This window comes from Protopterus annectens, chromosome 1.part0, assembly GCF_019279795.1.
Source record: "Protopterus annectens isolate FY-2018-M chromosome 1.part0, PAN1.0, whole genome shotgun sequence".
Lineage (NCBI taxonomy): Eukaryota > Metazoa > Chordata > Ceratodontiformes > Protopteridae > Protopterus > Protopterus annectens.
The window spans coordinates 1,775,364,583-1,775,508,761 of NC_056725.1; the positions used below are offsets into that span (position 1 = coordinate 1,775,364,583).

Here is a 144,179-nt window from a genome sequence, read left to right on the forward strand (position 1 = left end):
TTTGTCTTCCACACTGGCACTTGCCCTTCTTGGAGGACATAACCAAAACAGTAGTAATAGAAAATATTCCCCAACAGGGCTGAAGTTGCAAATGCTGAAATCTGACAGATGGTTAGAATGGTGCTCCGACTGGCAGCTGAAGAGTTCTGTGGATGGTACATGTATATGCTGCTTTTACTGCCCATGTCAGACAGCAGCCTACATGCTATGTCCCACATACCTATAGTACAAGACTTGTATATACTGGCCAATGTCTGGTTTCCTTCAGGTGGGAGATCCCTCAGGTTAAGAATACTGCAGCAAGTGAATAGGACAAGGATTAAGTGGAATTTAGGTCAAGTAATTAAGTTTGCCTTTTGAGAACTCCAAAAAACACTGGCATTTACACAAGCATTACTTTAATCTATGGTTTGATTCAACAAGGTAGAATGATACAGATGAGATCTGTTAACGAGGCAGAATGATACAGATGGAGATGTGCAAGTGGCCATGTTTGGGAGAATTATAAAATCAGTATCAGGACCATTAGTAGGATGGTTAAATCTGTAAGGGAGAGATAACATGTTAGCATTTATGCAAAGGATGTTTTGGGCATGCAGAACAAAGCCTGTGTAGGTCACTTTATAGGATATTGTAAAATTCCCAATAGAAAGGTCCTGTGTGTAATGGGGATTTCAGCTAGTGTTAATATAGCCACTATGTTCAGGAGGCATAGAGAGTGTTCTAGATAAAGACAGATTACCACTTCCTAGCTAGTTCTAGGAGTTGATATATCCAGAGTTGATTATATCCTTGATAAAGACTCCCCCGCAACTGACAGCAGGTCTGAAAGATGTGAAACACTACACCCATGTATTGAGGGAGTACTGTCATTGCTCTGAAACAGCATCTCTAACTACACCTACAAATGTTTTAAAGTTGCAGAACCTCAGATCTGGGCATTTAAGACTCCTGGCATTGGGTACAGTGGGTGGACACAAACCACTACTGCTGTATGATCAGGAAAAGGACATCTCCAAGACAAAAAATGCAGTGTAGTTAGAAAAGTAGTGTAGTAGGTTCCCCATCTACAATTATACTGGTTTGAAAGCTGCCTGAGAGCCGCTGGCAGCAAGTTTGAGATCCCTGGAGTACAGCCACATCAACATGTGGCAACTTCTAGGCCCAATGTCCAAATAGATTCCAGCACTGTGGGACAGCAAAGGATAAAGCTTGGTAAAAGAGGTGCAGATCCTTTGCAAAGCAGCCAGCTATCTCACTATAGGCAGACTTTTATATCCAGAAAAAAATGAAAGTAACTTCTCACTTCTAAGCATGTCATGTAAAAGAAAGAGGTTAATATCTTTACTTGCCAGTTAAGAAAATGCCATCAGAACTGCTGCTCTTTCACACTTTACATGGCTTTCCAGTTTCATTTTGTGGTGTATGGAGAAAGCATGTTTGCTCAATGGGAATGTAAAGAAAATGGAGAGAAGATGGACACCCACTGCAGTTATTTTATTCCAATAACTTGTGTCCTCAACCACTTATCAAAATGCCACTGTGGCCAAATGTTCATGCATTAGACTAGAAAGCTGAATAACCATATCAGGATTTCTGCTGGTGCTGGGGAGGAATGAGACTTACCTTTTCGTACAAGTGTATTACCAGGCTGTGCCATAAAAGGAACTCCTTAGTCCTTTTCCCACTCTACTCAGGATAAAAACGACCACCTGCACTCAAGTCCAGTCCTGAACTGCAAGCCTATTATAGAATAGCCTATGAAGTTACTTTCCATTACACCATTTAAGCAACAAACTACACTGGCTTAAATATCTTTAATAACTTACATCAAAGAAGCCAAATATACAAAGTTTAAACAAGTTTACAACTTCTGTACCACCTCAGTGCCCACTTAGAGGCTACAGTGTACAGGCAACTACTGTCAGTTAAAATATCAAATGGTCTTTGTTTAACAATGTGTCCTGAGGTTGTGCTGTTACTGTCAAGTCTGTATTCCGACACAGATGTCCTTTGGTTGGCAAGTCTTTGATTCTGCAGGATGCAAGCTTACTTTTCCTTCTTTTCAAGCCTGTAAAAACAGAAATCCATAAACTAGTTTCTGGTTACACAGCAAGCTTTTCCAAACAAATGTACAGGTCTAAAATAAAATTCTCATCTTGCCTTCATTTTCAGTTTATCTAACACCCTCATTTTCAGTCAGTCATCTCAAAGCTCCCATACACTGGAATGGATGCACTAGATTACACAAACGTCAAGGGCAGTACACATTTCAGTTATTCACCAGTGCACACCCCCTAGTCATTAGTAAGCACACCCCCACTGGCAAGTTGGGATGCTAAGGATACTTTTAGGGATCATCTGCAGGAGGAAGGGCATGCCTGACTAAGGAGTCCTATTCACAGGACTTTCTTCAGCAAGGAACCTTTTTGATGGGTTCTCTGGTGGAGTGAAATTTTAACAATTGAGCAGAAGTCCAAAACTACATAGTACCAAACTAAGGCAGTCTGGTCTGAAATCACATTTCAGCCAAGGACTCAACATCCCGTGAAAGATGGCACCATGAGAAGAAACAGGTGAACAAAATTTGCACTCACTGGAAGCAGCAAGCAAAAAGTAAGTTGTGTACACTTACCATAAATGTAGATGTTAAGTCTATTCACTGCTGCAGTAATCACAATTTGGTCATCTGCCTGCAGGTAGCCCTCAGTCGGCCGAAATACCAGAGTCTTGGGATTTCTGCATCAGATGCAGTCGCCTCTTCCATGAAGAGGTCAGGGGTATAAACATGCAGCAGATATTACATCAGTTTTTCTTGCCCCAAATTGTCAGGAGCCCTCCCAAATAGGAAGCTATTAAAAGGGTGTGGACCACCACCAGTAAAAAAAAAGTAAATACCACTGCCATTAAGAATGGCCATAGAAAGGATAGGTAGGAGAGAGAGAACACCAGGACTGCAGTGAATACATTAACATCTACATTTATGGTAAGTGTACACGACTGTACTTTTTGCTTGCTGCTTCCAGCGAGTTCAAACTTTGTTCACAACTGTACTATGTTCTTAGCGTTTCACTGTTGCAGTCATCACACTTTGGTTGATTCACAAAGCTGAGGAATGGTGGAGGTAGTCAATAAGTGTTAGGGCAGGCTAGCAGCCTTGCAAGACTGCTGTAGCAAACCCAACTCTGGATTTAGAAAAAAATATAAGTGGTAATGCTTGGTGAAGGTGTGTACAGAACTCCAGAATGTCCCTGGTAGGGACTCCCCTGAGAAAAGCTGTAGAGGTGGAAGCCCTAGTGGAATGTTCTGCCCCCTGTGGGGTAGGTTTTCCATGGTGCTTGTAGCAGAAATAGATGGTGTGCTATCCATTTGGAAATTGTGTGCTTTGAAATGGCCTTGCCCTCTGCCCCTGTAGCAAAGCTGACTAGCAGCTGGTCAGATTTACTGAAAGGTTTAGTCCAGTCAAGGTAGAACCAGACTTTTCTGTGTACATCCAAGGAGTACAGGATAATTTCCCCTTTATTCTGAGGATTAGGGTAGGTTGGCAAATGTATGGATTGATTTAGAGCCACACTGGACATCTTGGGCATAAAGGACGGGTAACTTCTGAGGGAAACCCTGTCAGCATGGAAAATAATGAAGGGTTCCACAGCCATTAGTGCCTATAACTCAGACACTTCTTGATGTTATGGCTACAAGCAAGGCTGTTTTCCAAGAGAGGAATTTTAACTCTGCTGAAGCAGCAGGTTCAAAAGGGGGAAGCGTGAGCTTTTCCAATACAAAGTTAAGGTCCCAGGCAGGGGTGGTAGCTCTCCTGGGGGCCTTAAGTTGTTAGCCCCTCTAAGGAACTGTTTGAAAGGGTGAGAAAATAGAGGTGGCTCAGTATTGTAATGAGCTGAGATGGCAGAGGAATGCATCTTAAGGATAGGCCTCTGCAGTAGCTCTGCTAAGTAATCAAGGATTTGAGGTAAGGAGGGCACTGCTGTGTCCTTTGAGACAGATTTCAACAACATCTTTTCCACTTTTCAGCATAGTATTTCCTGGTACCAAGTCTTTTGGCCTCAAGAATGATGTCCAGCACCAGTTTGCTGAGGCTTGCTGGTGGTGTATTCAGGGGATAAGCCAGGCTGCAAGGTTTGGGGTTTGCAACTGTGGATGTAAAATCTGTCCCTCCTGCTGAGACAGCAGGGGAAATTGATGGAGGTGCTAGGTGGCACTGTTAGACTGTGTAGGAGTGGGTACCAGTGCTGGGGCAATAAGAATTGCGCTTGGCCTGTCCAGTTTCATCTTGAGTAGTACTTTTGAGGGGCAGAGGGAGAAAAGTGTAAATTGAGAGAGGTTTTCCTACTTGAAGGATAGGACATCCACCCTCCAGGCCCTGCTGTAGAAATTGTTCAATTGGTGGTTTTTGGGGGAGGCAAAGAGGTCCACTGCTGGTGTCCCCCACCTCTAGATTAGAAGGCTGAAAGAGTTGGGCTCCAATTTCCACTTGTGTGGGTCCAGGAGATTTCTGCTTAAGTTGTCTACCAATGACTTGTTTGCCTGGCAGGAATTGAGCTTGTAGGTGCACTTAGTTGCTCAAGGCTGTTCCACAGGGCCATGACAAATGTGCAGAGTGGGTAACAGTGGGCTCCCCCCTGCTGGTTTTATGTACAACATAACTGCAGTGACTTAGCAGTTGTCCTGGAAGGATTAGGTATCTAAAGGCTGTCAGAGTATTCTGTACAGATAGCATTTCTTGATATGCAGGAGAATTTGTCGACTCCACTTACCCTGAATGCATTTGCCTGGCATATGAGCCCCCCCATGCATAGTCCAATGCATCTGTTGTCAAGAGTGAAAGGCAGTCCTTTTGTGGCTGCATGCTTCTGCCCTTAGACAAGGTATGATGTTTCCAGGTCCTGAGAATGGTGACACCAAGTACCACTGAAGTTTCCTCATATGCAGTCTTGCATATGGAATTGGCAGAATGCATGAGGCCATGAACCCTAGGGCTTGCAGTATTTTCCTTGCAGATAGCTGGGTTTTGGTGGCCATTTGTTTAAAGTAGTTGGTCAAATAGACCAGTTTTTCTGGAGTGAAATGCCATCTGGGAAGATATTCAAGCTTGCTCCCAGTAATATATTTGACTGGGCACCAGTTGTGATTTCTTTTCATTGGTATACCGCAATGAAGTCAGGAATTGTTTTACAAATGCCAGGTGCTGAAGTAGCAATTCCTGGCTGTCTGCCTGAAATCAGGCAATTGTCCCAAGTATGGGAAAACTTGGATATTTCTCTGGCACAGTAGACAAGCCAAAGGAAAGTGCAAATAATTGATAGTGCACAGAGCCTTGAAACATAGGGTTCTGAATAATAGATATCCAGTATTTCGCATGAAGGGCAAGTTTTCCTCCTAGGGGAGCAAGTAATTGGGCAGGGCTGGGTCATTGTGATCTTCCATAAGGGGGTAGCTTACCACTCCCCGTTTTTGAGGTGGGAGCACTCCATTGTTTAGATCTCTGCATACCCAGAGATAGTCTTGGTGGCCCATTTCCCCTGGGTTTGGGCTGAGAAGGCCTGGAAGGGGCTGGGAAGGATCAGTTTTTAGTAGGGCAATGTCTACTGAATCTAGGTGGCTGCACCTGTAAGAATTAGAAAGTTGCATAGATTTAGCTTTCACTTCCATCTTTAAGAACTTCTGCTTTGGTGCCAAACAGTCCTGATTTAAAGGAGCGTCTAGCAATTTTGCTTTGACGTGAAGGGGTAGGGTTTTTGGCTGTAGTAGCCTTAATGCCTTCAGGTCCCTGGGAAATTCTCTGGATCCGCAGCAGGAAATTTGAGTCTGGTACTCTAGTACCAGTTAGGTTTTCTAGTGGCCAGTGGTAAAGTGTCTCGAGTAAGACTGGATTCAATGAAGACATCTACAATATCCAGGACAGGGGGTATAGCTAGAGGCCTGTGCTGAGGCAACTAAATATTCAGAGAGTTTTTGGACTGAGGGTAGTCCTCACATTCCCAGTGGAAATGCTCTCAAAGTATGCAAGGTTTCACCAAAAGGGGAGGCAGTGGAAATGATTCCTCTGCATCTAAATCCTCATAGGTTGATAAAGGTATGTCCTGGTAATCAGAAGGGTCAGAGTAATCAAACTCTGTCTGTAGAATCAGAAGGAAACTCCATTTTGTCTTTTTGCAGGGGAGGGCTAGCTTCACATACAGTAATAAGGTCTTCAGCCATTCTAAGCATTTGTTTTTTGTGGCATTGGAGCCTGTGCATGCACTTTGGTTGTCAGTTTTCTAGGTGTAGTGCATACTCTTGGCCTGAGAAACTTGGTATTTTTAGCTCGCCTAAAAAACGAAGTCGTCGGTTTAATGCCAACATTGGTAGGTTGGATACACCCTCAGAAGCTGGTGCTCCAAACCCATTCAAGGTAGAGACATCTGTAGGTTCCATAGTCGAAGCAGCATCTCAGTCTCCAAATGTGTCCGAGGCCTACAAATCTGTAGAAGCAGGCATCAGGGGCTGCACTGCAAAGGTGCCAGAGTACTGGCAGAGTGGCAACTAGCTTAATGGAAGCATCAGCAGTTTTGGACCCTTGCGGTCTGTTTTTTTGGAAGATCAGTAGTCTGATGGCTTATCAAATCCATTTTGGAATATGGAGAATGAGTGTGAAAGAATTTATAGACAAAGATAGCCAGACAACAAATAGTTCAGGCATTAAACAAGGCAGAAAACTGACAGCGAGGGACAGTGGTCTGGGCCTAAACCGGTGATGCAGTAAGAATGAAAATCTGAGGCATTTGTTTTCCGGCAGGACAATTTTGGACTTTGATCCTTTTTTTCTTGCTCCAACATGTCAACGGGGTACCTGCTTTAGAAGACGTCAAGTTTGAAACTCTTGAAAATGAAAATTTCAGGTAGCGGCCGACCAGCACTTGTCAAGGAGCCTGAAGCAGAAGCAGTTCGCAAGAAAGACTGATGTAATGGTGTTGGCTGCATGTTTTATATCCCTGATGTCATGGAAGAGGCAACAGCATCAGACAAAGAAATCCCAAGACTCTGGTATTTGGGCCGACTGAGGGCTACCTGCAGGCAGATAACCCAAGTGCGATGACTGCAACAGTGAAACACTAACGGTGTCAGCAGTTTGCCATCTGGCACAAAGCAGTCCAAATTGTGGGAGACAATTTGTTCATTTAGACTGAGGCAAGCCATTAATCCATCAAATGCAGTCTTGCAGGATAAACCTCCTATGCAGTCTTCTCAGACAAGTGCAGAAACCCCAATCATACTAGTTTTTGGGACCGGCTCAAGGACAGAACCAATGCCTTCTAGAGCAGAAGATCTCCTGGAAACTCTCCTCTCCTATAAATCCAAAACCAGGGCCTGTAGGTATGAGAAAACTAGATTAGCCCACATAAAACGTGGCAGTGGACCAAAAAGGAGAGCAGTCATGTGAAGTTAATTATCTGAAGGATGGAGACTTGCTAAAAATACAATGAGATGCAGTTTGATCAAGGGGGAATGCTTTGCCAGACAGAAAATGGTCCACAATCCTACACTGCACAAGGAATGAAATTGAAGGGGGGGCACAGGGAAGTTCAGACAGCTACACAGGTGGAAGAGAAATCAGTGACTCAAGTGATTTGTCTTTACCCAGCACCCAAGGAGCAAGTGCAAAGCCCAACTGGACACTTATGGAAAGATGTCAAAGAACAGATCAGCTGCTGCAGAAATATCCCTACCCCAACTCTTGTACGATTCCATAGATTGTGTCCTGCTCAAAACTATCTGCATCCTACACTCTGCCACAAAGTTTCAGGAAGAAATCAACTGCGTCCCAAATTAAACATGTAGAATGTGTGAGGACACCAAGCCAAAGTAGCAAACTTCTTCCCTTTACTAAAAGGGGAAAATTGAGGACCACAAGTATCCCAGAAGTTGCAAGCCTGTTTCCTTCAAACACTCCACAACTGGAGAACATGTTACAGCAAAACTTTCCAAAGAAAGGAGCTGATAAAGTAGAACATGCAATGCTCTAGACAGAACTCTAGAAGAGTATGAAAGCCATGCTTCACTTAAACTGTATTAATACCCATGCAGAGCCAAGCTCTAGCTCTTAAGACCTTAAGGGGAACTTCAAAGAACCTCAAAAATCCAGTAACAATGAAATCCAGTAACAATGAAGGGAAGACTCATTCAAGTTTGGCAAGCCATCCTATCAAGGGTTAAGGCCAGAGTCCATCCTTTGATGCAGATGGTGTGACCTTAAGGGAACATTTAAACTTTACAGGAGACAGCTCGTCCAACCTGCATCCTGGTCCATACAGCAAACTTAAGGTCTGGGTCCTCTGCAAGGGAAATTCAACCAGAATGGAGAGCTGCAAGTCTATAAAAAGTTAGGTTTGCTCCAGAGAATAAGACCTCAAAAGTACATCCTCACACAGATTGACCACCAATCCACAGATCAGAGTGTCAAAAGACACCCTTTTAAACTTTCATATGCAAGGAGGAGAGAGGCTCAGGAGCCTTCAAGAGTGGAACATTCAAAACCACACAGCCATTTTAAAGGATGGCAATAAGCCCCATCACTCAAAGGCAAGAGCCTGGACCTGCCCAAACAGCTTTGCCATAAATGAAAAGTATGGCAAGGAAAAATGGGAAGATGGTTGTCAGTCCTGCTAGCTCAGCTAGCAGGGAGAACTAGAAGACCCCCCCCCCAATATGGTCACAGGAAAGACTGTAGACATCCAAGGATGCAGACCAGGCAAGAATTAAAGGATATTTGGCCTTGTACCAACAGAGCCCCAATTCCCGAGCAAGGAAGCAGAAAGCAAAGGCACACTAGGCTTTTTTTTTTTTTTAAATAAAGATAGCACTAAAGCTGCATTTGAGGGAATTCAGCCTGATCTAGGGGGGGGGGGGGTAGAAGAAACTCTAGAATGCCATTTTGTACAGGAACATGCAAGTTTGTTGCCCTGCCTGTAGCACCCACAGAATCAGAGGTTTGCATATTTCAACAGATGGCTAGAGGTACAAAGAAAATGCTACTCCAGCAACACAAGTCTGTGGCTTGGGGCTCTTGGTTCTCTCCCATCTGTCCAATGTGGAAAAACACTGTTTGATGCCCAGCTACCATCACCCAAATTGGTAAAAGCCCCGTCTAAATCCCAGATCAGCCTAAGGGAGGGCTGAAACAAAGCCCAGATGGTTCTACACCTCAGATGTAGAAACACAAAAATATGGACAATTTCTCTTGCATCTCTGTAGGTTAACAGATGGCTAGGAAACCGGTGTTGTTGCCCACTGAGCATGTGCTTGTTTGCAGTTGTAATGAGATAAGAAATGTATAAAATCAGATGGAGGGTGGTTGATGGTACCTTTCCCTGCACTAATTTTAAACTTGTGCAAATTTGGTTTTAATAGCAAAACACCAACACTGGATGAGATCAGAGCAGAACAAATTCTTGGCACAGTAGAATTAGTTACAAGGCAAAGGTAAGGGTAAGAGTTTCAGAAGTGGCAAGTATACCAGGAATTTCACTAGAGAGAGCAACATTAAGAGTTGCTGTTTTGTTCCTAACCAAAGGAAACAATTGAGAGAAGTTCCAAGAGCTACAAAAGTGGTTAGATTGTTGGCAATTGTTTCATTGCCCTTAACATGGGGGGGGGGGTATATCTTTAAGCAGGTACCATTTCCAAGTTGCATGAAAGTGAATCACTGGACTACTGGGGGAAAAAGGTAGAATCCAAATCAAAAGGGAGGCTTGACTTTAAATCTGGTTTTCTTGACATCAATAAACCTGTTTTGGGTATTAAGTGTCTTGAGGGGACAATGCTGGGAACTTTGCTATTTGAAAAACAAAGACATGGATGGGGTAAGATAAAACAGTTTGAAGAAAAAAATAAAGATAAAATATAAAATGAAGTAGGAATTGAAATTTTATTAAAAAAGTCAACCATTGAGGAAGATGGGGGTAGTGTGAATACAAAAAGCAATAAAAAGACAAGAGCCATTTTTGAAGTTGGTTTTACTGGACAAACTGCCAGTGAAAATACAAAGTGTGGCACATCACAACCTTTTCTCTTACATAAGAGTAAAAAAAAAAAAGCAGAGTATGACCCTGTTACATGCTGGATCCTCATTTTATAAAGCCCAATGGAGTGATGCATTAGAGAAGCACTTCATGCTGTATTTGTGAGAATGAAGAGTAGTCTACGCTGTATCTGCTAGGATATTTGTACATAGCTTGGCTTTGGAGTGGAAAAATTCCCCTAACAATGAGTCATTTTCAGGTTTTGGCAGCACCACTACAATCAACTATCTTTGGTACTAGCAATGTGCCAGTAGAACTCTCAATGATATTGAACTCTAAACTGGTGACTACTCTATAGTAGCTTACACACCAAGCCAGTCTCACCTGGGGACTTTCCCCTTTAGGCATTTACTTCAGAACCAGACCATCTGAATTGCTCCTTTCCCCCTACGCATCTCCTCTTCCATCTTCAAATGTGAATCTACTTTAATTGTAAAGCCATAGTTTTGGAAGCTTGTGAGAATGGCATACAAGAGGTGTATGCCTCCTGAAGGCTTCATTTCATCCACTTTCAAAACACTCCCTGTACGCAACCTCTACTCACCTTAACCTACATGCAAGCAGGTTGATCAGGTTGATCTTGCAACACTGCTCTCTTCAAATTTAAGGGATTCTAGCAACCATTATGGTCCTGTATTCCCTACTCATCTTTAAGCAGATTTTTACACTCTTGAATAGATGGGCTGTGTGGAAATTTTTTCCTATCCAACCCCCCCCTCCAGTAATTAAGCCTTAGCTGCCAAACTGAGTTAAAAAAAAAAAGAGACTTATGCCCAACTCAATTTACTAGATCTTTGGCAGAAGGATCAACAAGATCTAGCATCCACAAAAACCTTTTACCATCAGTCTAACCAAGAAGGAATCACACCCCTTGTGCAAGTAACTAGTACACCCTGAAGGCACTGTGTAGCATGGATCCAAAAGATACAAGTCTCCAGATATCTACCATTTTCAGTGCTTCCCTCTTAACAAGCTTTCGCACCCCTATACATCTTGTAACAAATCTAAAAATGGAGCTTATATGAAAAGCCCCTTACTGGATAGAGCCCATGGTTAAAAAAGTTGCTATAAACTCAGCAACAACACTGAGTATTTTAAGTGTCTGCCCATAGACCTCAAATCAAAAGGACATGATCTCAGTCTCTGGTGCTCCAAGAGAGCAATCTGGAAATGGTTCACATGTCCGAGTCAGGCCTGAAGACTAGTGTAATGATGCATGGACTTTTCAGAGCTATAGCACAACTCAATGGTACAAGGATACAGCCTTTAAAATGCGATCCAAACACTTTAGTTACTGGCTCCAGTAGTGATAACACCAGGTAGGGAAGGAAGAAGGGGTATATGTCCTACTTTTTCTCCTGCAAGTTGGGAATGGTTGTGCACTCATGGGCACATTTGATGCCATTTCAAAGGTGGAGTGTGAAGAAGCTACTCATGTCCCAGTGGGAGAAGCAAAAAATTTGTCCAAATCTCTCATTGGAAAAAGGTAAGGAGTAACCAACTTGGGCCCTTCTCTGGACACTGCAGCAGTCTCACTCAGTGGGACTCCTACAGGTGCTTGTGAAAGTCTTGCCACAGAAGAGATTCTCTGTTGTCATGGTAAATGGGTTCAAGGGAGTCTGCCAAAAAGGCATCCTCAAAACTGGGAGGAAAGGGCACCATTTTCCCTGCATCCAGGCCCAAGAGATGCAGAATCTTTGAACCACAGGCTTTTCCCTGCTTTCATTTGAAGAATCCCCGAGGAGAGAGACGGTACACAAATGCCTCTCCAGACTGGAAGACATTACTTCTGTTCCACCCCTTTACCTTCCTGTCCTCTTAGGAGAGACCCCAGACACTGGAGTGCAGTGCTTTGGACCAGCTGAAATCACCGACAGGGAACATAGAAGAATGGCACTTGTTTATATGACATCTGCCAGAAGGCAGACTTTTCACTATGGCATTCGTCCTGGAAGTTTTAGGTTGGGTGTGGAAAGGCCAGACTTAAATCCAACATGTTCACTTCTTCCCCATGAAAGATATCATTTCCTTCAGTTGATCAAGTGACCATATTGGCCTCTAAAGCACATACCAGGGAGCTGAAGCAAACCCTTGCACTGGAGTGGCCCAAATGTGCCCAGTTATTCAGCCATGGCAACCTGCAGTGGGGTTTCAGACGACTGAGCAGCAAAATGTATGTAATCCAGAGACAAAGCTCATCTGAACCAGCACACCCAGGCCAATTCCAATGTCCTCTTCATTTTCAAAATTGGGGAATTTGGAAAAAAAAAGGCAATGACAATCAGGAGATTGCCACAGTGGCTTGCATCAAGGCCTTAAGTCCCTTCACATCTAGGTATTCTGACATGGAACAAAGCCTACTCCTTGAGGTTTTCTTGGTGAGAAACTGATCAACATGATCTGCACCAAAGGAAAAGATGCAGAGGTAATCCATCTTTTCACAAGGAAAATAACACCAAGTCAAAAACTAGAGTGGGTGTGGAGGGGCATGAAGCACCCTGTTTTGGAACCTCACACTCCAAAGCAAACCAACTACATGGAGGGGCTAAATGCAACCAGTGGAGGGTATCTGCTTTCATGAACTGCAGCAAGAAAATGTGCTTAGGCAGACACCCTTCTTATAATGGTACACCAACATACTAGGGGGCTGGGCATGTCACAAGAGTGGGGTGGGGGAATCTTGAGCTTTAGAACTACTTCAGTAGTCAAACATTGTTATGTACCTACAAAATATCCACTGTATAATGAAAACATGGAACAACCATACAGAAAATAATGTCTGCTCTTCCTGGCAGGAGACAGACAACCAATTGTTAAAGAAATCCAAGCATTTCCTCAGATGCAACAAAAAACATCCATGTACATCTACCGTAAGTTCAGGGTCCAGTTTACTGCATGCACTGGTACATTTGGCCCCACACTCCAAGGGTCAAGAGAGTCCAGTGTTCAATGAATATCAGTTATGGCACCTTTTAACTGCTGCCTTTTCTGACCAACTTAAGGTTACTCACTTTACAAAGTAGGAATGGGCATGATTAATACAAAACAAGTACTTCTTACCCGGTGACTAAATTCTACCTATAACATGGTCTTAAAATACAGGCTTGGTAAAAATTCAAGGGAGTGAAATACTGAATGCTGCACTTGTTTGCGGACTCCAATTCAGCAGAAGACTAAGCTAGCAAACAGATCAGAGATAAGGTAGTACAAAGGGGATATATATTTTCAGCAGCTGCACAATCCAACAAAGAAACCCAGATTAAGTGTAATGCTATTACCAGGCACAATGCCCACTAGAAACCAAGTGGCCAACTAGTGTCCCTGCTGCAGACAAGGGAGGATGTTACAATTTTCAAACAGCACAAAGTACACACCTGTGATCCATTACAGGAAACTAGAAGGAAAAAGGCAGTCTGATCTTGTAAGCCAATAGTGCCAGCTCTGCAAACAGCTTCCATTGTGATGTTAGTAGTAAACTCCAAACGGATCCTGTAGCAGATCAAGTATAGCATATGGCTGGTGCTGTAAGCTATTTGGGCCACTGCAGTATTAAAACGTGTGGAAGATTACCAATATACAACTTGCCACAGACCTACAAAGGACAGCACATATTCTATCATATGGGAAGAACTTGCTCTGCTGCTGGAAAGGTGTTCAGCTTGGAATGTCACAGCATTACTGTGCTACTGTTCATGCAATTCCTGTTGACATTCCTGAACAAGGCTGCTCTTGTTAAAATGCATCATAATCTGGCCTTGCAAAATTCATGCTCAGAAATACAGCCAAATCAGACTTTGTACCAGCTGACCAAAAAAGAGCCAGTTTGCCTAAACTCTAGTTGTACACATTCCAGCACTGAATGGATCCTAGTACAATGCAGTACCTTTTGAATTTTTAACATTCAAAGCACACCACTGAGAAAGCTTTAAAGATGCAGCCTGGAAAAGAACCAAAGGCTACCTCATTCAAGGCAACTTACCATAACAGCAGTGTCATCACCATTGCAGTAATCAATGCATGGAACTCTACCACAAAATAAAGGTACAATGCCTAATCAGACTTCAGCCAATGTCAGAGTACTTTTACAAATCCCAGCACTGGGATTTGATAGGATGTATTAATGCTGGGTCAAAACCGATCTACCACTAAATTTCTCATGTGAAGTTTGGCTGAAGGAATTGACAACCGTCAAAACCATGAAATAGAATCATGCAGTACTCCTCCCTGATGGTTGTTTAAGTGACCGGAAATGGTAAAACTGCATTACATAATTCTATTTGGGTCGTGTTCTGCATCACAGGATGGCATTTCTAATGTCTAATGAAGATCTCTAGATTCATTTGAAATCCCAGACTGAGAAAGGTGTTTTACCAAAGGTCAGCTCTGAAATTCTGCAAAAACAACAAAGCCATCTAAATATGGAAAGATTGTGAATGTTCTGTAACCTGCTATGAGCCATAACAGGTGCTATGCACTTAATGGTTGTCTACAGCTCAAGAGTATTTAAAGCAAGGCAGAAAACTGAAAATGTAAAAAATCAGTGCCTGAAATATCCGGGAACTGCAGAAGCATTGAGTAACCACTTCTCCATTTGATCTGAAAGAACAGTCACCCCTTGACGGAATTTGATCCAGAACAAAAAAAATACAGCAATGGTGGACTGGTGAAAATCCCACAGCCAGCTGAAGCACTTTCAAATGATTCAGAGCCCAAATCTGACATCCAGTGCCACAAAAAAGTGAAAAATCTATACCTGGAAATCTTTACTGTGTTGCCTGGGGAGGGGGAACAAGATGGGTCATACACAGTCAAATAGATTAACTTTTCTGTTTTGGGAGATCCTTTTCAAGCCTCCCATACATAGTTTTCTGGGAGACAGATTCCCCATTTCAGGCCACTATTGCTTTTCTGCTTTAGAGAGATCCTGAACTGAAGGGTCTTGGGGTTAAAAAAAAAAGCATGGGTTATAGTAGGACCTTACACAATTTTGGATTTTCAGGCAGCAGTTGGTAACTACCAGACAAAACTATTGGCTGCAAGGAAATAATTCTCTACAGCTGCAGGTTCAGGGGAAATTCCAATCTCTGCTGGGAATCTGTTCCCACTGAAACTCCATTCTGGCAACAGTATAACAACTCTGCTGGTGGGGAAATCAGAAAACTTTCTCCACATTCTCTCTTCAGTTGAGTGGAGTAGGAACTTAGTCCAAGTATAGTGCCAATTTTCAAGAATTGGCGAGGGGGGAATTTCCACCTTTTAAATGAAGGGAATATACAAGACTGGAAGACAGACTGCAGCAAAACACAGCAGTCTTACCTGCCCTAGCTTAAAATGGGACAGGTGAAGAATGCCAGTGTTTAGCATTACTTATTTTTGTAGGTCTCCCAGGAAAAGTACACTGAACAGTCCTTTCACTTGTTAAACAGGCGTGATAGTGGCCCCCTGAACATCCATTTGCCCTTATATGGCCACAGTGTTCTCCATAACCTTAAGGACAGCTGAGCAGAGGATGCATCTGCCTCTGCTGTTGGTGTCTTCCTGAGGAACACTCTAGGGACAGAGAGCTAATGAACATATGACTATTATGGCCACAGCAGTGTCACTCACTGGTGGCAGAGAAAGAAAGCAGCTAAAAATGAAGCCTCCCAACTCTTCCTGCAAATGGTGGAAGGATCAGGGGTAGGGACCGAGCTCCATCTCTACTGGAAAGAGACAAGCGGGTAGAGCTTAAGTATCACTCTTCCCTCCTGACAAGAATGGCAAAGGGAGGTAAAAAAATTTAGTGACAAAACACTAGCCCTAATTCCCAGCAACACGACTAACCAATTTAAAATTTCTCAAAACATTGAGGGGGATCCACAACAGGGTACTTCTCTACCCAGCTCTGAAGCAATAAATGGATATAAAGCTGCAAAGGAAGCTAGACTGAAATTCTGACAGCCTGGTATACTAACCACTGACCTTCAGTTAGGGTGTGGAAGGTACCCTAAAACTTTAGAATCTAGTCAGTCATCAGATCCATGGCAGGGTACATCCCTACATTAACTCATTGTTGAAGCAGCCCAATCTGTGATTAACACCAGATTCCCCTTTTAATATTTTCAAGAGTTAAGTAGAGGGCCAGCACCATGGAATAGGGGGAATAAAAATCAAACTGTTGCAGGTGACCAAAGTTGGAATAGCAGCTTGGGCACCTGTAGTAGCTGGCAGGGGAAGGCAGGAATGACCTGCCATCTTGGGCACCTGTAGTAGCTGGCAGGGGAAGGCAGGAGTGACCTGCCATCTTGGGGAGGGAGGAGTATCTGGCCTGCCACAAGTTAACAGCATGCAGGAGCAACAAGTGTAACTTGAGCTAGAGGATAGCAAGCCAGTGTTGCCATATGCAAACGGCAGTAAACAGGGGAATTTGGAGTGCAGAGGCATGCTGTCTTTTGGTGGACAGCATATAAGGGAATTTTATAACTGTCACAAGAGGGGAACTCTGCTGAAGAGGCTAGCCCCCCCCCCTCGTAAAGCCAAGCTTGCCCCCACTTCACATCACTAGACTTCATGCATACATGCCTACATACAGAATGAGCCAATTAAAGGCATGGCTCGCCTCACCCATGGAAGGAGCGAGTCACCTAGCTTAGTCCTGTAGGGGAGGTGTGGTGAATAAAGAGCACTATGGAGAGTGAACAGGGTTACTGGATATCATTGGAGAATCTAGTTAAGCAAATTAATGTCTAGGTGACTTTTTCCAGACAGTTGACCCTGCAGTCTTCTGAAGGGTCTCTGCCAGATTTCATTAGAAGATACAAAAGGGGGAGTCAAAACCTAGAGGCAAAAAGGTGCCATAAGAAGAGTCTCTGGTTTTTGGTTTGAAAATGGCTCAGTGGAAGGGAAGAGGTACTTAATGCAAAGAAAATTTTGTATTAGAGCTAGCTCTATGAAGCTTCCAAATCTGACCAGGGATGCAGAATCACAGCAAACTTTCCCCAGCGTCACATGGGGAAACAGTGAAACAGAATACCTGGGCTGCATTAGAAAGCAACACACATACCGGAATGAGTGGAGACATTTCAGTATCTATACTTAGGTTCATAGGTAGGTACTAGGCTATCGGCCCAAGGGCCTACATAAGCCTTGCCAGCAAGGTTCCATAGCTTACACCACCCAAGAGTTATTTTCCTGTGCCACTGTCCAGAGACACAGAAGTGATCTCCAGGGTGTATTTCCCATCCACTCAAGATTTTTCTTGAAGAGTGCTAATGAAGAACTTTGCTTGACAGATGGGTAGCTTGTTAGAGTATAGAAAGTCTCTGCGACAGGAATCTATCCCTCCAGTGTGCGTTTATTGTGGTGACAAGGTTTAGGTCTCTAGAGTGTGTAGCTCAGAAGGATTGGGATTTCTTTAGGTGTAGCATGTCCAACAGCTCTGGGTTTGACATAGCTTTATATGTTAGGCAGAGATCACCTCGAAGTAGGCGATATGCTACAGAGTAAAGCTGGAGTTTTGAGGCAGTCAGTGTAGGGAATTTGTTTGAGGCCAGTAATCCTCTGCGAGGTACTTGTGGCCTTGTGAGGTACATCGCAAAAGGGGCGTTCTACTCTATAATGGGTAGAATGAGTACAGAGTAGAGGGGAACAATTACCTCTTTCCTGTAGGAGAACCCTTTTATGATGAGGTGTGCCATGTAGGACTTCCAGACTACTGTGGCGATGTGACTATCAAAGGAAAGACTACTTTCCACCTGGGTCCCAAGGTCTCTTATTACACATTCGGTGCCAAGTAAATTGCTGCCTATGTGGTAATTCATGGGTACAGAGTTTTTACCAAAGGGGATGACACTGCACTTTTTGGCATTGAGCTAGAGGCCATGGCTCTTGACACCAGGCATCTGTCTCAGCGAGGCCCTTCTGTAGGGATTTCCAAATCATTTGGGGACTTTACTATCTGCAAACTTAATTAGCCAGGAGCCCTTCTGTGTTAGCTTATAATTCAAAGATACCAAACAGGACAGGTCCCAGGACGGAACCCTGTGGTACTCCCACTTGTCACTGCTTTGAGATTAGATTTGGAGTCCGCAACTTTAACAGTGTGGGTTCCATCAGTGAGCCAGTCGGCAACCCATCTTGTGATGTAGGGATTTATATCTAGTTTAGCTATAATTCCAGAATGGGGATGGTGTCGAAAGCCTTTGCGAGGTCAAGACAGGCTGTGAACCACCTTACCCTCATCCACGGCCTGGATGATTGCCTCAAATTATAGCAGCTGCTGCATCTACAGCTGCTGCATCATCCTGTGGGAGTGCGCACAAGTGCTTGCAGTACTGCTTTATGATTATACCCCTTGGATTGTACTGCCTTTAACCCCCCCCCCCCCCAGCTTAGGCATCCATAGCAATAGTTGTGCGGTGAGCTATAAATGAACAGGACTGCCTAAGTGACTGGATGCATATATTCACAAGTTTTGCAATACCTTGAGACTCGAATACAATAGAAACTTGTCAGGAAAGGCCCACTGAACTGGAAGTAGTCATTAAGAATAGTGTCCGCCACCAATTCCCAGTTCTCAGAGGCAGAATATGGCACCTTGTATCAGTTTGAATGTTTAGACAGTCTGATCTTAGAGGGAGGGGGGGGGGGTGACTACTAAGACCCTTTCTGGAGGACCACCACAAATGGCCATTTCATAGACTATTACCTCTTTTGGTCACCTTACTTTGATTTAGGGTTGCTATTCGGGGCAGGGCATGGAAAAAGTCCCGATTCATTTGAAATCTGCTCAGTGTTTATTCTAAGCAAAGGTCTGGTAGCAGAAAGCATACCTCCCACAGCAATGAGGGTCTTCTCTCCTCACTCCTGATCTCTCCCCTAACCTGTAGCCCAAAACAGATACCATCAAAAGGAAAATTCAGAAAGGACAAAAGAAAAGTCACAACCAGTCACTGTGCAAACTGCAGTGCCAACACTTGCTGCCCTTGTAAGGAATGTTGTGCAAGAATCAAGGGGCACAGGCTTGATACAGATATCATGGTTAAAGCTTACGAGTCAGTGTGTCTCAGGTTTCAACTTTGTTACCCAAGAAGCTCAGTTGTAGGTGTTCAGCCATTTTACAGTGAGCTAATCGAAGGAAGGACACTCGGCAAACTCGGAGCTACAATATATAACATTAAGTATCCTGTTTTTTGTTTATTTTGTTTGTTGTTTATAGCACTTTGAGCGTACTGTGTATTTTTTCTAGCTAGTTTCACTGTGTGAGGTATTAACTGGAAATTGTCCACTCAAGCATCTGTTGGGTTGTTTATGATAACTTGTTGCAGTTACTCTTTCTAGTGGCTCCTTTAGCTGTTTAAAACTTTCATTTAAAGGCTCACTGCTGTTTTTCAGCTGTGAGTAACATTTCTGCAGTTTGTGGCTTTGCAGTTGCCCGTCCCTAGTGTAAATTTGATCTGGGACCCTCCTCCCAGTCTAGTGATCTGGGACCCTCCTCCCAGTCTAGTGTCATTACCTCATTCTACCCAGTACAGGGAGAGCATTTGAGAAGGCCAATCGGCTTAGTTTCTGCTACTCCTTTCTGCTACTCCTCTCTCTTTTTTTTTGGAAAAAAATTATTATTATCTGCTTTTACAGTATTTGTGTTTTTCCTACTTTATTTTGCTTTTGCGGCATCTTAAAAGTACTCAATTGTATTTATTACTGCTTGGTGTAACTCATTGTAAGCCTTTTAGTTTAAGCACCTGGGCTGCAGACCAGTTTTACATTAGGAAGGTTTGTGGTCTGCACTGTAGTGGTAGAACAGGTAGCTTACATCCTTCTAAGTTGAGAACTGCTGATTGAGGGCTCAGTGTCTGTTATTCTAAAAGTGCATTAATTCTGGTTTAAGCACTTGGGCTTGAGGCCAGTTATTTTACATTAAGAGGGTTCGTGTTCTGCACTCGTGGGAGGAGAGGCTGGACTGTCCCGAGCTGGGAATTTCTGGTTAAAGCTTATAGTGCCTACATATTTGAACTCCTTCTTACTGAAATTGGTACACCTCATTTGCTGTAGCATAGACTAGATCCAGGCCTGCTGAATCTAGCTTTGTTTGTATAACGTGAGCACTAATCCAGGCATTCTTTAAAGTATTCAGTTGTATTTATTACTGCTGGTAGTAACTTGATTGTGTAGCTATCATTTCCAAGTCTTTTGGATTAAGCACTTGGGCTTCAGACCAGTTTTGCATTAGGAAGGTTTGTGGCCTGCACTGTGGTGGCAGGACAGGTAGCTTACATCCTTCTAAGTTGGGAACTGCTAATTGAGAGCTCAGTGTCTGTTATTCTAAAAGTGTATTAGTTCTGGTTTAAGCACTTGGGCTTCAGGCCAGTTATTTTATGTTAAGGATTGCGGTCTGCACTCTTGTGGGAGGAGGGGCTGGACTCTGCCCTTCTAAGCAGGGAATTTCTGGTTAAAGGCTTATATTGCCTGCATATTCCAACTGTTTTACTGAAATTGGTACACCTTGTTTGCTGTAGCATAGACTAGATCCAGGCCTGCTGAATCTAGCTTTATTTGTATGCTTGTTTGTTTATTTCCCTGAAACGCTAATTCCACCTAAAACGCGGCCTTTTAGCACTTCTGTGGATCCCTAGTGATATCTGCATTGCTTACTGTACTTATTTCCTTGTTTTACTTGAAAGTTACTGTTTGTCGTTTTTGCATTTAAGTTACCTGTAACGCATTGCATTTAAGTTACCTGGCACTTGCTCACTAAAGCAATTATATAAAAGTCAGCTCTAAAAAAATTAAAGCACTACACCCTCACAAACTCCCCTCGAGTACCTTGTTCCCCATTGCCCCTTTTTTTCCCAATTATAAAGGAATTCAATACTATTCTAGCATGTCCAAAGGTCAGTTGTCAATCTCCTCTCCGGTCCAGCTGGTGAATCTGGGAATCTTGAGGCAATGTTACAACTGCCTCATGTACACAGACAACCCTCTCCTCCTCCCAACAAATTCCAACATGTGAGAGATGCAACCATATAGCTAAACTGGAGGCTAAGCTCTCAACTCAGTACTGGCATAACCAGTCAGGAGAAGGAAACCACTCACAATTCCAGTCTTAGACCTACCACGACAACAAACCAAACACACAAACATACTTCGAGGCTCTAAATAAAAATCTGCCTAAGCAGCAGAGACCTCCAAAGCAGACACCCAAGCAACCGCTACCCAAAACAAAACACGTGCAACACATAGCTCACAAAGCCAGTGTGCCGAACAGTCACAGCCCTTGAGGCTAAACACACCTGATACACTTGTAATAGGCGACTATAGTCAGGCACACTGATGTCCTGCTCACCAGGCTGAACAAGAAGGGTCACAGTGAGCTGCCTGTCGGGCACTAGGATCTGCCACAACACAAGCACTCAGGTCACTCCAAGGCAAGTACAAATATGACTCCGTCATTGTCCATGCTGGTGTGAATGACCCAAGATGTACCTCCCTGGACTACATGAAAAGAGTCAGAGGAGCTCTGAGCATGTAGCCCAGGCCGGTATGACCTTGAGTAGCATCTTACCCTCACCAAGAATGATGCCACAATATGAAGACAAGATGATCAATTTCAACAAATTGGCTTAAGTGTTGGTGTCAAAGGGGATCCAATGCCTGTTAGCCTGGGATGACATGCTCTACAAGCCATGATGCTTTGCTAGGGACGGCTTGCACCTGTCACCCATGGGCTTTTGGATATTGGCAAAGGCTCTTGCTACCCCCATAGTGCCTTTAGGCAAGGCTCAAGACAAACCCACCTCCATAGGTATCACAAGGGATAAGAAACTAAGAGTAATGCTACTCAACACCAGAAGTCTAAACCTCAAGATGCACGCACTCGAAACTTTGCATGGAGAGCATTGATATCTGTGCAGTAACAGAAACCTGGTTCAAGGCTCCCGAGAGCACCCCAGCACTACCAGGTTATACCTCATACCATGCTTTTCGGCCCCAAAACTTGGACCGAACCACAAAAGGAGGGGGGAGTATCAATATTCGTCAAAGATACCCACACCTCCAGGTTGGTGGCACAGCATGAAGCATCAGAGACTATCCATGTGCAACTAACTGTGGATAAAACTGCCTTCCAGTTTATAGCCTGCTACAGACCACCCTCCCAAACACAGGAACCCCACTTGGCCTTCCTGAGAATACTGGAAAATATGAAGGTCACTACAAACTCCATTATATTGGGCGACTTCCAACTACCCAAACAGACTGGGAGCATTACTATAGCTCCAACAACCTAGCCCAAAGGTTCCTAGAATTTATAAACTCAAATGCTATGGAACAACTTGTTACCACTCCCACAAGAGGGGAAAACATACTGGACCTGATCACCAACATGGGGACACTATGCTCCAGACCAGAAGTTTCCCTCACTGGTAAGATCAGACCATAAACTAATATCACTGGATATTCACATCCTGACCCCACCCCCTGCCCAGAAAACCAGTGAAAAACTTCTCTAAAGCAAATTTCACACGCCTCAAAACAGAGGCGAAATCCTTCAAAGCCCCCAGGCCTGTGGAAAATACGTCCCAGACCGCATAATCCTTTATAAACGCATTCTATGAACACCTTCAGGAATGCATGGATCATGCAATCCCAAATAAAACCAAGACCCAATCCTCCAAAGGCAGACGTCCTGTCTGGTGGACCCCAGCCATAAACAAACTATACAATAGAAGGAGGAAGCTACTACATGGAGCAAAATCCCAAAAAGGGAAGGCATCTCTGATCAGTATTAGCAAAACTGATCAGTATTAGCAAAACTACGGGCACTCATAAAATCATCTAAGGCCAGCTTAGAGAAAAATTGCACAGGTCACCAAGGATAATCACAAGGCTTTCTTTAGTTGTTAGGAACCTGGGTGGGAATTCCCAGATATGCGCAGAATTAGTCCAAAATGACAAAAAAATACACAGAGCCCACAGACCTTGCCAACATCCTAGCCGACAGGTTCAGTGCAAACTTCTCCCCCCTCTCCCCACCAATAGGGCAAATATCTATCCCAACAGAGTGCTGCCCCCCCCCCCTGACATCTCAGATGCTCAGGTAAGAGCCGCCCTCTCCAAAGCAAAAAAACACAGCATCAATAGGACCAGATGGGTGTCCCAGGCTGCGTCCTACATGAACTCCAAGAAGAGCTAAACCCAAACATAAAACTACTGTTCAATCTTAGCCTTACTACAGGATATGTACCCAAAGAGTGGCGTACAGCAACAGTGGTCCCTCTCCACAAAGGTGGTGCCTCAACGGATCCTGGAAACCATCGCCCCATAAGCCTGACTAGCTTGGTCTGCAAAGCTATGGAAAGGGTCATCATGGACCTCAGATATTTGGGACCTACAGACACTGGATCCTACCCAGTTTGGCTTTAAGGGCAGATCCTGCCTCTTAAACCTGGTCGATTTCTTTGAAACAGTCACCAAGGCCATTGACGAGGGGAAGGTGGTCCACACAGCCTACCTGGACCTTGCAAAAGCCTGATACAATACCCCACTCTGGCATTATAGATAAGCTCACCAGCTTAAATATAAACCCCTATGTCACTAGATGGGTTGCAAACTGGCTCAAGGACAGAACCCACATGGTTAGAATTGCTGGAGCCATGTCAGACTCCAAACCAGTTACAAGTGGCATCCCACAAGGCTCAGTCCTGGGACCTCTCTTGTTCGGTATATATTTCTCGGCGGTACAGGCAAACATGGAAGGACTGCGGCTGACCAAGTTTGCAGATGACTGCAAACTGGGCGCCATAATTAACTCTCCAGCAGGCACAAGCATCCTCCAAAAGGGCCTCAGAAACAGACAACTGGTGCCAGAGCCATGGCCTCAAGCTAAACGCCAAAAAGTCATCCCCTTTGGCAAAAACAAAGTGCCCACAAATTACCACATAGGTGGTAATCCATTAAGTACAGAAGTCATTAGGGACCTGGGGACCCAAGTTGATAGCAATCTCTCATTTGACAACCACGTGGCCAAAGTGTTTAGAAAAACATTTTATATAGCCCACCTAATCATGAAGGGATTCACATCTAGATCAGGGGAGGTCATTGTACCTCTTTACTCATCCGTCATCAGGCCCATAATGAGTACAATGCCCCTTTTGGGATGTACCTTACCAGACACCTGCAGCAACTGGAAAGACCCCAAAAGTACCTCACCAAGAGGAACAAAGGGCTCAAACAGATGTCATATGCTGCCTGGTTAAAGAAACTCCAGCTCTACTCAGTGGCATACCGCCTGCTCAGAGGCGATCTATGCCTGACGTATAAAGCCATGTCCAACCCGGAATTAATGGACATGCTGCACCTCAGAAAATCCAAATCCCATCGAGCTACGCGCTCGAGACTTGAACCTCAGCACTGAAATAAACAGGACATGCTGGAGGGACAGATTCATAACCCAGAGGCTCCCTTCACTCTGGAATAAAATCCCAGTCCAGGTTAGGCAGAGTCCCACATTGACCCTCTTCAAGAGGAATCTTGATGAGTGGATGGGAGATCGTAGGTTTACCCCGGCTATCCCTTCTGTGTCAGAGGCACAGTATACTAACCTCAAAAAAAGGCATAGCAAAATTAATTTAAAATGGGTGGTGAAAGCCAAACATACTCTGGCTAGGCTTTGGCTAGGCTTATAAATGCCCTAGGGCAGATTGCCTAGTATGAACCTATGAAATTATTCCCTCTTAAGGGATGCTGCAAAAATTGCTCTGACTTCCAGTGGTTTTTCCAAAGTCCAAAAGGCAGTTAGATGAGCACTAGTATTCCTGTAATACAAGCTGCCACAACAGAAAAGAGTGGATGCAAGCTGGTCAATCTTCATTCGCTTACGCTAAACTATTGTTCTACACGTGGGGCAGTAGGAATCACCCCTCATCTCGGTTACCAGTAAAGGAGACTAGACTACAGTCCATAGTCTTCCCTCTAAATGTAAACCCAGTTACCTTGAAGATCTTCCTACTCTTCTGGTCCTACAGCACCTAAAGGCCGTAGGTGCAGCAAGCTAGTCTCTGGCTGGAAATAGCAGTAACCATACAGCAGGGATGTGTTTCTGCATTTAACGATACAAAGAGAGACTCCTCCCTACCGCTCCCGCACAGAAAAAAGCTTGCGGACAGTACTGGCACCAACTGAGTGCAACAGAAGCCATTCAACAGTACAGCAACTGCTAAGGCTAACACCAAAGTCTCAAAAGGTTGACTTCTAGTGGCATTGTAAAAAAGCCAATTCTGCCTCTAGTCACCAAGGCAGATAGAGGTCAAAGGAACCACTAGCACCTACTGGTATCAGTCCTGGACAGCTGACAAAGAAAACCAATACCCAAAGAAGGAGCTGTGATGTGGCAGTGAAGACAGCAAGCAATGAAGCCATAAACACCGGTAAATTGAGGATGGGGTCTACCACTTCCTGCACAAACTGACAGAAATAGGGAGTAAAAAAGCCAAGGCATGAATATGCAAAAACTACCCTGGAAGAGAATGGGATTAGGCCCATCTTAATTTGTGCTAGAAGGTTTCCATTTTGCAACAGTCTACATCCACCATAACATTTACATGGACAGATCTAAGAGAGTGATAGCTGCTGGTAGTAATCTGACTAGACACATCTTGTGAGAAAGACTTCTGGTCTAGAGGTTTGAGAAGGATTAAATGACTGAAAAAGCAGTAGCAGTACTAGAAATCCAACCAAAATCTGAGCCAGGTCCCTTCTCATTTTTGGGCACCAATTCGATTTATTCTAGTCACTAGTGTTCTCTGCCACTTTAATCTTAATGTGATGCAGCAGTCCCTTCTAGTGGAGTTGAAAAAAACTAGCACAAACATTCTACTACAAAATGCAGAGCAACACACACACTATATACAATAGATCAGCTTCATGACCACAAACTGCATGTCCTTTTGAAGCCAGTATTCTCTACACCTCAAACTGAGAAAGTGAAAAGAGAAAAGCCATGTCAGATTTATAAAGTATAAACATCTGTCCACCATTAATCTATCACAGGAACCAGGAAGTGCAGAAATTATGGCCTAGGAAGAGTTTTGAGGTCATACTACAGTTTTCCAGTCACCTATATTTGAATAGCAACAAAAATCTGTAATCTTGCTAGTGCACTTTATAGTCAGAGCTACTGCATGGGAGAGTCTTTCATGCATAGCCAACTTCTAACTTAACTCCCAAAAGTTGAACTGACTAGGTCACAGGTACTCCCTGCATTATGATGTATTCTGCATTACAATGTAAAGACATTCAACACCAACAGTACTGTCTCCACATTAGACCGCTAATGAATTCAAAACAGGCATGCATAGGTCACCAAATTAGAACAATGCCATTGGTGGGGACACTTCTTAATTTGAACTCCTTAAAATGCCAACCTCCAAGTCTGAGTAAAACAGTTTGCAGTAAAGGAAAAATCAAATACTTTGCCAGCATCTGAATGCTATGCCATCCCTTGTATATAGTTAAGCAAACTACAGAGAAAAAAAATTACTCACTTGTATTTGATCAATCGGCCACCCTGAATAAGCTGTGCAGTTTCATTTGAGAAGTGGCAGGCAAACAGTAGCCAGTTCCTGGGCTGTACACGGTAAGCAAACCTCATAAACAGCAAAGAGTATAGACAAAGAGCTGGAAGAAGTACAACACACATTTAGGAACAGCATTTCTGGTTACAAAACTACAAAATACTGGGAAAAAAGTGTATTAAACTAAGTGCAGCTAAAAATTCAAATTAACTTTCCTAATGGCACAGTTGCAAGACTAAATGTCTGCTTACAGTAAGCAAATGAAGTATTTCTTACATATGACAATGATTGCTTAACTGAGAACAGTACCCCTTTTCACTCCTTAGGAAAAGGGCACTAGCACTACCACTTCTATCCAAAGTCCACACATCCTCCTTTTGCTCATGTGGGTCATTTCTGGGCACTTGTTTCCTCTAAAAACCTGTGTCCATGAGCAATGGAAGGATGGCCTGGTAACTTGCTCCCATACTCTTTCCCTACTACCATTATAAAGTCTGGATAACAGTGGCTTCATGGGAGGGCATTATATAGGAGTGGCTTCATGGGAGGGCATTATATAGGAATCTGCTGCAACTCAAACATTGGAGGATAGTCAACTACTGGGTCATGATCACTGGACTTTAGCTTTAAAATGAAGATTAAACAACCTTTGTAGCACAGCAATAAAGATACCAATGTTGGAGTTGCTTAAACTACCCTCCAGGAAAGGAGATTCTCCATCCTTTTCACAGTCCACTTCTAAAGCTGGGTCACAAGACTTTTCTACCTACACTTGTTTTTTTAAATGGTCACCAATAGAATGTACTGCTGAACAGTAGTACAAAAGTATAAACATACTATACACATTAAACTTTCTAAGGTTGCAGCTCAAAATGTGCCCCTTTGGATCCACTTGCCTTTGTCGTGAACTCATGTACTGTAAACATTAATGGAGCAGTTTAGTAACCAAATTGCAGCTCAGGCGATGAAGTGTTAAAAAAATTCAGTTTTCTACAAAAGCAAACAGACCAAGTAAGAAAAATATTGCCAGCAATACCATAAATAAGACAGCTCATATTTTCGAATCTATTACTGAACAGTATGTAGCCTGCCATTTTACATGACAGAACCAGCTAGGTGTCCTAGAATGTAGCCAATAATTCAGTTAGAGGACACAAGGTGCTACAAAGATATTCTTGCAGCATTAAAAATCATACCAGATACCTCAAGTGCTAGAACTATAGCTAAAATCCATTTCTGTCTTGTGCAGATCAAAGGGAAAGCAAACATTCTCTAGCGTATCACACCGAGATCCACTTTATTTATACAATGAAAAGTCATATTACCGGGGTGTAAAATACAGAAATCCCCAACGAAGACCTCATGTCCAAGCAAACTGCAAAGAGAACAGTATCCCATTTCTGGGAATTTAGTTGCCATTGAGAGCGCCATACTTTGGCTAAAACGGTATGGTACTTTAATTCACACTGCCTAATCAAGATTCACTCCTTCACCCAATGGATAAGAATCATTTAAAACTGTGTGCAGCCAACAATTCTCTTAAATGAACCCAAACCCATTCCTGCCAGCTGTCTTTAGCACCCATGTCACACCACAGGGATCCTTCTCCTGCCCATGGTACAGGCTCTCCCCCATACACTAGGCATTACTGTCTTGACTCTCCAAAACCCATGACACTTGGCACCTATGCAAGATTATGGCTTTCGACAACTACTTTCAACTGACCAGAATCCTCCTAGGACTGAAAGCTACACTTACTCCCACCCAGCTCTTCCACTGCTCAAGCAACTGTCTAGGTCATATTCTAGGCTTTATTCTTCTGGGGAAGAATACTGCATTGCTAGTGTTTGACAGAAAAATCTTTAAATTCGAGGTACAGCTGGGTGTTCCCTTTAAATGGGCAACTTGTGAAGGAATGAATCTAAAAACAAATTGGAGTGCTAATCAACAAAATACAAACAAGCTGGGTAAAGGAAAAAAACTGGAGACAAACTGATGATATGCAGGTCCTAGAGGCCCAGATAGAACACGCAGTTTTTTTAAAACCTAAAAAGGTTTAACAACTCAAATGCTTTGTCACCAATATGGCAACTTCATCAGAAATGAACACCAAGTAAATACATTGGTTTAAAACGCATGTAAAAACCAAACAGGATGTTCCATTTAAAAAGTCGCTTTAGAACCTGTATATCCCATAGTAACAATACACTACTCAGTAAAACCCACTCGGGTGGGTAGGATTTATGGTGGTGCTGCGGTAGCATTGTCACCTCACAGTAAGACGCTGTCCGGTTCGATTCTCAGCTAGAGAATCTTCTGCGTGGAAACTTGCATGAATGGGCGTACCTTCGTTGAAGGTTGTGCATCAGGGCTGGTAACTCTGCATGCAGAAATCAACTACCAATCATTAGCGGACTGGAGTTCTGCTGTGGCGACCCCTAACCGGGAAAAGCCAAAAGGCAAGAGTAACTGCCAGAAGTATGCTATCTGTAAAATTTGTGTGCAAGAATGTATATAGAAAAGAAGAGTATAAGAGTGTAATCTATATCTATATAGAGATCTTTCACCAAGTTAAAACACCTTAGTTTTAACAGGCAAGAAATGTTACAAGCCTCATTTAAACCTGGGTACAAAAAGGCATTTAACAATTGTCATTCTAACTCACGTTCTTCCAGTAGTAACGCTGAAGAACCACCTCTTATGTCAGGTAAAACCTGATCTATAGCCTTAAAGCAAAACTTGTGCCCACCACACAAGTAGGGGTGCTTAGCCAATGCACTCTATTTTTATCTACCTACATAGGCTACGGAGCAAGCTCACCATGAACAGGTCATGGGTGTAGGCATTTTAGAAAATAAAGGCTTCAGTACCCAACCCTACCCACCTTCTTAATGCTGCATCTTGTCAATTGCATAGCTTACTAGACGTGCTCTGCCATGTGCAGCTGCTTCCATTCATAAAAGTGCAAACTAAGCTCGGCACAACTATTGTTCAATACCTTTAAGTATCACAAGCAATAGGACCACACATTGGGCATTCTTTTACCTACTCCATCTTTTAAAACATCTTTATGGAATCACTAATCACTTGTTAATATGGTTTGCCTGTCACACATTCACACTTACACACCACAACCAGTGTTCTACATCTGGTATTGAGGAAGATTGAATAATTTACCTAATTTCTCCCTTCTAAATCCTCCTACAAACACTTCTGCACGTATTCCCCACAAAGCCGAAGTGTATTCCCCACAAAGCTGAAGGGAGCTATCCCTGCAGTCAATGGAGAGAAAAAAAAACACAACAAACAAACAAAAAAAAACACACAAAAACAATCACTGAAGAGGGGACCCAAGTCATCCCTGTCTTGAGGAAAAGGGATTACACAGAGGTTTCCTAAACCAAGTTATTTGGAACCCTTCTGATCCCAGTTAAAGGAATGTGGAGAATTCTCCAAAATGCAATGCCTATGGTGCCATTTTCCACCACAGATGGAACTAATGGGGAATCAAAGGGGAAAGACCTCAAAGCTGTCCACAAGAACAAAAAGGACAAGCAAGGCCTGAAAGAAAGAATGATGCCTGGGCCTGCCTATCTGGCTGCTCCATCAGTTAAAATGGTATGGTACTTCATGCTAGATGCATTGAGAGCATTGAGAGGTTAGTAATTCATCACTCATTGAAATCTCCAGCCCCCACTCGGGCATAGTTGGCTTGCACAAAGCATCTGTGGCTTGTTCTGTCAGACCCCTTTCTAAAGTGGTTCATAAGAGTGAAATACTTTAACACAAGTGCTCAAGATGCAAGCATACTTCCTCATGCGATGCACAGCACTAACTCTTGGGTGGATGGAGAACAGCTGACTTACTGGTCTTCATGGCTGCTACAACGGAGAGTCCAAGGTCCTCCATCTTTACTTGGGTGCAAGACTGTGGGATTGCTTTAGCAGTATCTGGTTCCTGCCATACTCTTCTGGTGACCAAATCAATAAGACAGTCAGCAGGAGGGACCACCCATAAGGTAGAGGGTGTACAACTGCAGGAGTCACATCCTGAGAGGGTGGGTCTATTGGCAAAAAGACTCCAGTCTCAATTCAAAGACTTTGCCAACTGTGGCGTCTTAAATAGGGGATTGCAGGTAGCTCACTCATCCAAAGATGTCAAAGATGAAGGGTAAGGGCCTGGCATAAGGGTCTCAAGGTCTTTACCTCAGATACAAGGTACAGGGTTGATTCTGACCTCTGGTTATTAGACAAACCTACAATTGGCAAATACTAGGCTCAGTCTGCCTATTACGAACCCACGAAGCTCGGAATGGGAATCCACCTAATTTCAAGTCCTATTCTTGGAGAGCCCTGGTTTTAATCAATCAGAACCTGCTGCTGTTTGAGGTTACATTCTGCTCTGTCCTTGGTTGTCACAAACTGGCTGGAGATGGTTGCGGGGTGGAGTTGGTACTAGTACAGGCATAGTCAGTCACCTAGGAGAGATTATCCGTTTTATAACTTCAAAGACGGATCTAGAATGAGTTGGTACTGGACCCCCCCCCCCCCCAAACACCAGAGCTGCTGCAATCTCCATCTTGAAGACACAAGTAGCACCAAACATCGATACCAAGGACACAGATGATTCTGGGATTGAGACTGGTGCTTATGGCTTGAAGGCAGAGGACTCCAGCACTAAAAGGCCCCAACTGAGTTTGCACCAAGACCAAACGTTGAGCAATTACTCCCAAGATCTACACTCAAAAGGTCTCACTGAGAAAGTTCCTATATGAACAGGGTTTACTGATGGCTAACAGGGGGCTTTGTCCCCCATTGACAATAGTTCTGTAAGGCAGGTCACTATTTTGGCACCAAAGCAGGAGGGGAATGGGTCGCCATCTCAAGACTCTAGGATCAGAGGATGGCCTGGGTTCATTGGGCTCTTCCTGGCTTCTCTATCCTTTCTTCCTCAGACTCTTCTTAGGAAGGGGTGGGGGATGGCTGGCAGAACTCCAGCCTGCTTACTATTACAGCAGTCTGCAATGGACCTAGGCCCAAAGTTCTTGCAAATGTTGCAGTCTGTGTCCATGTGTTCCAGCCACAGATGCACATTATGTTGTGGGTATCCAGAGGCAAAACTTGACTGCGTTTGGTACACTTAAACTATCTAGAATGCAACACACAAGATCCACTATGGCAGGATGGGCTACAACCAAACAAGGAATTTAAGGAACCACAAAAGCACAGCTTTAGCAAACAAATGCTTTATTCTTTGCTTTCGTCCCACAAGATACTTGGTCTGAAGTGAAGTGACTAAAGCATTGGTTTTTGTTAAGGCGGTGCCCATTTGGTTTCTTGAATTTCTTGGTTTTTGGTTCCAGCTCATCCTACTGTAATTAATTGTGTAGCGTTTTTGTGTTTTCTGCTATTTGTGTGGGGACATTTTTAATACTATGAACAGAATAAAAGATTTTGAATACAGATACCCATTATAAAGTGTTAGTAGTTACTACACCCACATCACTGCAAAGGAGACATGGAAAAGGGTCAAATGAGGAGTGCCCAATAACCAACAGGCAATCAGCAGCTAATTAAACAATTAGGTAAAATAGTAACATTTCAGCATCAATCATAAAGGTAAGTTAGGGACAGAATGGAGGAATTCTTGGGGGGGGGAAAAAAAAAAAAAAAAAAAAAAACCAAAGGCTAGGAGCGCTAGAAAATGGCCAGATCAGACCTCAAAATGGGTTTGAAACTAGTTAGATGGGACAGACTGATGGAAATAGGATCCAGGCAGTTAGAGCTACTGATTGTGAAGTAGCTCCAGGGTTAAAAACTTGAAGACCCAGTTTTTCCTTATGAAGTGTATCGCAAGTGACCTACATGCCAAAAAGTTATAAAAAGTGAACTTAGCCAGTCAATAGCTATTAAAAAACAAGACCAAGAACTCTAAATCATCAAGTCTAACAGCTGTAGATGAGAGTTATTCTAGTATCGTTAGGATGGAAGTTGAGAAAGGTAGCAGTCTCTGCCAATTGCCAGGTCTTATCCAGATGTTGTTAGAATTGCCCAAAGCTTGTTCCTCAGGATTTCCCCACTTACAGCATTAACATCCATGCCAGCCAGTGCTCTTACTGGTATTTTAGATTACACACTGCATTCATGACACCAACTTTAAGTCTAAAACTTAAATCCATTACATGACAGCAGTTAAATCATAAAACTGACCCGCTTCTGACAAACACTAAACAGGGAACTATTCACTGCAATAAAAGCAGTCATTCATGAAAGTCAGTATAAAACGTGTATACACAGAAAGACATTTCATATCATGTACATTATCCACCTCGACACCAAGAGGTGGACAGTCCTGTCACCCAAACATGGGAGAAAGAAAAGGGTTAAAACCAAGACTTATAGCAGTATCCCAAAGGACCAAAATTGTCAAGAGGCTGAAATGCTAGCCAGAAAACTATTAGCTGTGACCAAACTGAATATTGGTGATGAGATCAGTGGGGAGTTAGACCCAGGGGATTATGGAAGGAAAATATCTTAAGGAGCACAAGGCTTGGTGAACTAGGACCATGACAAGTACCTACTTGGACAGGAAAATATAGGACTTCAGGGATACGGACACCCCAACTTAAATAGGCTTCACGATCTATTAAAGAAATATTAGATTCCAAGATGCACACAATTCCTCAGAGACCATTGTGCCAAGAGGGTTTCCTTTTTGAGGTATAGGAATCTTTGAGGATGTGGTGTGTAATGGAAGTCCTATTACAATATAAAAAAACAATGACCAATGTTAATTTTTGCAGTAATTCTGGGACTCCCAGGTCTTTGAATGACAACTAGCTGCTATTTATATGGTCTAGGAGATACTGATTCTCATTATCTAGACAAATACCAGATAATACAAATTGTAATCAGACAATTCCTTGGCTTTCTAACCAAAACAAAATCAGGACAAGTTTTTTTTTGCTCTTTAGAGTGGAAGATCAGGACAGGATACGAAATATCCACAGTTATTCCCCCAATGCACTGGAGTGGGGGGGGGGGGAGTAGAGGACAGACTGCTAATGATTTGGAGCAAAGCTTCCTTTCCAAAACTAGTGGAATCTAAATAAAGTTGCCTAGAGCAGTCCCCAAGGGAATAAGCAATTCTGGCAGCAGCAAAAAATGTGATAGTCCATTTTCTGTGGAGAACATCCACCTTCCTTTAAGTCATAATGCAGATGCCACAGAAGGATGTAGTAGGACACATTACCTTTACAACTGGCATGTCAGTTCAGGTGGCTCACAAGAATACAGGTAGATTACAAGCACAGCAGCTCACAGCATCACTTGTTACCTGCTCTAAGATGTATACTTGGCATAATGGCATTAGCTGCCATGTAGCATATCTGATATACCCAGACATAACCTTAGCACCTACACAGCCAGATACCACCTTTGGAACCTGAAGGGTGATTCAATGCCCTGCCAGCATGAAGTCCCAGTGGAATTCATGGAAGGGACTGGCAGCCATACAAATGGCTCGCAGGTGATGTGGGGGTTGGCACTACCCCCCCCCCCCCATGGAAACCCTTGGGGAATTCTTGGACGAGACTGGGCCGGGATAAGAGTGTACTGTACCTGCTTTGGCCCTTACCCAACCACCTGCCTGCAATGAGGAAGTGCGTTCCACCCAGATAGCAGGACATCTGTGTCCAAGCTCTGTTCCACAATCTTGACCAGTCCCAAAGTTGCAGTGGTGCATTGCCGACAGGTCACCCTGGTCAGTGTGCAGGTCCCTGGGCAAGGTCAACAGGGATGGGGAAAAGGTTCTGGGTAAAGTAGCCATCCCATATGTGCTTGACACAGCCCAGGTTGAATAACAGGGATACCATTTCACCCTTTAGTCCAAGGTATTGGAACCTTTTCCAAGTTCTCGGGAACCTTTTCCAAGTTCTCCAAGTGTACAGGTCCTCTGGAGGCCTGGAGTGCACAAAACCAGTCAGGAAGGCTTTTGAATTTGGCATTCTTTGGATCCAGGGTCTGTGGTATTATCTGGGATAAGCTGTGGGCTAGGAGTGCTCCAGTCTAGCAAGAGAGTTGGCAAAGGTTGCTCTGTATGAAGTCCAAAGTACTTCACCCCCACAAGTGCGACTTGTCTGCAGGCATGAATGTCCTAGGCTGGACAAAAAAAAATGGGCTTTATTTTTGAATTCCCATTGTTCCAATCCCATTGTTCCAATTTCGTTTTGAAGGCTGTGAATGGTGTTTATCTGTAGGCATGTGTGCGCTCCAGGGACACAAATGGGCAGGAAAGTTCCCTTTGCTCAAAGCCCCATTGTCCAGATGTGTTCTGGCAAGTTTAAAGACATTTTGGTGCCTAGGTACTGCAGCCACCCACTGCACAATTTACCACCACTAGTAGGACTAGCCAATGCATCCGGCAGCAATACAGCCTCACCTGCAGAGACTTTAGTAATGCATAATTGTTAGCATTTGAGAATTTGAGGCATAACCTTGGCAACCAGCATGCAATGAGGAAATCTTGGCAAACAGTGCAGAAGAACATGAGAATATGCCCAAGAGGTAGCCTTGACAACTGACACTTCATAATGCAGGTAGCATGAGTGTGTGCATGTAGTTATATACATTATACACATGTATATATTTATTCACCCCCCTTGGCAACATATCAAAAACACAACCATGTCAGAACATTACAAGGTATAACCATGGCAAATGACATGTCAATGCTGACAGCAAAGACGCATGTTATAGTGCAGGTAGGAGGTGGGAACACGGATCCAATGGGGTATATGGAGTCTCAGTTGACAAGGATGCATAGTGCCTTTTAGGCAGCGTCTTGGGCAAAATTCTCAAATGTAAATCTAACAACCTCAATGTTATACTACTAAAAAACAGTATTAACATGAAAGCTGCACTCACTGGAAGCAGTCTTCACCTTGGAAGATGCAGACATTTGTGCAGTCATGGACACCTGGTTCAAGGCTCTGCAGAACACAAACTGAATGCATTAAAACTAAACGTGGTGCATCAGTATTCACTAAAGATAAATATACCTCCAAATTGGTTAAACAGTACGATTCCCTGGAGACACTTCAGGTGTAGTCAACTGTTGGCAGGATACCTATTCAAGTAATTGCCAGCTACAGGACCCCCTCTGAATCAGGACACCCACTGTCTATTTGGGAGGACACCCACTGTCTATTTGGATCTAATAGAGTCTTTCAAGATAGATCCGAACACCATGAATCTGGGCAACTACCCATCCCACTGACTGGGTAAATTACTTGTGCTAAAAAACAACTGCCCAAATGTTCCTTGACTTGGTTAACTTCAATGCCCTGGACCAGCTGGTTGACACCCTCACAATGGGTGCCAACACCCTGGATCTGGCACTTACCAGATAAGGGGGACCACTGTAGCACCCCCACTGTGGTCTTCCCTGGTGAAATCAGACCACAAAATCAGTTTCATTTGAAATAACTGATCACACCTGACCCCCCCCCCCAGCAGAAATTAAACTAAAAAACTACTCCAAAGCAGCTAACCTCTTACGGGATGGCATAAACAGCTTCACTGCAGCACCCCCACCCCCGACGGAACTGGCAACTATGCAGAGTTAGACACCAATGCAACACCTGTACAACTGTACTGACTCGGCTGTACCAGATGTAACCAAAACAAGCTCCTCAAGGAAGAGGATATTTGCCTGGTGGATGACTGCCATTAACTGGCTTTACAATAAGAGGAAGAAGTTGCTGTCCACGAGTAAGTGAGAGCAAGCCCTAAACTAGAAACACTCCCTCCTCAGGTTAAAACAGGCAAAGCCTTTTGTGAAAGTCCTCCAAAGCAAACTACGAATCCAAATTAGCTTCCTAAAACCAAGGAGAACCATAAGGCATTTTGAAGTTACAACCATAACCTAAGGGAAAGGCCCAGATTTGTGCTGAACTGGTAGTTAATGAGCCTGTGGACATGGCTAACTTGTTAGTTGACAGGTTCTGTGAAAACCTCACTCTGTCCCAGACACATGTACCCCACGACATTCCAACCACCTGTTCTCTACCCTGCATCTCTAAAGGTCATAAATGCCCTCCAAGGCCAACACCACAATATCTATGGGACCCGATAACATCCCATGCTGCGTCCTACATGGGCTCAAACAGCAACACCATTGGGTACTCTTCAAAATCACAGTTTAAGCACCAGCTTCATCCCAGCTGAACGGAAAACTGCCAGTTATTTCCCTGCAGAAAAGGTGGTGCTTCCACTGATCCCAAACACTTGCCCTACTCAGTTTGGATATGTTAAAGGGAGAGCATGCCCGTTAAACTTGGTTGACTGAGACCATCACAAAAGCCCTGGATGAGGGGCCAAGGCTTTTGGCAAAGGTAAGGGCATTCTATATTGCTCATCTCATAAGTAAGGGCATTGCCTCCAGAGCAGGCCAACTGAGTACAAACACCCCTTATGATATATGTACCCTTCCAAGCACCTGAAGCAACTGGAGAAACCAAAGTTTCCTCGTAAGGAAAATTAAAAGTCTTTAGCATCGCTCACTTTATTCTGTTTCATACACAGACTACTCTGAGGCAATCTCTGACCCTGCTTTGAAATTCAGATATCTGCAAGTCAATGGTACACCGGTTACTCACTCTAAAGACCTTAACCTAGTATGACATTAGCAGAACCTGCTGGAGGGACAGATGTCTGCAAGAGGTTCACACACCTTTGGAACAGACTCACACTTAATGTCACAGCAACTCATTACGCAATCTTCAAAAGCAACCTGGACAATTGGATGGGTAACAGTTAATTCACCCTGGGGCTTCCACCAGTGTCCCTCTTGGACACTGGCATTGGGTGCCAATTGGGGAAATAAGAGTAGAACTTTGCTAGGCTTGTAAGGGCCCTAGGGCCATTAGCCTAGCAACTTCTTATGATCCTATGGATGCGAGTCCCACATTACAAGGAGTTGTTTTTGTGCAAGGGATTGAAAATTTGAAATTAAGAACTTTTTTCCAAGGAAAAAATAGAAAAGATCTGTAGCACAGGCTATGTAGTGCAGCTTACAATGGAAACTAGGCACACTCAATCTATAAGGCAACAGAACAAATTGGAGGGTCTTATGAGGAGATATCAAATATTTTAATGTGATCAAGGGAGTCAAATATGAAGTATGCAGCAATACTGTGTTAAAACATCATTCTGGGCAGTTTGAGAGATAAACAGCACAAATACATCTTGGGTCATTCCTGAAAGCAATACACAAAATGGCACTACAAGCACGAGACTACTTGCAGCCCAGATGTAACCTATTTCATCACTGCACAAACAGTAAATAAACAGCTAATGCAATGAAAGTTGCTTGCCAATAAGACCTGTCAACAAAAGTACTCTTAACCTCTACCATGTGTGCTGTTGTCATTTAGTCCTGACAAATACCCCCCCCAATTTGCCAAATACCCCCCCCCCAATTTGCCACACCAACATTACAGCATTACAGACCAACCTGCTTTGCTCCCCAAAAGTATCCATCACCATGCAAACCTGCAGCATCATTGGCAACATCTGCCTCTAATTAGCCAGTGGAAAGGCAGATCAGTCACCACTAGGAACCATATTCTACATTCAAAATTATACAACTGAAGATACCATTTGTGTGCTTTCACATTCACACTTCCTGTACAGAGCAATTTGTGCCCACTGTACATAAAGCTCTCTTAAGAGGGGAATTCAGAAACTGCAAAGAAAAAGTACAGTTTTGTACCTACCATAAATGTAGATGTTCGAGGATTCCATTGCTGCAGTCCTTACTATTGGGTATAGTCTCAGCAGGGTACTAATGCGCATGACCGACGTCATATCCTCAGTCTTTTCTTGCCCCAGATGTCAGAAGACCCTAAAGACAAGTCCCAAAATATACTGCACAAAAAACATGTACAATATATACAAGAATATATACAAAAATATAAGCATGTAAACTCACCTACACAACCACCCCTAAACACAGAGGGAAGGAACATCTACATTTATGGTAGGTACAAAACTGTACTATGTTCTTCGCTTTCCATTGCTGCAGTCCTACTATATGGTAGAATCCCAAAGCAGAGCTGGCAAATCATAAAGAAGTAGGAGCTGACAACATGCCTTGCAAAACAGCTGTGGCAAAACCAGCCCTAGACTTAGAGTAGATAGGAAGGTGATAATGCTTAGAGAAAGTATGCACTGAACTCCAAGTAGCTGCTTCCAAAATATCCTTAGTTGCCACCCCTTAGAAATGCTGTAGAAGTGGCAGTAGCCCTAGTGGAATGAGGCCTAATCCCAGCTGGAATCTCCTTGCCATGATGGGAATAACAAATGCAATGCAAAAGCCAATCCACCTAGAAATAGTTTGTTTTGATACAGACTTGCCCTGTGAACTCAAAGCAAAAAACAAACAACTGCTGAGACTGCCTAAAATCCTTAGTCCTGCTTAAATAATAACGAATTGCCTGTGTACATCTAAAGTGTGCAAAATCTTTTCCTTTATTTTGAGGGTCTGCATAAACAAATGAATAGTTTGGTTTAAAGCCACACTAGAAACCACCTTAGGCATAAAAGGATTCGTAATGATACCCTATCCTTATGGAAAATCAAAAGGGCCTGCAACTCAGACACCCTTCTTGCAGAAGTAATAGCCAACAGAAAAGCAGTCTTCCATGACAAGTATTTCAATTCAGCAGTAGCTGCAGGCTCAAAAGGTTGTAGAGTAAGTTTTCCAACACAAAATTGAGATCCCAAGCAGGAGTAGGAGCTCGGGGGTCTTATATTCTTTGCCCTCTAAGAAACTGCTTGAACAAAGATCACGAAAACAAAGGTGGGTCACAATCATAGTGAGCTGAAATTGCTGCAGCATGAATCTTAATGGAAGAGAAGGACAAACCTTTGTCCAATAACTCAGTAAGATATTGAAGAGCCACACTCAAATTAGGCTCAGAAATCTCCAAATTCTTTGCTGTACTCCAAAATAAAAATCTCTTCCATTTTACACTCTCCTTGTACTAGGTCTTCTAGCTTCCATAATCACATTTAAAACTTGTTGAGGAAGTTGAGACCTGCTGTGTTTCAACACAGAATATGCCAGGCTGTTAGATGAAGAGAGTGAAGCTTGACATTGAGCAGATGACCGTCCTTCTGAGATAACAGATGAGGAATCAGAGGTAAAGGCCATGGAGGCTTCTTTACTAGACTCGTAGTAGTGGGTACCAGTGTTGCGAGGCCAATCTGGAGCTATCAAAATCATCCTTGGCCTGTCTTGTCTGACCTTTAATAGTACCTTTGGAAGAAGAGGCAGAGGTGGAAAGGCATACACATGAAGGTTTTTCCAACTGAAAGAAAGCTGTGTGATGAAACCCTTTGTGCAATACTTTGGCAGCTGGTGGTTTAGTGGAGAAGCGAACAGATCTATGTCTGGAGTTCCCATGACACTGTCAATTTCTGAAATACATGAAGATCCAGTTTCTGGGGATCCATGATTTGTCTGCTTAACACATCTGCTAAGGAGTTCTGTGCTCCTGGCAGAAACCTTGCCTGAAGAGTTAGTTAGTCTCCCATAAAATCATTGCTTGCCTGCATAGAGGATAAGAATGTGTTCCCTTGCTTGTTGATGTACCACATGACAGTTGTGTTGTCTGTTAGAATCAACACCTGCCCTGGAAGAAGTAACTCCTTGAAAGCCATTAATGCAAACTGGACTGCTAACATCTCCTTCATGTTGATATGTAGATGCTGTAGTCTGGCAGGCCACTTGTCTTGTATCCACTTTCCATTTAGATGAGCTCCCCAAGCAATGTCCGAGGCATCTGTCGTTAAAATCTGACAAGAATTCTTTTGAAGGCAAGGTATTATTTGAATGACAGTGTCCAAATCCTGGCAGTGCTGTGTCCATACATTTTTGAGATACCATTGTAGCTTCCTCATATGCAGTTTGGCATTGGGAAGCACCAGAATACAAGATGCCATGAACCCTAATGCTTGAAGGACTGTCCTTGCAGTCAGCACGGACTGATGAGATAGTTGATGGAAGTAAAGTGACAGACTCTTTTGTTTGTCCGGGTTAAAAGCCATCTGGGCTGCTGTATTCAGTCTCACACCCAGAAAGCACATGTCTTGAGAGGGTACTAGACTGGACTTTAGGCATCTTAGCACTGCTATAACATATTCCAGATGCTGTAGAAGGTCTTCCTTTTCTTGAGCCAGAATCAGGCAGTCGTCCAAGTAAGGATAAATTTGAATTCCTTGAAGCCTGAAGTAAGCTATCACTGGAGCCAGAACCTTTGTGAATACTCTGGGCGCAGTAGATAAGCCAAAGGGCAATGCAGAGAACTGATAATGAGAATTTCCAGCTCAGCCTTATAGGCACATGAAGGTAAGCTTCCTTGAGATCTAAAGTTACCATCCAGTGATCTTTGCCCAGCAGAGGTAAAAGCTGTTGTAACGTCAACATCTTGAACTTGGGAATGTCCAGAAAAGTGTTGGAGAGATAAATCCAAAATTGGTGGTACTAGGAACAGGCGAGAATAAAATCCTAGGCCCCTTTCTGATACAGGGACTGGCTGAATGGCCCCATCTGGAGTAACTGAGAAACTTGCTTGTGAGCCTCCTTTCTTTGTGGAGGAGGGTAACCGTGGTGAATGATATCCAACACCCATGAGTAATTAAATCCCAATTTTCTTTGAAAAGAGACAGTCTTCAATCTACTGGCAGCTGAAAAGACAGGTCATTGGGTCTGTTTACTTAAAGGACTGACCCGTCTGAGCAGGTGAACAGGCCTACCCCTAGACTGGGAATCATAACAGGGATATGTCACCCTTTAGCAGGCCAATTCTACTAAACTCTCGGGTGGCTGCACCTGCAAAAATCTTTAACAGTTTGCATAGACTTAGCTTTGTCCTCCATTTTCTTTAAAACTGCTTCCACAGACTATCCAAACAACACATCAGACTGTAAAGGAGCATCCAAAATCCTTGTCTTAACATGCTCAGCTAAATTCTGATCCTTCAACCAGGCATGCCTGAAGAACAGAACTAGTAGCAGCCACCCTCGAGGAGGCCTGTACAGCATCAAAACCACATTGCAAAGAATGCTTACCCACTTGCTCAGACACATGAACCAAGTCCAGCAACTCTTTACACTCAATACCTTCAAAGCATCCACCTTAGATTTTAATTGTGAAAGGAGATAATTCTGATATTTTAGCATGTGAAACTGACATCATGGCTAGAGAAGAAGAATACACTTTCTTTCCTTCCCCACCCATCAAGGCCCCCCTCTTTATCAGTGGGAACAGGATTTTTAACCACAGAAGCCTTAACACCTTTAGGCCCTTGAGAAATAGTTTCTGTGGGTCCGCTAGGACTCTTAAAATACTTTAGGGTACCTATCAGGCTTAACAGGAGCAGGAGGCAAAGAGTCAGATTTTCAGAAGCCTCTGCAAAACATCTTCCACCACATTCAACACAGGAGGAATAGCTAAGGGCCTATGCTGGGGCAAAACAAGAATTCCCTAAGCCTTTTCCTGAATCAGAGTAATCCTGGCCTTCCCATTTAAAGTGCTCCTCATGGAATGCAGAGTCTCTCCCTCATGGAAAGCTGTAGGAGTGGAATCATCCACATCAGAATCAGAATAGTAGGGATCTCCGCAAGTCTCTCCCATGAAGACTCTGAAGCCTCTGAACACTGTTCAAAACTATCAAACTCGGTTTTCCACCTAGGCCTCTTATCAGGCGGGGCATAGAACCTCTAATCATAGTAATCAAATCTTCTGCCATTTTAAGCATATGTTTCTAAGGTACAGAACCCGAAATGCTAGGAGAAGCCCCCACTGAAACTGAACTAGGCCTACCTCTCAAAGAAGTTTTGGCCACAGAAGGAGAGGCTCTAACTACCTTGGGAAGAGAGGGAAGAACAGTTACCTGAGAAGCCCCCTCAGCCTGGCCTACCTCCTGAGAAGGCACATCCTGTAACAGTAAAGCTTCTGCCTGAGACTCCATGGAAACTCCTGGCAAAACCTCTGGCTCCACTGAGCCTTCTAAAGAACCGACGTCCGGGACTGGTTCATCAACCCTAGGCTTCACTGTTTTGTCCTAGCATCTTCGGGCATTTTATAATTGCAACGCTTCCCAAACACTAACCTGGCACAGTCTAACCTCCTCTTAATAGTGCGTTTGTTAAACCTAGCACAAGAGCGGCAACCAACAACGCCGTGCTCAGGCCCTAAACAAGGTATACACAAGGTATGGTAATCCCTATGAGGTATCTGTTTCCCACAAGAAATACAGTTATTCACTTTTTCTGACATCCGTAAAATACTGAGGCAAGAAAACCAAAATGTTCTCCAACTCTGTTTGGTCTGAAACTCCGGTTTGAAATATTTCAGAACGCCAACCTGCTCATAAAACTGCTTCTGCATCGGACCATGCGACTGAGGATACGCCCTGACCGACGCGCAGCATACTCTGGTATTCGGACCGACTGCGGACTACTATACCCAATAGTAAGGACTGCAGCAATGGAAAACGAAGAACATCTTCAGCAGCAGGCAGCCACTCAGTCCCTGGCCCCTTCCCTTTTTTAAACTGTCCCCGGCTTTTCACCTTCCCCTTTAGTGCTACTATTGGTATCACTAATCTTACCTGAAGTGTTGGTCTATCAAATTCCCTTTTGTTAGGTGCAGCCTACCACATTGCTTTCATGTTCTACCCCACAAACAGAATTTTCACCCTAGACTAACCAATTTCCTACAGCAGCCTCCAACTATAGGTGTTGAGACAGCAGTCTTGTCCAAGAACGTTAATAAAACTAAACATTCAATAAAAACAGCAATTAGTACTTTGCATTTTTTTTTATCAGCGTTTCATTTTATAACTATTAAACTTCAGATACACAATCCCATTCACTTCCCATCCTTAAACAAGCCATATGACAATTTTACAATCATGTGATGTCACTTTAACAAACTTCATAATATGACCAGCACCATGCAACCATTAAAAGTTACAAAAATATTTAAGACTAAGAGACAAAATTACCACAATATGATAAATATCAAGCACAATAAATGATAAATATCAAGCACTTTTTAAAATCCCCATTCAGCCAGCGTATTCACTTAACCAAAGATTTAAATTTTAAAAGGGGGGGCTATACTTGTCACCCTTCAACCCTGGATATTCTAATTCAGCTTCAACTGACAAGTCCCTGCTTTTCCAATAAGATGGACCATGGACCCTTTTCTACTTTGTCCAATACTATAAATTGGAATCAATGGTCACCATGCTGTTCCACGTCTAAACAGAGCATTTGTAGTTTTATGCTTTTTATCATACAAATGTTTGTATAATATAGACCTCAGTCTTATCTACATAAAAGGCTTCACATAATTGACAGACTGCTCTGTAAGCCCCCCCGGTAGTGTCATAATCAAGTCTACCTTGCATAACTATGTCCATTTTTTTTTTTTTTTTTTTTTTTTAATATTAACCTCATTACACTAATACAATTGCACTACTACATCTGGCTTTATTTCTCCTTTCCAAGAGGTTTTTCAAATTAAATCCTTTCCTATATACTATAATGGGCCTTTCTCCCACACTTAAAAAAAATGTACCTTCTCATAGGATGTTCCAGTTCTTATTCAAAATCCATCTAATCTTGGAACTCTCCAAATTAGAGGCGGCGATTAGGGCTTTAGAATACTCATTATGGACCTCTTAATCCCATTACAATACTATTCAAAACTGTCATCCAATTTTAGACTAGACTGAAATGTCCCGTCCCCCCCCCTTCAGACACTTCATAAGTTCCTGGACCATCAGCCTAGGATCACCCCTCTTACAAAACATTCCCAAATAAATGTTCAGTCAAACTCCACCTCCAATGTGCTCATTCGGGCAGCCTGTACCAATTGCTCCTTGACTACGGCCCTTCAGCTTATATGGGTGGGAGCTTGTAAAATGCAATAGCATATTTGAATACGTGGGCTTCCTTTACACCCGTGAAACATATGTCCAATGTTTTGTCCTTTTCAATCATTATATCCAATGTTTTGTCTTTCAATCATATCCAGATAAGCCATCCTGTCCATATAGTAAGTGTGAAAGAAAAATTCTGTACTTCTAATATAATCTATAAATAACGGGTGGCAGAGGAATGAACAGACCCAATTCCGGCAAGCTGCTCAGCCACGCATCAACTCAGCAACGAGGAGGATTTGATGTTGGATATCAGATTGTGACTGAGGGGGTATACATATGTTAGGCATGAACAGAATGCTAATGGTCTTAGCATTATTTATAACTGAAGGTGATTTTAAAGTTATTCAACTACACTAACATTGAATCTCTACTTTTGCAGATTTTTTTTGTAAAAGTAGTCAATTTCGTACCAGTGTGACAAGCTAATACATGTTGACGGACCTCAAAAACATATGTATGCAAGTCAAATTTTAAAACTTAATGATACACAGGTGAATAGTGAGCATTAGGGCTACGAGGGTGGCCTAATGGTTAAGGTGTTTGCCTTGCAAACACAAGGTGAAGGGTTAGAGTCTCACAAGGGACAATTGGCTAGGCTTAAAATGGCTTGCAAGGGCAGTTAGCTTAGTACTAATCTACGAATCTATGAGTTTGTACAATCCCTCCCTGCATGCACTTTTAGGACTTTGAAAGGTTCTGTGAATTGGACTTTAGGGCCGTTTTAGGAAAAAATGGTAATCTAGTAATGTTGAACAGAGATAAGATACTGTTCATTAAGAATCGTGAATTGGGGGCTATGAAACCAGATAAGGGAGGGGGAATGGTAATTATGGAAAAAAATGGATGCATTTAATATTTTTACATAGAGCATATTAGGAATCCAGTAGATTGGAACTGAACATTTCTTAGAATTACTGGTGAGCTGAGGGATATATGTTTAAGGATGAAGTACGGAAGTTTAATATTCAGCTATTGCTGCCTCTGTAGCTCTAAACTTTTAGGAGTCTCAAACTCCATGAATCTGCTGACCTCCCCCCCCATGAGACCTACAGTGGATGGGTGGAGTGTGCCCAATATGTGGATCATAAGTTAAAACACTTAGTGGATGAGCACCATCTATGCAAGGATTTAAGTCACCTATTCTGAAACTAACTTGGTTATGACTGAGCAGTAATTCTGCACTCTACAGGATCGGAATGGGTGCAGGATTTAGAAAGAGGGGTGGACCAGGGATGCATAAATTTTGTTGCTGGACATTATATTGAATTATTTTTAGAGGGGGTAAAATATATAGGCAAAAGGAGTGTGTTGCGATGGGTTCACCAGTAAGTTCCTTTCAGCTAATATGGGGATTACAATGGACATTTCTATACATTTTACACCCACCATGCATGTATTCCATGAAATTATATTTGCATTATTTGGATGCTGCTTTTATGGTGTGGAGAGATGGTGAGGAGAACCTATTATGTACAGATGAGAGCTTATTATGTACAGATTATATTAATAAGAGTACAGAATTTTTATCTGTCACATACTCATGATATGGACAGGATGGCTCATCTGGATGCAATGCTTGAAAAAGGACAACACATTGGGCAAATGTTTCACAGGTGTACAGGTAGCCCATATATTCCAATATGCTATTGCATTTTACAAGCTCCCACCCACACAAGCAGAAAAGGGATGTAGTCAAGGGGCAATTGGTACGGGCTGCCCAAATAAGTATGCTAGAGGTGGATTTTGACTGAATTTATTGGGAATGTTTGAAAAGTGCTATCCTAGGCTGATGGTCTAGGAACTTATTGATGAAGTGTCTTTGAAAAGGGGATGGGGCATTTCAGTGGTATTCTAAAATTGGATGACAGTTTGAATAGTATAACAGGAATAAGAGGACCATAACAAGTACCCTAAAGCCCTAATCACCTCTTTAAAATTTGGAGAGTTCCGACATTCGATGGATTTTGAATAAGAACTGGAACATCCTACGAGAAAGTAATGACAGAGTGTGGGAGAAAGGCCCATTATAGCATACAGGAAAAGATTTAATTCGAAAACATCTTTGAAAAGGAGAAAAAGCCACTGTAAATCATCCAAGGATGTTTTATATGAGAGATGTAGTAGTGCAAATATATTTTGGAGTGTAATAAGGTTAATATTAATAAAATGGACAGTTAATTGTGACACTACCAGGGTGGTTTACACAGCCCAGTCAAATATGTGAAGCCTTTTACGTAGGCAAGATGGGAGTGTAAGCTCCGTAGCTGAATATATGAACATATATATAAAAAAACTACAAATGCTCCGTTTAGACATATGGAACAGCAAGGCTACCATTGGTTTAAATTTATAGTATTAGACAAAGTAGAAAACACACAGGGATGGGTCATCTTATTGAAAAAGATGAACTAATTTGGCAGTTGAAGCTGAATTCAAATAAATATCCGGGGTTGAATGACAACATAAAGTATAGCTTTCCTTTTAAAATTGAAATCTTTGGTTAGGTAATAAAAAGTGGTCTTAATGGGATTAAAAAAGTGCTGATATTTAGCACATGCACATTTATTGTGGTAATTGTCTATTTGCAATTTTTATTATACAGGTTTTTTGTAATTTTTAATGGTTGCTTGGTGCTGGTCATGTTATGAAGTTTATTAAAATTACATCACAATTGTAAAATTACTATGCATTGTTATTGTATATCCGATTGTCTATGTTTTATAAAAATAAGCGCTAATGCTATAAAGTATTTTGTTTTTTTTTGAATTGGTTGCTTTTGTCCCAATTGCTATGCTGAGCGTTAATCTACTAAATTAACTGGTTCCATCTCTTACAGCTATAATAAAATGCCTGCAGCAGTGAAGCCGTCCACTCAAGGTGCATTAACCAAAATTCCGTCCCTATAAAAAAAAAAAAAAAAAAAAAAGGAAGCAATAAAATTCACTTACCAAACGTCATTCTGCCACTGATGATCTCTGGACTTTTCTTCATATCATTCATAGCAGCGATTGGAAGCCCCCAGTTAGCCACAGGTCCCCAAAAATGCTGCAAATTAAAGGTTGAAAGACATTAGTTGACAGTAGCAAAAACGTTTAAAATTAGCTCTCTCCAACTTCAAGCAAATGTAGCTTTGTTCTTTCTCTGCCTCCTCCAAACAAAGGGAGGATTTTCATTAAAAATGGACTAGGAATCCCTAAAATTGAGACATGGTCAATACATAATTATGGGGAACACAACTGCAGACCAATACATCTGGACCAGAAGTGATATCAGATCACCAGAATCATTTGAGTAAATGGATCTTGTGTGCCCTGCTAAAAACATTCACTCAATACAAAAGTTGAGTAGATTACACAAGGACAAAAAGGTTCTTCTATGTCAGTAGATATTTTCATTTTAACTACTCCATATGGACAATGGAATAAATTTACAAAGGAAATTCCACTTGTATAGCTAGCAGCCATACAGTTACAACCTCCCCAAACATGTCTTTTGTTCCAATGCATATTAGGTGTTAAATATGCATACACAAGAGTTAAACTCCTTTTAAAAAAGTCAGTAATGCAATAGTAGGTAGGCAACTGCCACAGCAGATCTGCATATGTATACAGTACAGAATACAAAGAAAACGCAGTAGTAGCCAGCACAGGGGGAGTAAAACAGAGCAAGAACTCCAGCTGTTGCTGGAGCCCTAGTGAAAAGGGTCTACCCCCTTTTACTGTAAGATTACTCGCTGTAGCACTGGATGTGGGCACCATAGTTACTAGTTTGTGTGAATAGACTTCACGCTCTTACAGGAACTAAAACATCTGCATCATAACATTTAAGTTCTTCTCATTTTTCTGTGCAGAGGATGATGGGAGTCAGCCTAGCCTCATTTCACAAGAGAGCTGCAGTACAGCCAATTTAATGAATAGCTTTCTGAAAGTACTGCTAAAGCCAGAGCAGTAGGAATAGACCATGTTGAGGGGGATGAGTAGCCGGATGCATTTAAATCAGAAATTATATGCACAGACAAGGGCACAAACAAGGTACAGATGTTCACCTACTTTTAAACTTTCAGGACCCAAGCAATCCTTGTGCTCAGTGAAATGGGAATGTTAATAGTGGATTGAAGCACCACTTTTAGCAGCTTATGATTTACAATAAGGACAAGCATAAAAAAAATCATGGGGAAAGCAGCTACATAAAAAGATTAGAAAGCAAATAAAGGCATCTCAAGGACAGAACGAATGGAAGCTGGAAAGTGAAGTTACTAGTGATGGGGTCTTGCATGATAGGAGAAAAGTACAAGTGCAACGGTGTTCACTCAGAGGCTGCAAAAAGTTACAAGGCACTTTGTCACAAACTGAATACAGAAGCTAGAGGAGAATCAGGTACAGTGTAAAGTACGGAGCTCAGAGCAGCTCAGCTTCATCACATCTAGTACTGCTAGGCTCCATAACACCATCAGGTGAAGCCATGAGAGGTGGTAGTAGCCAGCACCTGTGAAACACTTCAAAACTGGGAGACAACAGCCCTTAGGAACCTGGGACTGATGGGTACATTAGGGTGGCAAAATGTCACAAAGGGACTTTACGGGGAGATGTTAATCTAGTTGCTTTTTGAAGTACTCCTCAATTAGCAGTGTGAAAGGCATAAATGGATAGGGCTGCAATTTCAAGTCACCAGCCTTTTCCAACAAAGTAGGTCTCCATAGAGTGTGCTAGAGCTTTCTTTGGCAACACAGCCACCGAACAATGTCATGTCTAGCAAAAGTTAACACTACACAAGTGACAACTTGGCATGCAACAACCCATGCACTCAACCAGGATGACCATCCCAAATTTAGTGCTGGAGGCACATCCAGTTATGGAGTACTGTGCATAAGTGCACAAAGGTTTACAGACTTGAGCAAAGATGAGACGTGGGATTCAAGTGTTTACATAGGGGGAGTAGGGCATTTTGTGAAGCAGGGGAGTAGGGACAAACAAAGCTGTCGATAAGGCCATAGGAAAATTCTGCATGCAGGCCCCTCACACCCAAGCAACAGTTCAGACAGATGCAGTAAAAACCCCACCCCCCCCAGGGCAAAGTCCCTAACACTGCACAGGAAACCCCACCCCCAAGGGCAAAGTCCACGGCACAGGGAGTTTACTATACACTCATACTTTACTGAAGCCCCCACCCAAAAAAGCACCACTTAGTAGCTGGACATATGCCAAGTAGGTACAATTAGTCGACAAAACCTGTGACCAAGGAGGTCAATCATGCCACTGTCTCATCCTGTCTGCAACCAACAAAAAAAAAAAAAAGGTTAAGACACTGTCAAGTGCTGAAGAGAAATGAAGGGAAGGATACTGTCCTACAGCAAGTTTGCACCTCAAATTAGTACCATTACATGCAGTGGTGGTGCTGCGGTAGCACTGTCGCCTCTCAGCAAGATGTTGTCCTGTTAGATTCTCAGCTAGAGCGTCTTGTGTGTGGAGACTTGCATGAATGGGCATACCTTCGCTGAGCGACCCCTAACTGGGAAAAGCTGAGACGCAACAGGCAAGCAACTCAAAATTCTTTAAGAGATGCTCTGGCTATAGGGAAACCTAACCCAGGGAAGCCCCAAAATCTTTACATCAGCCAATCTAATGGAGGTCAAAGAGGTGGCATTCAATTTCAAATCAAATTAAAGATCTAGCTAAAGTTGCAGCTTTAAAAAATCTGAAGGAGACATTACAAGACCAAATGTTGGACACAACCAGAATTCTAGGTTATCTATGCATATGAAAGTTTAATGATGCAGTTTACAATGCACTTAGACTGCCACTGCAAAGTTAACTTCCAAAAACAAGAAATAAGCACACGTGGAATCACCCTTATGCAGCCCATGAAGCAATTAGACCATTAAAGCAATCCAAACTTGCCCAGGTTCTTTTACCATCTCCCCATCCTATAATGCACTGCCTGTCCTGATCAAAGTTGGATGGAATTTTATTTGTGTACAGATTTACATGCAAATATTACAAGTGTGTTGTGCAACAAAAGTTTAAACATACTAAACTATCTTAGGGCGAGGTCATAGGACAGATACTGTAGAAATTAGAGGCAAAAGAATTTTCAAATCCATTAGGACTGGCTCCACAATCTGTAGGTATTTTGAGTAAAAGTATATGCTACACAAAAGTAAAAGCAACTACAGCTTGAGGACTGGTTGACTAATTTAGAGGCTTGTTTAAACACAGCCAAATAAACAAGTCACCAGTTAAGGACAGTGAACTAGCTGAAACAGTTGTGCAAGATTTGTTGTTAGTACACCACAACAGATGGTCATCCACACTACGTGTAGTGACTTTCCATTGTTAAGCAAGCCAAAAGTCTAGCAAATGACTATCGTGCTACAGTTGCAACCTTGGAAACAATTAGCTGAATTGAATTCTGTCAAAGACCAATGCAAGGCTAAAATAAATGGTGTGGATTTTCCTAGTCAGGAGTCCAGGACCATTTAGTGCAGCCTGTGGCCATAATATCATGAACTAATAGAGTCGGAACAATAATTTACTTGCATGGTGGCTTGTAGTCATTTCATTCCTTATGACCTTTTACTAATACATTTTAAGCAATGATATTTACCCAGTCTAATTACAATTGGTGTTTGCCACTTTGGCTCCTATTCATAATATTCGATTATACTGAACAGCTTTGGATGGAGATTAAGTTTACTTGCCAGCTATCTGCTTGTCTGGGAAAAGATGTTGTACATCTCTTAATTTTATTACTGCTGTTATTCTGTTATAACATTATGTATGACCATTTTTACTGTTGTACTCAATGAGAATGTACATTATACACGTACATCTGTTTTTTCTGAGGAATGGTATACTTGCTGACAGAACTATAGGGTTATTACATTCTAATGTTTTATTCTCACACGGTTATATTGCTCTAAGTCTTTATCTGTACCTCTAATGCTATTTTCCTTTCAATTGCAGAACCTGTTATCGGGTTTCACTTATCGTCAGCAGGTGTCAACCCAAAGCAAACTTCCACCTATTAATCACACTAATCACGATTGGTCTTTTCCTGACTAAACAAATACTCCAGTGTATGCGTTTGATCTATATTACACTGTCTGCACATTTGTAATTTAACTTGCCCGGGAGTGCACACTACTGGAGCCACCCCTTCCCTTTTAGTGCTTACTTTAAGCTCTATTTGTATGTGGTGATAGGTTTGCATTTATTTTATTACTTTACAGATGTGGTGAAATTCCTGTGAGGTTCTCCTCAGTTGCCTTCTCCAAAGTGACGGGCTGCTTTTTTTTAGCAGTTGGTCATCCTTGGCTCCGCCTGCTTCATATACTCAAGTCAAGCTCACCCCTTTATTTACATATTGTATTTCTATTACAACTCCCTACTACAAAACATAACTGACTATATTTTATAATTTGAAAGAATAGAACTAAGCTCTTCCCTTCATTAAAATCTTATCTTTCTCCCCCCTATGTCAGTCACTTCAACATTCAATAAAAACTCTTCAGCCTTATTTCTCATCTTAACCTTACTCTAATAATGGTAATATGAACGTTGGTCAAGCTAAACTATCACTCCACAAACTACTACCCCATATCAAAATACCCATTTACAACTACCCCATATCAAAATACCCATTTGCAACTACCCCATATCAAAATACCCATTTGCAACCACTACCTGAACCACACCCCTCTACCACTATCTACATAGGTTTCTTTCCACTCAAATACCACAAAGCCAGTTCTAAAGTGGATGCTCTCCTCACAAATTAAATTCCTCTACAAATATTTCAAAAAACTGTTAAGTCACAATTATAAAACTTAGTGGTGACCAGTTAGGGTGAAGGTTACCACTTTTCATCAAAACATAACCTCCACTTATTCTACAACTTCCACCCCCCAAACCCTCTCACCACAAACACCATTTCTTAACATAAACCTAAATTAAAAGTTAATGACCTCCATGCTTTACTAGATTTATACTACCCAACACTGCCACTACTCTGAAACCTGGCTCAAACCACATATCAAAAACAATGATAGCCCCTGGATACAACATCTTTCGACTTAACTGTGGAGGTGGTGTCGCTATGTTCAAACAAAACCTTGCACTAGAACTCATAAGCAGTTATCCTTCATTTAACACAGAAATACTTGCAAGTAAACTAAAAACATTGATCATAGTAGCCATATACATTTCCCCTGGTGATAATTCAGCTGTTGACATTCTTTGCTATCCTCAACCTTCCAACAAGAAACCATGACGACAGATTTCAATACAGACTGGACCTCACACTAGTATCCCTTTTAATTTTATAAACCTACATGGTTTATTTCAGCTCATGCAAGAGCCTACCAGAATAGATAAAACTGGTGACACTATTTTAGACTGGGCCCTCAAAAAAAACAGATCACCCATATCCTTCCAAACAGGGTGTCTCCAATAGTATCAGTGACCACATGCCTACTTATTTGCTTAGACAATCTTAGCCCACCCAAGTCCATCATCTAATTCTTAATAAAAATACCGAAAACAGTTAATTCCTTACTCCAAATAGAGTTCATCAATAACCTTACCATTAGACCACGCTTATGCTATTTCTCCCAACCAACCATACACCCCAACCTCATATTTTCCTCTAAACAATTACTGCCATCTCCCAAACCAAACGACTAGGTGTAATTTGACATTCATCTGAATCCATTAAAGACTCACATTAAACTTTGCTCTATCACATTAAGCCATTTCTGTCAAATTAAGCCAGATTAGACATAGCTAGAACTCGCCTCATAGCCACTCTATGCTTCCCCCATACTTGCCTTGCAAAGGCTGAACTTTGCCAACTTGAATCATGCTATAACAAAATTCTAGTTTGCTACAAATTCCCCACATGGGTCACATCATTGCTCCTCCCTATGACAATTAAAATGTCTAGAGCTCCCTCAATACCTATATCCAGCTTAGTTCAGCCTGACAGAACCCTAGCCTTGCAAACATTACATATGTAAGCACTAAACAACTTTGCTCTAAATACACACTTAAAGTCTCAGTAATAAACAAGGCTGGGGATTCCCTTTACTCCTATTTCCAAAACCTGGAACACTTCCAACACATGTTAAACACTACTAACCCAAAAGTTAAGACCACCTACACAGTAAACAGATTTATTCCAGTTATAAATCCAGGTCAATTCCCCCCAGATTAGTAGCCTTTTATAACTATCAGAATCATTTTTCACACTAAATTTTCTCTTTCTATACTAACCACTAAATAACAAAATTCAGAATAGTTTAAACTCTAAACAATGCTTATGGCACTTGCATAACTCTCCAGGGGAAAATACAAGCCAAACATGCTGCATTCACATGCTCAGTTTCTCACTTGGGAATGACTACATCCACCCCTTCTTGCTTGGGTAGGACTACATCCCCCTTCTCACTTATGTACCATACAACTACAATGCTGTGTGTTCAAAGACATGAAACTTCATACCAAATCAGTAGAGTTGTGCAAGGAAACCTGGCTATAGATATTAGCATGATCAGTGCTGCAGTAAACATGGGTTATATCCTACCAAGAATATGACAGCCTACTAGATTCCAAAGCACTGTCAAACACACCCAAACTGCCAGCTCGAGCAAAGCTAACTAGTTCATGTTTGGGTACCAAACCCATCAGGAAGGCTGAATCCTGAAGGAACAATGCTAGGAAAATTCACACCTTGGCACACGCAAAAAAAAAAAAGTGCACTGGAAGGGGGGGGGGGTGGCAGCTACTGTACAATACTAGAGGTTAGATCACCACTACAAATAACTTACCATAACTGTACTATGTTCATAGCCTTAACTATTTGGCTAGATTACTCAAACTTATTTGGGAGGTAGAAAAGAAAAAGGAAAAGATTGAGGATCTCCTGAACACAGATAGCAAAGCCAGATAGAGAAGGAATAAATCTTGTAATGCCTTTTATACACATGTAGAGCACTTCTAGAATCCAATCCTTTCCAAAAAGCCACAGAGTAAGGCAAGTCCCCGGAAGAGTGGGCCTTGACCCTGCTTGGAATAAGTTGTGTGGTGACTGAGGTAATAGCATGCAAGAACCATTTGACACAGGTTGCCCCTTTTTTCCCGCACAATTAAATAATCGATACGAAGCCAAAAAAAGATGGAGTTCATAGGTAGGTACTAGGCTATCGGCCCAAGGGCCTACGCAAGCCTAGCCAACAAGGTTCCCTGGCTTACACCACAAAAGTTATTTTCCTGTGCCACTGTCGAGCAGACACACAGAAGTGATCCCTGGGGCGTATTTCCCATTTCCCATCCACTCAAGATTTTTCCTTGAAGAGTGCAATTGAAGAACTTTGCTTGACATAGATGGGTAGCCTGTTCCAGAGTATGGGAAGTGTCTGGGACAGGATTCTATCCTCCAGCAAGTCCCGTTTATTGTCGTGACAAGTTTACGCCTCTAGGGCATGTAGCTTGGAGGGATTGGGATTTCTTTAGCTGTAGCATGTCCAACAGCTCTGGGTTTGACATAGCTTTATATGCTGGGCAGAGATCACCTCAGAGTTGGAGATATGCTATGAGGTCAGTAATCCTCTTTGTGAGGTACACTTTCCAGCTGCTGCAGAGGTCTTGCAAGGTACATTCCAAAAGGGGAATTGTACTCTATAATGGGTCTAACGAATTACTCTTTCCTGGATGAGAACCCTTTTATGAGGTGTGCCATGTAGAAGGACTTTGACTACTGTGGCAATGTGCCTATCAAAGGAGAGACTTGTGGCAATGTGACTATCAAAGGAGAGAGACTACTGTCCACCTAGGTCCCAAGGTCTCACACATTCGGTGTTAAGTAGATTGCTGCCTATGTGGTAGTTCATGTGTACAGAGTTTAACAAATGGGAGGACACCGCACTTTGGCATTGAGCTTGAGGCCATGGCTCTGACACCAGGCATCTGTCTCTGCGAAGCCCTTCTGTAGGATGTGCACATCATTTGGGGACTTTACTATGGCTCCTAGTTTGCAGTCATCTTAGCCAGAGGCCTTCTGTATTAGCCTATACTTCAGAGAAGTAGATACCAAACAGGAGAGGTCCCAGGAAGGAACCCTGTGGTACTTCACTGGTCACTGCTTTAAGGTCAACTCTTTAGTGTGGGTTTGTCAGTGAGGCAGTTGGCAACCCATCTTGTGACGTAGGGATTTATACCTAGATTAGTGAGTTTAGCTATAATTCCAGAATGGGGGATGGTGTCACCTTGGCAAGGTCAAGAAAGGCTGTGTGAACCACCTTACCCTCATCTATGGCTTTGGAGACTGCCTCAAAGAAGTCTCAGGAGGCATGCTCTGCCTTTCACAAACCCGAACTGGGTAGGATCCAGAGTTTGGAGGTTACCAATGTCTTTGGTAAATGAGTTCCATGATGACACTTCATGGCCTTGCAGACAAGGCTCGTCAGGCTAATAGGTCGATAGTTCCCAGGATCAGTGGTGGCTCCCTTTGAGTGGGATAACTGTTGCTGTGCACCATTCAGTGGGCAAAGCCTGATGCGAGGCTATTATTGAACATGGTGCTTAAGTGGGGAGCCAGGTCATTCTGAAGTTAGTGTAAAATGCAGCCTGGGATGTTGTCCGGTCCCCATGGATGCTGTGTTTTTGGCTTTAGAGTGCAGCTTTTACCTGCTTAGTAGTGTCATGCTAGAGAGTGAACTCGAAAAGGTGGAGAACACTCCCTCATTTTTAGGTCCAGGAAAAAAAACTGGGAGATGGATAGTTTAGCTTAAACTGGTACCATTTTAGGAAAAAACAAACCTGTTGCACATGAGATAGGAGTTGCAAACTCTTATTCCGAGTCACCCTGATACTCAGGCAGGAGTCAGAGCACTCAGTTACCAAGTTAACCTAGTCAGATTATCTGGTTCAAATGGGGAAAGTTAAATTCTCTAACAAAATTAAGATCCCAAGGAGGGGCCACCAATTTTCTTCTAGGCCTCTTATGCAAAACCACTAGTGATCTATGGGTAGAATTGCTGAAATGTCTGATACAGGACGACCAAGAAATGCCACAAGATAGCATTGTAAAACCAGAAAACTAGCCATGAATAGGTGGTCATGTTGGCTCCATCTAGAAAACCTTTCCTCATTTGCCAATACACAATTTCCCATTTGCTAATATATGATTTCCTAGTAGCAGGGTTTGCCTCCATTAGTATCTGCTGCATGTCTTAACAGGTGCCAGTGCCTAATAAAATCCCATTCAATGGAGTCAGCACAATGACCAGGGAAGATTCCTTCTGAACCTTCAGAAGTACTCTGGATATCAGTGGAAAGTGTGAAAAAGCACACAAGAACATTCTTGTCCAAAGAAAAGAAAAAAGGAATCTGTCTAAGCCTTCTTGCATGGGGTCCTGCAGCAGGATCTTTGCTCTGAACAAATAGGTACACTTAACAAGATTTGATCCATCTGCGAGGAGTTCTTAAAGACCCTTCCAAGCTAGTATCCATTTGTGAGGTGCTACCCTCGTTCTCCTCAGCTTGTCTGACAATTTTCTCAGACAGAATGTAGGAGGTCTACAGTAAGAATGTACTGTTAAGGCATCCTACATCACTAGTCTGCAAGGGGGTATAAGGCCAGGATTTAGGAAAATTTACTGCATACAAGGGATCTGACAAACTCCAGCAATGGGATTTGAAAAGAAAGTATGTTGGGACAAAATAGGTCAGATACCATTATATCCTTCTCATGTGGGGCCTTGCCAGAGGTATCATGCGAAACTGATGCCATGAGACTCAAAAATCCTAAAGTATTCCCCTCACAGCGAGAGTGGAAAACCTTAGAAAGGGATTTTGCCTGTGGAAAAGCTCTGAACAAAGATGCTCAATACATCAGGCACACAAGTGCATTGAGGAATCAAAAAAACCGAATGTTCTCTTGGAATTCCAGCTCCCTCACCAATGAGACATTTAACACTTTTGAAAGACTGTGGAAAGATTAGTCTAAATATGGAAAATTTTGGATACCATGTAGTCTGCAATGAGCTGGGTAAAGCATAGAACTTGTAGCATAATCCAGGCAAGCTTCAAATAACTGAAGTCTGCATGAATAGCCAAGTGAACAGCATCCTAAAATCTAGTGTTGCCAAGAAACATGAGGATGATGCAACATGTTATGAAGAGACATCCTGAAATTAGGCGCTGGGTTTTTTCACAGTGACCCAAAACTGTTCAAACATACTCTTTGGTACTTCTTGAATAAAAGCTTTCCCCAATATGGGAAGGAAATACTTCATGGAATAGCACGTGTTGAAGGACAACAGCAACTAGTCTGGTGGACGAGGAATTACTCCCTGAAAATGTAAGATTTTCAGGATCCATCTGCCTGATATTCAGACTTTCTGGGGGAGAAAAAAATACCAAGGTGTGTGCGTGTGTGTGTGTGTGGGGGGGGGGGGGCACGACAGAGGTCCCCTTAAGCAATCACTGACTTGGGACTGTTCTTGGTTTTGGAGGGAGGTCCTAACTTTTTGGACCCTACCACCATCTCTTCTAAGGAGCCTGTTTACCAGCACATTGACATTTTTGCCAATATTTGTTAAGGTTAGAGAATTCTCTAACAGAGCTGAAAAATTTGGAGATATTCCCTGTATTAACTTGCCTATTTCACCACACTTATAACCTCTGCAGTGGAGGAAAAATTATCCAAAAGGAGAATTTAAAATCTTTCACACCCAAGAGGTGGAGGACAAACTTCCTCAAAACAATACCAGTGGCCATAAGTATCCATGAGTCAGACACAATGAATTGTGACTTGTACAATGGAAGAAACAATTAAAGCAGATTTTTCCAAAAGAAACTGCAGACAAAACATTCCTCATACTTGCACATTACTCAGAAAAAGCTGCAACATAAGAGCCTGACTATTCAAAACTTCTGAAAGTTACAAAAGCACACCCCCACCCAGCCTCATTACCATCATCCTTTTCAGAGGAGTACAATTTGAATTCACCCAATGTGAAGCAGCAGTAGCTATAGCAGCTGGTGCAGGTCTGTGAGTGTATGATAAAGATGGAGGAACTTTTAGGGGCAGCAGGCTGACTATTAGGAAAACTGTTGGCAGGGACATCCTCCCTGAGCTTTAAGAGTCTGAAATCAGACAACCAGGGAGAAAACCCTGCATTTATCCCTTCCATCTTCCCGTCCGGATTCAGGACATCTCCTCTTTCAGAAAAGAGGTGGCATTGCACCTTATAAGGATAAATAACATGAACTAAACCCGAAACCACAGGAATGGAGGCAGACCGAAACCACAGGAGACTCCATTGTGAGATGGCACAGATGTGCCCCTCACCAGGATGGACAGGGGGTATTAGGGAATTTAAATGGTGTACCTTTCACATAATATTTTTGATAGTCTTAAGATACGAGCAATGTGGTCAAGGTTTGGACTAGATATTTAACAATTTTTCAGCAAATGTAAAAGACTAATGGGGCAATTCTACGACTAGGCTGTACACATGAGTGTTCCATAGGCAAATTGCTTTTTTCAATGTACGTAACACTCATGTGCTCCAATTTTGGTTAAATATCATAAGTGCTACACTGGTTTTCTATAAAAAAAAAAAAAAAAAAAAAAAAAAAATCAAAGTGAAGTGTTATCTATAACTTTTAGTTATGTACTCACCATAACTTCAGATGTTTGAGATCCATCTCGCCTACATTCTGACTGATGGGTTCGGAGCCGATCCTCGGCTCCGACTCGGCACGCTTATGCCAAAGAGCGAAGTCTCTTATTGGCTGAGCTTACTATATCCCAGGATGCACCACTACCAGTCCCCCAGATCTAGTTTGTCTGCATACATGCACACACGCATGCACTGCTTATATAACATTGACAGATGATACAAGATAAAAAACAGTAGAACCCAAACCATTCAATCTCTTCTGATCTCCAAGGCAGGGGGAAGGAGGGTGGGTATTAGGAATGTAGGCGAGATGGATCCCAAACATCTGAAGTTATGGTGAGTACATAACTAAAAGATGTTATGTGATCCTATCTCGCCTACATTCTGACCGATGGGACAGCTTCCCTAGCACCTAAATCCTGGGTGGCTCACTGAAAACACTCCTGAGTACCGTGGAACCAAATGATGCTCGTCCTTTAGATGCCACATCCAATTTATAGTGGGAAATGAAAGTGTGTGGGTTGGACCAAGTAGCCGCAGCACAAATTTCAGAAATAGCGAGCTTGGAATGGAATGCAATAGAGGTAGCCATAGCTCTAGTAGAGTGAGCTTTGACAGATGTTGTAAGTTGCTTATTTGAAGAGGAATAAGCTTGAGTTATGCAATCTCTGATCCATTTGGCAATAGTAGCTTTAGTGATGGTTTTACCCAGTTTATTATCTGAAAAGGACAGAAACAATTGATCTGTTTTCCGAATTTGCTGAGTCCTATCTAGATAGAAGCGCAATTGCCTGTGAACATCCAATGTATGGAAGGTGGATTCCGCTTTGTTTGAAAATTTTGGAAAGAAAACTGGTAGCTCTAAAGATTGTTGGAGACAGAGATTAGAGCAAACTTTTGGGACAAAAGATGGATTAGGTCTAAGTGATACTCAATCCTTGTGAAAAATCAAGTACGGTGGTTTGATAGATAGGGCTTGAAGTTCTGAAACTCTTCTTGCAGAGGTAATTGCAATTAAGAAGGCAGTTTTCCAAGACAGATATTTCAACTCACATGTAGCAGCCAGTTCAAAGGGGGAAGATGTTAAGGCACGAAGTACCAAATCAAGATCCCACGGAGGGGCAGGATGAAAAACTGGGGGTCTTAAAAGCACAGCACCTTTCATGAAAGTTTTACATAATCTGCTGCTCATCAACGGTGGGTCTGTGGAATCGTGAAATTTGGAGATAGCTGCTAGTTGGACTTTATAGTAGAGACTGAAGATCCTTGATTAAACAAGGATGTTAAAAATTTCAAGACCTCTGGTATCGGGGCAGTAATAGGGTCTAATCCTCTGAGTTGAGCCCAGATAGCAAACCTCTTCCACTTACTGTGATACAACTTTAGTGGTGGGTTTGTGGGCTGAAGATAAAATGCGAATAACTTCCGGGTCCAAGGTGTGATTTCTGACTATAGTCGGAAGTGGAGGAGCCAAGCTGTTAATTTCAAAGTGTGAAGGGACTGGTGCTGTTGTCCCGACTGATGAACCAGAAGGTCCGGAATTAGGTCCAAGGACCATCCAGAGTATATTTCTGTAGGTAGGGGAACCATACTTGACGAGGCCAGTACGGAGCAATTAGAATCATTGTGGACCCCAATTGGGAAGCTTTCTGGATGACTTTGGGGAGGGGAGGAGTGGAATCTTGAGGAAAAGCATAAAGCAGTCCTGTTGGCAAAGGTTGGACTAGAGCATCTGTAGCTGTCTCCCCTTGACGCGGGGTCAAGGAAAAGAACCTTTTGCACTTGGTGTTTCGTGGTGTTGCAAACAGGTTGCAGCACGGAATCCCCCATCTTTTGAAAATCTGAGCTGCTACTGTTTCGTTCAGAGACCACTCGTGAGGAGAGAGAATAGTCCTGCTCAGTCTGCCAATACATTGGATTTGCCTGGAATGTGGGTCGCTACCAGGAAGCGCTTGGTAGCCACTGCCCATTCCCACACCCTCATGGCCTCTCTGCAAAGGGGGTAAGATCTGGTCCCTCCTTGTTGGTTTAGATACCAGACCACAGACATGTTGTCTGTGTGGATGGCGATAATGCCTTGAGGGAGAAACTTGTGGAGGGCTTGTAAGGACAGAAGTACAGCCCTCATTTCCAACACATTGATATGGAGAGATGTTTCGTTGGGAAGCCAAGAACCTTGAACTGACCTGCCCAGACAATGCCCCCCCCACCCAGTCTGGGAGGCATCCGTAGTCAAGGTGGCCACCGGAGGGGGTATAACAAAGGGTCTTCCTCGATTCAGATTGGATGGCAGAAGCCACCAGCGGAGGTCCCGTTTGCACGTTGCTGTAATCAGTATGTGATGATTGAGGGGGAGATCTTGAAAAGACCATTGTGTCGATAATAGCCACTGGAGAATCCTCATATGCAACCTTGCCAGAGGAACTAGGAGAACCATGGCAGACATTGAACCTAAAAGTTGCAGGACCATCCTGGCTGGGGCTTTGGATCTTAGAAGCAGGGCTCGGACCTGATTTTGTAATGTTTGTATCCTTTCGGTAGGAAGGAAGATCCGCATTAATTTTGAGTCTATCTCTGCTCCTATGAATCTTATGCGCTGAGAAGGCAGCAAGACAGACTTTGACCAGTTGAATGCAATTCCCAGGGAAACACCCAGGGAGATGGTGGCTTGTAGGTTCTCTAGTAGTAGATGCCTGGTGGTGGCAGTCAGGAGCCAGTCGTCCAGATAGGGAAATTGGAATCAGAGACTCCAGGTGAGCAGTCACTACTGCCAAACACTTTGTGAACACCCTGGGGGCTGTGGTGAGACCAAAGGGCAGTGCACAAAATTGGAAATGACGTGTCTCCCAGGCTGAAGCGCAGATACCTCCTGGACGCCTGATGTATCGGTATGTGATAATAGGCGTCTGAGATCTATGGAGCACATCCAAAGTGACCATTCGGAATATGGACTTCATGACTGACTGGTTTAGTTTGCCGAGATCCAAAATGGGTCTCAGGTCCCCTGTATTTTTTGGCACTAAAAAGAACCTAGAGTAACTTCCGGATCCGATCTGGTCTGTGGGGACCGGTTGGAGGACTCCTTTTTCTAGCAGCCTTGAAGCTTCTACAGCTGCAATTTCCCTTTGACTGGGTGGTGGGTGGATTTTTTTGGACGGTGGGGGTGAGCGTGTAAAGGGAATGGTGTAACCTCCGGCAATAATCCGAAGCACCCATCTGTCCTGAGTAATAGACTCCCAGGCTTTTAGGTGCTTGGCAAAACGGCACCCGACTGGCTCCGGAGCAGCACAGCCGGGCAATCCCTCATGGAGTGTGGGAGGCTGAAGAGCCATGAAAGGGCTCTGTCTCCAGTGTTGCGGGGGCCTCTGCCGCCTCTGGGACGGCGTCTCCCAGAAAAATTTCCCCGTCCTCTGCCTCTGGAAGGGGAATCTTCCTGCTGTTGAGGAAAGAATTTATGTGATTTGCGGAACCATTCCCTCTCCTTAGCCTGCAGGATAAGGCGAAGGGAGTGGAAAATCGTGCTCCTACGGCAGATAAAGTCTTTCCCTCCTGCTCACAGCGGGTAAGAGTGTCTTACCTTGGGTCCAAACAAAGAGGACCCATCAAAGGGAGCGTCGGCAAAGGAAGACTTGAAGGCCTCCGCGAATTGACACAAACTGAGCCAGGCTTGTCTTCGTAGAGCCATGCCTGTGCCTGCTGCTCTGCCCGCCCCTTCGGCCGCATATGAAATGAGCCTCATGGACGAGTTAGAAATAGAGGTAAGGATAGCCAACTGAGAGCTAACCGACTGGGCTAGCTGCTCAGGTAGGTTACCTGAGAGGGAGTCTGAGAGCTCCTTGACCAGATCCCTCTGTAGTCTGGTGAAATGTGCCAAATAATTTAGGGACCTCAGAGTAAAGGCTGCTGAAGTCAGGGTGCGCTTCCCGTACCGGTCCATGCTCCTAGACTCCTTATTAGGAGGATGAACGGACATTGAAGCCTCTGCCACGTCCTGCTGGGTAGCAGATGCCACCACCATGGCATCTACAGCCACACCTTTCGTTAAGAACTCCTTCTCGGGTGGGGCAGACAAAGAGCGAGAAGGCACTGGTTCCACAGTATCTGGATGTTCCCACGCCCTCCGACAAACCAAATCCAGGAGCTCGAAGGGCGGAGACACCCAGGAGGCGGAGGGCTGAGCCCCGAAGGCCTTGAGGAACACAGACTCATCAGCGGAGGGGGGTTTGGAATTCCAGCCGCCTCGTTGCTTGAGATCTCTAGAATGTCTGCAAATGAGACATCATCCGAGGACGACTTTGGGGACCCCTCCGCATCATCAAGATCAGTGTCCGATGTAAGAGACTCATCGGGGGAGTCCACGTGCTTCCTCTTGCACGATCTCTTCCTTGGGGGCTCCTCCGAAGACAACTCCGAAAGACCCTCAGGAGGAGGGGAACCCCCAAGTGGGGGTAACCTCAGGCCCCGGGGCTCTGCTGCCTAGAGACAGGGGAACTACCAAAGACCCAGTCTCCATGCCCAGGGAAGGTGCCGGTAAAGCCGTAGAGATGGCCGAAGAAGATTTGGCCAAGGCACTCCTCATAGCTCTGAAGGCTGGACCCCCAGAATCCTGGGAGGGTCCACTCTCCGGAGCCATGATAGCAGACGGAAGTCCCGCGGCCGAAGCACTGAGAGGGAGGCTTGGAACCGACAGCATTGGTCCCGAAACGTCACCCCCGGGCCCGGCCGAAGTCAGTGTGCTAAACTCAGACCCGAAGGCCGGGGTTGGAGTAAGGGTCGGAGCCGACCCTAGGATCTCTACTGGCTCCATCAGCACCTGCTCCGACGGAGCCGAAGCGGTTGGAGGAGGAAAGGCAATTGAATGGGCTATCGGCTCCGAAGCCAATTGGGTCGGAGCCGAAACAAATTTCTGAAAGACTGGGGACTGGAAAAGTCTTTGGAGTACCCTATGTCCGAATCTGACATCCTTGATGACCTGGAAGAGACCGAATGGGTCCGAGTAGGCCTCTCCAACGGCTCCAAGGGACTAGGGGACCGGCTCCGAATTGACTCGATAATTATCAGCGCCGGAGTGTCCAAACCAATTTCCATCGGTGCCGAAGAGGGCTTCGGCGCCGAGGAGGAAGTGTCTGAGTGGACAACCTTCATCGGCTCCAAGATCAGTGGAGCCGATGAAGATGACCCACCTCGAGGCCCCAGCTGTCGGCTCCAAACCCAGAGGAGTCGAGGCTTGAGGCATCGAGGCAAACCGTTCTGCCCTCGGCTCCAAAGTCCGTGGAGCCGAAGGAGAAGCCTGCCTGTCTTTTGGCGGTCGGTTCCGACGGGCTGGTCGGAGCAGACGCCCTTTTCTTCTTTGCAGGAGAAGGAGAGGAAGCTAAAGCCTCTTCAAATGAGGGTTTAATAAGGCCTTTTAAAATAAGTTTATTTTTCCTCTCTTGGAGGACCCTCGAGGAAAATGCGTGGCACACGCTACAGGACTCCTGCAAATGTGTGGCGCCCAAACAGTACACACAGAGAATGGTCATCTGTTATTGACATCTTGAAACTGCACTTAGGCCTTGGGCCTAAGAGCCTGTGACATTATGGCAACCAATTTAGTGACTAGCTAAATCAAACACACTAAATATCACAGAAAAATTCTTTTCTTTTTTGAGAACCGTTTTTTTGAGAACCAAAGGCTGTCACAAAAATAACTAAAGGGATCCAAAAATCCCTAAATAAACGGACTTAACAACGGACTGACAGGGGAAGGCCCTTCAACTCAAAGGGGACCTCTAGTCAGAAAAACACAATCACCACACAAATATTAAACAGAAAATATCCACTCACACAAAAACACGAGATAGCAACAGCTTTTTGTTGAATTTTTAGGAAATTCCTGACAGGAAAGTAAGTGAAGAAAACACTACTTAGCTCAGCCAGCTCGAGACCACGTCTTTGCTTGTTAGCGGCAAACGAGATCTGGGGGGCTGGTAGTGGTGCATCCTGGGATATAGTAAGCTCAGCCAATAAGAGACTTCGCTCTTTGGCATAAGCGTGCCGAGTCGGAGCAGAGGATCGGCTCCGAACCCATCAGTCAGAATGTAGGCGAGATAGGATCACGTAACATCTTATATTAATATAATTGCAATGCTGTAAAAAATTTTGTACTGGGGTTCCCTAGTATAGTTGAGTTAGAGATGCATACTAGTGGAGTGTTTATGCAGATTAACACTGTCTGTTGTACCCTTAGTGTTAACAAAAATTTTTATAAGTAACCTATATGGGCCAGGCCTTATAATATGGGGCAAAAATCATTGCTGGCACCCTTGATTTTGATTAATGGGTGCACACTAGTGGTTTCAATTTGGTTCTGGGCCATTTATGTTCTGGGATATATAGTCCTTTTGTATATTTAATTCCACATTTCTGGTGCTGCTGGCCCTAGCCTTGCTGAATCATTGTTATACTACCTTAGTTCTGACCGGATTATTCCGAATATACCAATTTAGTACCTTTGATTTATTCCATCCTATGGGAAGGGGAAGAGTGAATGTATATGTATGGTTTCAGCGGGAACAATGGACACCGTTAACTTTTGAGTTGGAATTTTAACTGATTTCAGTGTGTTTATTTGAACCTTGGCTGTTAGTTTCAATATTTTTAACCAGGTTTGATATTGTCCCTATATACTGATAGACTTAATTTGGTACTTTATAAGTCAAGTTATTGATACAAATAGTGGACTCAAATGGAATTAATGGACACAAGGTTCAATATATACATGTCCTTAAGGCATTAGTGTTATAAATTCTCTATAGGCTGGTCATTGTCAATATATTACACCAAGTTTGATATTGCCCCCTGTATATGAATGGTCAAAACTTCCCCATCCTATAGAATGGATATTTCTAATTTAATTAAGGGGCTGTCTTCGAATAGGGATGACCCATCTGTTTTTGGTAGAGAATGAACTAGATCAGAGCAGGGAGTGTCTGGTGTTAAGTTACTTGTGAAGGGCTTTTTGCCATACTAACAAAACATACGAGATCAATGAGGAATAATGTGTGGCATTATAAGCTATTTAAAGCCTATACAGCTAAAGGAATAACACCCAGGGGCTTGAGTGTTAGGGGGTTCAGCCTATGGTCAGCGGCCCAGATGAATTACTTTTGCCAGCAATGGAAGAAGCTGAACAAACAGCTACTATAAATTTTATGTGGATTTTATGACAGTACCATTGATACTGAATGGGTGCCATCAATGAGATTACTGGACGTATTAAAGAATTTGAGGGATAACAAAATTATTCAGTTTGTCTCAAACTAAACATGGAACGGACCAATTTGGAAACTCAGCTGTGAGACAGGAAAAAGAAAATTCCTTAGGGATGTTTTTGACTATGAACAAGGGGACCTTTTCCAAAGAGAGAAACATGTTAGATTTACCAATAAATATCCCACTAGTAGAAAACGCCCAAGGTCTATCCTTGAGAACTGGGGTATCTGATACTTCAGGGGATGACTCTTCTCCGGGGCTGGATAACGAGACCCTCTCTTCCACAGGCTCACCAGCACAGCAACGTAGAAATTCCAATGATTCTACGCAGTTAAACCCAGGGGGGGGGGGTAGGAAGCATAGGAAATAGAGAACATAGAGAGTTTGCTTCACAAATTAAAAAAAAGTGTTAAATATTTCTTCCTTTCCCCTCTTCTCTGTAGAGAGGAACATCCTAAATAAAGGTTTGACATACATTCCCGGGTTTTTTGTTAAAGAATATTTTGCAAAAGATGTTGTGGATTTCTGTCAAATAATCATCAAGAATATTTTGCAAAAGATGTTGTGGATTTCTGTCAAATAATCAATGAGAGATTTTCAGTCAGATGCAGAATCATGTGATGTTGAGTTTAGATACAACAAGTCCTCTTCTGCCCATGAATCACAGTGCATCATTCCAAAATTTTACTTGAAATGAACCAGTTTGAAAATGCAAATCCTTTATAGTCAAGTCCAGTAATGTTACTGAACAGGAGATGTCATTATCTTTAAGTTGGCTGAAAATCATAATATTGCGATTCTAAGGGCAGACAAAGGAGGAGCTGTGGTTGCACAAAATTGGGATCAATAGAACTTGAAAGCAAATTGAGCAATTGGAAGATCATAGGTACTATCTAAAATTGAATTACAATCCCACGAAAGGTTTTTCAAAAACAAATTGATGACTTCCTCACATTAGCTGAGGAAGAAGGAATCATTACTGACCGGATTAAAAAAACCACAATTGTAGACCCCAGGGATCAATATTTATTTCCTGCCTAAAATGTAGGCAAATTTACACTGCCCTTCTGGTAGACAGATAGTCAGAGCCCCTTCCAGAGACAGAGCCTTTGTCGCAATATCTGACAAAGTATTTGAAACCTTTGCTTGCATGGATTAGATCCAGACTTAAGGATACCACAGAATTTTTACAGGTCATCTCTGAAATAAAACTTGAACCTGGTTGGTGGCTTTGTACACTAGATGTACAAGCTTTATACACCAATATTCCACAATGGGCAGGGCTTGAGGCCCTAGAATACTGGCTATTTATAGGTCAGAACTGTACCAACCAGGTTTTATTACTCTTCTTGGTCTGGCTGAGCATGCATTAACTAAAAATGTATTTTTCTATCGTGGGGCATGTTACTTGCAGATCAAAGGGACAGCAATGGGCGCCTAGTTTGCCCCCACATATGCGGATATCTTTATGGCGTATATTGAGGAACACATTTTATATGATCTCAATATCGATCAAATTGACATTTGAAGACATCTGGGGGATTGCTGGATGGTATGGAGGTCAGATGAGGAATATTGGAGAATTTGTTGAATATCTAATGAAAATAAGTGGGGGATTGAATTTATGGCGAATTGCCACCAGAATAGGATTACTTTTCTGGATGCAATGGTCATCAGGGCCCCAGATAATACATTCACCACTGAAGTATACAGAAAATTCCCCGAATACAACTCTGCTCCATGCTTCCAGTCAGCAGCATCCTCATATATGCAAAAATGTCCCTAAATCACAGTATACGGAGGGTAAAGCGTATGTGCTCAGCTCAGGATACATATTCGCATTTCCGAGATGACCTAACCAACAGGTTCAAGGAAAGAGGTTACCCAACAGGACATATCACACAAGCACTAAATGTGGTCAATGAGATGGATGAACTCTTGCAACATAAAGAAGGATTCGGATACCACAACAAAACATAGGTTTGTGACCACATATGGGAAGAATACAGGGTTACTTATTGGTTTATTTTCTGCCATAAGAATATTCCAATTCCGACTTACACTATGAGGTCCTTGGGGATAGGTGTAGTTTTTCATACAGAAATGGGAAAAAATGCATCATTTTAATCACCTAGTGAGAAAAAAACAAAGCACCATCGAAGGAGGTGCTGTCAAGGGGAGCCACCCCATGTGGACATTGTAGGCACTGCTGTAGAATGCTGAAAACTGTGCGCTTTAGTAGCAAGAATACTAGCATGGTATTAGAGATTCCTTTTTTGCCAACTAGCTCGGAATGGGCTGTTTATTTAGCAACGTGTCAATGTTCAGCCTTTTAGGTTGGACAGACATCCAGGGTGGTGAGACAGAATTTGAGCATATGAGTGAAATTAGGAACCAGCGTGACACTAACTCTATACAAACACACAAATACACAAGACTGCAAGCTTACAATTTACAATAGATAAAATTAGAGATGCAACCAAATAAAACTGGATGGCATGAATTGCTTAATGTCAAGGAGAAAAAAAATGTGAGGGGTCTTTGCACCTGGGTTAAACCAACATTTGTGACTGGTTTTAGGACTGATGACACTATAAATGGGGTGTATTTTATGTTTTTTCACATTGATAAAGGGCAAGCCAAAACCAGTCTGTTGATATATATATTTACGTCTCCACTGTCTGGTCATTTTTTTTGTTTACAAGTGTTTTCGGACACTGCAAAGGCTTTCTGGGATGGTGGACAGGGGAAAAAGTCCATTTATATATGAGAGACATGATAGAGCTCACCAAGCAAGTCTCAGGCAGGTATGTCCCAGCCTTAAGGAGCATTCTGTCACCCAGAATGATGCCTCAATACAAACAGAACTGGCTTAGTTTCTGGTGTCATTCAAAGGGGATAAAGTACCTGACAGCCTGGGATGACATGACTGACCAGCTACAATGCTTTGCCAGAGATGGCCTGCATTGGTCTTCCTTGGGCTTCAGGCTCCTGGCAAAGGCCCTTGCCACCCCCATAGTGCTTTTTTAGGCAATGCCATGAGGTCAAAACTACCAACATGATGAATCATGCTGCTAAATGCTAGGAGTCTAAACATGAAACTGGACTCATCGCAAGCATTCTTAGCCTTGGAAGAAGCTGACATTTGTGCAGTCACAGAAACCTGGTTCAAAGCAGCAGAGAGTACTCCAGCCCTACCAGGTTACTCACCCCATCATTTATTCAAATCTCAAGCAATTGGCAGCAAAACAAAAGGTAGAGTTGCTAAATGATAGACCAATATATAAACTGACTCAATATGCCTACTCCACCTACCTGGACCTCTGAATTTAACAAGATTCAACCCTTTATCCTGATCCTGGGCAACTAACCATACAACCACAGATGTGAGGAAATAACTATGCCAACACACAAATGCCCACAGATTGCAAATGCCTTGGACCAGTTGGTTGACACCTCCACAAGAGGTGAAAATATCTGATTTTGTATCAACAAATACGAGTAACTACTGCAGCATCCCTGGCAAGACCAGACCACAAAGGAAAGCAGTCACTGTCGAAGCCAGCATCTCCACCCCCCCCCCCCCAATAACTAGGATCCAACAAAAAAAAACTTCTACAAAGCCGATTACAACCTCCTGAGGAGGGTATAAACAGCTTCACAGCCCTCTCACCCTCCACAGAAACTGGCATCAAAGTACTATATGAGCATTTATATACCAGATAGGACGAAGTCCTCCACCTCAAGGAAGAGTAAACCTATATAAATTCTATTGCTGTCCAAGTCCAAGAAGGAGCAGGTGTCTAATAGGAAGTACTCTCTCCTTAGCCTGAAGCAAATAAGAGCACTAGTGAAATCCTCCAAAGCAACGAGTCCCTACTGGCCACATCTACTAAAGACAATCATAAGACTTTCTTCACATATGTCTGCAATTTCAAGGGAAGTGCACAGATCTGCTCAAAATTGGTGGTAAAGGACACCATAGACTAACTCTGCAGACAGCCAAACTGCTGGCAGACAGGTTCAATGAAAATGTCACTTTGCCCCCATCAGTAAAACAGGGCATCCCAGTACCTGCCCCCCCTTACCTCTAGGGAGCAAGTCATCACTGCCCTCTCAAAAGGCAAAAAATACAGCCTCCATGGAACGAGATAACATCCCAGGATGCCATCCTACATGAACTCAAGCAGGAAAGTGCAGCACAGTTAGGCACCCTTTTCAACCAAAACCCACATCCCAGCTGAGTGAAGGACAGCTACTGCCATCCCTTGCACAAAGGTAGAGCATCCACTGATCCAGGAAGTTAGAGACCCATCAGCCTTACTAGCCTGATCTGCAAGGCCATGGAGTGGATCACAGACAAGGACACTGGGAAACTCCAGACACTCAATCCCACAGTTTGGTTTTGTCAAGGGGAGGTCATGTGGTTGACTTGAGACAGGTCACCAAGGCCATAGACGAGGGGAATATGGTGCATACCACCTATCTTGAACTGGCCAAGGCCTTCAATACTATTCCACATTCGGATACAATAAATAAACTTTCAACTAGGAATCAATCCATATGTTACCAGATGGGTAGCAAACTGGCTCACTGATGGAACTAAAATAGGGCAAGAAACCTCTAGTAGACCCATAACAAGTGGTGTACCCCAAGGATTGGTCTTGGGGCCTCTGTTTGGAATATACTTCGCAGAGGTGCAGGCCAAATCTAGTGGGCTATGGCTGACCAGGTTTGCAGATGACTGCAAGCTGGGTGCATCTATTCCCCTAGATGTGGACATCCTCCAAGAGGGTCTCACCCAAACAAATAACTGGTGCCAGAAACATGGCCTCACACTGAATGCCAAAAAATGCACCATCCCTTTTGGGGAGAATGACGTCCCCACAAATTGTCACACTGATAAGGTACCAAGCACTCAGTCATGAGGGACCTGTTAACCTAGGTTGATAGCAAACTGTTGACTGCCATATTGGCTCCAGTGTACAGAAAGCTTTCTACATAGAAACCTCATTAGTAAGGGCATCTCAACCAGGGGAAAGTGGTCATAGCATCTCTATATTCTTCCCTTTAAGACAGATTGAATACAATGCTCCTTCGGCATGTACCTCACAAAGCACATGCAGCAGCAGGACAGACCAGACATTCCTCAGAGAATCCAGGGATGCAAACATCTACTCTACAAAGACAGGCTAAAAGCCCTCCTCAGAGGTGACCTCTGACATACAAAGCAATCTTAGACCCCACCCTGATGGGACTGCTGCATATCTCAAGTCGAGACCCCACCCTGATGGGACTGCTGCATATCTCAAGTCGATCTCCACTCTAGTAACCTGCATGTGAGACCACAACCTGGTCTGTGACATCAATAGGACTTCATGGTGGGACAGAGTCCACTACTTTTCGTGGAGAGGGAGTCTATTCCACAAGGGGGGGGGGGGGAGAAGAGAACCGCATTAAATGCAACCTGGATTGGGGAACAGAAAATACACCCCTGGGAGTCTACGTATGTTCCTGTTGGGACAGTGGCATAGGGTGCAGACTTGTTGGAACATGGGCTAAATTCTTGGCTAGGCTTAAGGGCATCTGGGCCAATAGCTTCCTACAAGATTTTATTTAATAGGAAGGTTTTAAAGCCATGTTTGGTCTTACTAGAATCAGTGCAATTCAGTTCACATTAAACGGTGCAGCAAGGAGCTGCTGCAGCGAGTTTTACAAATTCTCAACCAGCTGAACTGTAGTATTTAACAGGGATATTAGGGTCTTTTCCTACTGGACATTTTGTTAACAAGCTATACGTTTTATTTAACGCAGAACTTAAGGCCATGTTGAGAGCCTAAACAGACTGCTCTAGTTTACTTCAAACAACCAACACGCAAAACTAGATGTTTGCGTAGATTACACCGTACCCTGTTAAATACTTCTTGTCAGTTTTATGCCAGAACTTGGTTCCAGAGCTCCTGCTGTGCAAAAGCTCAGGTGTTTGCACTAACCACCACTCCTGACTTATGGCTATGCATCTGCTAGGCCTACAACCTGGGAATGAACAAAGTAGATGCTGAACAGCCTCTTGGCAAGAAAGCACACCAGTTATGATGGACAACTAACATTTCCAATTTTCCAGTGCAAAGGTTGCATTTTAAGATATTGAATATACTTGTACACTACACAAGAGGCGAGTTAATAAATACAACATTGAGTTGGAACTATTACCAGAGAAGCTAGCTTTACTAATAAAGAGCAAACCTTCCAGCAGGGAACTCCGCACAGACTGATCAAAAAAGGAAACTGTTAGGACTTGTACATTTTAAAGTAGGTTGAACACATCTTTAAAAAAGAAAAAAAAATCCATTTCTTCAATGAAAGTTTAGTTTACAAATGCTATTTTGTTGCTTATGAAGTCAGTCATTTTATGTTTCAATTCAGAAAATTTGCTTACCGTGCTGCAGGCAAGAAGTTAATTTTCCCCAAGTCACAGGTTAAATGTAGAGGAGCAAAAAAAAAAAAAAAAAAAAAAAAAAAAATTAGTTGGTTCCAACTAAAAACTAGTGCAAGCAGCAATTTCTATTACATGCACACAGTTTCAGATTTAACGAGACATCCAATTTCTGCATAACCATGAGACATTTTACCTAGCAGAATACATCCGGATATCCAACAACTCACTGAAACTTTAAGTGTCCAGTGTCCACTAGTACTTTACAGACCTAACTGTCAACAAATGTGCATCAGCAAACATACTATTCCTGTCCCACTCCCAGTGCTTGGTGGGGACTTAGCGTTGGTCACCAACTGCTCACATTTTGCAGTACTGCTCCAAGACCACTGCTTCCAGCAGGAAGTTGCAATTCAATATCAAAAGCTTGAGTGACAGCTTCTGGTAATGCTATTTCTTTATCCATAATGCCCGATGAGTTAACCATTCAGGTGTGTTTCAATTAACTAGTCACCAAAGCTTTTTCCACAAGAGCAGATGACAGTACTCAAAGCTGTCAGATAACCCCCCAAACAGGCTGCATAGTATCATAGGGAAAATTCTGCTAGTTAACCATGAAAAAGTAAAAATTGAACTTGATTGTACATGAAAACTTGTAACAGTTAGTGCACAACAGGCCTTTGCACTCTCCAAATGCATTCCACCATTCTGCAAAAGGAGCAGCACTTCAAACTTTTCAGTTAACATGGTTACCTTGTACATGGCAATAAGAACACAGATCAATGCTATGTTCTGAAAAAAGGAAACATTTTATTTACACTTGAGTGGCAACTATTTCAGACTTCAGTTTTAAGTAATTCCAGCATACAAGTTTAAATTTTAACATGTTCTACAGAAAAATTTAGATATCAAGTTTTTGGCTGTCAAAAAGTGTTTTAAGAGATCTGTAGAAGTGATCAGCTTTACTAGATGCTCTACTGCACTTTAAGCCCATTTGAGACGTGTGCAATTTAATTCTGAAACTAGGGGGTGTCCAGTAAAGTACCCACATAGTAATGCTGTGGACAATACACCTGCTGCTCAAAAAAAAAAAAAGGGGGGGGGGACAGAAACAAGAGATTGATTTAAGCACCATAGTTGCTTAAGCACCATAGTTGCTTAACATTACACATTTTTACAACATACAGCAATTATGTAGCAAAGCATTACCAAATTTGAAAAGACAGCTATGTCCACAGATATAGTAGATACTACTGTGCACAGACACGCTGAAGTAAGCTTCTAGCTACCAATGAAATGTAGATTTTCATTCTAATAAACCACCCCACTGGGAGACTGCTTGCATAAATGGGCATGTTCTGAAATTGAGACTTAACTGATCTTGCAACAGTAAACACAGCATCTCAAGGTACCACCTTCCCTCCCCAAACATACTACATTGGGAAATCAACCAGTACATTCACACATACTACAGTGGGAAATCTACCAGTACAGTAGTAAAGGGTACCATAAAATGAGTTATTACACACCTACTGTTGCTTCATTCTAAGGCAGTATCAGTACCATGTAAAACCGAAGTATTCTAAGAAGCTGAACTATAAAGGCTTCCCAACTGAAGTGAAAAATACAATCTAGCATGCCTGACATGGAATGAGTAAAGCAGACTTCATAGCAAGAGGCACAGGTCACAAGTATGCATCAAGGGGATACAGGCAAAATGGAACAGCTACTGGGATACCGGTGCAACTGACGTGAATAGATAGTTTTGAGCAGCATGTATATAAAATTTGTGTATGTAACAAAACAAGAGACAGGAGACCCTAATGTTCATATAAAGCATCTACATGTAGATAATGGTTGGTTGTCCACTACTTAACCAGACAGAAAGACATCAGCTGAAAAGAAAGTGCACATAGCCAGAACTTAAAGGTACAACAGCCAGACATACAAACTAAAGGAGAATGATTTACTCTAGTCAAAGTGTGGATAGAGTAGCCCTTCTGTTCAAAGCACGACAGGACTACACAGGCCATTAAGAAGTCCAGACAGTATCTCATACGTCGGTCACCAATGATAAATGGTGGAAGAGTAATATACTGAACTATTCAAAAGCAATTACTTCTGAACTAAAAACACTGATGCAAAACAAGCAAACATCTTAAATCACCACTGTAACAGAAAACCCATTTAACAGTACTCCACGGCAAGGCATACACATTTATGCCAACAATGCTAAGTGTTTCTGATAACAGATAAAGATAGATAGACAGAGTGGGGGGGGGGACATTCAACAGTACAAACATTTTTATAACTGCATTCACACTACAAACAAATAAATGGTCTTCATGAAACATTTACAAACCACCAAAAAAACAAGCTAAATAAAAACAGCAACTAGCTATCTAAAAATCAAAGTGGACCATATGCAAACAAGTTCTGTAAAACTATCATGTCTGAACAAAACTTGCTAGTTACCACTAACAAGTTATCTTCCATTAGGCTAAATGGTACCACTTCTTATAGGTTCATAGGTTGGTACTAGGCTATCAGCCCTAGGGCTGATACAAGCCTAGCCATAACAATTCCCTGGCTATTTCTTCCCACACTATTTACTTCTCCACCAAATGGAAACATTTGGAGACTTCCCTAGGGCAGAACTATTTCAACTTGTATCACAACAGTCCCACATAGACTTGGGCCCAAATGAGAAGTAAATCTAGCATTTAAAACAGTTGTCTATAAAAGTCTGTACCAATCCACAAATATAGCCAACTTCATGCTTCTCAAGTCGGTGCCCAACTTTGACACCCATGCAGATGGGAACTGAAAGTTCAACTGCTGAATCCTACATAAAGGCACTGTATGAACATATCCACGCGTGCATAAATTGTGCCATTCCAAATAGAACCAAAATGCTCTCTGCCAAAAAAAAGGAAGCCAATCTTGTGGTCCCCTGCCATAAACAAGTTATACAACAGAAGGAAGAAAATTACAGAAAAAAAAAAAAAAAAGGAAAAGTCCCAGGATACAAAAAACTCCCTTACAAGCCTCAGTAAGAAGCAGACATCCCTCAAAATCCTCCAAAGCTAGTTATGAAAATAAAATTGCCAAAAACTCTAGACAACCACAAGGAATTCTATAGTTATGTCAAGAATCTAAATGGCAATAGTCTGATATGCTGAGCTACAACAGAATGGCACTAAATATACTGATAAAGAATATTGCCAATATCCTAGAAGATAGACTGTGCCAATTTCACTCCCTTCTCACCCACTAAAGGGCCCACCTCAATACCAACTCTGGTTTCATGCCCAATGAGTGGTGCACAACTACAGTTATCCCACTCCACAAGGGGGGGGGTCCACCTTGGACACTGGGACTACCATCCCATCAGCCTAATGAGCCTGATCTGCAAAGCCATGGAACTTATAAACAAACAAAGACAATGGCAACCTTCAAATGCTGGACCCCACCCAGTTTGGTTTCATGCAGGGTCTATCTCGTCTCCTCAACCTGACTTGACATCTTTGGATCAGTCTCCAGAGCAGTGGACAAGGGTATTACTGTCCACACAGCCTATCTGGACCTCGTCAAGGCCTTGCCACCACCCCCCACTCTGGAATCATAGATAAACTTCCTAAACTGGGCTTACTGAAAAAACCCACACTGTAAAAGTAGCAGACTCCAAATCCAGCTCCAGACAGGTGGAGTACCTCAAGGTTCAGTCCTAGGACCACTTGTTTGGCATCTACTTCTCCGAAGTACAGGCCAACACCAAGGGACTGGAAGTTCGCAGATGACTGCAAACTGGGAGCAATTACTGAATCCCAAACTTGTGGATATTCTGCAAAAGGGCCTTAGACAGATGCTTGGTGTCAGAACCATGGGGCTCAAGCTCAGTGTATAGTTATCCCTTTGGGAAAAACCATGTACCCATGAATTGCCACACAAGTGGCAGTACACTAAACCAAGTGAGATAAGGGACATAGGGACACAGGTGGACAGTGGTCTCCTTTGATAACCATATCGCCACAGTCAGGAAATCCTATGCATCTCATTACCAAGGGCTTTTCATCCAGGAAAGAGGAGGTCCTTGCCCCACTGTACTCATCCCTCATTAGACCCATTATAGAGTACAACACCCCATTTGGTATGTACCTCAAGACATCTGCAACAGTTGGAAAGGCCACAGAAATAACTCACTAAAAGAATCACAGGCCTAAAGCAGATGCCCTATGCTGACATTCTAAACTCCAGCTATATTCTGTCGCATATAGTCTACTCAGAGGCGGTCTCTGCTTAATATACAAGGCCATGTCAAACTCAGAACTGTTGGACATGCTACACTTCAAGAAATCCCAATCCCTCAGAGCCACGGGGTCCAGGTATCTAAGCCTGCTCATCACAATGAACAGAACATGCTGGAGGGATAAGATTCCTGTCGCACAGACTCCCCATTCTCCAGAATAGACTGCCCATACATGTCAAGCAGAATGCCTCTTTGGCTCTCTTCAAAAGGAACCTTGACTGGATGGGAGATAGCCACACGTATGGTTTTTATATATACTACAAACTACAAATCTTTTAGTCGTGTCAGGAATTTAGGTAAGGTTCAATGCACCAAATTAATCCATATCGGTGGATAATTCTAAGAATGCAAACCAATACTAACTTCATCATACCATACCCACATCCATCCCCCCCACCCCCCCCCCCTTTTTTTTTTTTTTTTTTTTTTACTACCTCAGGGTTACACAGGTTTTAAATCTTTTAGTCGTGTCAGGAATTTAGGTAAGGTTCAATGCACCAAATTAATCCATATCAGTGGATAATTCTAAGAATGCAAACCAATACTAACTTCATCCCCACATACCCACCCCGATGCATCCACCATCCCAGAGAATTTTTACTCTGGATCACCTTGAAACAAATCTAAGCTAAACTACTGTACTATGGACTACACAACCTACCAGGCTGCATTCTCAGTGTCAATGCACTGACAGAACCCTCTTACTGCTCAACCTCAGCCTATCCTTTCCCTGGAAAGCAACCACCACAACACCTCTACACAAGGATGGCACTTCTGTAGAGCCAGGTAAAGGCCCGGAATCCCCACCAACCAGCCTTACCTGGCAAAGATTTGACACTACCCCTCTATGCTGGTGTTATTGAAAAGGAACATAGAAAATTCCCACATGGTTGACCACACTGCAAACTGGTTATCCAAAAGAAGTCTAAAATGGGAACTATCAAGAGTACCACTGGGAATACTTGGCCCTCTTCAGTTTCCATTTATTTTGCATCCAAGTCAATATTCCTGAAGTGCAGTTGACCAACTTGCCGATAGTGCTCCCATTCATTCACCAAAAGTGCTCCCATTCATTCACCAAAAGTAAGCCACCCAAAAAAGGTGTTCAGAAAACTGTCTGGCAAAAAAAGAAGCTATTTCCATCTTGTATATTACAACTGGCGCTCCCCTCCTCTTCAAAATTTATGAAGTCAAGAGACCTGACCTACGTAGACAGTTCTGAAATATGTTTTCATCACTGGCAGGAAATCCTTCCATCTGACCCCCATTTAAATTTCTAATGAAATATCTTGGGAGACCCAAAGAAGTTCTTACCACTGTACTGTTCCCTTATCAGACCAATCAAATAAAATACCCCTTTAGTACGCATAAATCCAGCATTAAAATAAAAGTCACACTGCTAGAAGGGTTCTGACAGCTTAATTAAAAGGCCTTAAATCTTCCATTATCCTGATCATTCCTTATATTGATCTGCTCCAAGGGGACCCATGTCTTACTTTTTTTAGAGAGTCATGAAAGACCCAGTCCTATTAGATCTACTACTCTGCAGAAACATTGGCTCTGCAGTCTTCCTTTAAACTTACTCAAAAGATGCTCAACTCAATGTCTACATGTCACACAGGGTACTACTTTGACAAGATGAGTAAACAAAACCAGGGTGACACATGGCCCTGCTTGATTTGGGAGGTGGGCACTATTAAGTAGTCAAAGAGTGGCAAGAATTTTAACACTTAAACAAGTGTATATGGCCAGGCCTTTCTATGGTCCCAGTGAATACTTGCCTAGTATTGTTCCTATACTGAGAAGCCTACTTGGGCAATAAGCAAACCTTATACTGTAGGACTAGGAAACATGGCTGAAGGCTTGCATCCCAAGCCTGCAAAAAAACTCAAACTCATGAAATTTATAACAAAATATTTATAACCATTTTAAGTCACAACCACTGCATATTCCATCACACAAAATTGGTTACAAGAGTCAGCACGAACAGTATACAAGAACACAGAACTTCTGTTACTACATTCAGATACTAAACCCACATATACCTACCACATTAAGACAGCTTGCTAACATGCACATTGATGGACAAATACTCTGCTTACCCATTTATTTTTCGGGTTACCAAATAGTGACAAGTTAGTGTATAACTAAAGTTAATGAAATTATGCTTCAAACTTCAATGTTAGCCAGAAAAAAAAAAAAAAAGTGTTGACAGCACCTACATGCCTAAAACTGACTCCTCCTGCAATCCATATGGAGTTAGATGTATCAGTGGAGTCTATCAGACTCTTACTCCTGCTACTACTGGAACATTTTTTTTTTCATCCACACTATTCTCCCCTCTACCTGCAAATCTTAAAATGCATCACTACGAGTAGCGATATTAATCAATGCTACTTTCACCTTTTTCATAGACTACACTGTTTTCTCACAGCTATGTTTTGTTTGGCTTGGTTGGTAATAGGTGATCCCAAGTTATGTACACAAAGCATTGTACAGAATGATGAAATACAGCATGTTTCTAATGCTTCTCAACTAAACTACTACTATATTGTTGTGCAACTTTCCAATTATTTTTACAGCACCTACATTTGTCCATTTCTCCCAAATGTTCAATGGGCTTTATAAACCAACATATAAATAGCCCACTATCCTGGGCTGTGGTTAATTTTCATTTGGTTTCAACTACTCTCAGCCATTCCTGGTTCAAATACTGAATATTGTTCCGGAAGATCTCTATACTTGCCACTATATTTATGGCTCTACTTTAAGATATACTTCATATACCAAATGTGGTGATGCACAATAAGTCTATGCGAAAAAGTAAGCTCTACTGGGTGTAGGGTGTCACTTCGCAGCCACAGCAACAAAGGGTTTAATGATGCTCGCCTCTTGGTACTACAATTCCTTCCAAAATAAGTTCAAAATTTAGTGAACAGAAACACCATTTTAAAGGCCTCATCCCTCATGCATCTCCTACAGGGGGAGACATAAATGACAACCCTGCTTGATCCACTACATATATAAAAAAAGATAAATTAAGATCTCTCGTAGCAGACATTTCCTACAAAGAGCTCCTTTCCTCTAGGACAGCGCTCACTGCCCTTAAAATCAGATTCAGATGAACAGATGGGCAAGTGCAAATTTACCTCAAAGCCTAATCCCACGTCCTTTATTAGGCAAGAAAAAAAGACTGTTTAGGTATAACAGTGGGACTACAATAGCTAGGCTTTACGGGGCTAGTGCAGTATATGCACTCAAGTGCACACCAATTACTCAAGTTATATAAACCTTGCCACTTACACGAGCCTTACGTTAGGTCATAAAAGGTTACGGGGTCATCTCCGAACCCGAATCTTACCCCTGACAAAGTGAGTTTGTTATCTCACTCTCAAGCAGCATTTCAAATTTCATAAACTCAACTGTCACTTAAAGTTACACTGTCATATCTCTAAAACAGTGTCAAACCTCAGTGACATTGAAATGAGACTAAATGTCCTCAACAGATTTACAGCTTACCTCATAAGATAGTCGCGGAACTCCTTGCTTTTAACATAGTTGATGCCTTTGCGTACCAGTAGTCCAGCCATGGCAGTGATTTACAGGCAAATGAGAAACCACCTTAAACAGCTGCACAGTGGGCAGAATAAAAAAACAAAGCCGTCTACCAGTAAGTGTTACTCGTACACTCCTGTACTACCATGTACAGCAATACGGCTTCTCTCACGACAACTGAAAATCACGCACGGCACATTTATAAGTTTTCCAATTACATACACAGAACCGTCTACATTCCAACAAATACTCTATTAGCAGCGAAGTTACTTTGGCAATCCAACAGAGGCGGTCCCTGACTGATCAACGCCACCAGCACTGCCCTATAAGCCTATCGAGCATACCGAAATTTACCAATTAAGCAACGGTCATGATTTAATCGTCTTCCTATAGTGAGGGCAGATGCTTGACGTGAAACGATATTGGTCAAAAAATATCCAATAGGATCGTGCCCCTCCCCATCACTGCTCAAGGGCACCCAGTTGTACTAGTCAAAATAGCTTGTTGTGAAAGTTGATTCTTCTATTGTCAAGGAAGCAAGTTAGCAAATCGTCTTACTGTTCCGCGAATTTATCTCTTCTTTTTAAACGTAAGTGGTAGAAAGAAAACTCTCCTTAATATGAAACTTTTGGAGTAAAGCATTCAGTCCGTATGTAATAGCATGTGATCGAAGAAGCATAAACAGTTCTGCACCGAGTTTTTTTTTAGTAATCGAGTGAAAACAAGTAATTTACATTAATAAAGGTTATAGTGTAGGGTGAAAAGCCTCGTAGTTTAGTAAGAAATCTTCCAGTATGGGCAGCTGAAAAGGTGGCAGTAGTACCTCTTGCTAGAGAAATAGCTACATAGGTTCTTCAAAAATAAATAAGGATATCCAACCAAAAATCTGTACACTTAATTCATATACCAAATAGCAAATAGAATTGTGAGATACTACTCAGAAGCACACGTTTAGAACGAAAAAGGACATAACATATACGTATTAATAATGCTGGCAATAAATCTAATTTGCAAAGCAATTTATTTTTGGAGTCCTCTGTCTTTAAATGAACCCACGGACATTGCCAACATGCTAGCTGACAGGTTCAGCGCAAACTTCTCCCCCCCCCTCCCCACCAAATGGGCAAATATCTATCCCAGCAGAGTGCTGTCCCCCTGACATCTCAGATGCTCAGGTAAGAGCCGCCCTCTCCAAAGCAAAAAACACAGCATCAATGGGACCAGACGGTGCCCCGGGCTGCATCCTACATGAACTCTAAGAAGAGCTAAACCCAAACATAAAACTACTGTTCAATCTCAGCCTTACTACAGGATATGTACCCAAAGAGTGGCGAATAGCAACAGTGGTCCCTCTCCACAAAGGTGGTGCCTCAACGGATCCGGGAAACTATCGCCCCATAAGCCTGACTAGCGTGGTCTGCAAAGCTATGGAAAGGATCATCATGGACCTCATAAATAAAGATATTGGGGACCTACAGACACTGGATCCTACCCAGTTCGGCTTTGTTAAGGGCAGATCCTGCCTCTTAAACCTGGTCGATTTCTTTGAAACAGTCACCAAGGCCATTGACGAGGGGAAGGTGGTCCACACAGCCTACCTGGACCTCGCAAAAGCCTTCGATACAATACCCCACTCGGGCATTATAGATAAGCTCACCAGCTTAAATATAAACCCTATGTCACTAGATGGGTTGCAAACTGGCTCAAGGACAGAACCCACATGGTTAGAATTGCTGGAGCCATGTCAAACTCCAAACCAGTTACAAGTGGCATCCCACAAAGCTCAGTCCTGGGACCTCTCTTGTTCGGTATATATTTCTCGGAGGTACAGGCCAACACGGAAGGACTGCGGCTGACCAAGTTCGCAGATGACTGTAAACTGGGCACCATAATCGACTCTCCAGCTGACACAAGCATCCTCCAAAAGGGCCTCATAGAAACAGACAACTGGTGCCAGAGCCATGGCCTCAAGCTAAACGCCAAAAAGTGTATAGTCATCCCCTTTGGCAAAAACAAAGTGCCCACAAATTACCACATAGGTGGTAATCCATTAAGTACAGAAGAAGTAATTAGTGACCTGGGGACCCAAGTTGATAGCAATCTCTCATTTGACAACCACGTGGCCAAAGTGGTTAGAAAAACATTTTATATAGCCCACCTAATCATGAAGGGATTCACATCTAGATCAGGGGAGGTCATTGTGCCTCTTTACTCATCCCTCATCAGGCCCATAATTGAGTACAATGCCCCTTTTGGGATGTAGCTTACCAGACACCTGCAGCAACTCGAAAGACCCCAAAAGTACCTCACCAAGAGGATCAAAGGGCTCAAACAGATGCCATATGCTGCCCGGTTAAAGAAACTCCAGCTCTACTCAGTGGCATACAGCCTGCTCAGAGGTGATCTGTGCCTGACGTATAAAGTCATGTCTAACCCGGAATTAATGGACATGCTGCACCTCAGAAAATCCAAATCCCATCGAGCCACGCGCTCGAGAGACTTGAACCCCAGCACTGAAATAAATAGGACATGCTGGAGGGACAGATTCATAACCCAGAGGCTCCCTTCACTCTGGAATAAAATCCCAGTCCAGGTTAGGCAGAGTCCCTCATTGACTCTCTTCAAGAGGAATCTTGATGAGTGGATGGGAGATTGTAGGTTTACCCCGGGTATCACTTCTGTGTCACTGTTAGACAGAGGCACAGTATACTAACCTCGAAAAAGGGCATAGCAAAATTAATTTAAAATGGGTGGCGAAAGCCAAACACACTTTGGCTAGGCTTATAAATGCCCTAGGACGGATAGCCTAGTATGAACCTATGAACCTATGGTGCCACAAGAATACTGGGCCTATAATATGGATTCCTGTGTACTAACGATCTTCAAATTTGTGTGAAAAAAAGGAGTACTCAGAAACCCAAATGAAAGGGCGAAGTGAAACAAAACTGAAAACAGATAACGCACTTCCAAAATTGGTGCATCACGTGAAGGGTAAAATCAAGAATGAAAATAGGTACGTACCTCGAAAATAAATACAGTTGAAAGGAGTTTTTGCAACTGTATGTGTTCATTTCATATAATATCAGTTATAACTCACTCTCATTAACTGCATTATCCTGAGATATTTGCGCATCGTGGTCGCTGAGGACTTGGTCTCGCCTTGAAATTCAAAAATACCAAAAAACTAATTGGCTATGATAAATACAGACCTACTCTTCGATTGGGTAGCTTTAATAAAAATAGAAATTAACTGCAAGCTAAACACTTTCAGTAAGAAGCTGAGGTCCCTCATAAAATCCTCCAAAGCTAGTTACAAAAACAAAATCGCCACTGATTCTAAAGATAACCACAAAGCATTCTATAACTATGTCAAGAATCTCAATGGCAACATTCAGATCTGCGCTGCGTTGCAGCACAATGGGACTGTACAGAACCAACTGATATTGCCAACATCCTGGCAGATAGGTTCAGTGCTAACTTTAACCCCCCTCTCACCCCATAAAGGGCCCATCTCTATACTGGAAGAATGCAAAGTTCCTGCAAAGCCAAGAACACAGCATCCATGGGACCTGACAACATCCCAGGTTGCGTTCTACAGGAACTGCAGAATGAACTGGCACCCCACCTAAGCACCATGTTAAATCATAGCCTCACCTTAGGCTTTGTGCTCACTGAATGGTGCACAGTGACGGTTATCCCACTCCACAAAGGGGGAGCCACCACGGACCCTGGGAGCTACCACCCCATTAGCCTAACGAGCCTGGTCTGCTAGGCCATGGAATGTATCATTATGGAATTTATAAATAAAAACATTGGTAATCTCCAAACTCTGGACCCCACCCAGTTCAGGTTTGTAAAAGGCAGATCATGTCTCCTAAACCTGAAAGGCTTCTTTGAAGCAGTCACCAAAGCCGTAGACGAGGGTAAGGTAGTTCACACAGCCTATCTAGATCTCGCCAAGGCTTTTGACACTATCCCCCACTCTGGAATTGTAGATAAACTCATTGAACTAGGTATAAATCCCTATGTCACAAGATAGGTTGCCAACTGTCTCACTGACAGAACCCACACTGTGAAAGTAGACTCCAAATCTGACTTCAGACCAGTGACAAGTGGAGTACCACAGGGTTCAGTCCTGGGCCCTCTGCTGTTTGGTATCTACTTTTCTGAAGTACAGGCTAACACAGAAGGTCTTTGTCTACCTATGTTCGCAGACGACTGCAAACTAGGAGCCATAACCGAAACTCCTAATGATATGGACATCCTACAAAAGGGCCTCACTGAGACAGATGCCTGGTGTCAAAGCCATGACCTCAAGCTCAATGCCAAAATGTGTATTGTCATCCCTTTGGTAAAAACTCTGTACCCATGAGCTATCACATAGGTGGTAGTCTACTTAACACCGAAAGTGTGATAAGAGACTGTGGGACACAGGTGGACAGTAGTCTCTCCTTTGATAATCACATTGCCACAGTAGTCAGGAAATCCTTCTACTTGGCACACCTCATCACAAAAGGTTTCTCATCCAGGAAAAAGAGGTAATTGTTCCCCTCTACTTGTCACTCATTAGACCCATTATAGACTACAACACCCCTTTTGGTATGTACCTCACAAGACATCTACAACAACTGGAAAGGCCGCAGAAATACCTCACAAAGAGGATTACTGGCCTCAAACAGATGCCCTATGCAGACCATCTAAAAAAACTCCAGCTTTACTCCGTTGCATATCGCCTACTCAGAGGCGATCTCTGCCTAACATACAAAGCTATGTCAAATCCAGAGCTGTTGGACATGCTCCACTTAAAGAAATCCCAATCCCTCGGAGCTACACACTTTAGGGACCTAAACCTTGTCACGACAATGAACACAACATGCTGGAAGGATAGATTCCTGTCCCAGAGACTTCCCATACTCTGGAACATACTACCTATCTATATCAAACAAATCTCCTCAGCACTCTTCAAGAAAAATCTTGATGACTGGATGGGAAATTAGGAAATTCACCCTGGAGTTCACCTCTGTGGCTCTGCTCGACAGAGGCACAGGAAAATAATTTTCTTGGGTGGTGAAAGCCAGAGTACCTTTTTTGCTAGGCTTATATAGGCCCTAGGGCCAATAGCCTAGTACCTACCTATGAACCTATAAGATGCTTCATCAGGTCAACTTGAATGAAAAATGTATTTCTGATTTTACTTTCACCTGGTGGGTGTACTTTGTTCTTCTCATTCTGAAAAACAATTTATACAAATAAATTACAACCATCTTCTTGGAGCAACCACTACTAAGCTCCATTTTATATTGACCATTATCCACTAGAGCTACAGATGATGTCTTCTGGCTGACTCTTCTCTCTGCTTAAGGACCACTGGCACAATGGTTATGTTTGAAAAGGGTGCCTAAGGTTCTAACTTTGTCTCCAGTCATCTGCCACCCTAGAAGACTGTTGCAAAGGTCTCATTCCTTTTCCTTCTTACTCTCCTCTCCACCATTACTTTCTAAGCCTGCGAAACTGTAAATACATACATGAATGGAACAACATTACCTGTATACTTACAACTACCACTTAGTGAAGAAGGCAACAATTCTATCAGAAATCAACAAAATCACTTTCAATCACCAATGCAATCAAAAGATCATTAGGGCCTTTTATGTCTTCCAAACATAACTTTTGTTAGAAGAGTTAATATGTTAAACACCACATTAGCATAAATCCTTACCAATAAAGAGACATGAGACAAACATACTATTAGCTCAGCAGTTTACCCACAAGTGCTCAGGACCACATGACTCACTTCTCTATGTATCAATCTTTAATGAATACTACATCCCCTTTTATTACAGCAAACCTAAAGATTGTATCTCTTTGTGTAAAATGTATAGTATTGTACACTTTATATATTGTACTGATAATTCTTTTTACACTGTTTTAGTGAGTCATGGAATAATATAGTTATAATAAACCCAATAAATGATATGCACATTACCTGTGAATGTTATGGACTATCATTAAATCTGAATGACTTTACCTTGTGTCTATTATATATGATAGAGGAGCCACTAAAGGTAGATGAGGAATTACCACGCATTCTGATTGAATTAGAAGGTAATGGTTCTTTAACTGCATCACCTATACAACTCATGATAATTCTTGAAGTCAGTTTTGAAGTCTTAACTTTTCTGTCAAAGAGACGATCATGGGAACTTGGACAGCTTGGATATCTTAGGCACTGAACTTTTGTTCATAGACTGGATCAGGCAATTTCTGCAAATGTATGAGCCTTTTTAGCTTCTCCATGAGCTACGAGTGGTGTTGCACTCTAGCTTGACCAAATACAGTGGTACGCATGTGAGATTTCTACTCAAAATTATAATCTAATGCTACTCTGACTCTTTCTCTTCTTGTAGCTGCAAGTCGTTTTTAGCACATTTTCACCAACAGTTCTTAAGTTTGTTTTCTACGTTCTGGTACACATTGACAACATAACAATATCAGCTTGGATCTTAACATTCCTCCCAACTATAGCTGTGAAGATGAAAAACCTACAGCTTGTAAAGATGGTCTAGCAATGCAAGACAAATACCTAATTGAGGTGACATATCAAATGACTTCATTTTATTGTAGTGTACATTTCACTTGCCCATTAGATTGCAGGTGTCTTAAACTCAAGAGTAATGCCATGAAACTAATAAGATTTCGAGAAATACATACATTTTGAGTAACAAGATATGGGCTGCTGTGTAACATAACTTGCACAGATATTCTATGTGTAGTAAGGATTGATTTAAGTACCCGTATCACAGTAGATGTGGCACACACAATTTCTTGATACATAGAATAATAATCAACACATAGAGCTGAATTAATGGATGAAGCTGATTCTCACTATCTACTCAGCCTATCATTGTGAAGTTACATATGATTATGGGAAGCTTAATCTTGAAAGATTAAAAGACAAGTCACATAGTATGTACTAGGCCCATTGAAGTGCTGCATCTTGGTCACATTTTGAGAACCTATGTGAAACTGCATTAGAAACAAAACTGTATAATGATACAAAGCTGACTGAAGACACTCCTTGGTTGAAGAGCAATTAGAAAAAGAAAAAAAAAAGAAATAAATGGTGTTACAGTGGATGTTTCAAAACATGGTAACCTGATGAACAGAAAACACAATACAACACCTCTGCTCGATTACTAAACAATTTATTTCTAGTTCTTATATTAAATATAAAGAGGGATCAATCACAAAACTAGACAAAAAGAGTTACGACAGATATGTTAATTTAGAGTTGCATTATGTCCTGCATTGGACATCTTCTGCATAATCGCTTCTGTGTTAAGGATGTGCATGGATATTTAATGCATATTTTACCAGTATCTCTGTAAATTCTTTAATGTCCTTCGATATTAACCCTGTAAAACATTTGGTTCTTCTTTTTTAACACATTTATTAAATTATCACTAAAGACATAGGCAACATACATTTTATAAGAAACAAAAAAAAAATATTAACTTGCTCTCAGTTATATACATTACACATGACATGTGTTCTTTTGTATAACTATTATCATCCCAACATTACACAAATTACTCAATTCCTGCCTTCCCTTAAACCTCAGTCCTCCTCCAGAGTATTATTTTGCATGCATTGTTCCCATAATTTCCATTTATTTCTATGTAATTTCTATGTAATTTGCTCCTACCCTTTTCTAAAAATCCCACTTCCAGTTATTTTATCTCTGTTATAATGCTTAATCTTTCGAATATAGTTGGATTAGACTTTGATTTCCATTTTCTGTTGGTTGCTTTTTTTTGGCAGGCATCAGAATTAAACTTAAAAAGGCCTTGCTATTTCTAGGCAATTCAGATCCTGTGTCTCAGTACAAAATAATCATTATCTTAGTTACACCCATTTGCTCACTTGGTATTTCTGACAGAGTACTCTGTAAGGAATTTTTAAAGTCTGACAACTCATTACACCCTCAAAACGTATGTTTTCAGTTATCTGTTTCCTCTCCATCACACTTCCAACATTTGCCATCTACCTGAGGAAAATTTTTTGGAGTCTGTTTGGTATATAAAAATACCTATGCAAACACTTCCAAACAAAAATACTATATTTTCTAGACTTTGTCCCATACTTGGGAGTCATGTCTATGTTCTCTGATTGTTCCCTTGTAAATTGCTTATCCAGTCTCTCTTCCCAATCTTTTAGAATGTCATCTGATTGATTCTTATAGTGCAATATTTTATATACTCTACTAATTATCTCTTTTTAAAAGCATCTTCTGTTCAAGATTCAATTAAAAACTCTACAAGAGCAGGTATTTCACTTAGGATTCCCTATCACTTTCTCTTTGCCTACAGTCTGATATCAATCCCTGTTAGGAAAGGCAGTTATTAGCCTGCAGGTTAAATATCTTCTTGGCCTCTTGCCATTCTTTCCCTCTGTAGTTATTTGTTCCCAATACCTTGGTTCCTTTGCCAGTTTTCTCCAATAAATTCCAACCCCTCCTTGCCTATTCTCTGTATCCCAAAATGCAGTTCTCCTGATTGGCAACATTTCCTTTCTCCATTCTTGTGTTGGATTAGTTCTTAGAATACTTTTTGCTACCTTACGATTATAATATTCACATAGCTGTTGCTATTTCCCTTAATGATCCGCATCCAAAATCCCACTTTCTCTTTATTTCTTGAGGTCCCCCTTTTTCATCATCATCATCCTTTTCCACTTTGAATTATAGCTTTCTGCTTGTGTTATGTATATGAGTCTTGATTGTATAGCTTAAAGTATCCCTTCAAATCAGGTAATCCTAAACAACCTTGTTCTAGTGGAGTGATAAACTTACCCACTTAACCATTGCCCTCTTCCACTCCCAGATAATTTCCACCAGGTCTTTATTAATTATTGTCCGCAACTTCTCCTCTGGTTGATAAAAAGATGTCCAACCTGTATATAAAACTAAAGGGTCTAAAACATTTTTACTGCTTGTATCTTGATATCCATAAACAAGTGATTCCAGTTACTCGGTTTTTGTATTATCTTTTGTTTAGTCTCTTTCCACATATCTTTAGTTGCCATAACAAAAGCCTTTTTAATCCATACTCTTAAATACTTCATTTTATTGTGTTGTCATAAATATTTGTATTGCTGACCTAATTCATGTGCGGGTACATATTTACAGCTATAACCTTTGTTTTATCTTCATTAGTTTTATATCCCGAAAAGACTTGAAACTGTCTCAGAATGTTCCACAATACTTAGATGTCTTTTTCTGTTTTTATCAGATACAAAATATTATTGTCTGCAAATAAAGCCAACTTTTCTTTTTTTGCCATACCAATTATATCCTTGAATTTCTGAGTCCCTTATTTTCTTTTCCAATGGCTCTAAATATAAAGCAAGTGATAAAGGAGAAAGAAGACACCCCTGCCTGTTTACTGTGTTCAGACACTACTCTGTTCAGACACATCTTATTAGAGAGGAACCTTCCCACTTTAATTCTTGTCTCTGATCCTGCATATATCATATATGCATGTATCAGAGAATGAAAATGATTCCCTTGTCCTACTGATAGAGTCCCAGGATACTCTGTCATATTCTTTCTATGCATCAAGACCCACCAACACCAGTGGTATTTCCTTACATTATGCTTTCATCTGGATCATCATTGTTCTATTAATGTTGTCAAATGTTTATCTTCCCTCCACAAAACCATATTGATCCATATCTATCAATTTTGGAAAACATTTGCCATTCTTTTAACGATTATAGACATAAACACTTTATAATCATGATTTAAAATTGAAATCGGTCTATACGAATCTGGGTCTTATGGGTATTTAAATCTGGGTCTTATGGGTATTTACCGTCTTTAGGTAATACAGCCACTACATCTTTCTTCCAAGATGTTGGTGCTTGTCCTCCTTTTAAAATACTGTTAAACAAAACCTTCTAGATCCTTATCACTTTTCTCCCTCTAGCTTTCATGCTTTCATAGGAATACCATCTGTTCCTAGAGATTTTCCTGCATATTGATTAGACATCAGCATTTTATATCATATCCTCTCATCTTAAATGTGAATTGTTGAGCATCATCTGCCTCTAACCTTGGCTTACCTAAGTCTTTCATAAACAGTTCCATTTGTGCTTTTCTTGATTTCCACATTTCTCTGCTTTATACAGTTGTTCATAAAATTTCAAAATATCTCTAATATTTCTCTGGTTATTTTTCTTGTTAGAGGCTCCCTAAGTATGTCAAAAACCCTTGCTACTTTCTGTTGCCTGAACCATTGTGCTAAACGTTTTTGTGCTCTGGAGTTATTATCAGAAACAGATGCTTAACAGCAATCTTTCTAAACGTATGCATATTATCCAGACACTCCCTTATTTCCTCTTTATTTCCCTGCAGTCATGCTTCTTCTTGTTCTGTGAGATTTCCCTTTTTTCTCGTATTATTTAATCTTTGTCAGCTCCTTTAATTTCTGTTAGTTCTTAACCATATTTCTTCTTCTTTCATTTCTACCATATTTTTAAACTCCACTTTAAATTTATCCTATTCACTAGGTATAACTTCTGAAGAAATTTATATATTCCCTAATAGCTTTGAATAATTTCCACTACCGATTTCCTAAATTCCTCTCCTTTTAACAGGTAGGTGGGAAAGCACAAGTGTCTCATTTTTTCTTCATTACCTTGCATTCGTATGACAGTTTTCATGGGTGTATGATCTGAAATAGTTATTGGATGTGTAACAAAGCTTTTAATTAAATGCAGATGTTTCTGCGAAATAGAATTTCTGTCTAGTCTAGCCTAATTATTATATTTTGGGGAATAATATATAAATTCTCTCTGAGTTTCTACTACTGAATTCACTTCTTGTGTTCCAAATATTTTCATAAATTTCTTCAGAAATATATATTCTTTTATCATATTTTCCCTTCTAGGTCTCCAAGATACATACCTATATTTGAAAATCAAGTCCCAGTCCCCATCTATAAGTAATATTCCCTGCTGGAAGCTGATTATTTCTAAAAAAAATAATAAATAAATATCTTAAGTTCCATAATAGAGGTTTAAGGTGAACTATAAATACATGCCAGTGTAACCCTCCTCCCTTGACAGTTAGCCCCTTACTACCATACATCTACCATTATCCTTTTTTCCTTTTCTATCACTATTAGAGCTCCTATAGCAATTACTATAATTACTCCCCTTTTCCTCTGTGCCTAATATTCTACTGAATATCCATCCTGAAATCTTTTCTTTATCAAATTCACGTGCTCATTTCTTTCCAAATGTGTCTCCTGCAGCATTGCTAATTGATTCTGCATTTCTTAATGTAATTCATTTGTTTTGTCTATAGCTGTGAGTCCATTTACATTCCAAAATAATACGGATAGCTTAGCCATTATCATAAGACAGTCTTATTCCCACTTGACAGTTTTTTTAATGTCTGTTTCCAACTTTTGTGTTGTATGCATACACTAATGTTTGCCAGTCTGATCTTTTATGCAGTTGTCATCTCCATTTGAAACTAAGTCAGATTTTCAAGACTTTTTACTTTACTGAAAACCCTCAAACAAAAAAATGAAAACACCTTCCAGAACTTTTTAACTTAAAAAACACATACAGCTATGCAATCTTCAAATAATGAAGTTTAACCCTCCTGATAAGAACAATTATCCCAAATTGACAGCTGCAACCACAGGCATTACCTAACCTAAAATGAAGATTATCCATGCTAAAGCACGCGTTACAGCCTGTGCTCTCAGTTACATTGGTTTCTGTCAATTCTTTTTTTATGTTTATTCCCCTTCCAGATATGGCTTGTATACTTTCTGAAAACATTAACTTTTAGCCTTAAGAAAAAGTGCACTGGCTGCCTTTAAATAAAGCTAAATTATACAGTGTTCATAAATGCAATGAATTATTTAGGCTGCTAGGAAAACTGTATCTTATTTACTTCCAATAATATCAGACTTTATTTTTTACTGAGCTGCTTGTCCTTGTACCTTTAAATTTTACATATGCCTCAGCAAACAATGGTCAAACTCTCAAGATTAATTGCTTGCACTTGTAGTCAGCTTGTCTCCATGGAAACATAAGAACAGAATGTACAACTGCCCTAAGCTACAGACTTCTTGACAAACAGTGAACATTTTTTGCTAAAAAAAAAATAATATCATTTCATGTGCAAGAGTCTCATCCCTTCCCATTACATTCACCATGTTTTGAGATCAAGCCAAGGGCATTAATCCAGGCATTCATCCATGCAGAAATAAAATAAAAATCTGAACTCATATATATACATATATTATTATCAGTACACTTTTAGACCCCATCCTCCATTCCAACATTCCAGGATTATAGCATATTAACTTGAACATGCTTTTGTCTAGCCTTTTTTCTCTTTTTTTACATTGTAATGTACTACATTTCTTAAAAACTAAAAAGGTACATGCTTACTTTAGTATCTTTATCATATACAACAGTAACAGAAAAGACTCACCCTCACACCCTGTTTTAAATACCCCTGACTACATACTACACAAATCTGCTTTGCTATATAGCATACAGTTTGTATCATGAAATGTATATGTAAATACTGTTAAGAACAAGCATTGTGTTAGTGTCACTTTTTTTCCTTTTATGGTCCTTCTAAACATTAATTACATGAAGTGGGGAATATGCTTTTCAGTGTACCCAAAAGTTTAACAAAGTCAACAAAAGTCCAGTGTTTCTCAGCCACTTTTTCTTGTACGGCCATATTTCACAGATGTGATTGGGACTTTATAGTCTTACATTTACTCACTAATTTCAGTGTTGCTGGTCTTCTTCTGTTTCACCTCCATCTCCCAACACTATACTCTGGTTCAAATCCAAGGTACTCCCATATCTTCTGGTCAGCTCCTATGCCTTTTTTGTTTCTCAAACATTTTCCATTGGAACATTGGAAAATGTTTCACTGGCATAGTCTCTGTATGAGCTTTATTGTCCGAAGAATGAGAAGCAGAGTCCACTTCTGTTTGATGGTTCACTTTTTGTTGGGCAAGCTTTTGTATTTCCTCCTTAGCCTGTTCTGCGTCGAAAGTGTCTTTGATCCTCCAGAAAAAATATATTCTAAAGACAGCTGGATACAGTAGCTTGAATCTCCCACCTACCTCTTGACATTCCCTGATTGCTGGAATAAATTAACTTCACTGGTGTACAGTGAATAATCATTTTCCACAAACATTCTATCATCTCCAATGTTTAATACTTTGTCTTTCTACCACAATTTTTTGTCAGGATCAACTCTTTCTGCTTGTATGATTTCATCTTTATTCAGACAGGTCTTGCCTATTGCACATGACCAGGTTTGGAACATACACTCGATGTGCCCTTTCAATTAACAAATCCTGATGTGGAAAACAAGCCCAGTTGCTTATTTATGCTTTTCTAAAATTAATACAATCTGTTTCTCCCAGTTTCTCTGGTGCAGCATAAAATCTCAGGTTTTCTCTGTGTGTTGTGGCCTCTAACGTTACCATGTTTTGAATTAGGTCTTCTTGAGAGTTTACTCAACCAGATTTTTCTTCATTTCAACCTCTGTTTTTTAAAGTTTTATTAGTTCATCTGAATAGCTGCTTAAAACTTCTTCCATTTTCCAGTCATTTATTTGAATTGATATACTTCTTCAATGTTTCATTTGTTTTAATCAGCTTGGAGTAAATTAGATTTTTCCCTCTAAATTTTTGGAAGTTATCTCTTGAACAAAAGCTGAAGCTTAAATTGCTTTTTGGTGAACAGCTGCAGGATTCTTCCCAGTCATTGTTTTATTTCACCTTTTCTAGCTGATTTTCCTTCAGGCTCTCTAAGTTTTTTCTTTGTTAGTTTCCAGGCAGTGAACGTACTAGCCAGTAACTGAATTTTACTAAGCTGGCAGAATTACTAGCCCCTGTTTTTCGTTTTTTTTTTTTTTCAAACTGGCGAGTTGAAATTAGCTGTTGATCAGTGTGCAGCCATCTTGGAAGTCTTCACATCTGGTTCATCCTGACCAGTTATTTAGAAAAATATGGTATGGTTAAAAAACAGTAAACCTTGCCCTCAACAACATGTCTTTTCATTCACTTGCTCAAAGAAGTTCTGACTAATATGTTAACATAGGATATAATTTTGTACTCAAGTATGGAACTGTACCATGACCATGGAAACAATCAAATATAATGGATAGTGTACATTTATATAATAGGTAGAAGGGAAACTATCAAAATCATCACCCAATTAGCCTTACAGGGATTTTTGGCAAGTTTTGTGAACAGTGCTTTATTTCACTTCTAAAGGAAGATCTCAAACAGTGACTATTTTTCAGCATGGTTTCAACATGGTTTCATATAGGGAAGCTCCATCCTGACTAACCTGGTGGATTTCCATGACTATGTTAGCTATACCTTGGACTCTGGTTTGTCCATCAGTATATTTCAATTGTGACAAGACATTCAGTATATTCCCCGATTCCAGAATTATTAACATCCTAAATTCTCTTAAATTTATTTCATTTATTGTTAAATGGATATCTACCCAGTTGGCTAGAAGGTAGAACACTATGTGCAAATATTTTGGGATACTTCTCAGACTGAGCATACATTAAGGCCAAAGTACCACAAGGGTAATTTCTTGGTCCAATTTAGCTTAATATGAGCTTTTTACGTTATTCACTTGCAACAGTTGTAATATTTCAAAATATGTGAATGATAGTAAATTGGTACCATTATTACATGTTTTTGAGATGTGGTCTTACTGAATGCCCAGTTAGGAAAAATAATGCTTGGGTAAAACAATGGGTTTTAATTTTAGTATAAAAATTGCAAAACAGTAGTCACTGGTAATTATAGCAACACCCTATTGCTATTAAATAACTATACAACTTACTAATATGGTAAAACACTTTGGGCATTGTATATTTTAATAAACAGCAAATAGTCTTTTAAATAACATCTTTTTGTTGCAACAGAGTTATAAAAGCTAATCTTTTAGAGATGAAACAAAGAAGATTTACTAAGAAGCTACCAATGTGTACAGATCTGGACTATGTTCGTAGGTTAAAAAGATGGACATTTATATTTTTCGATATGAACAGAAATTAATTTTAAGGTACAAGAGTCTCCATGATGGTTACTTAAGAAATAATGTAGGTGTGGATATTGCAATAAATCACATGGCACTGGTAACTTGAATTATGCTACACCCTTAATTAAAACTAGAAAGAAAAGTAGGTCATTCCAAAGTTTGAAACAAGGCTGTCTCATTCAGTCCCTTTACTACCCTAAACACACATACCAGCAGTCCATATATAAATATTTTAAGATATATTTCAGTGTTCCCTTACTCTAAAACTGATTATCTGATGCTTCTAGTATATTATACTCCAAAACCCATTCACATGCTTGATACTCATATCCACATTTGTATTTTAAAATAGCCAAAGTATTTGTTTTTATTAAGTACTGGTAATGCTCACTACTATCATCCTGGTGCTCTAGTGCTCTCAATGCATTATTTCACTTTGCTGATTGCCTGGAGCAAAGTGCAAACCTTCTTTGTACTAGATCAGTTGATATCTATGAGTTTCATGCAACACATTTTATGTTTTTGTCCCTTTACCCACCCAGTTAAGTGGCATTAACACAAGATTACCCTGTAGGCTAATCAATCAAAATGTTACAAATGAATCTAAACTGCTCATTTAGCCACTGTTTGTTTTGTGGACATATGCTTAGCACCTTCATTTTTCCATTTCTATTGATAATCTTGCAAAATTCTAGAATCTGGGCTACCTAAGCAATAGTAAGAACAAGAGATTTAAAATAATTTGGCATTTTAGACAAGATCATACAATTCAATAGAACTTGCATTTCTTATACTTACTATTTGTAATGGTGTTTGTCTGCTTTAGTGTTTTGCAGTTAAACCTGATTTCATTCTGTTTATATAAAGACACAAAAATATTGTGGACTAACTGTAATGACTGGAAGCTACAGTAACAGTCACAGTATAAGTTACAAGAGGCTTAAATTTAGGTGGGGTGGTGGGATCCATCACCAGGTGGACCATGTTTATTTATGGACAGTTTGTTTGCTGCAGCCTTAAACTGCAAGATGCACATATAAGACAGAGATTCACACAACATAGTCCATACCTGGTGTATCCCTTTTGCAACCCTCCAAAATGCAAAGAAGCTTTTATAATTGTAATTTATTTTTCTTAAAATAGTCAAGATTCCCATTTCAGGACTCAAAAGCATGGAGATCTGATATTTGTACAATAATACATAAAAAGGAGAGCGAAAAAGATCAGAAGATCATTCAGATATTAAGCACTGTCATCCTTCTTTAATGAAGACCTCTTTGAAATGATCTGCACAAAACAACAATACCACACTTAAATTTTCATCAATTAAAGCCTGACGTATAGTAGAATTTGCATAAACTAAAGGGCTTACTGTAACTTTGTTACTTGAACGTGGCCTTTCTAGTAATAAAATCATTAAGACCTGGATATGCTGTTGCATTACATTTTATCTGCCACTCAACCTCTTTAACATCTAGTAAGGAATCCAACTCATTCTTATTTTATCTCAAATAAATGCTGTCAGACACATAAAACCATTTTTATTATAATATTGCAAAGTATGTCTGTATAATGCATTCATATTATTACTGTTTTCACATAATACAAATGTTCATATATTCTTTCATTCAAGCTTCTTTTGGTTCTTTCCACTGTAAAATGCTGTACATATCAAATGATTTTCACTGAAGAAGGTTGTGTATATCCTACCGAAACCGGTCTGTTGCAAAAAGTGTTGCTTATGTGTGGGTTTTTTAACCTGGCACAATAAATTGCTGTTTTCAGGATCCACGTTTGCTGGTTCTGTTTTTTCTTTCATATTAAACATGTCACAAAATAAACCTCCCTTCCAGTTAATCAGTTAAATCTTCCATAAAGTCTAAAATGTATTTTCAAGTATTGTATGTATATATGTGGTATCTTATTAATAAATCTGTAATGTTTGCATTTACAAGTGTTGGTACTATAGTAATTTGTGTTCTCTGTAAAAATAATTTAGTATGTCCTAATATAACTTTAAAATTACTTAAACTTTACTAATAAATAAGACACCTTTACCAATAACAGCATGCAAGTCAGGATTGCTGTGCTTAGTTTTCCAGTTTCTAACAATTATACTTTTTACACCTTTAGACTTCATTGAATAAAAAAACTGCAAAGGGTAGCCTGCATTTAACTTTTCACAATAACTAACAAGTTATTTTTCCAAACCTGGATTCAGAATGGGTAGATATTCAAAATGTCTTCAGCTTTTTACAGCTTCACAGATGTCATTCATAAACTCAGCTTTACATTGTTGTTATTTATGTATTTTATTGCATTTGTTTACTGGGAAAGTCCACTGGGTCTAAAAGAGCCCATTTTCAGTGGAGGACCGGGGAGAAAAGCACTGACAAGAACATAGATGCAGAAAATATTAAACATTAATTTGTACAAAAGTAGATACAGTGTTACACATAGTGATTACTGTAATATATATAGAATATATACATAAAAGCAGGAATTTTGTTAGTTGCCAGATGAATTCAATCTGAGAGGTATAAATAGAGATATATTAATCAGCATTATTGTGCCAGTATCATCAAGTGATGAAAAGTAATAATTATGGAGAAAATGTCATCAGTCAGCAGTAGAAAAAAGCATAGGAGTTTAGTTATCATATAAGAAGAAGGAGGAGGTTAAGTTATAGAGCAGGTACATAGCCAGGAGGAGTTGAGATGATTTTTCAATATTTGTTTAAAGGTGGCATTGTTGCCTGTGTTTCTTATAGAAGGTGGAAGTGAGTTCCATAGTTTGGCGACGGTGAAGGAATAGAGGAGTTGACCAGCAGGTAAGGTGGGCTTTTCTACTTTTAAAAGTAGGTGATTTTCAGATCTTAGTTGTCTGCTGGGTTGGTATTGGGCAAGTAGTGTCGAGAGAGCAGGACAGTCGGTTCTGTAGATTATTTTGTGGGCTGTAGTTAGGTGGATGAATGAGAGATGGTGGAGGAGTTCCAACCAGCCTAATTGTTTCAGTGAGTTACAGTGGAGGGATGAGAATTTGGCCTTGGTGGCAAATTTGGCTATTCTGTTGTAACACATATCAAATTTGGATTTTGCAGAATTTTGGATATTAGTGAGGAGAGGAGCACCATAAAGGAGAGAGGGTAATAAAAAGGTGGTTGCAAGGGTTTGTCTAGCAGAGAGGCTAAGAAAGTGTTGGTGCCTGTAGAGCATACTGAGCTTTTGGTGTGTTTTTTGATGTTATTGTTTATGTGTAGGCCAAAGTTAAGGTTTTTATCTATACTAGTAGTTTAGTGTGTTGGGCAACTTCTATAGTGGTATTGTCTTGGGCTTGTATAGTGAAGGGTTTTTTATCTAGGGGAGTGGTTTTCTTAGGGGTAAAAAGTACTAGTTTAGTTTTTTTTTCAGATTTAGGGCAAGTTGATTGTTAAGCATCCAATATTCAGTAGAGATGAGGGCATTCTGGCTGATTTGCTGGAGTTCAGAGCTGGAATTTGCAGTGCATAGTATTGCAGAGTCATCAGCATACTGGATTACTGAGCACTGCGGAAGAGTGGAGTGAAAGTTGTTAATAAAGATTCTAAATAAGAGAGGCCCAAGTATGGAGCCTTGGGGTACCCCTGTGGAAGTATTGAGGAAGGGAAAGTAAGATTGCTGCCATTTGGTGGATTGCTGCTTATTGGAGAGATGGCCATTGATCCATTGTAGGGTAGGTGGGGAAAAGTGGAGGGTGGATAGTCTAGAGAGGAGGATGGTATAGGAAATGGTATCAAAGGCTTTGGAGAGGTCTAGGATAAGAGAAGCAATTATTTTGCCAGAATTCAGTGCTCAGTTAACTGTATCAGGGAAGGAGAGGATGGCAGTAGTGCTGTGTCCTGGTCTGAAACCATGCTGAGTGGGTGACAGAATTTGGTTTTCAAGCAGGTGTTTGAGGAGTTGGGCATGGATGCATTTTTCCAGTATTTTAGAAAGGGGTGAGAGAATTGCTATGAGCCAAAAGTTTGTGGTGTTTGTGTTGGTGCCGCCTTTGTGTAAGGGGAGAATGAATGCTTTTTTCCAGATGTCTGGGACAAGGGATTCTTTAATTGATCTGTTAATAATTATGCTGATGGGATAAGCTATAGAGTTTGCAGCTAGCTGCAGGAAGTGTTGGGGATAGATTGTCAGGGGCCAGAGTACAAGGTTTTAGCTTAAGTAAAAAAATAAATTATTGTGAAAATTAACATATTCTTTAGAAGCTCAGTTTTGTTAAACAAAAGAAGTCATCATCAGTATTCAGTCTTATATGGATTGCTTGCTCCTTTTCAACACTTTTATAGGATGGATATTGCAAGCATGAAGATAAAATTTCACAAAAGTAAGTTTTCTATAAGTTTTAAACATCAGTCTATTAATATTAACATAAATAACTGTGTTTGAAATGCTGGTTGTAGACCAAAATTGTAATTTTAAATTCCCCTTGGTTACTTACCCAAATTTAAAAAGTCACATAATCTCTTATAAACATAATGTGGTTAGAAAAAATGGCATTGATAAATATATTAGTACTTCCATTCGGCCATGACTACAATACCATAGCCTGGGGCTAGAATGGCCTTATAGCAATTCCACATTTTTGCTGAAAATAATCAGTTAAAACAGTTACTAAGCATTAAATCAGTAAGGGTACAAATGTTTTAATACCTCCATTACTAAAATCACTGTTGTTACATAATTCTAAATATCACAGTACTCTAATCCTGAGGAATGCATGAGTATAATAGCTCTGTACCAATAGTGCAAACAGAATAATTACCTTTCCTTTCAAACCAATTCAGTTTATTGAGGGAGGGGGGAATGTTCCTGAAGAATTGTCTTACATTGCTGTCATCAGTTTTTAATTTTGAGCCCAAAAGTAGCCCAGTGCATATGGTCTTTGAACCAGGCACAGAAGCAATTGTACAAAAAGGCAGATCACACATTTTTTGTCAACTTTTGGAATGCCAAAGAAAGTCCTTATTCTGAGGTGCTGAATACGTAAAATGTTGTAAATATCTTGATTAATATCTTCATTAAGTAATAAATTGAGCAACACTAAATCAACCCTTTGACTTGTTTTAAAGCAAAGGAACAATATGATTCAGTGTTATGCAAATTAGCATTCTTATTTTCTATATATTTATTACTCTCTGTAATGACTATCCTTGCCTATTTGTCAGAGCTCATAAACCTAATGTGCTTAGTACAGTTTAAAAAAAGATCTAAAAGCATCAGATTCAGATGCTGATAAATCATAGTACATGTGACAAAGTCTAAATTGCAGAGTCAAAATGTCAGCTGACCTGGCTGGGCTATTTACAGTACATAATGCATGTGTCTGCTCTCTCAAAGAATGTATTAACTATGCCAGATTACATGGCCTCTTGCCATTTTAAGGGATGTTAAATCATTTTTCATTAGGAATTGTTTGGGCTTCTAGATTAAACAATAAACAGCCTTTCCGATTTGCTCAGGCTGCATCAGATGACTGGTGATTGAGGCAGCCTGAATCAAAAGTGAAAGTACCTGCAGATGGGAGATGGGAAGATGGGACTCTGAAATATCATAACTACATACATGGGAGAAAACTTTATATATATATTTTAAATTAAATAGTATTTTGTCCATGATTTCTTGAGGTGCTGCCGCCACCCAACCTGTAGAATCTTATCTATTAGTTTCATACAGTGTGTGTGTGTGTGTGTGTGTGTGTGTGTGTGTGTGTGTGTAGAAAGTTACAAAGGATTATACTATATGCATCTAATAACAGTGAACCGAAGTATATTACCATGACCATTATTTATTATTTATTCATTTGACCATAATCTGACAATTTGAGGTACAAAGCATTAATAAACTAGCTGCAATTGGTAGGCATGTGTGTGTGTGTGTGTGTGTGTGTGTGTGTGTGTGTGTGTGTGTGTGTGTGTGTGTGTGTGTGTGTGTGCATGTGTGTGTGTGCACGTGTGTGTGTGTGTGTGTGTGTCTGTGTGTGTGTGTGTTTGAGAGAGTGTGTGTGAGTGTCTTGTGTGTGTGTTTTTTGTGCATGATGGTTACAGTGTTGTATTGTATGCATCTGACAACAACAAACTGAAATATATTACTGTGGCCATTCATTTTTTTATTTATTTATTCATTAATTTGATCAGTCAGACATCAAAGTTGTACACAGTCATTAAAGTGGCCGCATCTCAGTGGCACATCTGTGTGTTTGTCTGTGTGTGCACATGTGTGTGTTTTCATGCATGCTTAAGTGCATGTACTGGGGGTATGCAAAGGGTATCCTGCATGTATCTGACAGTCTGAAATATATTACTTTGGCAATTATTTATGCATGTAGTAATCTAATCATAATTAGACTTCTGTAGTGTAGACAGTCAATGAAGTGGCTATAATTGGTGGGCAAAGAGGCAGTCTGTGGATGAAACTAATAACCCCTGTAGTCATTTCATCACAAGTAAATAGTTAGTGATTTGTCTTGGTGGGGATACTATATGTTTGAGTAGAAGAAGCTGAAATGCATTACTGTTAATTATTAGTATTATTTTATAACGTGACTACAATGAGTGAGTAGTGAGGCAGTCTGCAGATGAAAATATCTTTTCCCATCTATTGTTTTATTACAATTAAGCAGCCATTTAAACAGGCAATCTTATATGACAGGGATAATATGTGTGCTGGTAAAACAAGCTGAAGTGTTACACACAGTCATGAAACTGACTATAATGAATGGACACTGTGGCCGTCTGTGGATAAGCAAATGAACCAGCAAATGGCAATGGTCTGTTTCATTGGTATTCACCTAATTAATGCATTTATTTAATGAAATATAGTAAGTTAGTATATATACACACCAATAAATATCAAAATATCAGATGAATATAAAAATAGGGTAAATAACATTAACATAACATTTCTTTAATGTGCAAATTATTTGTTTTCTCTTGGATGCAGTCATTGTGTATTCAAAGTGTATATTTGGAACTGTAACTAAATATATATTTTACTTGGAAGAAATATCACTTGAAGAGTGACATGATGTATTGCTAAAAGTTAGGCACACACTACTTTTTGCATTTCTGGTGTTCAGGTGGAAAGTAAAAGTGGTTTTGGTTAATTATCTGTTAATTGTCCAATGACCAGTGGTGGGCCTACCTCTCAACCTCTTAGAATAAGAAATCTGGACAAAGCAATGAAAAAAAAGGTGGTACAAATAGGGACAATTTTTAAATATTGCTCTTACAAACTTAGAAAGTTGATAGAACAACAGGTTTTGCATTAGCATGAATTTTCTGAAGGGTATGAAGTCTAAAACTCAAATGTCTGTCATTATTTTCTAACTTCAGTCTTTAATGATTTGCCACTAATTTTCCAGAAGCTACAATTTTATGAAAAACGGACCAAAAATATAAGGCAAAAATCTTGGCATTCTGCGAAAATCTGTACAGTTGAGAGGTATGGTGGTGGGGGAACACTAAACACCAAGGGTACACAATAGGGTGTGCTTTAAAAGCACATATTTAAATAAAAGGTGTGGTGCCATTAGACATTAATGAAAAGTAGCAATCCTTAAAAGGTACTAAGCAAACCTCAAACCCTGTACCGTTCCACAGAGTATATTGTCCTCTGGGCCACCACTAGGCGCCAGGGAGTGACCTTTAGAATATATACACGCTGAAAAGGAAAAATTAATAAAATGCATTAGAGGGAAAAGGGGAGTGAAACCATGCACCCTTGAGACAAGAAACCCCTCGCATTAAGTACTGACTGTAATCATCACGTTTGTGTGTGTGTGTGTATGTGTGTGTGTGTGTGTGAGAGAGACCATGCGCATGCTCACATATGTGCGCGTGTGAGTGTTACTGTGTGCTTGTGTGTGTGTTGGAGAATGACTGATAGCAGAGACATGTCTGTGCTTAAATAATGCAGCCAGATGACATTGCAGTAGTTACATGTGATTCATAGACATGCAAATTAGCCAGTAATGTGGTCTTTCCTTATTACGGCTAATGTGTCTATGAATGGCAAAATACCACATTGTGGAAACAGGGCTTTTTTCCTGTTGGCTGTAAAGCCCACTGTGGGGATCCTAATGAATTCTTGGGATGGTGATACGGACTTTAAATAAAAAAAAAAATATTTACCTATCTAGTAAGTGCAAGATGCTTATCAGTAAAAACAAAGGACATTCAAGGTGAAGTGAAGGAAGAAAACTATGTATGTGAGTGGTGTCTACAAAGCTGAAAATGTAAATCAGCTATTTCTGCCATTTCATATAAATTGATGCAAGTTCTATTTTTCTGAAAACAGCCGTTTCCCTTCTGACACCATGCTGCAGGGGTGCTGTCCCCATGTCTTTTGACATGTTGTGAGTCTCAGATTCAACTTCTTGAACAGGTGTGTTAATACATTAGGTACTAAAGTGAGTTTGGCCTTAACAATGAAGTGACATAAACCACAACATGCTGCAAACTCAATGGTGTACTCAAAAGTGCCCAGAACACTTTGGTCATGTGAGTCATATGAAAATACATTATTATTCTCTAAGGTATATTACAAGGCCCTACATCCTTTTTCTTCCTCTTTCTTTTACGAACATCGACATGGTGGAACTTAGCTGTCACTGTGAAATTATGCTTGCTACTAATAAAAGTCTAAGCTAGTTTAAGTCTCTCTTCAGCATACAAATTCTCTCCTGCAAGGGAATCTGCCAGAGGCCATTAGTGACCATGTTCACCAATTATCCAGCTCCTTTGGGCATCTTTTAATTCTTTAATAAGCATACGACTACTTTTCACTCACATTCTGTCCAGGTACATGAACAAACAACAGACGTTCTCCTCTTTGAGTCGTTATGGGCTGTCCCTTGTCAGAAAGTTCATATACCGTATAAGAATAACATATTTCCCTCCCCTCATAGATGAAATAAGACACATATAGGCAAAATATATGGTTAAAATGGTAGCAGCCATGTACTTATTGACAGATCAGCAGACATTTAAAATCAAATTGCAGCCTCTCAGTTGTGCAGAAGATGGCAAACTGAAAAGCTAGCCTCTACCCTTCTTTCCAGTTTCCTGGGTTAATGTATAATCAGCAACTACCCATCATACACAATAGCCACATATGTGGCACATGATGGGATCCCCTCTCCATGAAGAGCTCAGTATATGGGTCATGTCTAAAAAAAGATACCTAAATTTTCAAACTTTGAGATCTGTCCTCAAACCAGCCCAGTCAAGCCCTATATAAGTCTCATCTCTTCTTTTAAGTACATCTGCAGTGTTTCACTATTTACTTTCAGGTCCTATGGACAGATATAGAAGGATGTTAATACATGCCTGTCTTACCACTCCCCCATAGCCTGTCTGAGGTCTACAAATAACTCTCACATGCTCACTTCCTACAGCTAAATCCTATTGCACCAATAATGTCTGGATACCACTTGCACATTGTGGAATGCTTTACCATACACCTGTGCATTGCTGCAATGATTCCCTTTAAAAAGTCATTAGGTAAGATTCTGACTATTTCCCAGGCCTCTTGACAACTAGGACCTCTTCATCTTAGACATTGTAGTCTCATACCACCACAGCTCCAAAGCAGGCCACCACATTAGCATCTCATACCAATTTCCTATTGCAACCTTCAGCTCCCACAGTTGTATATAACGCCTTTAAATAATTTCCTCCAAGATGTAATGTAATTACATTTAGCAGTATACTAATTTTATCTGTAGCATTCTGACCAGGACTTGCCACTCCATCCCTGCCTGCTCGCCCATTGCACCTTCACTGGATTAATTATAAATCCTAGTTTCTCCTATGCTGTCCTGTAAACCTTTTTAAATGATCTGTGACCCAGCAAATGTGCAACCATTTGCTGAATCAAACTTTTCGTGGCCTTCTACCAGTACCTAATAACTGCACCTTCCAATATCTTGTCTCCTAATTATCTAATTAGTGACCTTGAATAATTATAAATTGCAGTAGTGTACCCCCGACGGTTGAATCTGATGTCTCAGCCTCTTGAATATGAGGCGCTACCATATGTGAAAAAAATTGTATTATAATAAAAGGGAATAAAATTATTAAGCAGTGCAGTTCAACATCTTCTTTCAAAATAAACTTGAATGTGTAGATGATAACTTCAAATGTACCCAGGAACTAACTACCTCTCCCTCACTGAATGGAAGTAAAGCCTAAAGGTGGATACTGGCAAGGCATATATAGTCATTGGACTAAAACTGCCTTGAAACTGATGTGAATCCTATGAATCATCTGACTCTGTTCCATACAATAGTTTCCCAAGTAGTATTATTGTATGTCAAAACCCCCAAAAGGTGACTGAAGCAGCCATACCTCAATGAGTTTTGATTTGTTTTGCTGTAAGCAACGGAGACTTACACTATGCCCCCCAACAGCCAAGCCTTTGCTCATGTCCAGAATTGTTGGCCTGCTTTTTCATTTGATAGGTTGACCCAAGTCTGACAAATACAAATCCATACAAAATGCTAATAAATATTTCACCAAAATGAAAAGAATACCTTCAAGTTATGGCATGTATTTGGTAATTCAGACAAAACAGCTCTCAGAAGCTGAGAGGTGTTTGGGGTTTACCTTTTTTGAGTCAAGGGGGACTCTCCACCATATTTCTAACAATCTTACCTGAAACTTTAGTGACTTGTACTCTTACCTCTCACCTTTTGATACAAGCCCAAGGCAAATATGGCTACTCTAGTTACACACTTTTGGCAGCCATAAAAATGTGATCACACAATTCATTCTCAGTTATGGGACTAAAATAACCTTAAAACTCCTGTGACTCCTATGAATCTTATAAAAGGGCAACCTCAGCTGTGTCATTACTCTCTTCAATAGGTCACACACACAAAAACAGAAGAAAACAGAAAACAGGTGAAGGTGGTCCATCCGCATGTCACATCTAGACCTTACTAACTCTTACACATTCTTTGAATCTCTTCTTCATCCTGGGCACTAGTGGCACCTCTATCACATCCCATGATTCCAGTCTGTAATCTCCCATAGTTGCCCCATCACATTGACCTGTCATTTCACTCAGAGCTAGCTGGCTGAATTGCTTCTACTGAAAACAAGAAAGAGAATAAGTTCTTCTATGAACTCTACCCGAAATGTTGTTGGCCTTGAATCTCACACACACACACACACACACACACACACACACACACACACACACACACACACACACACACACACACACATACACACACGCACACACGCACACACGCACACACACACACACACACACACACACACACACACACACACACACAGGGGCTGGCATAATGGTTAAGTTGTTTACATCACAAGCATAGGATACAGGGTTTGATTCTCACCACTGAAGGGAAATTGGCTACGCTTAAAATAGTCCACAAATGGCAGTTAGCGTAGTACTTAACTGTGAACTGTTAATATGTCCTGTATTTTAAACTTGGACAATTGGATGGGAAACCACAAATTCGCCGCAGGGGTTTCATCTGTGTCCTTCTTGGAAAGGGGCAGTTGGGACTAATTTATATCTGCTTATAACATAGACATATCTCTGGACCCTTAAGGAAACAAACATTGAACTTGGCTGGACTTGTAAGGGCCCTAGAGCCATTAGCCTAGTAACCTCCAATGGACCTATGAACCTATTACCCATCAAATACAAAAGTTTTACAGAAAACACTGTTTAAAACTTGCCATTTTTTTTTGGAGGAAGGTCCATTGTGCTTTTAAGTGCACTACCATTTAAATTATTACGTCTGAAACAATATTGCCCCTAGCTCAAATACTGAAAGTGGTTTCCTTCCATTACCCCTTAAAATCATCTCAGCAGGCTACACTTTCTAGACTGTCCAACATTTCACAAAACTCTGTGAAGAGCGCACAATCTCAAAAGTTGTTCATGCCAACTAGAATGTTTGCCTGTTCTCCTGAGAAATGAACAAAATTGCTTAACTTTCAAGGAGAAACTAAAGGTGCAACTATTTAACAGCTACAAGTGTCATTTACTCAAAGATACTGGCTGATTGTAACTGTTTTCAAACGACATTCTTCATATGTATCTGTCTTGTCACATTATGCTCACTTTTATTGCAACTTACAGAATCAAACATTTTTCATATGTGTCTAACATATTATGTACTCTTTTATGACTCCTTCATGAATAAAAGTGGAGCCTGTTATTGTTTTTCCATACATTTGAGCTCTATGATTATTTTCTCTTTGTTTTTCCCGTTTGTTTCTTCGGTGAACTTTATGCACTTCTTGTCGTGAATGTGTATTCACGTTAACTTCCAGAGACACGGTCATGGCTAAAAAGGCTTTCTGGTCCAGTTCACTCATCCGAGTACCTCACTACGAAATTACATGGGAGACCCCCCAAATTATTATTAATCCACATTACCAATTGAATGTCAGATGGAAAGAACACTGCCCAAACCTAAAATCTAAAACCTCAGATAGTCCCAGCAATCAGTATATGAAATAATTCCACTTAAGTAATATTGTATGCTAGAATTGAGAATATAAATGCCCCAGGCCACCTCTCTGCCCACCATTATTCCTAAGGTGTCATTCAACAGCTCAAATTCCATTGAGTGTCCCTAGTAATACAAACTGTATAATGCGTCAGTCTGCTTTCTATGCTTATTGTCACTAACCATTGTATCAAGGGCCAGCCCATAGGTGTCACTTTACATGCAAAATTCAATAATCCCCACTAACTTCTGTAGCTCCAATAAACACAAACTGTGCTGTCTGACTAACTCCCCTTTAAGGCTTTGCAACTTAGAAGTTTTGCATTTAGGAAACTCCAACTACTGTAATTATGTATTACACTTAACATTTGTTCCTCCAACTTTACTGTTGCTGACAGTATCCCATAGTTGTCCCATACTCCCTAAAAAAGTTGCAGCAGGTGAATTTATTCAATCCTGGATGACCCCACAAAGAGTCTTCCAAGTAATGGACAATGCAGCTATCTTCCACTTACTGGCATGCAACACAATGGATAAATGCATTGCATTTTGTGCATATTTTGAAAAGTGTGCAGGTTACTGCATAGTCCATCAGAATATCAACATTAATAAAATACTGTCCCTCAAATTTCATATCTAATCACTCCTAGCCTGCTGACTGAACTGGCAACAACTGAAGACAGTTTGGTATCTGCCATGGCCATCACAGCTCACATCTCTTTGCTGTGTTTCAGCTGAATGGCACTTTTGAAGCTGATGTCACTTACTGATATTTCTTCCACAGGGGCAGTCCTGTCTATCCACATATTGCCCATAGGGTATAACAATATGACAAGTAAGTAAGCAAGAAAAACTACTTCTGTGTCCCATTAGCACTAACCTAACAGAAAATACCCTAAATCTGTGTGGGCAGGATGGAAAAAGGCCACTGCTCTTCCCTGTGGCTAGCTCCTTCTGCAAATAATCCCTGACTATGTTTTATCTGTCCCGAACTTACTTCCAATTCCTTGAGTCTTTCCTAGCTATAACCTTCACATAAGGTATTCTAAAACACTCAGGCAAGAGTGTTGACACAAGTATGCCTTCCCATTGATCTGGCTTTAGTGCAACTATGGCGCAGTACCAGCACCTCAGACCACAATGCTGTTTCACTGGGTCTGTGTATGAAAAGGGATTTGAACGTAATATTTCCTGCTAGGCTATATCTGATTCATAAAAAAGAATGAAGGATGGGATTTAGAAAATGATTTGCTTAACTGCAAAGGGTAGTTGTGTCTGTGCATATGGCAGATACATAAAGGTGAGGTTACTGGACATAAGCAGATTGTGACCCTGCAAAACTCACTCATATTTGCTGAACAGTAATAGGCATACACATGGTGTGGAAAATTGCAGTTATGATGAGTTGGCAGGCAGGTAAATCAGTTGTGTAATGTGGTATACTGAGGTATTTAGTGTGCCAGTGGAGACCTTGGTGAAAAAAACAGTTTATTTCTCTGACTGCCACCCACAGCTGACATGGCCATTTACTTTTTGACCAGAGTTATACTTCAGTATATTTAAAGATACCTGTCCATCTGTTTCAGTACCTCAGCAAGCACCAACCTTCTCCTTATGTGATACTTAGATCATGAGCAACAAGCAAGTATGTAATGTGACAAACTGACTAATTAATTATTCATTAGTGTTCAGTTTGGAACCCTTTTTCTAAATCACTCAGTTTCACCGTGCATTGAGCAAATGTTTTGCTGAGGCTTATGCTGAGCAGTTCACTGAATTTCTAAATCCTACTAAAGACTTTCTGGATGACAAACCTTCTAGCATTACCCCTTCACTGCTTCTAATTACTGACCATTAAAACCTTGGCTTGAACCAGTTTCCTATATCAAGCCTCTGCATCCCTCATTGTCTCCTTTCCTCCATCATCATCATACCTGCCTAATGAGAAACTATATAGCTCATCAAATGAGGAACTGAAATCACAACTGCAAGTGGTCAAAACTTTTTCAGATGATATAAAAATGTCATTTGGTCTTGATAAATCTGCAAAAGCAACCTTTAAGCAGGAAAGCTGCAGCACCAAGAAAATATCAGATGTGAAGTTGTTCAATCTCGCCGTTCATTCTTCACTGATGGGTTTGGAGCCGATCCTCAGCTCCAACACGGCCGATTAGCAAAGCTCAAAGATTACCAGTGGCTCGAGACCAAGCCCCTTATCCCATGACGCATTGCTGGAATTACTCCCGATCTAGTTTGCCACGGCACTGGTCTCTTGGTTTCCAGCGTTGCTCGAGACTTTTTGTGGGATATTCTGCATATTCATAGGTTAGTACTAAGCTAACTGGCCTTGCGAGCCATTTTAAGCCTAACCAGTTATCCCTTGTGAGACTCAAACCCTGCACCTTGTGTTTGTAAGGCAAACACTTTAACCATTAGGCCACCCTCCCAACCTAGATAAACTAATTGTCCTTGTGGGCCATTTTAAGCCTAGCCAGTTACCCCATGTGAGAATTGAACACTGTACCCTGTGTATGTAAGGTAAACACCATAACCATTATGCCAACCTCCCACCCTCGCAAGTTTTCTTAATTTTTTTCTCTTATATATATATGCATATATATATATATATATATATATATATATATATATATATATATATATATATATATATATATATATATATATATGCATATATATATATATATATATATATATATATATATATATATATATATATATTCTTAGATATAGTTAGATTGTTTAGTTAGAAGTGTCCTCCTTTCCCTTTTATAGCTTTGCCACATTATTTGTGACTTTTTGCTTCTTAGCCTTGGCCTGTAGTGGTTTAGGCTAGTTAGGAGTATATATTAATATTCTATATTGTATTATATCTAGAGTGGCCCCTTTGGGTGTTTGTTTGTCAGTTGTTGATAGTTCTTCATAGTTGTTATTTTTCTAATTAAGATATTATGTTTGAAGATGAGAAACATCCGAAGTCTGGTTTTAAAAAATGTCCAGACTGCGGACAAAAACTGTCTGTGACAGGTGCACATGTTCAGTATGTTTATTGTTTGGGTGAGGTGCATCTTTAGGAGTCATGCAGTATCTGCCACTCCCTTTCTACAAGGATGCTGGCTGAGAAGAGGAAGGCCATTGATTGGGGTATCCTTAAGCACACCTTTGCAGAAGCTTTGTCTGACCAGGATGGGGCCAGCAAATCATCAAAATCTTCCTCTGAGTATAAGACAAAAAAATTAAAAAAAGTGGAATATACTGTTACTTCAGCTCCACAGCCTTTGGAGCAGTCTGTTCGTTTCAGAGCCTGGACTCTTTCTTGGAACCGGTCTCCAAGACTCCCTCTTCTCCACTCGGCACCATCAGTGCTTTCTTCCAGGCCATCTGTTAGCCTTTCAGATTCGGATATGGATCGACTGGTACAGAAGCTATTAATGGCACCAGGCCTAGCTGAATTGTTGTTGGCTCTGACCTGGGTGTCGGAACCGAAGACCACACTTCCTGAATTGACTACTCCTCCTCCGAGCTGTACTGGTCCTTCGGAGCCAGAGGAGGCAGACTTGATGATTGTAGAACCCTTGGAGCCGACGGCTATTCCAGTATCATTGGCTCCATCTGCTCAGATGTCCTCGGTGCCGACCGGGGACTCTAGGAGCCGATGCTCCCCTGTCGGATCCAGGGAGGATAGTCGCATTGACTTGTCCATGCTGACTCTTCCTCTCGGGGCTTTTGCTTGGGCGAGCTTTGCTCCTACCTCGGGCTTGGAGCCCATGGCATCGGTGCAGGAGGGGATCGCGGTCCCTTCGGGTCCGCCGACTCCTTCTCATTGGAGCCATGATACTTTCTAAGCCATGAGGCGAGTGTTGTCTCCAAAGACTTCCTCATCACCAGGTTTGGCCTCTTCTTCCTATAAAGTGCTTGTGTCCGCTTCTGCTACCATTGGTCACCCCAAGGGTAGAGACCCAGAGCCTCAGGTAGCCCCACTGGGCGCGCCCTGCTCTTCTGAGACTTCCCCAGAAGTCCCCACTGAGGAATTACCCAGAAAGAGACTGTGCAAGAGGAGGCACTTGGACTCCCCACAGGAGTCCCTGACATCTGACACCGACTTGGAGGAGTCAGAAGGGTCCTCTCGATCCCCCTCTGAGGACATCTCCTTTGCGGAGATACTTGAGATCCTTCGGCAGAGGGTTGATTGGCAGTCCAAAAGCCCTACTGAGGATGAGTCGGTTCTTCCGAATGCTTTCGGGTCTCAACTGTCTACCTCCTGGGTGTCTCCACCCTATGATGAGCTGATGCAATTGGTCTCTCGTGGGCATGGGAGTCACCGGAATCCATGAAGTCTGTCCCTCGGAGGCCTAATAAATTTATTTCTGCCCCCGTGGATAAATCCTTTCTGTCCAAAGGAGTTCCTGTTGATGCCATGGTGGTGGCGGCAGCCACAAAGAAGGAATTGTCGGAAACTTCTGCGTCTATCCATCCTCCTAACAGAGAGTCCAGGATCATGGATAGATATGGGAAATGCATGTTCAGTTCAGCGACTTTCACTCTGCGATCACTGAACTATCTGACCCATTTTAGCAGACTGCAAAGAGATCTCCTTAAGGAGCTGGGAGATTCTCTTCAGGGTACTGTAGCTGCAGGCATCTCTGACAAAGTTTCGGCCCAGCTTGCTACCCTTAATTCCATTGTGAATTCGTCCATGAGCCTCATATCATATGCAGCTGATGGTTCGAGTAGGGCTGCAGGTACAGGGATTGCACTTCGCAGGCATGCCTGGATGCGCCTCTGTTCCTTTGCGGAGCCTTTCAAGTCTTCATTTGTAAACACCCTGTTTGACGGCTCATCCTTGTTTGGGACAAAGGTAAAGGAAACATTGACCAGGTGTGAACAGTTGGGAAAGACTCTGTCTGCCGTCAGAGTCCATTTTTCCACCCCTACTCAGCCTTTTCCCAAAGGCCAAAGGGGAGGGAAGATGTGGTTCCGGAAAGCCCAAGGAGCCTTTCAGGATACACGTGGAGAACCTCCCTCCAGGGGCACCGGAGGGGGTAATAATGGAAGATGCCACCCTCATGGCAGAGGGGGTCCACAACACCAGGGTGACAGAGATCACTTCTCTGGCCAATCCTACCAGTGCTCCTGAGAGGAGGCCCGACTGTCCTGCTCTGGAGGCGGACGGGGGTCGCTTATCTTTGTACCCAGAAGCCTGGATAGATATCACAAATGATGGGTACAATGCATAATTTCCAGAGGGTATTTTATACCGTTCTCAGCTTTACCCATTTCCGTCAAGAGAATCCTGGATGTTCCACCCAGTTACAGGGAACAAGCAGCCATAGAGGTCCGCAAGTTACTAGACAAAAGAGTCATCCAACCAGTCCCAGCAGACCAAACAGGATTCGGAACTTACTCAAGATTCTTTTTGGTTCCAAAGAAAACAGGGGACTGGAGACCCATTTTGTACCTCAGCAGACTGAACCAATTTGTAAAAAAAGAGACTTTTCGGATGGTCACGTTTCAGTCTATACTCCCCTTTTTAGGGAAGGACAATTGGATGTGCTCCATCGATCTTAAAGATGCGTACTACCACATAAAAATGGCCAGACCATCCAGAGATCATCTGCATTTCTGGCTGGGAGCCAGTCATTACCAGTTTCAAGCCCTGCCCTTTGGTCTCACTACAGCCCTCAGAGTGTTTACCAAATGTATGGCAGTGGTCACAGCTCACCTGAGGCATCTAGGATTCCAGATGTTTCTGTACCTAGACGATTGGCTCCTTACCTCCACCACCAGGCATCAACTGATTCAGGCAACAGAATCCACTCTGACACTCTGCAACCACTTAGGCATTATGGTCAACTTCGAAAAGTCTGCCTTGTTGCCATCACAGCATATCGTCTTTATAGGGGCAGAGTTAGACACTTCAACCACCACTTTACGTCTTCCAGTCAAAAGGGTATCAATTCTTCACCAACACATCACTTCACTGGTGTCAAAGAACAGAGCTCCAGCCGCAGAGGTCTTGAAAGTACTAGGTTTGATGGCGGCAGCAATTTTAGCCATTCCATTGGCGAGAATGCATATGTGGATTCTTCAGTGGCTCCTGTTCACTCAGTGGTCTTATCAGGAGTTACCAATGAACCATATGATTCTGATTACAAACTCTTTCAAGAGGGATCTTCAGTGGTTGTTGACGTCTCTACATGTCACAATAGGACGCCTTTTTGTACTCCCCCTCCAGTAGCCACTGTGACCACGGACGCTTCCCTGATAGGGTGGGGGGCATTTTCAGGGAAAGACTGCCCAAGGCACATGGACGGATCAAGAGTCACAATTGCATATCAATGTCCTAGAGATAAGAGCGGTACTTCTGGCGTTGCAGTACTTTCAGGACTCTCTCCCTCTAGAGACAATTGCCATACAGACAGACAACATGTCAGTGGTCTGGTACTTGAACAAACAGGGTGGGACCAAGTCTTACCTCCTTCGCTGAGAAGCCCTCAGAGTTTGGCAGTGAGCTGTGTCATCCCAGCGCTTTCTGTTGGCAATGCACATCCCGGGGAGATGCAGCGTGGTAGCGGACAAGCTGAGCAGGGCAATTTTGTTGCCACATGAGTGGTCCCTCAAACAGGAGATTGCGGACAGGATTTTCCGCAAATGGGGCCAGCCTTGCTGCAGTCATTTTGCCAGCCACATCAACACCAAATGCAAAAGCTACTTTGCCCTGATACCCCCTTCGGGAGAACCCCCGAAAGATGCACTCATACACGATTGGCCCCGGGTCTCCTCTATGCATTTCCCCCAATTCAGCTGATATACAGATTTTTACAGAAAGCAAAGTCGCTGGGAAGGACGGTCATTCTTATTGCCCCTCATTGGCCTCGGCAGATTTGCTTTCCATTTCTTTACCATCATCTCTTGGAGGATCCATGGACCCTGGACCCAGTTCCAGGCCTTCTTACACACCCGTCAGGGGACCTCCATCCTTCCTTGCAGTCACTGAACTAACTGCTTGGCTGCTGCAGTTCCCTGTATAGCCAGGCTTCATAATCTTTCAGATGGCACAAGTCAAATTTTGTTGGCTTCCCACAAACCTTCCACCAGAAAATTGTATCATAGTAAGTGGAAAAGATTTTCCATTTGGGCTTCTAACAAAAACCTTGATCCTTACCAAGCTCCATTGTCATCCATTCTAGAATTCTTGACTGAGATTTTTCATGAAAGAGCTGCAGCTGGTAGGGTCCAGTTAGCAGCTATATGTAATTTCCATCTAGGTACTGATGGACTGAATATTATGCAACACCAGTTATCAAAGGCCTTCCTCAAAGGTACTTTTCACATGAGACCTCCAGTGAAGACTCCTTATTCACCCTGGAGCTTGAATTTCATGCTTTCCCATATTATTTCTCCCTTCAAACAAGCATCATCTTGTGAGCTCAAGTTTCTGTCATGGAAAACTATTTTTCTGGTGGCCATTACTTCTGCCAGCAGAGTGTCAGAGCTTCAGGCATTATCTATCAAGCCTCCCTAGATGATTTTTCATCCTGATAGAGTATCCCTTAGGACTAACACTTCTTTTCTGCCTAAAGTATGTTCTGAGACAAATATACATCAAGTTAATGAGTTGCCCGTTTTTTTCCCCAACCATACTAACAAATTAGAATACATGCTGCACAAACTTGATGTTCACAGACAGCTTAGATATTATCTGGACAGAACAAAAGACTTCAGAAAGTCAGACCAGCTTTTTGTTTCATTCTCTGAAGCCAGAAAAGGTAGACCAGTGGCTAAAACAACCCTTTCTAAGTGGCTTTCAGGTTGTATCACCTACACTTACTCATCTGCTAATAGGTCTTTGCTGCATAAAGTGAAGGCGCATTCAACCAAAGCAGTCTCTACTTCTTTGGCCTTTCAAGCCAAGTTACCTCTTGATAATGTCTGTGCTGCAGCCACTTGGTCTAAGCCTCACACTTTTATAACTCATTACAAAGTGGACAAGGCCTCCAGGGACAGGGCTTCCTTTGGTTCTACGGTCCTGAAAAATGTACTCCCGTGAGCCACCCAGGATTTAGAGTGCTAGGGACGCTACCCATCAGTGAAGAATGAACGGCGAGATTGAACAACTTCTCATAAAGAAGTTATGTACTCACTATAACATTCCATGTGAGTTGTTCCATCTCGCCTTCATTCTCACGTCCCTCCCTCCTTCCCCCACCTGGCTGACAGTTGACCTGGAGACTGGCTTTATCCTGGTTATTCAATGTTTCTTCCTGTCTGGAGATATTAGTCCTCTTACTAGGATATGGTACACGCAGCAAACAAAATCTGAGGTAATTCCAGCAATGCGTCATGGGATAAGGGGCTTGGTCTCAAGCTACTGGTAATCTTTGAGCTTTCCTAATCGGCTGTGTCGGAGCCGAGGATCGGCTCCGAACCCATCACTGAAGAATGAAGGCGAGATGGAACAACTCACATGGAATGTTTTGGTGAGTACATAACTTCTTTTTTGGGACAAGAATACAATATAAAAGAACTTGAGCAAGAGGCAGTATATAAATATTTGGGACTTAATGAAGGATTAACAATAAAACCTGAACAAATGTGAATAAAACTTAGTAAGGAATATTTTAGAAGACTTAAATTAATCCTGAAAAACAACATTGACATCTGGGAACAAAATTCAAGCTATAAACCAATTTGCTCTTCCTCTCCTAACTTACAGTTTTGGAGTGACTGACTGTCCCCAAAAGATGTTGGCTAGATTAAACAGGAAAACAAGAAGGATATTTCATGCTAATCAAATGATTTATAAAAATCAGTGCATATCAAAATTATATAGTCCCTGTTCCGAAGGAGGTATGGGCTCCTTGAAACTGACTACATATATAGATCTGCAATCGTGGGACTGCAAACATATCTGTTGAACTCACAAGACCCAAACACAGTAAAAGTTTTGAAACATGAGGAGAATAAATATAAGATGACTTCCCTTCTTAGTCTAGCAGAAGCATATTGGCATCAAGTGGGAATGGAAATCAAACCAGAAGTAGATAAAAATCAGGCAGCAACTGAATGTACCAAAAAACAAAAGAAAGAATATAAGGTGAAGGATCTGATGAGAAGGCAATACATGTGGAAAATGCATAAATATAGTTGCAAGAATAGAAAACTCCTGGAAGAACCTCATGTTGATCAGTATTAAATGCAGGAATGGTTAAGGAGAGGTGAATTCGAACCCAAAGAGGAAAGGTTAATATTGGCACCCAAGATAGTGGGCTACGTACATGTTGGTTTGCAAAGTCCATTGAACATGTGGGAGAAACAGACAAATGTAGGTTTTGTAAAACAGAATTGGAAACAGTGGCACACCATGTTGCTGGTTGTGACATATTAATGGCAGAAAGACTGTATACTGAAAGGCATAATAATGTGGCAAGACTGGTGCACTGGGGATTGTGCAAACATTATAACATTGAAGTAGCTGAAAAATACTGAAACATGAGCCACAAAGCATCATAGAAAATGATGAAGTCTACATCACATGGGATCACCTATTACCAACAGTTCAAAAGACAGATGCGAGAAAACTGGATATAAGTAGTGGTACATGAAAAAAAAAAGACAAAAGTAGCATTGATCATTGAAATCACTACAGCCTGTGACTACAGTGTCTCACATACAGAGAGACCCAAAGTCATAAAATATCAGGATTTGCAGGCAGGAAACAAGGGCAATGTGGAAGAAAGATACCCAGACAGTTCCCATATTAGTAGCACAACGGGTCTTGTAAAAAATAATCTATAATCATGTTTAGAAATGTTACCAATATATGTAACTCCATACGAATTGCAGAAGAGTCATTACTGGGCACATTGCGGGTGCTGTGAAGACCACTTCTGCTGACATCAAAGATTGAATCATTACTAATTTCATGAACTTTAATTATACTTTGACTTGGGAGTGAGGTCCATTCCCACCATGGTATTAGAAACCCAAAAGATTTGGGAAATTAAAAAAGAGAGAAACTGACAGGCCAAAGAATATCTGTAAGGATGATAGAGTGGAGTATTGAAGATAAGGAAGAAATTATTTATTGTTACTATTATGCAAGAAGACCTGAATTTTCAGGTAGAAGATATTCAGAAAGATTAACAGAAAGATTAAAGAAAAGAATAATACTTGCACAAGAAAACTATTAAAAGTCTCAAATGAAAATTTGAGTTCATTAATACAACAGATCCATGAAAACATTACACAGACGAGGAAGCTTTGGGCTGCCTGGCAAAAGAAACAACAGAGGATGTGCACAGAGATGGATAGACATATTAAGATCGATTTAAAGAAATAGATTACAGAAAGTAAATAAGACCAAAATGTTAAAAGTTTGTTAAAACAAATGAACATAGTAATTAGGAATGATTAAGAGAAATTATTGTGATATAACAGAAATAAATGGGCTATACTACTGTGCAGCTAAATTAAAAACAGATTAAGTCTTACCACAAAAACAGAGAGCAACGAGGGAAAGGAGTGGAAAATGCCACCATAGAAGCATTGAATAGAGAAAACTATAAAGCAGTTAAGACAAGAAGTACCACTATTAGATGAATATAGAAGAGGGAACAGATCATCAAAAATTCTTCCAAGGATAGATGTGGTAAAAGCAACAGACAGTATCAAAACAGACCTGGATCTATCATAGGGTCTATATTAGAATGCCGAAACCTCACTTATGCGAATCACGAAAGGCCAACACATACACAGCGAACCGCAAGAACACCGAATGTCCTTAAGCACAAAATTCAAAATATCGAATCGCCATAGTTGACCAACTCCACCGCCCGCTACGTACTGCCTACCTAAACAAAATAAATATGAATGCATTACTATATATGCACTTACCTTAACCCGCACCCTAATCCTAAGGTCAGTAACTATTGCACATTTACGTTAGGGAGCTATACCGGATAAGGGAATCTACTACTGACGTTTTACCTCACTAAGCATGGTGTGGACAACTATGGCGATTCGGTATTTTGAATTTCGCGTTTAAGGACGTTTGGTGTTCATGTGGTTCGCTGTTTATATGTCTGCCTTTTGGGATTTGCGTAAGTGAGGTTTTGTTATTCTAATATAGACACTCTATCATACACCACTGCAAATAATAAACTAAAAATATCAGCACAGGCAGAAACAATGTAGAAGATATGCAGATCAGTATAAATGGAAAGTGTAAAATAAGCAATTCACTGATGACCCCAAAAAGTTTTATAGAGAACCTGGAAGCAAAGCAAAAGGAATACAAACAACACCAAAAAAGAAGAAACTGACACATTTTGGAGAAATATTTATGAAGACCCTGTGGAACATAATAAAGATATCTGGATATATCCAAATAATAAACCATGGATTAACTCAAGAGGTTTGCTCTGTGCTTCATGCCCACTCCAAGGCATATGCATCAGGCAATATCAGCGAATATAAAAAATGTAGATATGACATCTGCAGAACTATCAGTGCAGCAAAAGAGAATTACAGTCATAATCTGGAAGGCTATTATTCGACTGCTGATACAAGGTGTATGTAGCAAAGTCAGGAAAACATCATAGGCGACAGAGACAAAGGCAGAGAGATGACTACTGACAGTCAGTTTTCAGCAGATGATTTCAATGAATTTTATGGCCAGTTTGAGGTCCAAAACACTGAGTCAAAGGGTACCACCATAAAAGATAAAGGCAGAGAGGAGGCATCACCACCTGTCACAATATCACCAGCAAATGCTGCAAAGTCCTTGAGGAGGATAAATCCCTGGAAGGCAGCCGGTCCTGATAATATTGCTGTTAGGACACTCAAAACCTGTGCTTCAGTGCTTGCTGATATATTTAATCTCTCCCTTGCACGAGCTACATTTTCCACTTGTTATAAGGCAACCACTATTATTCCACTTCCGAAAAAGGGAAAAGCCAACTGCCTGAATGACTACCGGCCAGTTGCATTGACTCCCCTAGTGATGAAATGCTTTGAGAGAATCATTGGGTCATATTCAGTCGGTTATACCTGATACAATGGATCCCCTGCAGTTTGCATACAGACTGAATAGGTTGACAGAGGATGCAGTCAGTACAGCATTACATAAAGTTCTTACTCGTTTGGAGAATAAGGACTGTCATGCTTGATTTCTGTTTATTGATAGTTTAGCCTTCAATACAGTGATACCAATGAAGCTCATTAATAAGCAGTCTATGCTGGGTGTGGCACCGACTCTTTGCAATTGGGTCTTGGATTTTTTAACAGGCAGACCACATTTAGTCAGGCTGGGGAATAACATCTCTAAAACAATAATAATAAACACAAGAACTCAACAAGCCTGTGTGCTGAGTCCAATGTTGTACATCCTCTTCACTTATGATTGTGTTGCTTCTCAACATGAAACCAGTGTTGTCAAATTTGTGGATGATGCAACTGTCATTGGTCTGATCTCTGGGAGTGATGAGTCAACGTTTAGGAGGTAAGTGGAGAACCTTTTGAAGTGGTGTCGGAACAGTATTCTCTGTCTTAATACCAGCAAAATGAAAGAGATGATCATCGATACAAGGAAGAATACAGGGCAGCACTTACCATTACACATCGGAGAGTCTGATATGGAAAGAGTGGCTACATTCAAATTCCTTGGTATTAACATCTCTGAGGACATTACCTGGACTCATAACATCACAGACCTAGTAGGGAAAAGTCAGCAGCAACTGTATTTTCTGAGAAGGCTGAGGAAGTTTGTCATGCCCAACACTATCCTCAGCAACTACAGATATACAATTGAGAGCATTCTCTCCCACTCTATTAATGTATGGTTCTGGAACGGTACAAGAAGGGATCACAAGGGTCTGCAGCGAGTAATAAAAACTGTGCAAAATGTCATTGGAGTAACACTCCCTGCATTGGAGGACATCTACACCAAAACAGTTTTTAGGAGGGTTCAAAACATTATCATGGACGCTACCTACCCACAATACAAACTGTTTAGGCTGCTGCCATCAGGCATTATAAGAGCATGGTGGCCAGAGCAACCAGGCTGAAAGACAGTTTTATACCTCAAGCTGTTAGACTTTTAAATAAAACTCACATAGTACCTCTCCCTCCAGTATGTAGGTTGGTTCACATTTGGAGGGATACAAGCTTTTTTTGCACAAATGGCCTCTTTTTGCACTTATATATATTTACTGATATTGGTATTTATATTATTGTCTATTTGTTGTCTTAGATTACTTATTCTTAATTGTCATTGTTTTTATATGTTGCTGGAGGATTTGCAGAATAAGAATTTCACTGCATTTTGAATGTAATTGAATGGAAAGAAAAATGAAAAGAAACAGTATAGAGTTCAACTTTAGAGGAGATGAAGTAAGAGCCACAGAAATTTAAAATTAAGAAAAGCTCATAATTAGAAAACCCTGGCCCCAGATGTGTACTTAACTTTTGGCTAAATGTATTAACATCTTTGCACAAAAATTTAGCTACAAGTAAGAAATACTTATATGCGCATCCTGAAGAGACGCCTGGTTGACAACAGAAAAAATAACATTCCTTAACAGTGAACCTGCAAGCCACCCTAAAAACTACAGACCAATAACTTGCCTTCCAACAATATACAAACTGTATACTGGAACTGATGCCAGCTGCGGTAGTGGTGCTGCGGTAGCGTTGTCGCCTCACAGCAAGACGTTGTCCTGTTCGATTCTCAGCTAAAGCGTCTTCTGCGTGGAGACATGCGTGAATGGGCATACCTTTGTTGAAGGTTGTGCGTCAGGCCTGGCAAGTCGGTACGTAAAAATCTACCGCCAATCATTAGCGGACCGGAGTTTCCGCTGTAGAAACCCCTAACCGGGAAAAGCCGAAAGACACAACAACAACATACTGGAACTGATGCCAGCAGAGTTTACAGTCATTTAGAAAACAAGCTTAGTTATAACAATAGAACAAAAGGGTAACAAAAGAAAGTCATATGGAACAAAGGACCATTTGTTGCTAAATTAAACCATAATACATTCTTCCCCTTTTTGCAATGTTCTAACTATGGCATGGATAGATTACAAAAAACGTTTGGCAGCATTCCACATTCACAGAAAAAGGAATTCTTACAAATGTATTAGATGCACCCTATGTTGATCAACTACATTACAGCTACTATGAAACAGTAACAAACCACTGTGCAGCTAAACCATGACAAAGGGCAAATTATTATCCCAAGGATAAAAATTCAAAGGGAGATATTTCAGAGTGATTCTTTGAAACTGCAGCTTTTTTGTCTTGCTCTTAACCCGTTGTGCTGTTTCCTTAGCAGATAAGGCAATGGTTACAGTTTGACTCCCAAAAAGCAGCCGTGTTTAAAGACTTTTCATCTACTTTTTACAGAGTTGAAAGCACAGCTGGAAGTGGTTAAAACCTTCTCAAATTATATAATGTTATATGGTCTTGATAAATGTTCAAAAGCAACACCAAAAAAATATCAGTCTGAGACAGGAATGTGATAACAAGGAATTTGAGCAGGAGGGAGTGTATAAATATTTGAGAACCGATGAAGGATCGGCAATAAAATATTAACAAATACAAATAAAACTCAGTAAGGAATACTTTAGAACACTAAAACTAATACTAAAAACTGATTAGCAAAATATAATACTATCCAAAGGATTAACGGTATACGACCAGCAGTAAGAACAAGTAAAAACGTAATAACAGTGGATAACTGACATACAGCAGCGTAAAAAAATGGTGTTTATTTAAAACTGGTAAGTGCTTTCTTGACCCAAAAGGTCGCTTCATCAGACCATTATAAAACGCATATAAAAACATCTCAGTATATAGTTCATTAGTTAATGCAGGTTAACTACCCTGTTTAAATCCTGTTGAAATTTAAAGGAATAGTGTAACTCATGCTCACATACTGCTGTTTGAATATGCATTCAACTGCTCCAAGCTACTAGAAACAAACGTAATGCATCATCACATCCAGACATCCCTTAAAGATACAGACACACTCACACTCCACACCAAATCTTAAAATTATAATTCCTATTAACATTTAGTAATTTGACAAGTCCCCTAGACTTCAATGCTGGTTTAATGGGAACCAGCCCATTCAAACCAAAACCCCCGTCTGCCCTAAATTTTAATATCCAACGTACATCACTCTTCTCAGTTCTAGTCTCCACATCACCTAACCTAATACCTACATTAACCACCTCAATGACTAGGAAAGAAAACATATGTGCATGAACTTTCCCTGAAACATGCTTAGCTAGTGCACTTGATGGATTATTCGTTTGCATGTGATACACATGCTCCCTTATACATTCTTGCAACCTTCTTAGGTCCATAGGTAGGTACTAGGCTATCTGCCCTAGGGCATTTATAAGCCTAGCCAGAACGTGTTGGCTTTCGCCTCCCTTTTAGATTATATTCCTGAGCCTCTGTCCAGCAGGGCCATAGAAGTGATCCCAGGTGTACGATTTCCCATCCACTCATCGAGATTTCTTTTGAAGAGGGTCAGTGAGGGGCTCTGCCTAACATGGATTGGGATTCTATTCCAGAGTGAGGGAAGCCTCTGGGATATGAATCTATCCCTCCAGCATGTCCTATTTATTGTGCTGAGGTTTAAATCCCTGGAGCATGTAGCTCTAAGGGATCTGGATTTCTTGAGGTGGAGCATGTCCATTAATTCCGGGTTAGACATGGCCTTGTACATCAGGCAGAGATCGCCTCTGAGTAGGCGATAAGCAACTGAGTAGAGCTGGAGTTTCTTTAGTCGAGTAGCATAGGGCATCTGTTTGAGGCCCACGATCCCCTTGGTGAGGTACTTTTTGGGTCTCTCTAGCTGTTGCAGGTGTCGGGTAAGGTACATCCCAAATGGGGCATTGTACTCAGTTATGGGCCTGATGAGTGATGAGTAGAGGGGCACAATGACCTCTCTTGATCTAGATGTGAACCCTTTCATGATTAGGTGGGCTATATAGAAGGTTTTTCTAACCACTTTGGCAATGTGATTATCAAAGGAGAGGTTATTGTCTACTTGGGCCCCCAGATCCCTAATTACATCTTCCATACTTAGTGGATTACCACCTATGTGGTAGTTTGTGGGCATATTGTTTTTCCCAAAGGGGGTGACTATGCACTTTTTGGCATTTAGCTTGAGGCCATGGTTCTGACACCAGGTATCCGTCTCCATAAGACCCTTCTGGAGGATGCTTGTGTCAGCCAGAGAGTTGATTAGGACTCCCAGTTTGCAATCATATGCAAACTTGGTCAACCACAGTCCTCCCGTGCTTGCCTGTACCTCAGAGAAGTATATACCGAACAAGAGGGGGTCCCAGGACTGAGCCCTGTGGGACGCCACTTGTAACCAGTTTGGAGTTGGACATGGCATCCGCAACTCTGACCATGTGATTTCTCTCCCTGAGCCAGTTTGCAACCTATCTCATGACATAGGGGTTGATATTCAAGCTAGTAAGCTTATTTATAATGCCAGAGTGGGATATTGTGTCGAAGGCCTTTGCAAGGTCAAGGTAGGCTGTGTGGACTACCTTTCCCTCATCTAAGGCCTTGGTAACTGTTTCAAAGAAGTCATCTAGGTTTAAGAGGCAAGATCTGCCTTTAACAAAGCTGAACTGGATAGGGTCCAGTGTCTGGAGGTTCCCAATGTCTTTGTTTATGAGATCCATGATGATGCGCTCCATAGCTTTGCAGACCAGGCTACTCAGGCTTATAGGGTGATAGTTTACGGGATCCATTGTGGTACCACCTTTATGGAGCAGGACAACTGTTGCTGTATGAAAGAGTTTCGATAAGCAGCTTTTTTGTCTTGCTCTTAACCCGTTGTGCTGTTTCCTTAGCAGATAAGGCAATGGTTACAGTTTGACTCCCAAAAAGCAGCCGTGTTTAAAGACTTTTCATCTACTTTTTACAGAGTTGAAAGCACAGCTGGAAGTGGTTAAAACCTTCTCAAATTATATAATGTTATATGGTCTTGATAAATGTTCAAAAGCAACACCAAAAAAATATCAGTCTGAGACAGGAATGTGATAACAAGGAATTTGAGCAGGAGGGAGTGTATAAATATTTGAGAACCGATGAAGGATCGGCAATAAAATATTAACAAATACAAATAAAACTCAGTAAGGAATACTTTAGAACACTAAAACTAATACTAAAAACTGATTAGCAAAATATAATACTATCCAAAGGATTAACGGTATACGACCAGCAGTAAGAACAAGTAAAAACGTAATAACAGTGGATAACTGACATACAGCAGCGTAAAAAAAATGGTGTTTATTTAAAACTGGTAAGTGCTTTCTTGACCCAAAAGGTCGCTTCATCAGACCATTATAAAACGCATATAAAAACATCTCAGTATATAGTTCATTAGTTAATGCAGGTTAACTACCCTGTTTAAATCCTGTTGAAATTTAAAGGAATAGTGTAACTCATGCTCACATACTGCTGTTTGAATATGCATTCAACTGCTCCAAGCTACTAGAAACAAACGTAATGCATCATCACATCCAGACATCCCTTAAAGATACAGACACACTCACACTCCACACCAAATCTTAAAATTATAATTCCTATTAACATTTAGTAATTTGACAAGTCCCCTAGACTTCAATGCTGGTTTAATGGGAACCAGCCCATTCAAACCAAAACCCCCGTCTGCCCTAAATTTTAATATCCAACGACATCACTCTTCTCAGTTCTAGTCTCCACATCACCTAACCTAATACCTACATTAACCACCTCAATGACTAGGAAAGAAAACATATGTGCATGAACTTTCCCTGAAACATGCTTAGCTAGTGCACTTGATGGATTATTCGTTTGCATGTGATACACATGCTCCCTTATACATTCTTGCAACCTTCTTAGGTCCATAGGTAGGTACTAGGCTATCTGCCCTAGGGCATTTATAAGCCTAGCCAGAACGTGTTGGCTTTCGCCTCCCTTTTAGATTATATTCCTGAGCCTCTGTCCAGCAGGGCCATAGAAGTGATCCCAGGTGTACGATTTCCCATCCACTCATCGAGATTTCTTTTGAAGAGGGTCAGTGAGGGGCTCTGCCTAACATGGATTGGGATTCTATTCCAGAGTGAGGGAAGCCTCTGGGATATGAATCTATCCCTCCAGCATGTCCTATTTATTGTGCTGAGGTTTAAATCCCTGGAGCATGTAGCTCTAAGGGATCTGGATTTCTTGAGGTGGAGCATGTCCATTAATTCCGGGTTAGACATGGCCTTGTACATCAGGCAGAGATCGCCTCTGAGTAGGCGATAAGCAACTGAGTAGAGCTGGAGTTTCTTTAGTCGAGCAGCATAGGGCATCTGTTTGAGGCCCACGATCCCCTTGGTGAGGTACTTTTTGGGTCTCTCTAGCTGTTGCAGGTGTCGGGTAAGGTACATCCCAAATGGGGCATTGTACTCAGTTATGGGCCTGATGAGTGATGAGTAGAGGGGCACAATGACCTCTCTTGATCTAGATGTAAACCCTTTCATGATTAGGTGGGCTATATAGAAGGTTTTTCTAACCACTTTGGCAATGTGATTATCAAAGGAGAGGTTATTGTCTACTTGGGCCCCCAGATCCCTAATTACATCTTCCATACTTAGTGGATTACCACCTATGTGGTAGTTTGTGGGCATATTGTTTTTCCCAAAGGGGGTGACTATGCACTTTTTGGCATTTAGCTTGAGGCCATGGTTCTGACACCAGGTATCCGTCTCCATAAGACCCTTCTGGAGGATGCTTGTGTCAGCCAGAGAGTTGATTAGGACTCCCAGTTTGCAATCATATGCAAACTTGGTCAACCACAGTCCTCCCGTGCTTGTCTGCACCTCAGAGAAGTATATACCGAACAAGAGGGGGTCCCAGGACTGAGCCCTGTGGGACGCCACTTGTAACCAGTTTGGAGTTGGACATGGCATCCGCAACTCTGACCATGTGATTTCTCTCCCTGAGCCAGTTTGCAACCTATCTCATGACATAGGGGTTGATATTCAAGCTAGTAAGCTTATTTATAATGCCAGAGTGGGATATTGTGTCGAAGGCCTTTGCAAGGTCAAGGTAGGCTATGTGGACTACCTTTCCCTCATCTAAGGCCTTGGTAACTGTTTCAAAGAAGTCATCTAGGTTTAAGCGGCAAGATCTGCCTTTAACAAAGCTGAACTGGATAGGGTCCAGTGTCTGGAGGTTCCCAATGTCTTTGTTTATGAGATCCATGATGATGCGCTCCATAGCTTTGCAGACCAGGCTACTCAGGCTTATAGGGTGATAGTTTACGGGATCCATTGTGGTACCACCTTTATGGAGCAGGACAACTGTTGCTGTACGCCACTCTTTGGGTACATATCCTGTAGTAAGGCTGAGTTTGAACAGTGACTTTAGGTGAGGGTTCAGTTATTTTTGGAGCTCGTGTAAGATGCAGCCCAGGACACCATCCGGTCCCATTGATGCTATGTTTTTTGCTTTGGAGAGGGATGCTTCCACCTGTGTGTCTGTGATGTCTGGGAGACTACATTCTTCTGGGATAGACACTGACCCTTTTGGGGGGGAAGGGGGGTTAGAGTTTGCACTGAACCTGCCCGCCAGGATGTTGGCAATGTCAATGGGTTCAGTGTATTTTTTGCCATTTTGCACCAGCTCAGAGCAGATCTGAGAGTTGCCACCTAGATTCTTGACATAGCTAAAGAAGGCCTTGTGATTATCTTTAGAGTCCTTGGTGATTTTTCTTTCGAAGCTGGCCTGTGATGATTTTATGAGGGATCGTAGTTTCTTGCTAGTACTGATCAGGGATGCCTTCCCTTTTTGAGATTTTGCTCTATCATGTAATAGTTTCCTCCTTCTGTTGTATAGCTTATTTATGGCCGGGGTCCTCCAGACTGGTCTCCTGTTTTTGGAAGAGCGAGTCTTGGTTTTACTTGGGATGGCTCGATCCACGTATTCCTGTAGGTGCTCATAGAATGCATTTGTAAAGGATTCTGTGGTTTGGGCAGCATTTTCCATTAGCCCGGGGGCTTTGAAGCTTTCCACCTCGGTCTTGAGAAGTGTGAAGTTTGCTTTTAAGAAAGTTTTCACAGTGGTTTCCTTGGCTGGGAGTGGGGTCGGGATGTGGATGTCCAGTGTGTTTAGTTTGTGGTCTGATCTTACCAATGAGGGGGTTACCTCTTGTATGGAACATTGAGCTCCTATGTTGGTGATGACCAGGTCCAATATGTTGTCCCCTCTTGTGGGAGTGGTGACCAGTTGTTCCATGGCGTTTAAGTTTATAAACTCCAGGAACTGTTGGCTAAAGGAGTTGGGACTTGAATAGTTTTCCCAGTCAACATTTGGGTAGTTGAAATCACCCAATATCATGGTATTTGGTGGGACCTGCATATTCTCCAGTGTTCTCAGGAATGCCGAGTGGGGGTCCTGAGACAAGGTGGGTGATCTGTAGCAAGCTACAAACTGAAAAGCAGTTTTGCCCACTGTTAGTTGCACATGGATGGTCTCCGATGCCTCATGCAGTGCCACTAACCTGGAGGTGTGGGATCCTTGATGAAAATGGATACCCCCCCGCCTTTTGTATTTTGGTCCGAGTTCTGGGGCCAAAAAGCATGGTATGAGTTATATCCTGGTAGTGCTGGGGTGCTCTCTGGAGCCTTGAACCAGGTTTCTGTTACTGCACAGATATTGATTTTCTCCATACTGAGGAGTGCCTCAAGTGTGTGTATCTTGAGGTTTAGACTTCTGGCACTGAGTAGCATTACCCTTAGTTTTTTGTTTCTTTTGCTGTCTATAGAGGTGGGTTTGTCTTTTGAGCCTTGCCTAAAAAAGGCACTATGGGGGTGGCAAGAGCCTTAGCCAGTATTTGAAAGCCTAAGGGTGACAGGTGCAAGCTGTCCCTAGCAAAGCAACGTGACTTGTCGAGCATGTCGTCCCAGGCTGACAGACACTGGATCCCCTTTGAATGACACCAATAGCTTAGCCAATTGTTAAAATTGATAATTTTGTCTTTATATTGTGGCATCATTCTTGGTGAGGGCAAGATGCTACTCAGGGGTCAGGATCATACAGGCCTGGGCTACATGATCAGAGAGCTCCTCTAATGTCTCTTTTCATGTAGTCCAGGGAGGTACGTCTCAGGTCATTCACACCAACATGAACAATGACAGAGTCATATTTTTACCTGCTTTGGAGTGACCTAAGTGCATGTGTTATGTGGCGGATCCTGGCACCTGACAGGCAGCTTACAGTGACCTTCTCTTTGTTCAGTCTGGTGAGTGGGACGTCAGTGTGCCTGACAATGGAGTCTCCTATTACTAGTGTATTTGGTGTGTTATCTAGCCTTAAGAGCTGTGACTGTGTGGCACACTGACTTTGTGAAGTATGTGATACTACAATATTGTTGTGGGGTAGCGGTTGCTTGGATGTCTGCTTTGGAGGTCTCTGCTGCTCTGGCAAATTTTTATTTAGAGCCTCTGAGTATGTTTTTGTGTGTTTATGTGTCTTGTTTGCTGATACGATTGGTCTATGTGAGACTGGTTGTGTGGTGTGAGTGGTTTCCTTCCCCTCCTGACTGACTGACTGTGCCAATCTTGGGTTGAGAAAACTTGGCCTCCAGTTTGGCTGTATAGTTGCATCTCTCACATACATTTGAGTTTGTTGGAAGGAGGAGAGGGTTATTTGTGTACATAAGGCAATTGTAACATTGCCTCAAGATACCCAAATTTACCAGCTGGACTGGAGAGTATACCTGAAACTGCCCTTTGGACATGCCTGAATAGTTTAAAGAACTGATTTATTGATTGTCCAGAAGGGATGAATAGGGAGCCCTGTACTTCTAAATAGTATAAGGGGGTGTAGTTTGTTAGTGCGTACTTGAGAATTTTGAGCAAGTGCTGGGCTGTAACAGGAAGGTTGAGTGCTTGCTTTGAGAGTTTGACTAGTTCTAAGGGAAAAATTGAAGAGCAGACTTTGTGGAGCCGGGAATAGTTTAAAACTGCTTAAATAATGCTGCGCGATGTTGCGCAATGCAAAAAATCATGCAAAACCACGCAAATGTGGGTTTTAAGGCAGGGAGCTTGAAAGAGATAGGAATTAGCCCAAAATGGCCAATAAGCTACTAGTTTCTGGGCTAAGACCACTCCTCCAGGGACAGATAGGCTGCTCAAAGCTTTCCACTCTCACTGGTGAACAGAGAAGCTTCCTCCTATCCAAGTAAGGATATGGGCAACACAGGAACTTGTACCACAGCCCAGAATTCAGCAAAACCTGAAATCTGGCCTACTCTAGTTCAGAAAAGGTGGGAAACAAGGAATTTTTTTTTGTTTTTATCAACAGAACAACAGTAACTTAACAGGAAACACTGTAAATGCTTTAAACAGGCTAGCGCACTTGAGTGTGTAGCCTACAACAGTTAAACACAAAAATGGCTTATAGAAGTGCAAAAACAGTACAAATGCAAAAACAAGGCTTTTGAGATCTTAGAACAGCTAGAAACTCACTTTTCGGCGAGAAAATGCAGTCGCAGGTAGTAAGGCAGAGAAAAAATACTTAATCTGTTTGAAAGTCTCTCTTTCGTCTCTCTGCTGCTTGTAGCACTCTGCAGGACACAACGAGGAGCTGTGCTGAGTCAGAAACAAGCGCAAAAACGCGCAAATGTGGGTTTTAAGGCAGGGAACTTGAAAGAGATAGGAATTAGCCCAAAACGGCTAATAAGCTACTAGTTGCTGGGCTGAGACTACTCCTCCAGGGACAGATAGGCTGCTCAAAGCTCCCCACTCTCACTGGTGAACAGAGAAGCTTTCTCCTATCCAAGTAAGATATGGGCAACACAGGAACTTATACCACAGCCCAGAATTCAGCAAAACCTGAAATCTGGACTACTCTAGTTCAGAAAAGGCAGGAAACAAGGTTTATTTATTTATTTTTTTTTTGTTTTCAACAGAAGAACAGTAACTTAACAGGAAACACTGTAAATGCTTTAAACAGGCTAGTGCACTTGAGTGTGTCGCCTACAACAGTTAAACAACACAAAAACGGCTGATAGAAGTGCAAAAACAGTAAAAATGTAAAAAACAAGGCTTTTGAGATCTTAGAATAGCTATAAACTCGCTTTTCGACGAGAAAATGCAGTCGCAGGTAGTAAGGCAGAGAAAAAAAATACTTAATCTGTTTGAAAGTCACTCTTTCGTCTCTCTGCTGCTTGTAGCACTCTGCAGGACACCACAAGGAGCTGTGCTGAGTTCATCTTTTCCACATTAGAAGGATGGACAACCTTTGCACTGCCCTAAATATACTAAATTCTTAGTATTGCAGTTTGCTTTAACCTTAAAAATGTACCTGTCCTGCATTTCTGGATGTATAAAAGCCCCTCCAGTGCTAATATATTTGCAGTAGCCACAGCCGTTGCAGGGGTATGTCCCAAACTCCCCATCATAATCTAATTTCATAGTTTCAGGATAACACAGCATCCTTTTTAGTGTCTTACAATTCTTAAAACAAAACCGAGGAGCATCCCTGACCACCTTCCTAATCTCTGCATCCACTACCAGAAGTGACCAGTGTGTCCCAAAAACCTCTACTTTCCTTATATCCCTTGTATAAAAAAATCAAAACTTCACGCCATTCATTGCACCCTCCTTTCTCTCACTAACAGGTAGCTCAACTCTAGGTGCAAAGTATGGTTTAGCTCTACCATCTCTTAAACATCCACATGCTGTAATACCTCATCTACTTCATCTATAGAGTAGCCCCTCTCCATAAAGGAAGTATGTAGGCCAACCATATGCACACATTTTCATATATGGATTTATTTTTCATGTTCTAAAATACACAGTTTCAACTCTCCCACTCTTGCTATCATAGCCACAACAACATATCAGTCTGAGACAGGAATGTGATATCAAGGAATTTCAGCAGGAGGGAGTGTATACATATTTGAGAATTGTTGAAGGATTGGCAATAAAACATTAACAAATGCAAATAAAACTTAGTAAGGGATATGTTAGAAGACTAAAATTAATACTAAAAACTGCCTTGACATCTAGGAGTAAAGTCCAGACTATAAACCAATTTGCTGCTCCTGTTCTAACTTACAGTTTTGGGGTGATTGACTGGCCACAGAAGGTATTGGATCAGTTGGATAAGGAAACAAGAAAAATGCTTCATGCTTATCAAATGATTTATAAAAACCAGGATATACCAATATTTTTATATATTGGCCTTCTTACTCAACAGTGTAGCCAACTGCTCATGTCTCTCAATAATTCTAAAGGAACTACTCAAACTAGAGAGACTTCAGTTGACTTTCACAACACTATTACCCCTATCAACAAAATGGTACATTCCACACTTCACTACAAATGGGAACAGAGGGAAGAGGCAGTCACCATTCCAGGAGACACTGATGTTCCTCATTTCAATGTCGTTAATATCAATAAGTACAATATTAATAAATGTGGATAAGAATTTGTTCTGGAAAACAACACTGAATTTAATATATGACCTCAAAGGGATTTAAAACGTTGGTCAAATGAAGACTTCGGTATAGCACACACTTCTCCTTTGGAACAAAACATTTCACCAGACCTAAGAACCAAGATTCAGCACCTGGAGAAGAAACTATTAAAGGTGCGTACTATTTAGATTGACAATCTGTATTTGAGGGAATGTGTGAAAAGGAAGCATGTCCCTAGGGAATGTAGACTTGTCAAATTCCTTTTTGGCATCCAGAAAGGAACTAATGAATATTTTAAATTGATGGACATGTATAACAGACACAGTTTAGAACTTTTAGAGTTTATTATTTATTTTAACATGTCACATAATAAAAGTTTTATGGATGAAATTGTTGTTCTCAATGGGAAAACTTTGCATGGTTTACTGTTTAAATTTCATAGGAATAATTATGATAGAAATTGTAAGTGTGTAAGTGAATGTACACATATGATTAAGACAAAACAAAAGAAACTGTTTAGAGATGATAGGGACTATAGTGATGGGAATGCATATCCACTTAAAGACACTAGGAAGAAACAAGAGTGCAGCTCTGGTACTGGAAGAAAATAGTAGCTAATAACAGCAAAACAACCAGCAAATCAGCCACTGAAGTTGTCAAAGAATATGTTTAATACCAAAAGCAGGTTAGAAACATCCACAGCTTAGCACTTTTGTCTGTAACACTAAATCATCAGAACTATGAATGTACTGCTTGTGGAAGCCATTTTTAAAACTTAAGTGCAGAAGACACACCTCCCATGTAAACCAGTCACAACATAACTGTCTTTCAGCTTTTCCCGGTTAGGGGTTGCCACAGTGGAACTCCGGTCCACTAATGATTAGCAGTGAATTTTTGCGGTGTTGAGTTTCCAGCCCGGCGTACAACCTTCAAGGAAGGCACACCCACACACACACACACACACACACACACACACACACACACACACACACACACACACACACACACACACACACACACACACCTACCTGCATGTCTTTAAATTCATTCAACCATGGGGAGGACATGCAGACTTAGTACAGAAGGTGCTCCAGACGAGAATCGAATCAGAGAACCTCTTGCTGTGAGGTGACAATGCTAACTGCTGCACCACCACGGCCTCATTAAACCAATCACAACATATGTAGTTGAAATTAGTATGAACTAGAAAAAAATAAGTAACAACACTAAAAATAAGTCAAAACTTTTAAAACTGTAACAAAAACACATAAATACAGACTTATGTAAGAAATAACTAAACAAAAAATGTTTGATGAAACACAAAATCATATTCTGCTGGCTCTCCTTTTTAGTTCACTGCTGATAGAAATACTGGCATTTAAACCAGGAAAGTTGGTATTATCCACCTTAAGCTGCCACGTCATTTCCCAGTGAAGCAGTTTGTTCTGCCAGACCCCTACATAAGGGGAATTTTGTATTTGTTGAAAAACTGGAAATGTAAACTTTGTGAATTTGTCACAAACAGTGGAATGCCTGGCCAGTGCACTTTTACTGTCCTTACATTGATTACTGTAAACATGGTGATAGATACGCTTGTTCAAGGCATTCTTTGTTTCTCCCATATAGAAAATGGGACAAGATGTACATATAGCCAGGTAAATAACTCTTTGAGAAAAGCAATTGTAAGCTCCATCATGCACAGAAGAATCAAATCTACTTAAAAGGATGCCATTATAACAAGTGTTTATGTAAGGGCACTGATCACAATGCCCGCATTTCCTGGTAGATAAAGATCCCTTATGATGATCAATAGATTTCTCAAGACAGGATTTTATGTTAGATTTATTTTTATAGGTAAAAGATGATGGTGTAAAAAAAAAACTCTTTGATGTTTTCATCGCATTGCAGCATGAACCAGTTCTTCCACAAAATCTTTTCAATGTCCTTGACATCCAAAGTGTAGTGCAGGACCATATTGGTTTGGCTATTAAAACCTGATTGTCTTTCTTGTCGAGCTGATTCAGCCCTTTCTTGATGATGGGGGCATATTTAGTGTTTCTCTCTGCCCATATCTCATCTCTGATTGAATCCATAAATGGTGGGGGGTAGCCATGATCCAAAAACATAGATCTTAGAATGTTGAATTGTTCAAGACACACTACGTCACCTGAGGTCAACCAAGAGGTTCTGATTAATTGACTTTTTACTACCCCCGTCTTCTGATCAAAGGGCTGGCAACTGGTGAAAAAAAGAAATGTGTTACAATAAGTGGACTTGTAAATCATGGTAATGGTAATGAAGGCGACTATTGCTAGCATTATTACAAGTTTATTTTTGTGCAAAGTGTAAATAGAAGTATAGTTGCTAGCTTATTTATTCTTGTGTAGACTGAATGTACAGCACAGGTTGCTGTAAATGCTGATACTTCTGTTCCTTAATCCAAAGATACCTGGTGTACTTGTTTCTCTCTCTGTGCTTTACTTTGACTAGGATGCTAACATGTAATTTACCTATGTAACTACTGTTTTCACAAGGCTAATACCTACCTCTATCTAACCCTGTTAAAATAGCCTGCTAATTTCACTGTTGTAACCTTTATCTAGTCCAGTGCATACAACGTGGTATTTAATTGTGGTATCTCTCCTTTCTCTCATTATAGGAACCCCCCCCACCACCGCAGTTCACCGTAAGGCTCCCAGGCTCTTGGTATCGAATGCACAAACCCTACACCTCCCATCTACTATAACAGGACTCTAGGATACAGGAATTTACCCTAAATTGTATTGTACCTACCTGGGTAGTGTCTTGCAAGCAGGACAACAAACAGTACCTCCCAATTTTACAGGTCTTTGCATCCTAGAAGGTGCTATTCTTCACCTGACCTTAATACCTACAACTGGCTGCCTTTAAGGCCCTGCAAACTCCTGCCATCCCACCCTATCTTCCTCCCTATCACGCCTGTCCTCCAATTCACAACTCCTCCCCCCTCACTCCTAGCCAACTCCCAAACTAATTAAGTGCCTCCTCCTAAATCACCCCATCCCACAAGCTACTTCCTTCTTATTACCATGGCCAAAACTATCTATTCCTTCATCTCTTCACTAATATTATTTCTTCCTACCTTGTACCTCCTATCAAGATATGAACACCAAACACTCATAGGAATTCCCCTTCCCAAGGCACATACTACCACACAGGCACACTTACCTCCTAACACAATAGTTCCCTCTCTCCACCCTGCAAAAACTCTAGGTCTTAACAAAACTTATTTAACCCTTCACTACCCTAGCTTAACCAAAAATAAATCTCAACTCAAATTACTAAGCAAACTCCATAGATTCCTAGAGCACCTAAAACAATGCATTACCCAACATGGTGACATTCACCCAAATCCAGGCCCCACTACTAATCATGATTCTGTCACCTCAACATTACCCCAAGCTCCTGATAACTCTCTCCTCATCTTTCACCTCAACCTGAGAAGCATAAACAATAAGGTACATAGCCTACATGCTATGATAGCCACACACTCCCCAGATATCTTGTGCCTATCAGAAACATGGCTCAAACCTGCCACAAAGGATGAAGAAATTCTCCCACCTGGCTATAATATCTTAAGGATGGATAGAATAACCAAAAGGGGCGGAGGAATAGCTGTAATGTTTAAGAACAGACTTAACATCATTAGGAACCCTCTGCATCCTCCCCAGGTCTCTAACATAGAACTTATTTCACTAAAGATTTGCATTAACACCCAAAAAAGCATCAATCTTGTTGTAACCTATATCCCACCAGGGAAGAACCTTGATAACCTAGAGCAAACTCTAAGTTGGTTAATTACCTCAAGAAACCATAGTACTGGGGATTTCAATATTGACTGGTCCCACTGCTCCACCAAACCCAATCAATCTGTATGGCTTCTCCCAAAATATTACATCCCCAACCAGAATTGATTATATTCAGCAAAAAGAGAGTACAATTGACTGGATTCTCAAACAACTATACCACCAAATGACCTTAGTGATCACCTTGTCACTTACATTTTAAAACACAAATTTTCTTGTACCAATTATACAAACTTGTTAGAAATAGAAAAAGCTTAACCCAGAACTATTCGGAACTGAAAGCCTGCAATTGGTCAATCCTAAACTCTCTACCCAGAGTGTCTCATACTTTAATGACACTTTCTTAAACATTCTCAACTCTCATGCCCCTTAGAACCAAAGACATAGCTCCCTGGTTAACAAAAGAAACCAAACGTGACCAGGCTTGGCATAAATGGAGAGCTACCAAAACCCCTAGACCGTATTTTATTTCAACAACTAAGAAACTCAACAAAATCGGACATAACGAGACAAAACAATATTACAGTCACCTCCAGGACAAATACCAGACTAACCCAAAAGTTCTGGGCTGGCTTTAATAACCTCCTCCATCCTGGGAAATCAACTACACCAACCCTGATAATCTCACTGGTCAAGAACCAGAGGTAGTAGCCAACACCTTTAACACTTTTACTGAGACCAGTCCTTAGCCAATCATCTACCTCTCTTCTTGATGACACACCTCATATCTCCTTTAACTTACAACCAGTTTCTACCTCCTATATCCGCCTATTAAAACTGAAGCCGTGCACCCTAGCGCCCGATCGCCTCCCAGCACAATACCTACAAATATCGGGTGATGTCATTGCCTATCCGATATCAATCCTCATTAATAGATCATTAACTGAGGCTACAATCCCCTATTTGGAAAATATCATACATTATTCCACCTCCTAAGGGAGCTTCCTCCACAGAAATATCTCACTAGGGACCCATTGCAATATCTCCAATAGCTAAAATACACAAACAACTCCTACACTACCTCACCCTTAATAATCTCCTGTCCTCAACCCAGCATGGCTTCGCCCCCACCACAGTACAACCACTGCCCTCCTCTCCTTTACTCAGTCAATAGTAACCGTAACAAAAACTAATATCTTCTGCTCTCTTCCTAGACCTATCAAAAGCTTTCGATATGGTTAATCACCAGCTATTACTACACACCCTACAAACCCTCTATCTTGACAAACCATCCCTAGGTTGGTTTAAGGACTACCTCACTGGCAGGCAGCAAGCAGTCCGATGGCAAAATAGTCTATCTCACCTGCTCTCTAACAACATTGGTGTTCCACAGGGCTCCATACTTGGTCCCCTTCTTTTCTGTTTTTATAAATGATCTCCACACAGTCATCCCCAGAGCCACCTGCATTCAATATGCAGATGACTCAACCCTGATCTGTTCTGATCAGTCTCTTCAGAAACTCCAAGCAGCCACCCAACAATGTTTCTAAAGTTGAAAATGGTTCTAAACTCATACTCAACCCGACAAACACCAAACTACTTCTATTTTCCCCCACATCCACCAATCCACTGACCCAAGAACCCCCAAGGACCTTCTTTGTGGAATCATTTAATGGCACCATCATTGAGCCGTCCCTGTACCAAACTATTAGGTGTCACTATTGACCACAAGCTTAAATTCGACATGCACCTTGCCCAAACCATAAAGTCAGTTAACAAGAAACTTGGCTCCATGTACAGAATAAAGAACTTTCTCACTCCTCATGCCAAATTAACTATCCATCTCCTTTCCACCTTACTATATGCCTCTCCGATACTATCATTCTCAACAAACGTGAGCTTAATAACCTCTCCACCACCTACCATCATATTGCCAGATTTGTAACAGGGACACCCTATCGTACCCACCACTGCCTCAACCTCAAGAAACTAGGCTGGCTGGAACTGCCCAATCTTCTTAAACTAAACCAACTCACGAAGCATTCAAAATTATTAATCAACCAGAAAACCCTCGTTGAGCACAATCCTGACCCCCTACACCAACTTAAGTTGCCCTCGATCCTCAAACAGTACTCTGATACTAACCATCAAATCTAATAACAAGATGCTCTTTTTGCTAACTCCATTGGAAAGCTATGGAATTCCCTTCCCAACAACCTTAGGCTCATGACCTCACTCAATCTATTCAAAACTAATCTCAGAGAATTTCTTAGGTCTCAGTGGTTGTGCCCATGTTCCAACCCTGACTAATCCCAATAGGTCTATCTGTACCTAATCTCTCTTCTGCCTCTCAAGCTTACCTATTACTTTTCTATCCTCCACATGCATCTATATCATTTAATCATCTTACAAAATCCCTACCTAACTATTAGCTTGGATATTTAAAATGCTATTTATCCGTGTATTATTTTATTAATGTAGTTTATTTTAGATAACTGTTTAGTGATACTACTGTTAAATTTGGGAGCTTTTCTCTCCGGGCCTCTACTGAAAAAGGACATGTATCCAGCTAGACTAGCCCGGTCAACAAATGTAAAATAAAATAATAAATAAAATAAATTCTTCATTAACTCCTTTTCCGATGTCACTGTCAAGATAATTAATCTGGTCACATTAAAAGGAATATCTGACCTTTAAGAAGGAGGTGCTGGCTTGTAACTGTAGTATGAATTCTTCAAGTTCAACCACACTTCCTTCTCAAATGATAAGTAGATCATCAGGTATCTGAAGTAGCCAGCACATTTGGAAAAAAAAGGGGGGGTTAAAAAGTGATTCTACTTCCCATCTTAATAAGACAGTATTTGCAAACATGGGGGAGCATGAAGCCCCCATAGTCACTCCAAGAGTCTGCTTTTAAAATTCACCCTCAAAAGTCAGAAAGTTGTTGTTTAACACCAAGTTTATGAACTCACTAACCAATTCATAATCTGTTTTAGAAAGTAAGCCAAATCATTTTACAATCTCTCCGTACCACTCCAACCCCAGGTCATGGGGTATTACCATAAGTAAACTTTGTACATCACAAGTAACCATAAGGAATTCATCTTTTGCTGGTATTCCCTTCTGTTTATCGAGAAGGTCTCATGAGTCTCTTATAATGTGTTGAAAGGAAACAAACAGGTTTTTCAAATGTTGGTCTATAAACTGGGCCAGATGCTCTGTAACTGATCCACTAGCAGCCACAATTGGATGTAAGGTGGGATCAGACAGATTGGAGTGGATTTTGGGAATACCAAAAATCTTTGGAATAATAGGAAAATCCACTCTAAGGAAGTTGTAAAGCCTTGTGGAATTCTATTGAATAACAACAACTCATCTAGTGGCAGTTTAATGACCCTGTAGGCTATATTGATTTCATTTGTGGAAACAGCACAGTACACATAATCATCATGCAGAAGATGTAACATATGCCCAGAGTAGTCAGCACTGTCCATTATAACCAGCCCCTCATCTTTGTCCAGTTTCATGCATCTAATATTGTAATTGTGAGTAAATTGTTGAAGCTGTTTTTCTTTAACTGGAAGGTTCAAACAAATGCTGACTTATTTTTAGTGTTGTTACTTTATTTTTTCTGTTTCACACTGATTTCAGCTACAACATGTTGTGATTGGTTTACATGGGAAGTGTAAGTTTTAAAATGGCTTCCACAAGTAGTACATTCATAGTTCTGATGATATCTTAGTGTTGCAGACAAAAGTGCTAAACTGTGGATGTTTTTAACCTATTTATGGTATTAAACATATTCTTTGACAAGTCAAGTTTTGAGTTTGGTGGATGACTTGCTGGTTGTTTTGCAGTTAATCACTTAAAGACAGTAATTACACTCCTCCCAAGAATAAAGATGAGCTGGCACCGTACTTTGATAACACGGTTTTTAGGGTAGACAATGAAAATGGTTCAAACCTATTAAATGACTTTGATGAACAGGTTAATTTTTCTGATCACATTGACCCTTTAGTCCCCCTCCCCAGGAGGTCAGAGAAGATAAGGAACAAGAACTCTGGTCAGGGTATTCGAACCCAGAATATGAGAATTCCACTTTACCAGGTAGACAGGGAGACCTGGGGCACATATCCTTTTTTTAATTTGATTAAAGACAAGCGTAACATTTTAGTGTGTCTGTGTAAAGAGAAAACCATATGAGTTATGAAGCCAGATAAAGGGGGGGGGGGTGTCAGAGTGATGTTAGCTGATCAGATTGACTATGTTAGTAAAATTTTCAAGCTACTTGGAGGATGAGTCTAAATATACCCCAATTTCAAGAAAGGAAATCACTATTGTATATCAGAAAATTGATTTATTTTTGGATGATGCAGCTACCCAAGGAGTCATCAGTTTTGAAACCAAGGAGTTTCTATCAGTAAAACAGCCTTTGGTTCCTGCAGTGTTTGGTATTCCTAAAACACACAAGAACACACTTAACCCTCCTTATAGATTAATTGTTTCTGCTCAAGGCTCCAAGATGTACCCCCTGGCAGTATACATCGATAGAAAACTTAAGAATGTTTTGGGAGGGACTGAACATATATTAAAGGATTCTTGGGATTTTTTGGAGTAACTCACTAATGATCTCTTGACTGACAGTTGTAGTTTTGTCACTGTTGATATCACTGATCTTTTCACGAGTATTCCTCATGATCAGGGACATTATTTTTTCATGACTCACTTATTGATTTTGAGTTTTTGCAATACAGGGAAGTAAAACTATTGGTTGAAGTTATGGAACTAGTGTTACAGAACAACTTCTTTTTTTGAAGAAGAGTTTTATAGACAGGTAAAAGGGATGGCTACGTGGGGCAGCTTGTGCCCTCATCTTTGCGAACATAGTCATGCTTACCCGGGAAAGACATTTTGTGTTCTAACCCCTTTTCGTTCTTACTGAACTTTTTATGGTAGGTTCCTGGATGACATTTATATTATCTGGCAAGAAAACAAGGAAGAACTGGAACAATTTTTAAAATATATTTCTGGTACTACCTCATTTCCTAGATTTACACACAAACACTCAATTCACTTCTCTCACTATCTTAGAAAAACAAAAGGCAACAGGAACAGCAGCAGTGTATACCAAAGAAAAATGTAGATCAAAAACACCAAAAATCAGGAGAAAACCAGGTCTTATAGCATAAACTGATTTAATTCACTATTCCTCAAAGGCAACTTCATCAGAAATACAATTCACTACTACAGAAACACACTTAAAATACTGTCAGCAAGTGAACAATTAATTGTGTAACAAGCTGTTCAACTCATAAAATTATTCAATTGAAGTGAGCCATCAATTAACTTAGTCCCATAGACTACTGTTTGCAGTAAAAAATACATCTAAGTAAAAACTTTATTTTTTAATATTAACTTTTCTGTTTTTTAAAAAACATTTTATATTGACTGTGTCATTCAGGCCAGGATGTATGTAAGAAGCCAGTCTCAGTTGCCATACTGCTTTCTGTTCTACTTTGTCCCTATAATCACCTCCCCTGATGTCCTTGTTCACTGACTCAAGAACCGAGAAGGTGAACTTTTTCCAGTTAATGCACATACTGGAATGTTTGTACAAGGCGTTGTTGACATTTTTTGTTCTTATAGCATACAAATGTTCAAGAATACATGTCCTCAAACTTCTAGTGCACATTCCCACGTAGAACGCCGGACATCCACTACACATAGCCAAACAGACAATGCCTTCACTACCACAATATAGTCTACCTGGAACACTGATGTTGAAATCAAGGTGTTGCAAAAAAATATAAGAACCTGTGTGGATGTACCTACATACTTTACATCCCATACACTTATGCATACCTCTGTTGTTTACTCCTAAACAATTGGAAGCATGTCCCCTCTCCAACATATCATTGATGTTACAATTTTTCTTGTACACAAAACAAGGCACCTTACCCAATACATTTATCATGTCACCATTACCTAAAATGACTTTCCAGTTCTTGTTAATAATTTTATTAATCTGGTTGTTGTCCAAACTCATGTCCAAACAAAACCTTGGTCCTACACCATCTGTATACATTCTTTTTGTGAAACCTTTTACCAAAATGGGAGGAAAATCATTCTCCCTTCTAGAGATAATCTCGCTGGCAGCTTTGTTCAGTAAATCTGTAGGATAGCCCCTATCCAAAAATAACCTTTTAATAAACTGAACCTCCTCAATAAAGGTGGTGTCATCCACGGTCATCCGTGAAGCCCGGATGAACTGGCCACGAGGAATGTTCTTTTTAGTAAAGGTGGGGTGGTTACTTTTATAATGTACATAGCTGTTACAAAAAGTATTTTTTTCGGTGAATACTACAGTAAACCTCATTCGTAGTGGCTTCCCACCCAATAATCACATCCAGGAATGAAACTGCATGACCAAAACCATTTAAGGTGAATGTTAAAAATTCAGTGGTAGCACTTAAAGCATCTACGAAACCATCTACACTAAAACCTTCCTTTTTAACAATAAAAAACAGGTCATCTACAAACCTTTTATAAAAGACGACCTTGTCATATAAATCCACACTAGGCACAATTTCCAACTCCCACCACCCAAGAACCAAACTTGCATAAGTGGGACCCACAGTGGCACCCATAGATACTCCTGACAGTTGTTTATAGAAATTACCATTGAACATAAAATAACTGTGCTCCAGTAGTAAATCTAACAACAAGGTGTAAGTGATCACACTGTGTTTACTCTAACTGGTGTACTTAACCAAAAGCCACCTAGCAAAATCAACACCTGCTTCCTGGGGAATGCAAGTGAACAGTGAAGTCATGTCAACTGTGCGCATCAAAAACTGTTCACTACCATTGTCCAAACTGAAAAAAAAGTTCTTAAATTTTCCAAAAAGTCCCAGGAAGTTAAATTAAATGCCTCAAACCTCCCAGGAATAAATGACTACATTTCCCTGAAACCTATCCTAAAGTCTAGGGCTTGAATTGTTGTTTACTTCATAAGCATTTGCATTTTACACATACTTTTTATATTTAATAAGTTATTTTTTAGCTTTTTTAGAATTTTTTTATATGCAATACACTTTAGTAGACAGTTTATGTATATTTACAACTTTTATAAGTTATTTAACTGTAGCATATTTTTGATTTATAAAATATTTAAATATTTAAAGATTTTAAAATATATAAAGAGTTATTTTCATTAAGTGATTAGAAAATGTATTATGTATTTACTGATTGTTATGGTATATAGGAAATGTGCATTTTGTTTGATGTGTTTGAAATGTTACATAATTTCCTGGATTGATTTTATTAATTTCCTGTGGTTGTATGTATATAAGCAAGGAAATTCTCACTGCTTTC

At 41.2% G+C, this 144,179-nt stretch overlaps 1 protein-coding gene across 1 annotated transcript; it reads right to left on the reverse strand.

Moving 5' to 3' along the window:
- Positions 1 to 1,802: 1,802 nt before the first annotated feature.
- MPC1 (mitochondrial pyruvate carrier 1) lies at positions 1,803 to 81,231 on the reverse strand. The gene is made up of 5 exons (XM_044069474.1): positions 80,847 to 81,231; positions 73,022 to 73,025; positions 47,594 to 47,690; positions 26,597 to 26,729; positions 1,803 to 2,071 (listed from the first exon to the last, which is right to left on the reverse strand). The coding sequence occupies exons 1-5, from the start codon at positions 80,915 to 80,917 to the stop codon at positions 2,050 to 2,052; spliced, it is 327 nt and encodes a 108-aa protein (XP_043925409.1). The 5' UTR covers positions 80,918 to 81,231; the 3' UTR covers positions 1,803 to 2,049.
- Positions 81,232 to 144,179: the final 62,948 nt, after the last annotated feature.

Excerpts from the sequence above, each read along its gene's own strand:
- MPC1 (XM_044069474.1), bottom strand. The coding sequence starts at position 80,917 with ATGGCTGGACTACTGGTACGCAAAGGCATCAACTATGTTAAAAGCAAG. Across the intron at positions 26,730-47,593 it reads CAGTGGCAGAATGACGTTTG|CTCTTTGTCTATACTCTTTG; the intron begins GTAAGTGAATTT and ends TACTTCTTCCAG. Across the intron at positions 2,072-26,596 it reads GGCCGATTGATCAAATACAA|GCTTGAAAAGAAGGAAAAGT; the intron begins GTGAGTAATTTT and ends CTGTTTTTACAG.